This window comes from Carassius carassius, chromosome 7 (genome assembly GCF_963082965.1).
Source record: "Carassius carassius chromosome 7, fCarCar2.1, whole genome shotgun sequence".
Taxonomy (NCBI): domain Eukaryota; kingdom Metazoa; phylum Chordata; class Actinopteri; order Cypriniformes; family Cyprinidae; genus Carassius; species Carassius carassius.
The window spans coordinates 35,932,379-36,075,899 of record NC_081761.1 but is presented as its reverse complement, the minus strand read 5'-3'; the positions used below and the strand labels follow the sequence as shown (position 1 = coordinate 36,075,899).

Here is a 143,521-nt window from a genome sequence, read left to right as displayed (position 1 = left end):
TAAAGCAAACACCAGAGGTGGAAAGTAACGAATTACATTTACTCGCGTTACTGTAATTGAGTAGCTTTTTTGTGTACTAATACTTTTTAAAGTAATTTTTTAAATGTGTAATTTTACTTTTACTTAAGTATATTTTGTTTGAAGTATTGTACTTCGCTACATTTTAAAACACATTAATTACTGAGTAAAAAAAATAAAAATAAAAAAAATAAATCGCTCCCTGGAAACTAAGTCAGTAAATAGTGGGCAGGAGGGCAAACTGCAACTGGCGCTAAAGTCACAAGAAAGATGCAGACGGACAAAACAGGCGTTAGTGGTGCAGACACCGCTGAAAACGAAACCCCGTCATATTCTGAAGTTGAACTCGAAGGAAATGAAGTGTACACCTGGCCATATGTATGCTCTATTATGCAGTGTAAGCTGTACTTGCCTAAAACCAAACTAGCAGCTTATAAAATCTCGACAAGACATCAACCCTTCGCAAGAATGTAGAGGTAAGCTAAATAATTGCATCGTTGCATTGGTGGTTAAAATGAAGCTTTGACATTTTAGCAAGAGGTTTTGCAAAAATTAGCTAAAAAGACCGCGGTGAGGAGTGTGCTATTTTTGTTTTAATTATGTGCGCGCGCATTTATAGTGCGTTCTTTCACTGTGTGATTCAGTCTCCTAAAATGCATTTAGAATGATCACAAAATTGAAGATATAGGGGCAGAAAATTCACATAGTTATATAATTTCATATATTAAATAAAAATCACACAAAGAATGCCATCTTTTCCTCCAAAAATCATCATGAATATATACATACATATAAATAACAGTTCAGTAAACAAGTTAATTAAGAGACTTGCATTTTAGACACCATATTGCCTTTTTTAGCTCTATTTCTACAACAGAAAATAATTCCAAACACAGCCACCAAAGCACAGTTTTGCGTCTCTGAGCAACGTGACAGTGTTTCGTTCCTGAATGAATCAACCGTTTAAATGATTCGGTTCAATCGCAATGACTCACTTATTAACAGTGACTTGCTGACACATACTGGCCATTTTAATTTCACATTTAAAGTATCTTTTGATTTTTTTTAAATAATTAATTTCTTATCATTTCAAATGAGTATTCAACATTTTATGTCTTGTATATCAAAACATTATTCATGCATTTGTAACTGCAGGTTAAATGCATTCTTGTCCTGTACTAAACAGTGTAATACATCTAAATGCCACTTCCATTGAATCTTCTGCATTTCCTCTGCATTAAAAGATGAGTTTGTTGATACTGATTTGCCTGGTAACAGCCCAAATGTTTTATTATTCTAAATAACTGATTCCTTTAATTAAAAACAACTAGTTTGAGATTAATAGACCTGTCCCAGGGGTGTCAAACTCAGTTCCTGGAGGGCCGTAGCCCTGCAGAGTTTAGTTCTAACCCTGCTCCAGCACACATATCATGTAGTTTTCAAATAAACCTAAATGATTAGATTAGCTGGATCAGGTGTGTTTAATTAGGGTTAAATGTAAACTGTGCAGGACTGTGGCCCTCCAGGAACTGAGTTTGACACCCTTGGCCTGTCCCATTTTGACTTCCTCCCACTGTTAAAATGTAACTAAGTAATTTTTACTCTGAGTAAATTTTAAATGAGCTACTTTTTACTTTTACTTGAGTAGATTTTTAGACTGGTACATTTACTTGTACTTAAGTAAAATTTCATTAATGTAATGGTACTTTTACTTGAGTAGAATATTTTTGTACTCTTTCCACCTCTGGCAAACACTGATCTCTAACATGGTTACTTTGAATGAAAAAAAATAATCAACATCTAAACCTTAGTTCATTCTCAATAAGATATTCTGTAGACGTCTGACAGAAATACAACCAGTCTGGTTATTAATAAGTGGAGATGGTGATGCTGTTATTGGGGTTGTTTAAATAGATCTCAAGAGATTTAATGTATTTTATTTCAGTTGGTTTCATCTAATACTGTGTCAGTTGTAGTAGTTCTTGTGTTTCTCTTTTCTTCAGTAATTCTGTTTGTTAACCGCAGCTGTTCATCACTAATGCTCAATCATCAATTAATTAATATTTTAATTACTTCAATACATTGTATATCTTCTTATTCTGAACTCTTATTCTGAGGTTTGAGTTAAGTTACTTGTTGATTTTACAATGAAAGGTTTAGCATAATTACATGTGAATCTATATACCCTTTGTTCTCTTTCTCACTTATTCTTCAATTCATTTCTTTAGTCTGAAGGTGTTTTAACCAAACTTAATGAAAATCTACAATTCAGTCCTTCTAAGAAAGGTAAGGGGATTCCAACAAAAACCATTAATTACTTAATATTTGGAGTTGTAAGAGTTTTCTTCTCATTCAGTGTTTTATGAATATTGCGAGTTTTATGATTTTTGTTTTTTGAACCCTGCAAATGTCTGACCTTGCTGTTAAAGGGTTAATTAAAAAAAATTAATTGTCATTATTTAGAAGAAGATTTGCTGAATAAGGTCATTGTTTTTATTTATTTTTTTGTGCACAAAAAGTATTATCCACTGATGTAAAATAGTCACATGGACTATTGTATCTATGTCCTTACTACATTTCTGGGCCTTGACTGTGGCAGTATACTTGCTGTCTATGAGAGAGTCAGAGAGCTCTCGGATTTCATTAAAATATGAAAAAAAAAATTCTGAAAATGAATAAAGGCTTACAGGTTTGGAACGACATGAGAGTGAGTAATTAATGACAGAATTAGAATTTTTGGATGAACCTCAGTGGCTCTTCTGGCCTCAATCAAATACTAAATAAAAACCACACAAGTCATTGAAATGCATGTCTTGCATGCAAAGATAAGAGTGAAGTGTGACTGTATAGTTCTTGTCTTTCTGGAACAGGTGGTGAACATGTGGAGGTTATCAAGAGCCTTATATTGAGGGACCAGGCGCCCAACACACCTGCAAACACATAGTTATCTGCAACAGGTGACTCCTCTAACATCTGCTGTAAGTTTGTAAAATAAAAAAGCCTTGTTTTTACCAGTATGTCAATCTCTTTTGCACAGGAGATACAATCAGTATAACAATAGAGAAGGCTATTAGTGGTCAGGCCATGGGTTCCTTGATTACCCTGCCTAGTGGCTGTGGGGAGCAGAACATGGTTGGCCTAACAATGCCTGTCATTGCAATACATTACTTGGATAAAACTAATCAGTGGCATACAGTGAAGGCTGGGCTTAGGCAGACAGCTGCTACATACATCACGAGAGGTAAACCAAACACTCCAAAGTCAACTTTCCTGCTCCTAAATGTTTGTTTCATATAGTATACCCCTCTTATTGTCTTGATGAAAAGGTTACAATCAACAGCTGACATATCGTAAAAGTGATGGGTCCTATGCTGCATATATTAGACGTCCAAGCAGCACCTGGTAACTAAGATATTTCTCAATATTTCTACTTGGTCAGTAAAAGCTGTTACTCAAGAATCTCACCATAATTAAGACTCAAGTTTCGTTTTCTTTCTCCTAAAGGCTGACAGCATATGTTGCTAAAGTATTTGCCATGGCCACTGACATTGTAAACATAGACCGCAATGTGATCTGCTCTGCTCTCAAGTGGCTCATACTGAATAAGCAGCTACCTGATGGTGTTTTCAGAGTAATTACGGGAGGAATGACTGTAAGTGAGACCTGTTTTAAAAACTGTAACACTGAAGTGATAGTTCACCCAGTCCATACAGCCAGAGGTGGGAAGTCCAGGGGCCAAAGAGTAAAAGTCCTGCCATATTTTTGCTCCACTCATGAACTCAGCAGCTGATTTCACCAGAGGAGGAACAAAGTCATTCCTTCCAAGTCACAAACGAGTCTCAGGTTAAATCACAAGTCCACCAAGAGTTAAAGTGAATGAGATAATTAAGCGACTAATTAAATGAAGATTGTGCATTAGTGATGAACACCAGCTGTTGACAATCAACATCACTGAAATGAGAACTGCAACTAGTGATGGCAAGATGAAGCCTCATGAAGCTTTAAGCTTTTCAACCAAGTGGTTCACAAAAGGGTTAATTTCTGGAAACTGATTTTGCTAACAATATCACCTGGTGGCCAAGAGTGTAAAACAAGCAGATATATTACAGACAGTGTAAAGTCCAGGGGTCAGAAAGTAAAATTCCTGCCATATTTTTGTTCCACTCATGAACTCAGCAGCTGATTTCATCAGGGGAACCAAGACATTCCTTCCGAGTCACAAACTACTCTCAAGTTAAATCCCAAGTCCTTAAAGAGTTAAAGTTAGTGAGATAATTAAGTGACTAATTAAATGATGATTGTGCATTAGTGATATACACCTGCTGTTATTAAGAATTACAGAGGATGGATGATTTATTGGTTAAAATGATACCACCATCATGGAGATCAGTGTTTGCTTTAGTTGGGCTCTTGACCCTTTTAATAGTTCAAAGTAATTTGCTTTTTAACACTTGCGGTTGTGTTACATAGTAAACTATAACACATTGCTGAATTAAAAGCTTGAAATAGCAGATTAAAATGTCCTTTTTTTCTTCTAAAACATTGAAATGAACATCATGAAGGGGTCTCTCTTTGGTTTGTTAAATGATGTACAGCTATTACTGAACTACAAAAAGAAAAATCCTATTAAACAAATATTATTGTAATGCTTAAATATTGGGGAAAAATTGCACTCAGGATTTTAGACATGAGCACTTATCATATGATCCTCAACAGTGGTGACAATAATTATTCATGCTACAGTGCATGATGGGAGTTTTTAACTATGGTGTTACCCAGCATGCAGCATTTTGTTGATTGTTACCATTGTTGAGATTAATATGCTGGGTCATCATGTCTGTGCTTCTTATTATGACAAGGTTTCAAAAATATATAGTCATTATATACATTTGTAACTAATTATAACTATTAAACCAACAGTTCATTTGCATGTGGTAGCTCCACAAAGTAGGTTGTTTAAACTGTACATATCTTAAATAAAATTGTTTTGGAAATAAACAGACTGATGCCTAAAAATTACTCTATCATGTAAAACCAGCTAGTAATGGTTTTCAGCACAGCACTGATCGCACTGCTTTATAACAACACATGTACTTTTACAGAGAAACATCCAACTCAAAAAGCCAAAGTTCAAGAGCCCAGCTGAAGCAAACACTGATCTCCATGATGGTGGCGTAATTTTAACCAATAAAACATCACCATCTGATCTTCTGTAACGCACAATAACAGCAGGTGTTCATCACCAATGCACAATCATCATTTAATTAGTCTCTTAATTATCTCATTGACTTTAACTCTTTGAGGACTTGGGATTTGACTTGAGACTAGTTTGTAACGAAAGGAATGACGTTTCTTCCTTTGGTGAAATCAGCTGCTGAGTTCATGGGTGGAACAAAAATATGGCAGGACTTTTACTTTCTGACCCCTGGCCTTTACACCTCTGTCTGTAATATATCTGCTTGTTTTACACTCGTTGACCAGCAGGTGGTATTGTGAGCAAATTAAGTTTCCAGAAATTAACCCTTTTGTTAACCACTTGGCTTAAAATCTTAAAGCTTCATGAGGCTTCATCTTGCCATCACTAGCTCCAACCCTGATCAAATCCACCTACCTGTGATTTTCTAATGATTTGAAATACATTGATTAACAGGCTCAAGTAGCGATGGCAAGATGAAAGCATTAAAAAAATGTAAATAAAAAAAACAGGGCTGAATGTGACAAAATAGCATGGAAGAAATACAGTAATTAAAAATGATGAAATAAACATACAGTGATAGTGTACCAGCTAGCAAACAGACCAACCTCAGCAAGTGCAGTCCTTTTTTTATGGATCATTTTATAACATTACATTGAAGCATTGTACTGAAACTGGCAGAGTATGCAACTTGTTCAACTGCAGTTTTGTTTTGCTTTGTTGCTAAGTTTTGAGTCTCCGTCCTCACAGAAGTCATCCCTGAACACCAACCAGAAAGCTTGTTCGTGGTCAGCACTACCAGATTGCATAGGGAAATTTCTTTGTTGCAGGATGTTTATTTGGTGTAATTCTATATTGCTCCATTTCTCATTGACATGACTGGATTTCACTCACAAAATTTCACAGAGCAATGGTAAATGTGCCCATACCTTTACTTGCACCTTTAATTGTTTCAAATATCACAATTTCATCACTCTGTACAGGGGAATGTACATGGGGAAAATTCTCAAGCATCCATGACTGCTTTTGTGCTCATTGCCCTACAGGAGGGGAAAGCCCTTTGTGTCGACCAAATCTCAGTAGGTCCTGCTAGTCTTTGAGTTAAAATGCAATACTTGAAAAAGCTAACATGTTTTTAGCTCTTTTTATGCCATTCCAAGTAATTAATTCTCTCCAATCAACTTTTCTTTTTTTTTCTTTTTTTTAGAGTCTTGACAGTAGCATAAATAAAGCAATCGTATACCTCAAATCACAGTTTCATGGTCTGACGAATCCTTACGCAATGGCAATGACATCTTATGCTCTTGCCAATGGAAATGCACTCGACAAACAAGTCCCACTAAGAAAAGCCTCTGCAGGTGAAGATACAGCCATTTCTTTGAATTCATGTCCTGTTCTGAAAACAATGTGTTTTGTCTTTTTATTTCTGCTTAAATGTCATTAAAAGTCTGATTAATATTTGCTGTCCATAAACAAAAAGTGTAGATGCTTTGAATCAATCTGTATGTTTAAAGCGCTTTACAAATAAAACTTAAATGAATTATTCTCAAACAGATGGAAGTCACTATCCTGTCCCTGGAAGCAATAGCTTTACTTTAGAGGCTTCAGCCTATGCACTTTTGGCTCTCGTAAAAGCTCAAGACTTTCAGAGTGCAGCTCCCATTGTAAACTGGCTCAATGATCAGAGGCAGTACAACGGAGGATATGGCACGACTCAGGTTGGTAGTCTACATCCCACATGTACATCTGCATCGCATATCTGTCCACCTGCTCAATATGCAAAATTTAAGAAAAGAAAATAACAATTTAAGACTACCCCTCAGGTGAAGCCTACACATCCGTTCAAACTTGTCTCCTCCATCCCAGGCCACCATCATGGTGTTTAAGGCTGTAGCAGAGTACAGGATTCAAGTGAAAGATATAAGGCAGTTGGACCTGGAGATGACGATTCGAGTGGACGGCAGCCAGCAGCCGATTGTGTGGAAGTTCAACAAAGATGAATCTTATCTTGCACAAACAGAAAAGGTGAGTTTGTCAGTAATATCTTAAGAGAACTAGGGGGTAGGGTTGCCACCTTCAGTGAAGCAAAATAAGAAAATAATGGACACCCATTCATTACACCCCCCCCCCCCCCAAATAAAAACATACAAGGACAAAATGATCAGTGATGAACCATGAGAAAACATGCTCAAGTATGTGAACTTGCAGCAGAACACATTAATATTTTTATTTTAAAATAGCTTATTTATAATTATTATTAGTAGTAGTAGGATTTGTTGACAGTTCTGCAGCTGTTACAGAGGGGATGGATTTTTATGAATTTATCAATTTAATTAATTTGCTTGAATTAGGACTACATTATCATGTAATCACACATTTTTATCTAAACAATTTATCATTTTTTATTTTTACTTTTTAAAATCTCAAATTGTTTATGTCATATATGATTATTTATTATGTATATATTTATAATTAATATCAATGATAAATTAAATAGGGCCTATCTTTAATTATAATTTATTAATTTATCTGTTTAATTACGGCTAAAATATATAATAATGTCTACCAAGCTCTGATGTATGAAATATTATATTAACAGATTATCCAGATATTAGTAAAACAATAGGCCTATACCTTTAGAAGCACACATGTGTCTGTCACTTTAAAGGAAAATAATTTAATAAATGCAAATAAAGCCTAAACAATCATCAATGATCCTAAGCAGACACTACAATTATTATTATTATTATTTATTTTATCAACAGATTCTATCCAACAGGCAAATCACTATCAGTGCTAAGGGTTCTGGAGAGGCCTCTGTAACTGTGAGTGACTGAAGAAAGCAATACTCAAAGATAAATCTAACCTTACATTGGACCGTAGATGCTGTCTTTAATTGTGCTTTGTGTTGTTTTCTCCTCTGCAGGTTTTAGCTTTTGAAAAGGCTAATAAAGGTTAATAATTTCATGATGCTCTGTCTCTGTTGTCATTTGGTTGTTATGTTTTGCATAAAAAGGAAAATGAAGCCCTTTTTTCTTACAGAGCAAAATTAATGTTTATTTGTCATGAAATCTTGATGGTCTAAAATTGGATTCATAATAAATTAGAATATATACAATATATATATATATATATATATATATATATATATACAATGTTATAATATACAGTATTATAATAGAAAATTTGTTTTGTAGTAATTGTCAATTACTATCTTGGATTTTTGTATTTCTTTTTTTTAGTAACATATCAAGGAGCAACTGAGAGTTACAAACTCATTATCAGTACCAGGTGAGTTTTGGAGCTCTTTCTGAACCCCTTATTTTTGCAGTGCCGGTAATGCTAAAGAAAGCTCACATTTGCTTTGATCACAGATATCTGTCTGCTGAGAGAGATGCCACCATGTCTATATTGGACATATCATTACTGACAGGATTTGTTGTGGATGAGAATGATCTTAAGGCGGTATGAATCACATTTCTATTATTCACATTTGCTTTTGACAAAATTAAATTAGTAACTTCAGAGGCTTTCAATTGCAATTTGCATATAATGTCAGTCCCAACAAACTGCATTTGTTTCCACTACAAAAAAAAAAGTGTAGAAACACAGACTCTACACAGCAAAAGCCCCAGTGTTAATTTAACACTCTGAGGCCTAGTCCATACGGACACGGGTATTTTTATAACCGGAGTTTTTCCTCCAGCATTTTAAAAAAAAATCCCGTCCACACATGCTCGGTTTAAAAACGAGATTGAAATCTCCGTCTACATGAAAACGCAAAAACACGCTATCAAGCGCTGTCACGAGCATGCCACACCAGCAGGCGGCAATATCACCCTAATCGTAAAGCCACGTTGGCCAATCAGAAGCCTAACAAAAAGTTATTACCGATTCCGCTATATAGTAATATAACTGAGCATGTATCTGTGTACATGTTACAAGCAGCCCTGTTAGCACAGTTATTGTCAGCAGTGTGTGGGCTACATCCGCCATTGCACAGAATCGTCATCAAAGCAGTCAACGGATAACGGCGCACACTCTGACGTCGCAAGGCAAAAACCCCGGTTTTACTGTCTACACGACAACACTGCAACCGGCGTTTCTGAAAATCCTCATCCTGGCAGGGGTTTTCAAAAATGTTCGGTTTCAGTGACCTGATACTGCGTTTCCGTGTGGACGAACGGCCAAACCGCGTAAAAAAAGTCACGGTTATAAAAATACCCGTGTCCGTGTGGACAAGGCCTGAGTGTGGACTCATATAAACACTGAAGCAGTGTTAAAAGTAACACTGAAGCAGAGTTGAAGTTAATGAGATAATTAAGAAGTTAACTGAGTTATGATTGACCATTATTGAAGACACCTGATGTTAACAAGCAGAATCAACAAACCAGAAAATTACAATTTGTGTGTCACCATTATAGTGGTCAGTGTTTCCTTAAGTTGGGATCTTGACCCTTCAGTTAATAACTTCAGATTTTGTGTGGCTGTGGTAACTGAGTTGTAACATACAGACAGACCAGAGCTAAGCCAATCATGTGGTATTGATAATTGGTTTGAACTAATTGTCATGTAGTGGTCTGAATGCCTGAGTTCAGGTTTCTTTACTGTGTACTTAAATTAGGTGGATAAAAAATTGATCCATAATGGCTCCCATCATGCATTGTGGCATGAATAAATTATGAGCTGAACTGTCTTTTTAACTTTTTATTCTAACTATATTTTATTTTCGCTGTTTTTATGTGAATTTTTAGCATCTAGTTTTGTGATGTTCAGAGTAGATCTGTTTATCTGAATATGCCGTTTGCCACCGTTGTTGAGATTCATACGCTGATTCTTGTTATCTGTGTGTGCCTAAAACTAAAAATCTTTAATAAAAACAAAAATCTGAATCACAGAATCACAAGAGACGCCTACAAAATGTATAGAAAATACAGAGTCTTTCGTTGTGGAATCAAAGCTGTTATAATCAGTAATGGTCAATAAGAAGAGAAGAAACTGTAAATGAGTTCAGTGATCAGAAGTCAAGCAACGATTACATTAAAACATAATCATCAACACCTAAGGATTTTTGCTCATAGCTTGAAACACAAATTTGTAATTTAAAAAGTTACAAGCCAAGATCCCAACTAAAGCAAACACTGACCACTATAATGGTGACACACAAATTGTGATTTTCTCGTTTGGTGATTCTGCTTGTTAACATCAGGTGTCTTCAATAATGGTCAATCATAATTTAATTAACTTCTTAATTATCTCATTAACTTCAACTCTGCTTCAGTGTTACTTTTAACACTGCTTAAGTGTTTATATGAGTCCACACTCAGAGTGTTAAATTAACACTGAGGATTTTGCTGTGTATGTACACCAACTGTGCAAACTGTGGTAGCAAACTCTTTCTGTTATTTAATAACTTTCAATCACAATATTCTTTTATAATAACTATGTTCTATTATAATAATGTATATTTTAACTATAGCAAGAAAAACATTTTAGTATTTTAAAACATACCATTAGTGTAAAGGTAAAGATTTTTCTGACATTCAGGGTGTAATTTATTGCTTGATTTTCTCACAAATTCCATACTCTGTGCTCCACTGGATATTACAGTGGCCCATTATCAAACTTTCCAATACTAACTTATTGTTTCGTTTTGTAGCTGTCAGCTGGACATGACAGGATGATTCAGAAATTTGAGATGAACAAGCAGCTTTCAGAGCGAGGATCCCTCATCCTCTACCTGGACAAGGTCTCCGTCTCAGTTCAAAAATTGAAAACAGTAAAATAAATGTGTTGTAATGTAAAAAATAAATAAATGGTGCCATCATTACCAAAGACTTAGTGAGGCTATCATCAAGAGAACAGGACATATAGACCCAATTACTATAATTCTATAATTCAGCATAAATTCTACTGTAAATATTAAAATGATTTGGGGTAACACAAGTACATCTGCAAGTGCATACACACACACACACACACACACACACACACAAACACACACTTGCATGCTTACTATAAGGTTTCTGCTTTCTGCACTTCCACTCTCTGCAGATTTCTCATACCAGGGAAGATAGGATTTCATTCCGGCTGCACAGAATAATGAATGAAGGCTTCCTTCAACCAGCAGCTGTCACTGTATATGAATACTACTCTTTAGGTATGAAGCTGATGTGCATGCAAACATGTGATACTGGTTAAGCAGTCACACTTGCCTATTTACTGTGAAAATGTGACAAGTCAAGCATATATATATATATATATATATATATATATATATATATATATATATATATATATATATAAAGTAAAGAATGAAATCACCTAGACTTACATTGAATAACCCCTTTACTTGCAAGCATCGCCGACGGCCCCAGTTTATTATTGTTTCACTTTCACAGCACGTTAAACATCACTCTCTCACTTGATCTTGACAAACTGTGCATCATTTGAAAGTTTAAAGACTCTAGCATCGATATTTGACCAATGTTTTGATAAAACGTTGCAGTGACAGTTATTTAGTAATTTATCTCAGGAGTGCAAAATAATAAATCCGTATTGTGCCACATTTTGAATAGAAATTCACCACTCATTCATATTTAGTCACGTCTGCAGTGGTTTATTTGTGTTCACATAGACTCACTGAACAGTGTCAATAAGGATTTATAGACCAAAGATGCATATCCGTGGAGATATATGGACATATTTACTGATGTTTACTTCATATTTCTTCGGACAGAATCATCATTTCTATTCATTTTCCACTGATTTATGCGATCTGATGATAAACAGCCTCTCCCAGTGCTGTCTCTGTGTGTTTGCTTCCGTGTACTCGAGCTGTGACCCAGACAAACTCTGATTGGACCTTCACCTTGTCAATCTTTAGAGTGTCATAACCGGACACCGTCGCATCATGTCACATGGTTCGTCTCAACTTCCTGGTGCATATCTGCTCATAACAACACTGATATACCTCTGTACACACTAAATATCCGAATAATAAACCCGTAATTACAATAGTAAAGGAGGTGTGAAAGACTCGATTGGTGAGAACAATAGAACCATGAATCGGGGAATTTTCAAAGCCAAACACAAAGACAAAGCACACAGGAGTGTTTACATGTGAGATGTTACAGAGATGACAAGTGCCATAAATCAATCTGATTAGCCTTCTCTAAAAACACACATGACATGGCCTTAGAAAATATTTCATAAAATTCACAGTTTTACATATTAGGTTATGAAATTTTTAATTAAGTTTTGGTAGACATGTGGCTTTAGCTACACTGTGTTTCTAAACTCATATCATACACACTCTCAGAAAATAAAGTACATAACTGTACCTTTAGGGGTACAATAGCTTGTCACTAGGGCTGTACCCTCAATCTTACCCTGCATCTTCATTTAATTAGTCACTTAATTATCTCATTAACTTTTACTCTTTGAGGACTTGGGATTTGACTCAAGACTCGTTTGTGACTTGGAAGGAATGACTTGGTTCCTCCTCTGATGAAATCACCTGCTAAGTTCATGGGTGGAGCAAAAATATGGCAGGACTTTTACTCTTTGGCCCCTGGACTACTTAAATCTGGTAAGAACCAAGCGTAATTGTGCTATGACTTTGTCCCCGCCAAAAGAAAGAAACAGAAGAAACCGAACGTTCTTTTGGATTCAAGCAGCCAATCAGGGCTGGCTCTACAAATTGTATCTTAACCTTTAAAAGAAACGGTACATATATGTACCTTTTAATGTTTGGGAACATATATGTACCTTTTTGACCCTCAAAAAGGTACATACATGTACCTTGAGGTCCTATAATAAGCCCTATGGGGTACATTAGTGTAGATTGTACCTTGGGGGACAGAAATGGACTCCTACTGTACCCCTATTTCTGACAGTGTATTGTGAATCTGGTGAGGCTGTGGCTGAAGTCATTTGTAGTGCTTGTGTTTCTCTTTCCTTTAGTGATTCTGTTTTTAAATATCAGATGTTCATCACTAATGCTCAATCATCAATTAATCACAGAATTATCTCATTAAATTCACTGATTCAGTGTTACTCAAACATTCTGTAGTGTGCACACATTATAAGTGTTCATTTAAAACTGAGGATTTTGTTGTGGATGTGGGGTTTAAAGGGTTAAAGATTTAAGATGAAGAAAAAACAGCATGAAACATAATTTAACAGTAATAAACTGTAATTAATTTACAGAAAAAAAACTGTAGAAAAACAGTTATTTACTGGCACCCCTGCTGCCAGTAAATAACTGTTTTTCTAAAGTTTGTTGCCGTAAATTAATGGTTGCCAGCAAAAAAAAGAGTTTTTCTACAGTTTGTTGCTGTTAAGTCAAGGAAAAACAGTAATATACTGTAAAATGTAAATGTCAGATTTACCAAATGAAAAAAAAGTTAATTTAACTAAAATATTTGTGAACATCCATACAAAAAAAATGTATGCAAAGTCATACACTGATAATGAGAGTAAATACTGAACTCAACTGTATTAATGTGTGTTTGCACAAGAGAGATCTGTTAGTTTAATGTAGTTTTGTTGTTCATCATTGTGCTGGAGAGTAGAGCCTGTGCTTAAGTCAATGATGAGCAACAAATTCTGATCTTTTGCTGCTTTATATAAAGACAGTAAATTTGGATTATCCTGATACAGTGGTGATCTCTGTGTTAAGTATTTCAGCACATACGTGTGAGCTGCAGTGATTTGAGTAAAAGTCATGCGTTTAGTTACTTTACTATTACACATTAAGTGTTTGCAGTATTATATTAAGAAATATTCCTTCTCGGTGGACTCAAATAAAATAAGTTCATAGGACTAACATCGTAGCAATGCTAGTTTTTAAACTCGAACTGTTTGAAGCAGTGGGAGTGGAGTTAATTTCCATGGTAGAATTTACGGTAAAATACTGTAAAAAAATTAAGAGTGGTAAATTAATGGTACAGTGTACACTGTAAAAAATTGTGCCGTTAACCCTGCTGCCAGTAAATTACTGTTAATTTACAGCTTTCAACCATTAATTTACCACTCTTATTTTTTTTATAGTATTTTACCGTAAAGTCTACCATCAAAATTAACTCCACTCCCACTGCTTCAAACAGTTCGAGTTTAAAAACAAGCATTCCTACGAAACTTATTTCATTTGATTTCACTGAGAAGGAATATTTCTTAATATAAAGATGCAAACACTTAATGTGCAGTAATAAAGTAACTAAATACATGACTTTTACTCAAATCACTGCAGCTCATTGTCAACTATAGCGCACATGTATGTGCTGAAATACTTAACACAGAGATCATCACTGTATCAGCGACTCCACATTTACTGCCTTTATATAAAGCAGCAGAAGATCAGAATTTGTGGCTCATCATTGACTGAAGCACAGGCTCTACTCTCCAGCACAATGGTGAACTACAAAACTACATTAAACTAACAGATCTCTCTTGTGCAAACACACATTAATACAGTCGAGTTCAGTATTTACTCTCATTATCAGTGTATGACTTTGAATATTTTTTTTTTCTATGGATGTTCACAAATATTTTAGTTAAATCTGACGTTTACCAAAAAAAAAAAAGTAAATTTAACTAAAATATTTGTGAACATATATAGAAAAAAAATTATGCAAAGTTATTTACTGCTGCCAGTAAATAACTGTTTTTCTACAGTTTGTTTCCTGTAAATTAATTACAGTTTATTACTGTTAAATTATGTTTCATGCTGTTTTTCTTCATCTTAAATCTTTAACCCTTTAAACCCCACAACAAAATCCTCCGTTTTAAATGAACACTTATAATGTGTGCACACTACATAGTGTTTGAGTAACACTGAATCAGTGAAGTTAATGCGATAATTCTGTGATTATTTGATGATTGAGCATTATTGATAAACACCTGCAGAATCACTGAAGGAGAGAGAAACACAAGATCTATACATGACTTCAGCCACAGCCTTAGATGAAATCAACTGAATAAAAGAATACATCAAATCTCTCAAGATCTGATTAAACAACTACTAAAACAGAAATCTTATGGAGAGTAAAATAGGTTTAGGTGTTTTTTCACTACCATGATGGAGATCAGTGTTTACTTTAGTTGGGCTCTTAAACGTGACTTTTCAATAACTGTTTTTTTTTTTTTTTTTAACATGCTGTAACAATGCATCTTTGGAACTTGTTTTAGCAAAACAAAAGTCCACAGAAGAAAAATATCTGGTATTGTTGTTTATAGATTGACAAGAACAAAAACACTATATTATTTCTGGTTTAATCCCGTGTTCCTTCTCTTATTGAATATTGATAAGAATGAACACTGCTGAGCCATAAGTTATGAAAGACTGTTAAGAAAATTTAACTCATAATAAAAAAAAAAACCTTTGTTGTTATTTAGACAGAAACATCAATAATCAGTGTATGAATCACAACAATGGTGACAATCCACAAAATAAATAAACAGATAAGTTCTGAAAATCACAAAACATGCTACTAAAACTTAAGACAAATGTAAAATTATAAGCACATAATAATTCAAGAAAAGAAGTGAACAATTCAGGGGCATAATTTATTCATGCCGCAATGCATGCTGGGTGTCATGGATGAGTTTTATCCTGCGATGGTACCCAGCATGTATTGTATCATGAACCTTTTGATTGTCACCATTGTTGAGATTCATAGCTGATTGTTAATGTCTCTCTTTGAGTGTTGCGGATACTGCTGCCCAAAATATTTAAAACTCAAACTGTCATTAAAACCATATTTTCTAGTTATCACATTACTGTATCTCATAAAATTGAAGAATCAAAAAAATTGTTCAATTCACTCACGTATTTTTACACCAAATTAACATTTGATTACTTATTGCAATACTTTAAGTCAGCCAAATAGATCATGCCTGATAAAAACAGCCATAATCACTTGACCATCAAAATTAATATTGCTGTAACAGATGTATCATACAGATACAAATATAGCAATGAAACACAGTTTAAAGTACAAAAGTCAAGGGTCAGGAACCCAACTAAAGCAAACACTGATCTCCACAATGGTGACGTCAAACAAAACAGTAACATTATCATCTAAATCTCTGTAATTCTCAATAAGATCTTTTGATCTCTGATCTGATAGAAATAAAGTCAATCTGGTTAGTAATGAGTGAAGTTGGTAAAGCTGTTTGTTGATTGTTTATATCTTCAGTTGATTTCATCTAAGGCTGTGGCTGAAGTCAGTTGTAGTTCTTGTGTTTGTCTTATTTTTCTTTTCTTCAGTGATTCTGCTCGTTAACAGCAGCTGTTGATCAGTGTCTGAATTCACTTTAGTGTTCATTCTCTCTGTCAGGTGGACTATATTAGTAAACTCGTGTAGGGAATAGTGATTGAGGGTGTAGTGTGTGATTTGAAACACAGCCGCTGAGTGTCGACTTTGAACGTTGTTAAATTACGATATATAACAGCAGGCTACCTTCTCGAAAATGATGAATATTACCCAGAATGCACTGTTTTAATGAAAAACAGTATGTTACTGTTGACATTTGGCCGTTTTTTTACAGCGATTTTTAACAGTGTAGTTTGTTACTTGGAAGGAATGATTTGGTTCCTCCTCTGGTGAAATCAGCTGCTGAGTTCATGGGTGGAGCAAAAATATGGCAGGACTTTTACTCTTTGGCCCCTGGATTACCCACCTCTGACGTTCTCTAAAAACATTCTAAAAAATATTAATAACATTATTAGAACATTATCCCCTAACATTCTAATTAAGACTTAAAAAGAGGTTTAGATGTGGATGTTCTGTTTAAAAGTAATAGTTTGGTTTGATGTGACCATAATGGTGGTAAGTGTTGGCTTTAGTTGTGCAATTTGACACTTGTCTATTCAGCTTTGTTCTTTAGCTGCTGTAATCTTTGTTGTGGCAAAGACAGCAAGAGAACATGTGGTTAGGTGACACTGGTTGCTTGATGGTGATTAATACGTGGTCACATATGTGGTCTGGTTACCTGTTTTCACCCAAGCTAATGTGTGGTGTTTGTAACATCTTATTTATTCATTTTCTCAATGGGTCAACAGCCTGACCCATTTTGATTCACAGGTTTATATGATATAAACCTGCAGGTTCTTAAGCATTGCAACACATCTGCTACAGTCACTAATATTAAATTGATAGCATAGACTTGACTCCAGATAAAACCAGTTGATCAGATCTTTAAATGAGGACATTTTTAATGTTAGCAAGTAACCAACGTCAGCAGTTAAAAGAACAGTAACACTGAAAAGAGTCATAATGCCTAAGTACTGATCCCCATAATGGTGACGTCAAACTAAACTATTATTTTAACCATCAACACCTCTGTTAATCTCAATAAGAATGTTTTTTACTTTTATGACAGAAATAAATCTTGTTCATAATAAGTGAAGTTGGTAATACTGTTTTTGGAGTTATTAATGCTAGAATTTGACACCAAACAGAGGTTGGGATTTCACTTTCAACCAACATCTGACTTCTGAGCAATGTCAGTCCACATCTAGTGTGATGGGAAGCTGTATTAGAATGTTAGAGAATAATGTTGTAACAATGCTATCAATAGACATTTCTAGAATGTTTTAGAGAATGTTATCCTAACTTTTAGCAGAACATTCTGGGAATTAAAATAACAATATCCGGTGAAAACATTCCTAGAACATTAAAAATTTCTAGGTGGGTAAAGAACTAATAACCTACATGCAGATCACACTTTTGATTTCAGTTATGGAAAAACCATTACCGTTTAAATAGTCATTGTGGAGGTCGCGCTTGTGTCTGTTTGTTTTGTACTCTTCTAATTCGAGTAGAATTACATTTAGCCATTTGAAACCAACATGTCACTAATCATTTCTCTCTTCACTCTGCTCTTCACAGAGCACCCCTATTTACATGTTTTCCCTAATGTCTATGGTAATATCATTCTATAAAGTTGTTTTATAGAACGTATTTTAGAGTAAATCTATTAAAACAAACATAGCTACTGAATCATTATTGAGCAACATCTTTATTCGTAAAAAAATAAACATATTTATTACACAAATTCAAAAAGAAAATCTCAATGAGCCACTGACACTATTATATTTGTCTTGTTTTGACATTATTTTCACAGCTTTTTACTTTAATATTGCTGATGCTGCAGGACAATGAACATTATGTGACCCATGTCAATCTTCCATGTTTAGAAAATCGCATGTATGAGGTTTTATATTCCATCCAGGAAGGAGGGAGCTGTTCAGAAAATCTGTGAGAACGATGTCTGTCAGTGTGCCGAAGGTAGCGTTTCGGTGTAATAATAATTAAAAATTTAAAGTTCTACCGTTAATCTAGAGTATTGTAATTATTCTTTTCCATTGCTGAAACAGAAAACTGCTGCCTTCAAAAGAAGGAGAAAATTATTGAGGCTCACCGCAATACGAAAGCCTGTGATCCTAAAATAAATTACGGTAACATATTATGTGTGTGCATGTTTGCAGTGATTGAGTTTTTATGTATGTATGTATGTATGCATGTGTATATATACATATATAATTATTAGTTAATGAGGTGATCAGTAAGATACTACATCAATCAAAATCTTTTTACAGTTTATAAAGCTGTCATTTTTGAGACAACGTGAGGATGCATTAACAGTCTATTACGATGTGAGGATTGAACTTGCCCTCAAAACAGGTAAAACTCCTCACTCCAAACACAGTGTGTAAACGTTTGTATTTTAATGTTCTGCTTAATTCAGAAGTAAGATGCAAAGTGATTTACAGATGTTCTTCTGATAAATGTTTGCATTTAATCCATACAAAACAAGCTACTCACGTCTTGTCTTACTGGTCTTTATCTTACCAGACACTGGTGATTTTTTTTTTTTTCAATGTTGTGTCAGTGATAACTCAGAGGAAGAGAGAGAAAATCAAACATGTCACATGTCATACACATGAATTTGTATAGGTCCAGAAATCAACGTGGAGAGTGAGGACCGTACCTTCACCTTACAGATCTCTTGCAAAGAAGCTTTGAATCTGAAACAAGGTGAGAGCTATCTGATCATGGGCCAGGCTGATGATGTCCAAATCGTGGGCAGAATGTAAGTTCATTTGACCTCTGATCCAAAGTGTGTGTGCCATGATCTATGAATGTGCATCTGTATTAATAACAGAGCTTGAAATATTAAATACATTTAGAATGGTCAAATGTATAAATTTGGTTTGGATTGTCTGACATTGAGAACGAGGGGATCATGAAATTGGTGGATAATTCACTACTGAATCAAGGGTAAGAGTTAAAAATAAACCTCCAAAAAAATAGCTTTACAAAACTCTTCCAAAACGCCACAACTAAAACCACTTTAAATACTGTAAATTATATTAAGAAAAGTATTTCTCTCTTATTCTTTTTTGCATTTTCACTTCTTTTTAGGCTTCTGTATTACTTTAGTTTACTCTCAAAACATGCTGTTATACTGTTAGTATTGTTAGATACATAAATTTGTTCTGAAAAACTGAATATGGTACGTGTTATTCAGGTTTTGGCTCAAAGGTGAACCGAATGACCAAGGTGGAACTGAGGACTGTATTGAACTAATGCCTTAAAATCCGGTCTTGAACAACTGGAATGATCTCATTACAGAGTCCATCACAGGCAGCTCTATATTAATATGATCTTATCTTAGATGTAATCAGAGGTGGAAAGTCCAGGGGCCAAAGAGTAAAAGTCCTGCCATACTTTTGCTCCACCCATGAACTCAGCAGGTGATTTCACCAGAGGAAGAACCGAGTCATTCTTTCCAAGTCACAAACGAGTTTCAGGTTAAATCCCAAGTCCTCAAAGAGTTCAAATTAATGAGACAATTAAGTGACTAATTAAATGATGTTTGTGCTCTGGAGTGTGGATTTAGTGTACATTAAGGGCATTGTGCTTAGTCGTTTTTAAGACCTGGGACAGTCTTACATGCACACGCTCTCAAGTGCAAGACCTCTAGTGTGGGAATTTGGACAAGACAATTGTTTTTCTACCAATCTGTAAATTTTATGTTTCAATCTTATGAATTACTTTTAACATAGGGCTGGGCGATATATCGAACGATATGATCATGCGCATCTAATCAGTAAAGCTGCTTCCGTGATCACCGCTAAAATCGCCATCACATAATTGGAGTGGCATTTAATAGACAGCAGAGGTGGGACTTTCAAGTCACAAGCAAGTCTTTAAGTCATATCCAAGTCCTCAAAGGGTTAAAGTTAATAAGATAATTAAGTGACTAATTAAATGATGATTGTACATTAGTGATGAACTTCTGCTGTTAACAATCAACATCACTGAAGTAAAGCGAAACACAAGAACTACAACTGAATTTAGCCACAGCCTTCAACTGAAAAAAGAAAAAAAACACTATGCCACCATAATTGTGGTCAGGGTTTGCTTTAGGTAGTGTCTTGACCCTTTTACTGATTCAAAGCAATTTGATTCTAAACAATTGCAATATTGTTTTCGCAACAAACATGTATGCATTGCTGAATCAAACCTTGCAGTAACAGAAGATCTTATGCTTTTTCTGCTTATAACTCATGGTGTCTGAACATCATGATATAGTCTTTATCTTTAGATCGTTGACTGTCATTCAGCTATTACTGAACTGAAGAAAAAAAAAAAAACCTCACAATGCTTCAACGTTGAAAGACAAAAGTGGAAACTGTCAATTCAAGCTTTTAGACATGCACACTTATCACACGGTCCTCAACAGTGGTAACAATACTGCAGTGCATGACGGGAGTTTTTACTATGGTTTTACCCAGCATGCAACATTTTGTTGATTGTCACCACTGTTGAGAGTCATATGCTGGTTCTTGATGTCTGTGTGTGTCTACAGTGTAGTGGACTTCAAATTTTGTATGCACTTAATAAACTTAAAATTCACTCCCTGTAATTTTTTTGCATGCTGTAGTTTGTCTGGGTTGATTATGCAAAACTCAAATAAAACGAATTTTAATTTGATTGTAATCAGACCAGGGCACAATTACTAGCTTATCACATACAGACAGTTATTATCTACTCTCTGATTTACAGCACCTCATGAAATGCTACAAAAAGAAATCTAATGCAACAGTCAAGGGTCAAGAGCCCAACTAAAGCAAACACTGATCTCCATTATGGTTGCATCATTTTAACCAATAAAACATCAACATCTGATGCTCTTTAGTTCTCAATAACAGCAGGTGTTCATCACTAATGCACAATCATCATTTAATTAGTCACTTAATTATCTTATTAACTTTAACCATTTGAGAACTTAGAATATGACTTGAAGACTTGCTTGTGACATGAAAGTCCCACCCCTGGTAATACCTGAGTATCAGTCAACAATCCAAAGATAAAGACTATTTCATGATATTCAGTCATCATGAGTTATAAGCAGAAAAGGCATGAGATCATCTGTTACTGCAAGGTTTGATTCAACAATGCATACATGTTTGTTGCGAAAACAATATTGTAATTGTTTTGAATCAAATTGCTCTGAGTTAGTAAAAGGGTCAAGAGACTACCTAAAGCAAACCTTGACCACAATTATCATGGCATAGTGTTTTTTTTTCAGTTGAAGGCTGTGGCTAAATTCATTGGTAGTTCTTGTGTTTCTCTTTACTTCAGTGATGTTGCTTGTTAACAGCAGATGTTCATCACTAATGTACAATCATAATTTAATTAGTTACTTAATTATCTCATTAAATTTAACCCTTTGAGGACTTGGATATGACTTGAAGACTTGCTTGTGTATTGAAACTCCCACCTCTGCCATGAACACACACACAGAGCAGTGTTCATCATTTATGCTGCGGTGCCCAGGGAGCAGTTGGGGGTTCGGTGCCTTGCTCAAGGGCACCTCAATCGTGGTATTACCGGCCTGAGTTTCGAACCCACAACCCTAGGATCAGGAGTCAAACACTCTAACCACTAGGCAACGACTTTACACTATTCAAGTCATCTAAATAAATAAAAGACCATAACACGGGTCAAATAACTTTTTTTATTATTGGAAGTTTGTGTCCAAAGCACAAAGACATACCAAGTCTTGTATATTACCTTCTTTACTCAATGCATTTTACACTGAACTCAACACATGGTACATAATGCATGTTAAATAAATCCAGTGTTAATTATACCTTAATACGTTAGCAGTCTTGTGGCATGAAGTCACATGTATTTAACATTTTTGTTTGTTTTTAAAGGAACTATTACGTGAAAATTACTATATTGCGTATTTTAACATCAACCTAATCCACTGGGCAAAGTTACGTCCAGTGGAAGTCTTTTTATGTCTTTGCAGACGTTGAAAAGACGTCCACTGAGGAGACAGAATGTTTTTATGATGTCTTTTTTAGCAGGTCCTCCTTACAAGGTTCTGTGACTTTATTTCTGTCAGACATCTAGAGAAGCTCTTATTGAGAATTAACAGAGGTTTAAATGATGATACTTTATTCATTTGAAGTCACCATTGTGGTGGAAAGTGTTATTACTGAACTCATAAATGATGAACACTGCTCTGGGTGTGTGTTCATGGTGTGTGTGTGCACAATGGGTTAAATGTAGAGCATGAATTCTGAGTATAAATCACTGTACTTGGCTGAATGTAACTTCACTTTTTTAACTATAAAATTGTGTATGCTTATAGATAAATGGTCTTGTGTTCAGTAAACAAAAAATATTTTGTTCTGATATTTTTTGGGTTAACATGACTATTTATGTTGTGTCAACTTGTGATATTAAGTTATTATTTTAAGTTGGATGGACTTTAGTCCCGTTTGTTAAGTTTACTCAAAAAAGCGCTTGCAATAAGTTGCCTTATTTTTTTAAGTTGACGCAACTTCTTTTTTTTACAGTGTTCTATTCGTTGTCAGTCGTCAATTTAATATTGGATCACTGATGTCACATGGACGATTTTAACTATATTCTTTCTAGCCTACCTTTCTGGGCCTGGAACATGTCAGTTCTGATGCTGTCTATGCACAAACCCATGACTTCCTGCTGACTTCCCGTGGGCGTTTAGGATTACTTAAACACTGTTCCTCATTCAAAATACCACAGCTTCTCTGTTAAGACTGTAAGACACAGTGAATAATGGAATTAGAAATATTAAGGTCAAAAGGACACAGAGTTACACTTATTGTTTTTAGGGAGCCAGTTTGTCAGTGTTTCTGCTTTTTTATTAAGTGCATTAAGATAAATATTTTTTCTATTTACTTTTCAGAGTATGTTCGTTTGCACATTTTACACTATTTTTGTTCTAAAAGAAAATACTCTCTAAAAGCCCTATTACTAAAGACAAAGGTGGATTAATTGCACAGGTCAGTTGAGATATTATCGCTAATAATATTCAGCTAATTTCATCGTATATGAACTGTTTTCATGATATCAACCTTAATTTAATGGCAATCATTTTCTATAATATAAAAAAATCACGAGTGGGTTTTCAACTAAAAGGAAAACATAAAACTGTCATTATTTTTGTTTGTGCTATAATAAACTTGTTTCTCATGAGGTGAATTAGAGTGATCTGGGACACAAAACCTCAGATATGCTCATGGTTTGCTCATCACAAACAACTCTATGACAACATGACCTTATTCTAGCTGTTATCATCATAACGATCAGATTCACTGACTATAACTGTTGAGAAATGCCAGTAACAGAGATGTTTTGACTCCTGGAGAGTGTCCTTGGAAAAATGTAAAAAAAAAAAAAAAAAAAGGAGCATTTTGATAGCATGTATGTGTGAGATCATTATATTTGTATTTAACCAGTTTATTTACGTATCCTGTATTGATGTCTTCATTTTTAAACATGTTTGAATAAATCTGTCACGAAAACCAGTTTAATAATGAAATAAACGTTATTTTCATGTGTGATTGTGATTTTCCACTAAATGTAAAAATTTGGTTTCACTGGAAAAAAAAAACTATGATATTAATCACAAGTTTATTTTTAATACAATAATATATATATATATATATATATATATATATATATATATATATATATATATATATATATATATAATTATATATATACTACATTATTAACACTGGAAATACAGTTGCAGGACAGTGATTAATGGATTGACAGCAAGGTTACTACCACAATCAAGGCCCCGAAACATAGTAAGAACATCGATAAAACAGTCCATGTGACAACAATGGTTAAACTCTAATTTTATGAATCTATGGCAATACTTTTTGTGCACAAAGAAAACAAAAATAATGACTTTATTCAACAATTCTTCTCCTATCACCATTATGGAGAGTATTACTACGTGTTTTACATCAGCACACACTCTCTGTGTCTGAGTGTCACATTTATGTACATTATTAATCAACCTTCTCTGAAACCACTTCCTGTGTAGGGTTTGCACTATTTAAAAACACGCTAAACATTATAAAGATCACAGCTCTTCTGTGCACACATACTGTACTCTACTGTAAGTACGAGTAAATAATGGAATCAGGGACCTTTTATGTATGCAGAAATATTAATAACAGATCAAGACCTCCAACACAGAGTCACCCCAAGACTGAAGGAGAAGTTCAAAAACAAAGTAAGCAGAAAGGTAAGTTCGAAGCAGAGGCGGCGGCGCTAAGGTTTGAGCTTATAATTGTTCATTTAAAATATCAGTCATGGCTTTCAAGGAACAAAGTGTCAAAGTTTTTGCTTCTATATTAAATATATTAACTCATAATTTTTTATTTATTTATTTATTTACCTTCTCTTTTTTTATATAGGTTCTGATTACATATTTTCCTGTAGGGTGAAAGGTTAGATTTGATCATGTGTGGTGGATTGTTATAAATTTATATTTCTGTGTCTTCTTCCTGTTCGTCAGGAGGAAGTAGATGTTTGGTGTTGATCACAGTGGGTCTCGGGCTCATTTGTGTTCTTCTGCTGGTCTTCATCATACTGCAGCACAACACCATCAGAGCAGAGAGAGACCTGATGAAGAGTTACAAGAACACGGTTGAAGAGTTACAGGACAATTACACTGATCTAATGACTGAAAATGACCAACTGCATAGCAACTTCAGCTCTTGTAGTCACAAGTACATGGAGCTGGAGACCAGAGTCAAAGGTCTCACTGCTGAGAAAAACCAGTTACAGGGAAACATTAACTCTTTGAGTCAGAAGATACTGGAGCTAGAGGACAAAGTCAAAGATCTCACTGCTGAGAAAAGTAAAGTCACATCTTTGAGTGATGAACTAAAGAAAGGTTCTAAACAAGATCAGTAAAAATAAGTTTGCAAGATTTATGTATTTATTTTTGTATTTAATGTGTTTCTTTTAGGTTCAGATGGCTTGTTCATGTCCAATGATGCAAAGAGCTGGTCTGACAGCAGACAGTACTGCAGGGATCGTGGAGCAGATCTAGTCATTATCAACACTGAAGAGAAGCAGGTGAGTTTGTGTGCATGAGTTTGTGTGTCTGTTACTGAATGAGAGGAATAAGCTTTATTCCTGATTTCTCACACAGAGACACATATCTTCATTGGTCAAGGAGAGAGTGTGGATTGGTTTGTCAGACATTGAGAACGAGGGCAACATGAAATGGGTGGATAATTCACCACTGAATCAAGGGTGAGTACTAAAATACTCACATAAATCCGCTATGGATTTATTTGTTTATTTAAAAAAATAAAATAAATAAATAAACCATCCAAATCTTCAGAAAACTTCTGAAAACCTCCCACAAGCACAAAACACAATTCATATTAAGACATTCTATTCAAAGAAAATTCTATTCTGTTCTGTACTACTTATCTTACTCTTGTCATAAAACCATCTGCTAAATGTAAATGTAATTATTTATTGGTTGCTGAATGAGTAAACACTTTTGAGCAATAAATAGGGTCGTAATGAACTGATGTGTCACATTTTATTCAGGTTTTGGTCCAGTGGTGAGCCGAATGACCAGTTTGGGAGGGAGGACTGCGTTGAAGTGCAATCTTTCTTTTCTTCAGACCTGAGCAATTGGAATGATCTTCCATGCTCAATGATATTAAAGGGGATTTGTGAGAAATAGACTTCTATTATGTAGTAATTTTCAGTGTGATGTTAAAATTTTTAACTGACGTTCCTGTCTTGAAAACCTGATTGATACTTTCCATTTAAAGAATCCACCTTAATGTTTTCAGTGCTATTTCATAATTTGATGTATTACAAAAAGTTAATATTCAAATGAAAAGAAACATCCTGTTTCTCATGGGTGAATTAATGTAATCTGGGACAGTGGCTAATGTGGCACACCAAACCTCAAATGTGTTCATGTTTTGCTCCATCAAAAGCAGCTCTATATTAAAATGATCTTATCTAGCTGTTATCATGAGTCTCATTTGTTGATCTGAAGTGTTGAGGAGAAAATCACAGAAGTCTAAAGTGTCCAGAATGCCTTGATTCACTCTATTTTTTCTGATATTGAGTGTCCATGAAACTTATTAATAAAATGATAGATTCATAGTAAACCCATTGCATTTTGTTTGGAGCCATGGATGCAGTGCTGCATTGTCATGGTTATATTTTGAGTGCAGATACTACACTTCCATTTGGAACTTTCTGTTCAGTGATTCAAACGATTTAGAGTAGAGGGGGGGAAATGCCCACTTAAGGACTGTGTAACTTTTTTTTAAACAAAAATTAAATGTGTACAGAATAGTTATCGTAAAATCACAAAAATTTAAAGGGTTCATTGGCAGTGATGGCGAAATGAAGCTTCAGGAAGCTTTCAGCTTTTCAGTGTAGTGGTTGACAAAAGGGTTAATTTTTGGAGGCTTAATTTGCTCACAATACCACCTGGTGGCCAAAGAGTGCAAAAAAAGCAGATATATTTATTACAGGCAGATGTGTAAAGTCCAGGGGTCAGCAAGTAAAGGTCCTGCCATATGTTTATTCCACCCATGAAATTAGCAGCTGATTTCAGCAGAGGAGGAACCAAGTCATTCCCTTCAAGTCACAAGCAAGTATTAAGTCAAATTCCAAGTCCTCAAAGAGTTAAAGTTAATGAGATAAATAAGTGACTAATTGAATTATGATTGTGCTTAAGTGATAAACACCTGCTGTTATTGAGAATTACAGAGGATCAGATGATTTATTGGTTAAAATGATGCCACCATCATGGGGATCAGTGTTTGTTTTAGTTGGGCTCTTGACCCTTTTAATAATTCAAAGTAATTTGCTTTTAAAACTTGCAGTTGTGTTACATAGTAAACACTAACACATTGCTGAATTAAAAGCTTGACATAGCAAGCTAAATTGCCCTTTTTTTCTAAAACATTGAAATGAACATCATGAAGGTGTCTTTCTTTGGTTTGTTAAATGATGTTCAGCTATAACTGAACTACAAAAAAAATCATATTAAACAAATATTACTGTAATGAATAAATATTGGGTGGAAAAACTTGTAGAAGCTCAGGATTATAGATATGTGCACTTATTATATGATCCTCAACAGTGGTGACAATAATTATTCATGCTACAGTGCATGATGGAAGTTTTTACTATGGTGTTACCCAGCATGCACTTCAGCATGACGCATTTTGTTGAGATTCATATGCTGGGTCATGATGTCTGTACTTCTTATTAGAACAAGGTTTCAAAAATGTATATTTATTACATATCAAATTAATTCTTTATAACTATTAGACTAATGGTTCATTTGCATGTGGCAGTTCCACAAGGTAGGTTATTTAAAAACTGAACATGTTAAAAGAAATAGAATTGTTTTGGAAGTTTTCTGCAAAGCACTGATTGCACTGCTTTATAACAGCACATATACTTTTACAGAGAAACATCTAACACAAGAAACCAAAGGTTAAGAGCCCAACTGAAGCAAACACTGATCTCCATGATGGTGGCATCATTTTAACCAATAAAACATCAATATCTGATACTCCGTAACGTACAATAACAGCTGGTGTTCATCACCAATGCACAATCATCATTTAATTAGTCTCTTAATTATCTCTTTGACTTTAACTCTTTGAGGATTGGGATTTGACTTGAGACTAGTTTGTGACTTGGAAGGAATGACTTGGTTCCTCCTCTGGTGAAATCGGCTGCTGAGTTCATGGGTGGAACAAAAATATGGCAGGATTTTACTTTCTGACCCCTGGACTTTACACCTCTGTCTGTAATATATTTGCTTGTTTTACACTCGTTGGCCACCAGGTGGTATTGTGAGCAAATTAAATTTCCAGAAATTAACCCTTTTGTGAACCACTTGGCTGAAAATCTTAAAGGGTTAGTTCACCCAGATAGGAAATTTATGTAATCAATAACTTAACCTCATGTTGTTTCATACCCATAAGACCTCCGTTTATCTTTGGAACACAGTTTAAGATATTTTAGATTTAGTCTGAGAGCTCTCAGTCCCTCCATTAAAGCTGTGTGTACGGTATACTGTCCATGTCCAGAAAGGTAAGAAAAACATCATCAAAGTAGTCCATGTGACATCAGAGGGTCAGTTAGAATTTTTTGCAGCATTGAAAATACATTTTGGTCCAAAAATAGCAAAAACAACGACTTTATTCAGCATTGTCTTCTCTTCCGTGTCTGTTGTGAGAGAGAGTTCAAAACAAAGCAGTCTGGATATCCGATTCGCGAACGTACCATTCAGTTCACCAAATCGAACTGAATCGTTTTAAACGGTTCGAATCTCCAATACGCATTAATCCACAGTTGACTTAAGCTGTTAACTTTTTTTAATGTAGCTGACACTCCCTCTGAGTTCAAACAAACCAATATCCCGGAGTAATTCATGTACTCAAACAGTACACTGACTGAACTGCTGTGAAGAGAGAACTGAAGATGAACACTGAGCCGAGCCAGATAACGAACAAAACATTGACTCATTCACGAGTCAAGAACCATTTCTGTCAGACGCGTCCGATTCAAGAACTGAGGAGCTAATGATAGTGTGCATGTGTGATTCAGCGTGAAGCAGACCGACACACAGGGCGTCTTAACTGAACTGATTCTTTTGGTGATTGATTCTGAACTGATTCTGTGCTAGTGTTATGAGCGCGGGTAAACCGAAGGCTTGAATCAAGGGCAATCATCGCAAATGACGCCATTACTTTGAGCACAAAAGAACTGGTGAACCGTTTTCTTCAACCGGTTTATTGAATCGAACTGTCCGAAAGAACTACTGGTGATCCGAAAAACAATGCAACTGGTTCTTGACTCGTTAACGAGTCAGTCTATTGTTCGTTATCTGGCTCGGCTCGGTGTTCATCATGTTCTGTAATGGGAACTATGTTTAAAGGAACTGTTGTAGGGCCGGAGGATGTAAGTTGGGACACACTGTTATGATGTAAGTTCCTGAGTAAAGGAGTTCTACGGAGCATCACGTGCAGTCCTGGTCTGTTATTGTGAATATCTAACGTAACATGGTGTCAGAAACAAACCGAACCTAAAAATGAAAAAAAAATACCAGTGACATAAGGGGAAAATAGATGGAGAAGCGCCAGCCCCACCAATGTTAGCCTCACAGCTAACAATGCCTGGAAAGTTCGACTTTACTAATACAAGCGAATGGCCACGATGGATGAAGCGTTTCGAGCACTACAGAATCGCATCCAGTTTGGATAAACAGACAGAGGATTATCAGGTGAATACTTTCATGTATGCGGCGGGAGATGATGCCGAAGATATACTGTATATGCTACCATTGACTGATGCTCATAAGAGATCATATGCTGCCGTTATGGAGGCTTTTAACAAGCACTGCGTTAGCAAGAGGAATGTTATCTTTGAACGCGCGCGATTCAACAAGCGAGAGTCGTTTATTACAGCTGTCCATTCACTCGCGGAGCAATGTGATTTCGGCGCTCTAAAAGAAGATCTGATAAGGGACCTCATTGTGGTCGGCATATGTGATGCCAAACTGTCAGAAAGCTTGCAGTTGGACGCGGATTTGACGCTAGAGAAAGCGATAACGAGAGTGAGACAAAGTGCGGCGGTGAAAAAACAACAGCCAATACTGCGCGGGGCAGAGCAGCCGATTGGACACGTTGAAGCTATACACAAAAAGGAAAGGAGATCACAAAAGTCACCTAAAATGAAAGTAGAAATGTGGTCGATGTGGAAACATTAAAAATCATCTCTGGAAAGACTGCCCAGCTAGAGATGCAGACTGGATTTTGCTTTCCTTGGTGAGGTGTATAAACAAGACACTGATGGATGGAATGAATTGATTGTACTGAATGGGGAAAACACGGTTTTCAAACTAGACACAGGGGCAGCAGTTACAGCAATTCCAAGCAGCAGTTTCTCCACAGAGAAGTATGGGGTTTTACATCCACCGGGGAAAGTGCTGTTCGGGCCAGGAAATCAAAGGCTGGATGTGAAGGGATGGTTCAAAGGGCGATTAAGCATAAAAGAGGAAATGACAGAACAGGATGTTTATGTAGTCGCTGGACTGTCCAAGCCCCTATTAGGGCTCCCTGCAATTGAAGCCCTCACTCTAATACAGCGACTCCACACAGTACAAGAGCGAAAGGAGGACATGATAGCCGAATACCCCTCAGTGTTCTCTGGCTTAGGCAAATTAAAGGAGCCATACAAAATTGAGTTGGAGCCAGCTGCTGTCCCATATGCTCTGTCTTCTCCACGCCGTGTGCCCCTGCCAATGAGAGATAAAGTGCAAGCAGAATTAAAACGCATGGAGGATATGGGGGTGATTTCGAAAGTGTCTCAGCCCACTCCATGGTGTGCAGGCATGGTGGTTGTGCCCAAGGCCCAAGGGAAGATACGACTGTGTGTGGACTTGACGCACCTAAATAAATGGGTGTGGAGAGAACGTCACATTCTCCCTGCTGTTGACCAGACACTCGCAATGCTTGCTGGGGCCAAAGTAGTGACATGACATTCAGCCAAGTATGGTGACCCATACTTAGAATTCGTGCTCTGCATTTAACCCATCCAAAGTGCACACACACAGAGCAGTGAACACACACACACACACTGTGAACACACACCCAGAGCAGTGGGCAGCCATTTATGCTGCGGCGCTCGGGGAGCAGTTGGGGGTTCAATGCCTTGTTCAAGGGCACCTAAGTCGTGGTATTGAAGGTGGAGAGAGAACTGTACATGCACTCCCCCCACCCACAATTCCTGCCGGCCTGAGACTCGAACTCACAACCCTTTGATTGGGAGTCCGACTCTCTAACCATTAGGCCACGACTTCAAGTATTCACAAAGCTGGCACAAAGCACAAAGTTCACTTTTAACCACATTTATCACCCCATTTGGCAGATATGCATTCAACCGTCTACCATTTGGGATCTCGTCAGCCCCAGAGCATTTTCAGCGTCGTATGTAGCAAATGCTGGAAGATTGTGAAGGAGTTGGGTGTCATGCTGACGACATATTAGTTTATGGTGAGGACATGCAGCAACACAATGAGCGACTGCATCGGGTCCTTATGAGACTGAGAGATGAAGGCTTGACGCTTAATGAGAAATGTGTGTTTGAAACGGACAAAATGATGTTTCTGGAGCATAGAATCGGAGCGATGGTGTGGCACCAGATCCAGACAAAGTCAGGGCGATCTTGGAGATGCCGGAACCAACGGGAGTGGATGGAGTAAGGAGAGTGATGGGGATGGCTAATTATCTGGGTTAAGTTTAACCCAGATAAGTTTTTTGCTGCTTTGCTGCTTTAAGGGATGTGTTTAGCCGCCATGGCATTCCAGAGACTGTTATGTCTGATAATGGACCACAATACAGCTGTGCACTCTTTAAGAACTTTGTCAGTGAATACGGGTTCACACACATTACCAGCAGCCATCTGGGGAGGCAGATCGCGCAGTAGCGACGGTAAATGGACTCTGGAAAGGGGGAGATGAGAAAACAAAAGCTTTGCTGATATATCGCTCTACCCCTCTGGAGAACGGGTACTCTCCAGCACAACTGCTAATGGGGAGACAACTGCGTACTACCATACCACAGCTTCCAACTCTTCAGAGAATTAAGAGATTCAGAGAATCTGACAAGTGGGCAAAAGAGAGACAGCGACCCAGGTACAATATGCGTTACAAGACACGTCCCTTACCAACTTTGCAGCCTGGACAGAGAGTGTGGCTGCAGAAAGAGAAATCACAAGGGACTGTCATACGCCAGGCAGAAACGCCTAGGTCTTACTTGGTGCACACTGAGGGAGGTCTGTTCAGGAGAAACCGCACTCACATGCAGCCAGTTCTTTCGCCGCGTCTTCAAGAACCCGGGGGAAAGACTGACACAGCCCTTGAACATAGTGACATTGACAGTTCTATGCACACTACTAAGGGAGTGAAAGTGTCCAGGGACACTGAGTTGAGTAGAGCACCTTACGTGACCAGTTTTGGCCGAGTTTCACGAGTTTTCAAGTTTTCAAAAAAAGAGAGAGTAAAATGTTCACTGTTTGTTCATAAGGGAAAAAAAGAGAGAGTAAAATGTTCACTGTTTGTTCAAAAGAAGATGTAGCTTGTAACTGAATGCTTAAAGGTTCTGGAAAGAGATATCTAATATGTTACAATTGAAAATTGTCTTTCCTTTCTTAAAAGGGGGAGGTGTTCTGTAATGGGAACTATGTTTAAAGGAACTGTTGTAGGGCCGGGGATATAAGTTGGGACACACTGTTAGGATGTAAGTTCCTGAGTAAAGGAGTTATACGGAGCATCACGTGCAGTCCTGGTCTGTTATTATGAATATCTAACGTAACACATCTTCAGTTCTCTCTTCACAGCAGTTCAGTCAGTGTACTGTTTGAGTACATGAATTACTCCGGGATATTGGTTTGTTTGAACTCAGAGGGAGGGTCAGCCACATTAAAAAACTTAACAGCTTAAGTCATTTGTGGATTAATGCGTATTAGGGATGCGACCCGTTTAAAACGTTTCAGTTCGATTTGGTGAACTGAATGATTCGTTCGCGAATCGGATATCCAGACTGCTTTTTTTTGAACTCTCACAACAGAAACGGAAGAGAAGACAATGCTGAATAAAGTCGTCATTTTTGCTATTTTTGGACCAAAATGTATTTTCGATGCTTCAAAAAATTCTAACTGACCCTCTGATGTCACATGGACTACTTTGATGATGTTTTTCTTACCTTTCTGGACATGGACAGTATACCATACACACAGCTTCAATGGAGGGACTGAGAGCTCTCAGACTAAATCTAAAATATCTTAAACTGTGTTCCAAAGATAAACGGAGGTCTTACGGGTTTGAAACAACATGAGAGTAAGTTATTAATTACATAAATTTGCTATCTGGGTGAACTAACCCTTTAATGCTTCATGAGGCTTCATCTTACATTCACTAGTCATTGCCTATTTGTATGGTGTCTGAAAAAGGTCAATGCACTGCAAATAGAAAACAAAAAACACCTGCAAATTAAAAAAGTCCTTTATTAACTCCACAGAGCCGTATGGACTTCTTTTATCATGGATGGGTGCAATTTTTTAGACTTTCAATTTTGGGCTTCCATCCACTCCCATTATAAAGCCTGATGCCTTGACAGCGCTGACTTTGAAAAATAATTAAGGTTTGATTTTGGTGTGAATTACATACATTGAAACATCCATCCATCCATCTTCTTCCGCTTATCCGGGGCCGGGTCACGGGGGCAGCGGTCTAAGCAGAGAACCCCAGACTTCCCTCTCCCTAGACACTTCCTCCAGCTCTTCTGGGGGGACACCGAGGCGTTCCCAGGCCAGCCGGGAGACATAGTCTCTCCAGCGTGTCCTAGGTCTTCCCCCGGGGTCTCCTCCCAGTGGGACGCGCCCGGAACACCTTCCCGGGAAGGCGTCCAGGAGGCATCCGGAACAGATGCCCGAGCCACCTCAGCTGACCCCTCTCGATGTGGAGGAGCAGCGGCTCTACTCTGAGCTCCTCCCGGGTGACTGAGCTTCTCACCCTATCTCTAAGGGATCGCCCATTGCTTTGAAACATTGAAACAACTGTAAAAAAAATGACAGAATAAAAAATGACAGAATAATGTCTAAAACTGAATACAAATTAATAAATATGTTCATTCGGCTCGATTTGAGAAAGAGGAAAGGATTTAACCAGATTTAAAAAACACACTGGGTGGCTCTTTATTATTATAGTGTGGTTGTGTAAACTCAATATATATTTTACACTATACAACACATTTTCAGTTTCAAACTACTTGCATGTAGCATCCGATGACCCCTTTAGTTTGTACCAAGGGTAACATGCTGCCTGTCTGACAAAGAAATTTGCTTTATTTCTTTACAGAAAAAATTAGTGCACAGGCAGTTTTAGCTTAATATAATTTATTATATAATTAAATATATTAATTAATGAATTACAAAATTATAATAGTCTATTTTAAAAATATTGTTAGCTGGTGATCACTGGCAAGCTAAACTAGCTACCTGATGCTAACTTAAGGTGCCTTGAAGGTGCCTTTTTAATTATAAAGTTTGAATATTTTCATTCAACCAACTGGAATACTTTTGATGGGGGAAAAAGCAAAGTATTTGATGTCCAGAACATAGTAACTACAGTAATTAAGCAGTTTTACCCCAAAGACTATAGGTTTGAAAAACAATTATGTCATTTTGAAAATATAATTATATTTTTCTCACTAAATAACACATACTCCATATCCACAGGCCTTGTTCTTATATCATATAGCCTACAACTGTGATGTTCTACAAAATAACAAGATTTAAAAATACTTTTTGCTTACTGCAGAAAATTACATCACTTGTACTCTTCAAGACTAACTCATTTCCTCATGTCTATTAGAGAGCTTGTACACTGGCAGGCATGACATTATTTCAACATAAATTGTGTTTGTCTCTTTTAAATGTAATATGCAGAGAGTGATACTCAAAACAGTACACTTTTTTTTTCTATTTCCCATTTTCAAGATATTTATAGCAAGGATATTTCAGATCCAGTAGGCTAACCATAACTGTGACAAATGCTGGCCCAAGAAAGATGTTTTGACTTATGGGTTGATTGTTTGTTTTCTGATCTAGAATGAACATGGTAAGGTGGTAAAGGTCACAGTGCTGCAGCTTCAGAGACTGAGGAGCGTGTCAGACCAGAAGTCTTTATTTACACTGAATGACAGGGTCCAATGAAATCACTTCCTGTGTAAAATTAGCAGTTAAAATGAATCATATCATAATCATCACTTGAAAAACCACAGCTCATCCGTGAAGACGTACTGCAAGACGCAAAAACAAAAGAAATGGACTTTACTAGAGAGTATTTTAATGAAAGAGATTTTATTGACACAACCAGACCTCAAGCACACTGCCAAGATGAAGGAAGAGCTCGAAATCACAGTAAGCAGAACCTTTAGTTTGAACTGTAGTATTTCAGTCATTTTCTAAGAACAATGCTTTATTGTTTACTTAAGCAGCATATTTTCTTGTTTGTGAGTTTTGCTGTACAGTAAATATTGAACAATATTTTGTGTTTTCTTCCTCTCTGACAGGAGGAAGGTGTTTTTTAGTGGGGATCACTGTGAGTCTTGGGATCATTTGTCTTCTTCTGATTGGTGCCATCATACTGCAGCACTTTCTGACCACTACTAAGCGAGGTTCAAACTGTTTTTTGTTGTTGTTAATCCTATATACAATTTTTAAGTTATAGGGTAAGCAACATTTTCCATACTCATTTTATTTTACTGGTTGAAAATCTCAATGGCTTGGTTGAAAATCTCAATGGGTCTGTGTAGCCGCAGACCAATCAGAGAGCCCATGATTACTCACAGATGTTCACAGTTTGGGTTGGCATGATGCCCAAAAGAGGCATTTGCAAAGGTGGTTTGAAAAAAAAAAGATGTATTTTTGTATTTCCGCCATAGTAGTGTAGAAACTGTCTACTCCAGCTTTAAAACTCTGTGTTTCTCTCAGGATATCTGTGGGGTCCAGATGGCTTGTTCCTGTCCAATGAGTTGAAGAGCTGGTCTGACAGCAGACAGTACTGCAGGGATCGTGGAGCTGATCTGGTCATTATCAAGAGTGAAGAGAAGCAGGTGAGTTTCTGTGAGTGTCTGTTAATGAATGAGAGCAAACACACTTACTCCGTGTTATTCCTATTCACACAGAGATACATATCTTCATTGGTCAAAGAGAGTGTGTGGATTGGTTTGTCTGACACAGAGAAAGAGGGCATCATGAAATGGGTGGATAATTCACAGCTGAATCAAGTGTAAGTGCTAAAACACTCACAGAAAACCATAGTTAATTCTTAATTTAAAAACCATTAAATCCATTAATAAGAAGATTTTCTTCCACCAGCACAACCATGAAAGGCAATTCTCAAAAATACGTTCTATTAAAAGAATATTCTCCTCCTCTCTTAAATTTTCACTTCCGCTTCTGCAGTATTTTAGTTTACTCTTGAAATGTTTTGCTGCTGGGAGTGTTGTTGATTACTGAATAGGTTGTCATGATCCTCATTGAGTTGCAAAGTGGATGGAAATTTTAAGCAAACTTTAGGGGTTCTGAATCATTAAAAATCTGACTCATTTCATTCAGGTTTTGGGCCAGAGGTGAGCCGAATAACTATCAAGGTGGAAATGAGGACTGTATTGAACTCATGCCTTCACATCCCGCCCTGGAGAACTGGAATGATTTCCCATGCTCTGAGAAGAAAAAAGGGATTTGTGAGAAATAGGGTTCATCATAGTGTTGCTTTTACATGGCTCCATTCTACCAACTGTTAGTACGTCCATATTCTGCTGTTATCATGTTTCTTATTTGTTGGTTATTGACTTTTAGTTTGTATCTGCTTTTTTTCTTTGTCTTCTTCCATTTTACGTTCTTCCCATTGATTATTTGTTGTTATGGTTACTGATTACGAAGCTCATCTGTTTCTTGTCTTGTTCTCCTTCCAGTTATTTCTTTTTATTAAAGATTGACTTCTATATTTACATCCTTTCTCTTCCATTTACTACAAGTAGCTGTGACACCGTCAACCTGTGTATTTCTTAATATTTTGTACAGTAAGCTTAATTAAATTGATTTAAAGCAGAGATGGTCAGTAAAGCTTGAAAAAATGAGAACTTGTTATTGTTTTCTAGGAAATATGTGTCCGTGTTACTGTTATGTTTTCAAATAATAATTTGGGTCAATGTCAACACAGAGTGCCTTTCAACCCTCACAATACTCAAAGATTTTGGTTTTCATTTCCCATTCGCTTGATGTCATGTCATAAATAGTAGACACTCAAGTACTATAGAAACATATTAGCTGAGTAACCAACAAATTTTTTTTGATAATTATGGGCCATTATTCAAAGCATAAACCATAAGATAGGTCTACTCTGTCATGGACATATTATATACGTTTTCAATGCAAAATAAAGATGCAAATATATATATAATAAATATGATTACATCCTCAATCACCCCCATTCATATATATATATATATATATATATATATATATTTTTTTTTTTTTTTTTTTTTTTTTTTTTTTTTGCATTATTAACTACAAATGAATGCTAAGTCCCTGTCATGTTTATGTCCAGTCTATTGAGTCTAAGTGGACAACAGGAAGCACATTTTGAGCTTCTGTTAGCATATAGCTTACAACAATCTGTGACTAGCTAAATAGTAAGTCTGGTTGTTGAAGAGAATTTGGTATATTTAAACTTACATATTTTGAAAATACTGTATTCGAATCACTTCCAGCTTATTTTATGGTGACAGGGTGTACACGTTCAGCTTTGGCAAAGCAATTAAGCAATCTCATACAAAGAAAATTTGTCAATTGAAAAGTCACCAATTTACTCACCTCACTGCCACTGAAGATATGAAAAGTCTGTTGTCCTGATGTCACTAAAGGGATGGCCTTTTCTTAAAGGGGCAGATTCCCCAATATGACAAGTAGGGGTAACTGCAGCCTGGAGCAATGGGCGTGGCAAAAGGTGGGCGTGCCGAAAGGTTTCTCATTGGTGGAAAGAAAGGTAGGGGGCGTGGCAAAAGCGAAAACTGGCTGTTCCGACTAAAGGCGAGCCATACCCTTAATTGCTATTGGCCTATAGATTAATAGAAAGCGATAAATTAAACACATAATCCTTTAAAACCAATTGAAATTCATCCAATGTAAAAACAGCGTTAATGATGTTAAAAATATTATTTTAAATTACTTTCGAAAGTACCTTCAAAACGGCTTACTGACGTAATCACCACCACACGTTTAGGTCTTAGTTTATCAATAATCAAAAACAGATTACAATTATTTTTGAGAATACAAACGTCTCTTAACACGGTTAGTCGCACTTGCTGTTCTTAAGCTAAAGTCATTTAAAGTCAGCTGTATTTGTTAACATTTGCGAACTAACAAGAACAAACAACGTACATTAACTAACCAAGTTTAATAAATACTGTATCAAATGTATTGCTCGTAGTTAATGTTAGTTAATACATCAGTCAACAAATGAAACTTTATTGTAAAGTGTTACACTAGAAAACTAGGTTTTGCCTGATAGAAAAAAATAAATATGACAAAACCATTAAATTATCTAATTTAAAAATTAGTCAGAAGAGTTTTAGTAACCTTGTTTTAAGTGACATTAACCAATTAGGCAAACAGACACAGCTTTATCTACTAAAACATTTATTTAGCTTTCAGTTTCAGTCACCAATTAAAAGTAAAAAGATAGATAGATAGATAGATAGATAGATAGATAGATAGATAGATAGATAGATAGATAGATAGATAGATAGATAGATAGATAGATAGATAGATAGATAGATAGATAGATAGATAGATAGTCCTCCTCACATCTGGACTGACAGACTTCCAGTCAACCATACCTACACAAGAGAAAAACAAATGTTGAGAGATTCAAAAAAGAAGTACTACTGACTCTTCACTGAGTACCATGCTAGTACATATGCTTCCTGTGCATGGTTTCTAAAAGAATGGAATCAGAAAAAAGTTGACTGGCACTCATCTATACCACAGGTTATACTAATATTTACATTTACATTTATTAATTTAGCAGACGCTTTTATTCAAATCGACTTACAAATGAGGACAAAGTGGAAGCAATCAAAAACAACAAAAAGAGCAATGATATATAAGAGCTATAACAAGTCTCAGTTAGCTTAACACAGTACACGTAGCATGGCCTTTTAAATAATGTAATAAATAAAAAGAAAACAAAAAGAAAAGAAAAAGAATAGAGCAAGCTATTTGGTGAATGTGCATGTACCACTCCAACATGTTGGATTAACTTTGGGCAATGGTACAGTCAAGGCATGAGGATCTAATACAAGAGGAAAATCATTCAGAGTAAAGTTACTGACAGTGCTTGTCTCCATCTTCTAATGTTGACAATGTGCCTCTGAAGGAAAGTCAGTGTCTTTCTCAGGTGTGGTGGATATGCAATGTTGAAAGCAGAATCCATCCACAAGGCTGTTATGAAGGCTTCATCAAGGCTGGTGCACTGACACACATCTGTTCCATCTTCTGTCACCACACTGAGCGCTCGAACTATGATTGACATTTTACAGTCAGTATCCATCAGGTGTATGGTAGGAAAGGTGTTTCCGGGTCACCCTTTCATAAAATAAATAAATAAAAAGAATAATAACAACAACAACAATAATAATAATAAAAATTAAGAGAAAAAAAGAAAACACTTTTTCAGATTCATCAGATTCTGTTGCATCCTCTTTGGCTCAGACAGTGTAGCTACATACACTGCAGAACTGCAGAAACATTCAGAAGCTAATGTATAAGGTTCACAATACGATGCATTTCATCTTCTTGTATACACTGATGAATCTTACATTGTTTTCGAAAACTATTGCTTTACATTTTTAACAGATGGGCTAAAAAGGTACAGAAGAATAAAATATTACCTGAAAAGATTTGAAACAAGATATTTTACAGTTGATGAGTTTTTTTTATATACTCACTCCAGCAGGTGTCCTTAAGTATGTGTATTTTTTGAGTATATCCTCCACAGAGATTCCTTCCGTGCTTTCTCATTGTCTCCAGGAGAATGTTCCTGTCGTGTCGTCTTTGACCGTCGAGGGGTCTGGATGTGTTTCTGATACTCACTTTATAACACATTCGCATGTGCCTCAACAGACACTGAATCCTCCCCAACACAAGCTTCCTTAATCAGAACAACAGAAACAGATCATGCTTAGACCGTGACAGATATGAAAAACATCTAAATACTTACTGAACAAGGTGTTTTAGATATAAAAAATAATAAAAAAAAACATTGAACTGCATAAACATTAAGATGATGGTCAGGCAGTGAAGAAGTGGATCCATACTAAAAGGATTTAAATATCTGTAGTACATTATCTTCCTCACATTAACCTGTACTAAGTGAAAATGTAAAATTGATTAACAGTGCAAAAATAAATTATGCATATGGCAGTGTGCTTACATATTCTACAATAACCTGCCAGTGAAGCACGTTCTGCTTTACATTTCAGGTTTAGGGATGTGTCAGATGTGCTCAAAACACAAACTTGACTGATTGTCATTTTCCAGCAAATAAAGATTACAACATATTGTTACTACAATATTGTGTGTGATTATGTTGATAGAGATAAATCAATGGTTTAAAAACAATTTAACTTACACAGTCATTTCTTTCTATATTTCTCTGGAAAGGGTTCTTCACAACCAGTGTGTTGACAGCTTGAATATACTCAGCATTAGTTGGACACCTGGCAGAAAGAAACAAACTCTAAATTAGAGTTTTTTTTATTTTGTCTAATCGTCTTCAGATTGTGAATTGATCTTCATACAGTTGTAATAGCAGAGGTGGTAATAATTATGTATTCTGTACTCTATTGTACAAAAAGGACGCAGATATAAACTATCATCTCTGAAGGATTCGCCGTCGATGCGGTCATCGTTTTGTCTCACTGTACATATGTCTGTCAACAACAATAAACTAATTACTAAAGCCCGCAAGATATAACGCAAAGGAAAAATTATGATCGTATTGTAACAAACTTATCTTAATATACATATTTGTGGTATATAAAGTATAGATAAACGTATAAACGATGAATAATTACCTCACGTCTTATTGCCGCCACCTTGTCTAAGGAACTTACGTAAATGTATATTTACTGCTGATTGGCCAGCACAGTAAAACTCCTTTCACCAATGAGAAACCTTTTGCCACGCCCCTACCTTTTGGCACACCCCTACCTTTCGGCGCGCCCATTGCTCCAGTCTGCAGCTACCCCTGTCTCCAATATGACGGGGTGGACAACCATTCAAGGGACATGGACAAACTCTTCTTTTTGTTTAAATAAAAATATAGCTTTTATTACCAAATGATCAATACACTCAAATTGAGTAATCTCTTATTTAACTAAATATTAATAGGATAATAATTTTCTTTAATTTTATGATTTGACAATATTCTACTATCATTCAAATTTAATGAGCAGTGTATGGGACATAGCAAAACAACACACATCCTCTTACACACGCACATACACAAAAAAAAAATGGTATGGTAAGATTAAATTTATTTTAGTAAATAAAATTATCTTTGGTTAGGATGCTGGTACACAAAATAATATTTTATCCTTTTTTACTTAAAGAAAATCTTCAATGTAACAGCTGCTTGTGGCCATAAGCATTTCAATTTAATTTTGCATTTTCAGTTCCACCACTCCATTTCTGTTTGGGGAGTTTCCTCCAGTCCATCAGAATATAGCAGAGAGCAGGTTTATCAGACTAAAGTGATCAAAGAGGAAGACAAACATCAGAACCTGAGCATTTACTGCTATGTTTCCTGCATCATCAATATAAAGGTCCAGTTTGGCCTGTTTAGGGCTGTTTGAGTTTATTTGAGTGTTCACAGACTCCTCTTGTTGGCTTCTGAAGCTGATGTGGTTGAATGTACAAAACACAAATATAGTACAGCTCAGCTTTTAAGGTGAGACTGAAGGACTCTATCCTCATAAAAGGCCAGTGTGAAACACAACAACTTCCTGTGTAAACTTGGCACTCTCCACAAAAGACACTAATAAGCATTTTAAAGATCACATCTAAGCTGTTAAGACAAACTGTAAGACACAGTAAATGATGGATTTAGAGGCTATTTATGAAAATGTTGAACGCAAAGATATTCAGAACACAACTGGACCTCAAACTCCGAGTCATGAAGGAAGAAAGAAAGTAAAGTGCAGTAAGAAAAAATACTTGGTTATGTTAATAGTTTCACTGTGAGGAAATGCGAAACATCACATACCATTTCAAATACTGTATTTCTATGATTGTAATGTCACTGTTTCTGCTTTTAAATGAAATGCATTTTAATTGACTTATTTTTTTATTTAATTTCTCAAAGTGTTCTTGTTCGCAAATTTTGTCATAGCACTTAAAAATATACTTACACAACATAAAAAGGCATGTCTATTGCCAAAAGCAATAGTAGATTATCCTTACAGAAGTTGATTTGAAGCTGTATTTCTGATAACATGAAGAGCATTAAATTATATTTGTGTGTTTTGGTCCTGTTCGTCAGGAGGAAGTAGATGTTTGGTGTTGATCACAGTGGGTCTCGGGCTCATTTGTGTTCTTCTGCTGGTCTTCATCATACTGCAGCACATCACCATCACAGCAGAGAGAGACCTGATGAAGAGTTACAAGAACACGGTTGAAGAGTTTAATCAAACCATCAACAGCTTACAGGACAATTACACTGATCTAATGACTGAAAAACACCAACTGCAGAACAACTTCAACTCTTTGAATCAGAAGAACATGGAGCTGGAGACCAGAGTCAGAGATCTTACTGCTGAGAAAAACCAGTTAAAGACAGATTTTGATAAGGGGGTCTCAGTTAGTTTTTTACTATCCACTGAGAAGAAGAGCTGGTCTGAGAGCAGACAGTACTGCAGGGATCGTGGAGCTGATCTGATCATTATCAAGAGTGAAGAGAAGCAGGTGAGTTTGTGTGAGTGTCTGTTAAAGAATGAGAACAATCACACTTACTCCTGTTTTTATTCACACAGAGGTTCATATCTTCATTAGCCAGTAAGAGAGTGTGGATTGGATTGTCTGACATACAGCAGGAGGGCACCATGAAATGGGTGGATAATTCAACACTGAATCAAGGGTAAGTGTGCTACTGTACTTTTATACTACTTTTGTTTAATATTTTTAGTTTTATTGCATTTGTCAAAAAATCCTAAAGGATTCCTATTTACACTTTGTGCAAGATTCTAATTAGAATTTCTATCATATTTTGGAACTGTTCCTGTAAGATTATATTCCTAGTCTTATAAGATTCCATATTGTCTTATAGCTAATTAACAGAAAATTCGACACATGTTGTACAGGTTTTGGCTCAAAGGTGAACCGAATGACCAAGGTGGAACTGAGGACTGTATTGAACTGATGCCTTCAAATCCGGTCCTGAACAACTGGAATGATCTGCCATGCTCAGAGAAGAAAGAATTTATTTGTGAGAAATAGGATATGGTTTTGGTTCTGTTGTGTTATGAAATCATTCTTATTGTGACTGCATTATATATGTTTTAGTTTTCTGCCTTAGCAAACTATTTACTTTTTATATTAACCTCTTTTATGGTATATATATATAGAAAACAAACAAACAAAAAGCATCCTGCTGGATAGTCATGCATCAAGTGCAAATAAATAAATATTAACATAGAGCTGCTTGTGATGGAGCAAAACATCAGAAAGGTGGTACATTATCCACCATCCCACATTGCAATAACAATTCACCTAACACATAACAATTCCCCTCTGAGAAAAAAAAGGATGCTGTGAGTTTATTATAAGAAAAAAATGACAATTTTACATTTCCCTTTCATATGAATATACACTACTGATTTAAAAAAAAAAAAAAAATATATATATATATATATATATATATATATATATATATATATATATATATATATATATATATATATATATATATTCTCAGAGGGGAATTGTTATGTGTTAGGTGAATTGTTATTGCAATGTGGGATGGTGGATAATGTACCACCTTTCTGATGTTTTGCTCCATCACAAGCAGCTCTATGTTAATATTTATTTATTTGCACTTGATGCATGACTATCCAGCAGGATGCTTTTTTGTTTGTTTGTTTCCTTCAAACTGAACTTAAAAAAGTTAAGAAAAAAGATTATGGGATCTGAGAATGTTTATGTACACAGAAATGTTAATAACAGATCTGGACTTCAAACACAGAGTCACAAGCTTACAGAAACACTGTAAAAGTGCAGTAAGAATTGTCATTTTAAGCGGCGATCGTGGAAAATTCGTACGCGGAAATTCGCGTACACGGAAATTCGTCCCCCGCACTTTTTCGGTCAAGTGTGTTCGTATAGACGTTTTCAAGAGCTGGTGTGAATAAATTAAAATTTTAACTCAAAGAGACAGGATAGTTTGCGCATGACCTGATGTTTTATTTGGACCTAGAAGACGAGACGAACACCACGGAGCACTAAAACCCTACTGCAGTCAGTATGTGTTTAATTCATACTCAAAGCCGGAGGGCGCTCTTGCGCAGAAAATCATACCAGGAAACTCCTAATATGGACAACAACAGCGTCCAACTATTGCTGTATGTAAACAGTTGTTTTCACAGAAAACCCTTTTATACAGTCTATGAGAAAAACAGACACGATTGCGACAATATGTGTTTTTTTCAAGTCATCTCCAGCAGGTGATAAATAAAGTATATAAAAAATGCTATTATTACAGTATAAAAACTATTCTGCCTTATTATGTGATAAAAAAGTGTTTGTAGAATATAAACAAATCATTATTTGTTATTGTCCAGCGGTTATAGATTTCTAATCCAATTAAAAGCTAGAAATTAGAGAAAAATTAAAGTTGCCTATAGTATCCTACCAGTCAGAAGTTTTTGAACAGTAAGCTTGTTAATGTTTTATAAAGAAGTATCTTCTGTTCACCAAGCCTGCATTTATTTGATCAAGTACAGCAAAACAGTAAAATTTTGAAATATTTTTACTAGCCTATTTAAAATAACTTTTATATTTTAATATATTTCAAAATGTAATTTATTGAGATTTCAAAGTTGATTTTTTTTTGCATCATTACTACAGTCACACAAATTCTGATATTCTGCTAAAAAACTAAAAAAAACTTATTATGATAATGTTAAAAACAGCTGAGTAGAATATTTTTAAGGTATCTTTGATGAATAGAAAGTTCAGAAGATTTATCTGAAATATAAATATTTTGTAAAATGATGCCTTTATCATCACTTTTGTTCAATTTAAAGAATCTTTGCTAAATAAAAGTATTCATTTCTATAATTTACCCCCCCCCCCCCCCACAAAAAAAATATACTGACTCTAAGCTTTTGAATGGAATAGTGTATAATGTTGCGAAAGCTTTTTATTTCACATAATTGCTAATCTTTGGATCCTTCTATTCATCAAAGAATGCTGAAAAAAATGTGCTCATCCGTTTTAAATATTGATAATCAGCAAATCAGCATATGAGAATGATTTCTGAAGGATGTATAACCGAAGACTGGAGTTATGATGCTTTAAATCACAGGAATAAATTACATTTTATTATTTTTTATTATTTTAATAGTAAAAATATTTCAAATAAATGCATGCAGGCTTGGTGAGCAGAAGAGACTTCTTTAAAAACATAAAAAAATCTTACTGTTCAAAAACAGTTGACTGGTAGGCTATATAGATAGAAACGTTATATTGTAATGTTTTACATATATATATATATATATATATATATATATATATATATATATATATATATATATGTGCATGTATGTATGTATGTGTGTGTGTGTAATTTCTGCCCCCCTCACTTCTGAAAAGATGGCTACATCCCTGTAATGTTTCACTGTAAAAACAACAACTCAAAATTGTTCACCTTACTAACATTTTTGCACTCACTGTCAATAAAATTGCTAGCTGGAACTTGAACTATTTGTTGTAAGCCACTTGAACTCACTTTCAGACGTTTCTGAGGAAAAGTTCATCTAATTTCATAAATTGATTTTTATTTTATTTTGAAGTTGTAGTTGACACCCAGTTAGAGTGAGGTCAACTTATCTGCGCATTCTCATTTGAAATATGTCGTGGCAAACGGCTGCGACAGGGTTTCCAAGGATTTTCCCAGGAGCTCCCTTCGAAAGTTTGAAAGTTTGCGTCCGCCATCTTGTCACGATGCCAGCGGTAACTTTCCCTGAAGTCTTTGTCGAAGAGAAACATTCCTTCTAATTCTAGTTCAGATAAATCAGAAAGTTCAGATAATTTGGCTTTTTCAGCTGGGGATTTACACATTTCTGAATTAATACTTAGGCACTATACAACTGTTTATCGTTCATCTTTGGCAATATTGCATTATTTGTAAGGTCTCAAAAACACTGTAAAAAATGAAACTTCTAATTTTCCAGTTTATGAAAACTTTTGAGTCTAAATGCTATTTTCTTGAAACTACACAAAAATTCTTTGTCAGACCAACAAAATTACCCCAAATGTTGCCCCAACTAGTCAAACACAGTTGTCTGAACAAAGAATTTCATATTGTTGACATGTTAAGGCTTTGTGAGTTCCCAGCATGCATTGCAGCATGAATAAATTATGCAGTTACTGTTATAGCATTATTGTTTTGCTGTTTGCTGACTTAATTTCAACTTTTTTATTATTGTTTTATCATTATTGTTAGTGATTTGTCTTACTGTGATGTAAAGAGCTCATCTTTTTAACGTGTTGGTTGTCACCGTTCTTGAGGTTTCTGTGTCTGATATTGAGGACTAGAGAATGTTGAATCCGTTATGTGTGTTTTCTGGATATAATAGTTTTGTAAGTTGTTTTACAAATAAAGACAAAGTTGTCTGCCTATTGGATTACCATAGCCTTTTTTGTTTGCAAACAAACATAAACTTTTATAATGCGGTGACTTTTTGTTTCCAGAAGACGAAGAAGAAAAAAATTAATTATCTCAATGACAGTAATTGTTGTTTCAGCTGCTGTGACAAGAGTTTTTCTATTAGTAAAATATCTGGTAATCTGAACTCAAAATAGTAAGTTTTTACAGACTTGAAAGTTCCAGTAACTTGAATAAAAAAAACTTAGTTGTCAGAACTAGTGATAGGAAGTTCGGACACATCTGAAAGAAATGGTTTTTGGTTCAGTGTACTGATGATCCGAAAAACGATGCAACCGGTTCTTGACTCGAGAATGAGAATCGCTCTAACCGGCACGTGCTGCAGTTCAGTATCATCAGCTGCTCTACTCATGTTCATGTTCTGTTTACTACAAACTCAATTTGTGAATGTGTCATCATTAACTATAAATACAGTACAGATATTTCATAAATCATCCCTTATTCCTATTAAACATAGAGTCTTTAGAGTCTAGCATTTGTAAAACTGCATTTTTCCATCTCAAAAATATATCTAAATTACAGCCTATGCTCTCAATATCAAATGCAGAAATGTTAATCCATGCATTTATGACCTCAAGGTTAGATTATTGTAATGCTTTATTGGGTGGTTGTTCTGCACGCTTAGTAAACAAACTACAGCTAGTCCAAAATGCAGCAGCAAGAGTTCTTACTAGAACCAGGAAGTATGACCATATTAGCCCGGTCCTGTCAACACTGCACTGGCTCCCTATCAAACATCGTATAGATTTTAAAATATTGCTTATTACTTATAAAGGCCTGAATGGTTTAGCACCTCAGTATTTGAATGAGCTCCTTTTACATTATAATCCTCTACGTCCGCTACGTTCTCAAAACTCAGGCAATTTGATAATACCTAGAAAATCAAAATCAACTGCGGGCGGCAGATCCTTTTCCTATTTGGCGCCTAAACTCTGGAATAACCTACCTAACATTGTTCGGGAGGCACACACTCTTGCAGTTTAAATCTAGATTAAACTCCCATCTCTTTAACCTGGCTTACACATAACATACTAATATGCTTTTAATATCCAAATCCGTTAAAGGATTTTTAGGCTGCATTAATTAGGTAAACCAGAACCGGGAACGCTTCCCATAAACACCCGATGTACTTGCTACATCATTATAAGAATGGCATCTATGCTAATATTTGTCTCTTTCTCTCTTATTCCGAGGTCACCGTGGCCACCAGATCCAGTCTGTGTCCAGATCAGAGGGTCACTGCAGTCACCTGGATCCAGTACGTATCCAGACCAGATGGTGGATCAGCACCTAGAAAGGACCTCTACATCCCTGAAAGACAGCGGAGACCAGGACAACTAGAGCCCCAGATACAGATCCCCTGTAAAGACCTTGTCTCAGAGGACCACCAGGACAAGACCACAGGAAACAGATGATTCTTCTGCACAATCTGACTTTGCTGCAGCCTGGAATTGAACTACTGGTTTCGTCTGGTCAGAGGAGAACTGGCCCCCCAACTGAGCCTGGTTTCTCCCAAGGTTTTTTCCTCCATTCTGTCACCGATGGAGTTTCGGTTCCTTTTCGGTACCTGCTGTCGCCTCTGGCTTGCTTAGTTGGGGACACTTCATCTACAGCGATATCATTGACTCGATTGCAAATAAATGCACAGACACTATTTAAACTGAACAGAGATGACATCACTGAATTCAATGATGAACTGCCTTTAACTATCATTTTGCATTATTGACACACTGTTTTCCTAATGAATGTTGTTCAGTTGCTTTGATGCAATGTATTTTGTTTAAAGCGCTATATAACTAAAGGTGACTTGACTTGACTTAATTATTGTCCAACTTTCCTGAAAACCCCTTTGGCCTATACATAATCTACAATCTACAGATTAGAAACATTAATCTTAAAAAAAAAAAAAAAAAAAAAAAAAAAAAAGCTAAATAAAATATAATTATTTTATCACACTTTCCTATGTTTAACAAAATACTGGAAAAATTACACGGATGCGCTGTATCATCAGTTCATCGGTTCTGAAATCGGAAGCGTCCGAAAGAAACGATCCTCGGTTCAGTGTACTGGTGATCTGAAAACCGATGCAACCGGTTCTTGACTCAAGAACGAGAACTGCTCCAGCAGTGGGCGTGTTCGTTCATCATCTTGCTCGGCTTGGTGTTCATCTTCAGTTCTCTCTTCACAGCAGTTCAGTCAGTGTACTGTTTGAGTAAATTAATTACTCCGGGATATTGGTTTATTCTGACTCAGAGGGAGTGTCAGCCACATTAAAAAAGTTAACAGCTTAATTAAATTATGGATTAATGCTTATTGGAGACGCGAACCGTTTAAAACGATTCAGTTCGAAAAATCTGAGTGAAATTAACTCTGCTGGGAGTACATGTGAGACCACACTCAAGAGTGTGAAAGTGTTAAAATAGGAGTGTTAAATTAACACTGAAGCTGAGTTAAAGTTAATGAGATAATTAAGTGATTAATTGAGGGATGATTGACCACTATTGACGAGACCTGATGTTAACATGAAGAATCAACAAACATGAAAATCACTATTTTAATGGTGTCACCATTATAGTGGTCAGTGTTTGCTTTAGTTGGGCTCTTGACCCCTAAAATGTTAACGCCTGGTTTTAATTGGCTGTTATAATGGAGTTATAAAAACTGATGGACAAGCAAAGTCTATTGTTATCCCTGAATTACTGAGTTAAAGTTACATTGTTGATTATTGCAGCCCTATGATTCTTCAACAATGTATTTCCAGCATTTTAAATACAATCTGAGGAATTTCTTAAAAGTTGTTTGCTCAAAAATCTTTCGAAAGTGTCTTTCAGTTAGACATGCAACATACAGTTTAGTAGTTTGTTTTCTAATGTTTAGAGTTGTTCTGTTTTTCTGTATATGCTGTTTGTCACCGTTGTTGAGATTCCTACACTAATTTTTGATGTATGTGTGTGTCTAATACAAGCTTTTTTTATTATCAGAACAACTTTCAAGAAATCCTTTTAATTAGCGGGTACTGTACAATCACAGGGTTGTTATAATCAATGAGGTCAATCAAATCTGTTTAGGCTTTAATTGAGTTTAGTGATTCAGGTCAAATGCCCATATTTTGATTTTTTTCTTGTCTGTTTGTTAAAATTCAGTTGTAACAGCCAAACTAAACCTGCCTTTAAAAACGTAAGGCTCAAGAACCCAACTAAAGCAAACACTGACCACTATAATGGTGACATAAAAATAGTGATTTTCATCTTTGTTGATTCTTCATGTTAACATCAGGTCTCGTCAATAGTGGTCAATCATCCCTCAATTAATCACTTAATTATCTAATTAACTTTAACTCAGCCTCAGTGTTAATATAACACTCCTATTCTAACACTTTCACACTCTTGAGTGTGGTCTCACATGTACTCCCAGCAGAGTTAATTTCACTCTGGATTTTTTGCTGTGTAGTCAGAACTCAAAAAACTTAATAATTGTAGTTTTAAAAAAATTAAGTTGATATCTTCATTTAAAAAAATTTGTGTAGTTGTTTGCTTTGAAAATTTTAGTTTAACTTTTATTTTTTACAGTGTTGAGACACTGAAAATTGTTCCATAAAATTGAAATAACTGTTTTCCAGGAAAAATGTGTCCATGTTTCTGCTTTTATAATATATATATATATATATATATATATATATATATATATATATATATATATATATATTTACTATTTTTATTTTTCTTGGTTGCATATTTTACCATACAACATTTATAGATGTTTGTCATTATGAAAGAGCATACTTTTAAAAGCCCTGTAAGTGACTTCAATTTGTTAATAATAATCCTAATAATAATAATAATCTTTATGGAGTAATTTGCTATTAATTGATATTTGTGTGTTTTGGTCGTGTCAGGAAGTAGATTTTTAATGTTGACCACATTGAGTTTCAAGTTTATTTGTGTTCTTCTGCTAATCAACAGCATACCGCTTTACAACAACAGCCTACAACAGACTGTATCTGTAAGTTATTTAGTCTCAAACCAGCTCCGTGCATAAAAATCAAATTAAACATTTCAAATTCCATGAATCAACTGAAGAAAGAGACTGAAGAATTGGTTTGTGAGGTCAGTGCACTGGAGTTCTTATTTGAAACAAAGCTTATTTCATTACATTTTAATTATGTTTTTATTGCTTTATAACTGTTGTAAACTTTACGAGCCAGCAGATGAAGCTACTACTGATACTCCGAGGCATTGAATCTTTTAGGGGAAGTTCATCAGGGATCACAAGGCAGCATTTCTCCATGCTTAGAAGAGGCAAGAAAATAAGGGAAACGAAACGAGGATGTACAATTTACCTCATTTAGCTCATGTGTAATATTAAAAACTATCTTTTAACTCAGTGCTAAAAAGTGTCATGCACTAGAGGGCGTTAAAGATCATTCTCACACTGAGTACTGTCAGAGTCTGTCTACGGAGAGCCTTTCCACTCCCGAAATTTGGTTGCAGTACCACCAGAGTTCCACTGGGGGCGATCGCCATGAGTGCAAAATGAATGGGAGTCTATGGGGCTAGACAGCTAAATTTGTCCCTTTCACCCGATTGCCGTTGAGAAATCTCAGATCTGATTGTAGGTTTTGCAAGTTCAACATGGGTTATAGGTCGAAAGTTGAATGAATGAGTACTTATGTCCTTTCGATTTTTTACAAGTTGAGTTGTTGTTGCCTATAACACGTTAGCATTCTGCTAATGAATGTGAATGTGTATGACGTCATTGACATTTTAAAATAATTTTTTAAGCAAATAAGTGACTCTAAAAAATCTAACACCCAGCAATAAGTAAACAGTAAAGTTAAAGAGTAATTTATTTGCATCTCCTTTCAAATACAACATTCAAATTACTAGACAAAAATTTTTTTTGAGATCTTGAGAAAAGTGGATTTTGAGGGGTATACTGCCATTGACCTCCATTCATTCTGCACTCATCCTGTGAGCGCACTCATATGGAATCAGAGTAGAACTGCAACCAGTTCAGAAGCCGGAAGTGTAGTGAGAGTGAAACTTCTCGCCATATAAGACATTCTCTGGTACTGTGTTTGCAATTGAGCAATTTTGTTGCTAAATGTAGCAACTTTTTCTTCCTGAAGCACCTAGCAACAGATTACGATGAAATATTACTATTTTTACATTTTACTTGGCAACTTTTAGCAATTTTTGCCAAGTGAATAAAATGATATAACGGAACATTTACCATTTAAATTACACAAAAAGTGAAAACAAAAGATGACAAGTAGTATACACTGTCAGGAATAGGGGTACAGTAGGAGTCCATTCCTGTCCCCCAAGGTACAATCTACACTAGCGTACCCCATAGGGCTTATTATTGGACCTCAAGGTACATGTATGTACCATTTTTGAGGGTCAAAAAGTTACATATATGTTCACAAACATTAAAAGGTACAAGTAAAAGTCCTGCCATATTTTTGCTCCAACCATTAACTCAGCAGCTGATTTCATCAGCTGAGGAAACAAGTCATTCCTTCCAAGTCACAAGCAAGTTTTGAGTCAAATCCCAAGTCCTCAAATAGTTAAAGTTCATTAGATAATTAAGTGACTAATTAAATGAAGATTGTGCATTAGTGATGACCACCTGCTGTTAACAATCGACATCACTGAAGAAAAGAGAAACACAAGAACTACAACTGACTTTAACCACAGCCTTGGATGAAATCAATTGAAAGGAAAAAAAAAACTTTGCCACCATAATTGTGGTGAGTATTTGCTTCAGTTGAGCTCTTGAGCCTTTAAGCAGTTTTTAGAAATTTCCTTCTTAGCAATTGCATTATTATGTTACAGCAAGCATTTGTGCAATACTGATACAGTTCTTGATCTAGCAGGTGACTTACGCTTTTGATGACTGTGTGATCTCAATTAAATTTCTTGATTATACATTTAAAGAGAAGAGTTTGTGGCTTAGTTGTTAGAGAGGACTAATGCTCTGTGTGTGCACTTTGGATAGGTTAAATGCAGAGTATGAATTTGGAGTACAGGTCCCCATACTTAATTGTATGTCACTTTAACAAAACAGAGAGAAATCTCATTATGCAAATGCCACCATATAATGCTTAAATATTAAGGAGAAAAAAAGCACTTTTTAGAATTAGGCATTTAGCCATGAACATTTATCATGTGATCCTCAACAGTGGTGAAAATAATTATGGGAGTAATTCATGTATTGCATCATGAAGCATTTTGTTGATTGTCACCATTGTAAAGACTCATATGCTGGTTCTTGATTTCTGTGTGTGTCTAAAAAGCAAGCATTGGAGTTCAAACTTCTATATGTTTTACACAAATATAAAATTCGTACCCTGTAAATATTTGAGCAACGGTTTTTGTGTATGCTGTAGTTTCACTGGAATTATTTGAAACCTAAACATGTGATTAGAAAGAAAAAAATATTTGAGCTATATTTTCTTCATATATCACAGTTCTGTCTTATGCACAGCACCACGCGCAGAGCTACAGAGAGAGATCTACAACAACAAGTCAAGGGTCGAGCGCAACTAAACCAAACACTGATCTCCATGATGGTGACATCATTTTAACCAATAAAACATCAACATCTGATCCTCTGTAACGCACAATAACAGCAGGTGTTCATCACTAATGCTCAATCATCATTTAATTACTCACTTAATTATCACATTAACTTTAACTCTTTGAGGACTTGGGATTTAACTTGAGAGTCATTTGTGACTTGGAAAGAATGACTTGGTTCCTCCTCTGATGAAATCAGCTGCTGAGTTCATGGGTGGAATAAAAATATGGCAGGACTTTTACTCTTTGGCCCCTGGACTTCCCACCTCTGGTTCTTACAGGGCTTTCAACCAAGGAGGTCCTTCAAAAAATATCAGAAGCAGGCATAGAAGTAACCGACGTTGAGATATACTGCATTCTGAGTCTATCCCATTGTTTTGGCAAATCAAATATTTTTCTAACATAGACACCATGTGAATCCTTTGTCCTATGAGCGTTACTTGAGACATGCAGTGTCAAGGCTGATAAAAAAAGGACTATACTGAAACCAGGAGATGAAATGGACTTTCAGGCAAATTACACTCACTCAGTAGATGATCATTTCTATGTTACAGTTAGACATTGTTTTTAAAATGAAAAGGATTTAGCAAATTCTGATTTTAATTCAGCGCGTGTGTTATATATATATATATATATATATATATATATATATATATATATATATATATATATATATATATAAATATATAAATATAAAATCATATCTCATTATAGTCAACGATTGTACCCTTTTTGAAGGGTGAATTTTTGTACTGTTTAATAAAGGTACAAAACTGGTCTCTTAAGGTACAAATCACAAGGGTACAAATTTGTACCCTATGCCAAGGGTACAAAAGCTGTACCCTTGAGGGTACAGCCCCAGTGACAAGCTATTGTACCCTTAAAGGTACAATTATATACTTCATTTTATAATTAGATAGTGTACACACATGTGAATTAAGTTAGCTGCTATTTGCAATTGTTTAATTTTATAATAATAATATAATTTAGTAATTTACTAAATGTTGATTTATGATACACTTTGTTATAGCTTAAAGGGGTCATATGAGGTTGCTAAAAATAACATCATTATGTGTATTTTGTGTAATGAAATGTGTTAACGCTGTTTAAAGTTAAACAACACATTATTTTCCACATACTGCACATTATTGTTGCTTCTCTATGCCCCACCTTTCTGAAAAGCGTTGATTTTTACAAAGCTCACATTAACATTGTGCCCTATTGTACAGACTTTTGTTAGAGTGTAGCACACTAACTATGGTGCTCAAAACTATAACTGTTCAGAATGTGTACTCTTACTTGTTTACAAAAACAAATCTACAAATCTAAATGAACATATATTATATATTCTTTTGGTGAGATTTGATGCAGCGACGCAACTTTGTGTTGTGATTACGTAACAACTTCCTCATGCAGTAACGTCAAAATGTCATTTAGAAACTTTTAGCAACAAATCAGCCTTCTCAACAACTCTTTCTCCTCTCAGTCTCAAAATGAGTTTTGACTGATTTCTAAGGAATTATGCAACACATCCACTAATATTTTGCCATCACCATTATCTGACAGCTAACAGTATTTTTTATTCGAACTCAATTTATAGCTTCCAATAATATGTGTGGAGTTTCCTCTTGCTGAGTTAACAAAGTTAACTCCTTTGTGATTAGGTGAAAGATGAAACTTATAAGATAATTCAAAAAAAATTAATAAAGCTAGAAAGGAGAACAAATACAGTAGCTGGGAATTTACCAAGTATACAATTGTAGTCATTTAGCAAAAAAAAAAAAGAAAAAAAAAACCCTTGGATGAAAATATTGTTATATGTAGAATCATCTAAGAATGTACATAACTTACTTGACTGTGGAAGATTTACAACACAAATTAGATCCTTTATATAAACATAAAGCTGAAGGGGCATTTGTTAGATTGTGTAGGAAATGGATAGAGCAGGGTGAACAAAATCCTGCTTAATTTTTCAGACTGGAAAGAGAAGAAGCTTAAAATAACCAAAAGAAAAAAACAAAACCTTATGGTTGATGGCAATATTACTGATGATCCGAGAAAGCGTAAGGCTACCTAACATAAAACATTAACACTTTAAAAGCCAACAAATCTCCAGGAACAGATGGACTTAGCTCAGAATGCTAGAAGCTGTTTAGTCACATTATAGCTCCTTTTTTATTAAAAGTTTATGAAGAAAGTAAAGAGAAGACAGTACTTCCAGCAACAAAGTATTTTTGATACACTGGAACATGCATTTTTATTTCATTAAATTAATTATTCTCTTGAAAAAATTGGCTTTGGTGACTCGTTTCATTAAAATGCTATAAACGGAAACAGCTTTTCGAGAGTGTCAAGGTTTAAGAAAGTATGAAAAGCATCGTCAGGATACTCCATCTGCAATCAGTGATTCAACCAAAGTGCCAAAGTGATGGGTCCGTGTAACGCTTTGCAGTGCTTTGTTCAATTGGCTCCATCAAAATTAACCAAATGAAAAACTTCAAAGTTGGATTGCTTTTCCCTTGATAAAAGTACACTGGAAAAACATTTTTGTTGATAATTTTACTCAAAATATGATTGGGGGTGAACACATTTAGAAATTACTAACTGCGAGTGTTTATACACCTTCTACTTCTCAAACCTCGTATTTTCTATGATATAGTGCTGGAAAACAAGGAAAAAAATCAGAGCAATGAGTAATTTGTTCAAAAATCAGACTCGGCCGCAACAACCCAAGCTTGTAGAATTGAAAATTAAACTGAGAAACAATTATCAGTTTGTGAATTATTCCAAAGAAATGGAAAAATGAAAGTTTGAAGCCAATTTTTCATTTGGTTATTTTTGATGGTGCAAATTGAACAAAGCACTGCAAACGTTACACGGACCCACGGACCGTGATGTTATGAAGTGACGAGAATACTTTTTGTACACAAAGAAAACAAAAATAACAACTTTATTAAACAAGGTTGAATTCCTCTCCTCTGTGTCTCTCCAAAAATGATTTGTTGTTTGCTTTCAAACCAAAGCATAAACACACAGCAGACACAGAAGACGAACAAAGCTTTTACAGGTTTGGGGTAAGTGATTAATGACAACATTTTCATTTTTGGATGGAGTATCCCTTTAATCCCTGTGATACTCCTCTTGGTCAAATTAGTTTTTCCGCATCAAGAAACAAAAACTATAAAAAAAAATAAGATTATTATTCTTCTACATTTATACAAAAGTTCAGAGCTGATGTGACAGTTGTGGTTTGCGTTATTCAAACAAGAAAATAGACACCCAACAGAAACAATGGTTACAACATATGCTACAGCATCTTATGGTTTTGTAACCAGTTTAGGGAGTGAAATAACTTCCTGTGTAGGTTTAGGGAATTTAAAACATTAGGCAACATAGCTGCTAAAGATCACAACTCATCTGTGAAGACCGTCAGCGAGTGTCTAGTGGAGATGGATGATGTTTATGAAAATGTTAAGGACACATTTGGACTTCAAAAACAGAATCACAAAAAATGCAGTAAGTATTTTTTCTATTGACTTCATCAGCATGTGTTTTTGCATATTTTACTTTATACGTATTCTGGTTGTTTGTCATTATAAATACACATACACTTTACTTACATGTTGATTTGAGGTGTTTTGTCTAATAAGCAAATTGTTATAGTTGATATGTGTGTGTGTGTGTGTGTGTGTGTGTGTGTGTGTGTGTGTGTGTGTGTGTGTGTGTGTGTGTGTGTGTGTGTGTGTGTGTGTGTGTGTGTGTGTGTGTGTTTTGGTCGTGTTCGTCAGGAAGAAGCAGATGTTTGGTGTCTATCACAGTGGGTCTCGGGCTCAGTTGTGTTCTTCTGCTGATATTTGTCATACTGCAACACATCAGAGTCTTGTCTTTCAGTGATAAACAAGGTTGGATCAAATCTGTTTTTGTTTAATTTTTCCTTCGTATTTTTGTATAGCTTTGAAAAGTGTTTATGTGTGGAAATCTGCGTGTTTCAGGTTTGCTCTTCATGTCCACTGATGCAAAGAACTGGTCTGACAGCAGACAGTACTGCAGGGATCGTGGAGCTGATCTGGTCATTATCAACACTGAAGAGAAGCAGGTGAGTTTGTGTTAAGGTGAGGGTTTTGTTAATGAATGAGAAATCACACTTATTCCTGTTTTTATTCACACAGAGGTTCATATCTTCATTCGCCATGGAGAGTGTATGGATTGGTTTGTCAGACACAGAGGACGAGGGCATCATGAAATGGGTGGATAATTCACCACTGAAACAAGGGTAAGTCCTAAAAGCACAGAAATATATTTTTTCGAAGAAAAAAAAAATCTGAAGACTGCTCTTCCACAGACACAATCACGACATAAACCACAATTAAAGGAACTTCCCGTTTAAAAAACACTAAAAGAAAACTTCACCCTTTTATTGTTCTGCACTTCTGCTTCTGCTCAGTCTTCTGTACTACTTTAGTTTACTCTCTAAACTTTGCGGACTGTCTTGTGGACTCATGAAATGCTTGTGATGCTCCTCAGTTGTTAGTTGCTAAAAGAGTAAAAACTTTTGCCGCTGAAATGACTGAACACATCTGACACATTTTATTCAGGTTTTGGGATGAGAGTGAGCCAAATGACCTTGGTGGAACTGAGGACTGTGTTGTTCTGAATCCTGAAAGACCTATCCTGAACAACTGGAATGATCTGTCATGCACATACACAATACATTTTATTTGTGAGAAATAGGGTTCATCTGTTCTTCTTATGATTTTGCTTGTATTATCTTAAGGAATCATACTTATTGTGATATGAGAAGGTATACTATGGCACAACAAACCTCTGATGTGTTGATCCATTATAGCAGCATGTCAATATATGTCCTTCCTTAGCTGTTATCAAGGATCTCACTTGTTGTTTTGAAGGGATAAGATTGCATCATTTAATGCAGATATTGAGTGTCTGTGGAACTGCTTTTGATTTGCATTGCTTCCATTTTTAATAAAATAATTGTTGATTGAACTGTATTAGCACAGCATTTTTGTTTTCATTTCGTTTCCTTGTGCATCTGCTTCACTGTGTTTGATGCGTGACTATGGAGAGATTTCTTCCAGAACTGTGCCGAGGTATAAGACGGATATTAGTAAAATAACGTCTGACTATTTAGGTGTATATGCTGTAGACTCATTGGCCATTTTGGTAGCAGAAGGGTGGATTGTAGAAAGCGGTGCCAACAGTATTTTAATCAAAACCTGCTCTACGATCTTTTATTTATTTATACAACAGCAGTTAGGCAGGGGAGGAATATTGCATTCATGTGGGTCCCAACTCATTCAGGTATTCTGGGCAATGAAAGTGCAGACAAGCTAGCAAAAAGGCAGCCAAAAGAAAAATCATTTGAAAAGAGCATAGTGTGGAATAAAATAATGGACAAATGGCAGCAACAGTGGCATGAAGAAATACATTTGCTGTTAAAAAATGTTAAAAGTATTTTGCAGAGACACAAAGAGGCAGGAAATATTTATTAGTTTTTTTTTTTTTTAAGAAACTTGCCTGGACAAGAGAATATTGTGTAAAGTACATTTAGTACAGTAGGTGGCAGTAATGCAATAGATTGGATGCCAGCTGCAGTAAAACCTAAAGAAGATTTCCTCCAGTCCAGCAGTAAACAGCAGAGAGCAGGTTTATACTCGAGGGATCAGACAAGATGAGAAAATGTGGGAATGTAGTTAGGCTCTCTTGAATTTTCTTATAGATACAGGATAAGAGCACAGTATATAGGTGTGTTTAATGTGTGTGTGTTTATTTATAATTATAAATATGCAAAGTGCATGAATCCCTGAGGCATATACAGTAAAGATGATGGCAATATTAAATTGCTTTGCAATGGGTGGAAAAGGTAGGGTGGGGAAAAGGTCCTGACATGTTCTGACTCTTTATCAGTTTTAGATAGTTTAAAGGTCCCGTTTTTCGTGCTTTTTTAAGCTTTGATTGTGTTTACAGTGTGCAATATAACATGTGTTCATGTTTCGCGTGTGAAAAAACACAGTATTTTTCACACAATTCACCTATCTGTATACCGCCCCTCCTTTAGAAATACGTAACGAGTTCTGATTGTGCCAGCGGTTCCTGTGTTGTGATTCGACAGCAGCTGAGCGCGCGCTGCCCTCCTGGAAACGCGATTGGGCTAGTTTTGAGAAGCAAGTGTGCAGGAGCATGTGCTGGAGATGTACTTATAATCACAGGAGCGTTTTTACTGACAAGATGCGCATGAAAATCGCATTCAATTTTTTTGCACAGCCCTAACATTTAGTTAACAAAGCTAAACAGGATTGCCCTTTGTGTAATAAGTTACAGAAACTGTTAAACGCACCAACTTAAATAATAAAATACACTTAACAGTTGTGATCCATAAACAACGCCTTCTCCAGACAAAGAGGGAACTGCTCCATCTTTCAGGAATAATCTTTGTGCGAATCCGGCATTAAACTGATAGAGATTGAGGAAGCTGTCCTCAGCAAAATGTGCTGCACATAGTTTTACATGTGGATTATAATTTTCGGGAACCGAGTTAAACATAAATTGTAACCATTGATCTCCAAGTACAGCGTCCCTGGGAAGCCCAAACAAAGACGATTGGACTCTGAGATGAAAATAACAGCGTTTCGACGACATGGCGACAAACGCAGCTCTTCCTCTTCTCCATCGGACCGCAACAAGGCCACGGTTAGTCAAAAAACGGGTCGTTCGTTGTAGGCGAATTCTGTTCAATAAAATATCTCGCTTGGCATTGAACTTTGAGGTTTAGAATTTTACAGATATTATTTATACACTAACAACAACATTACACACTAACTAAAGTTTAAAACATGGGATCATGAAGAACCGGTAATTTCATTCAAAGACTTGGCAAGGTATCCTGTATGAAGTGCTGCAATTAAACACAAGAGTAGTTAATAAGAGATGTTAAGTCAGTGTGGGTATCCCAGCATGTGTTGGGATTAGGAGTAATGAGATGACAGATAGGCTGGCTAAAAGGGCCCTAACAAAAGAGAACCGTAGAGATGTACTGTAAGTTAAGCATAATGTTACATGTTAAATGCATAATATGGAAAAAAAATATATAGAGAGGTAGGATAGAGAGACGAAAGGGAGGCACTTATATACTAAATTCAAAGAAATGTTAAAGAGGACAGAAGGGGAAATAGGAGAGAAGATGCAGTGATGGCAAGGTTAAGGTTGGGACATTGTTCACTGAATAAAACGCTAAATATGACAGGAAAGCACCAGACAGGATTGTGTGTGGGACGTCGAGAAGAGGAGTCAGCGGAGCACATAATCATGACTTGTAATCGATATGAAGCACAGACACAGGCAATGAAGAATAAACAGAGGGACATTGGGGCACAGGAGATCACATCAAAAGGGTTACTAAGTAAAGTAAACAGGACACAGAGTAGAATATTGATGACATTTTAAAGAGAAGCAGGAGTCTTAAACAGGATTTGATGGATAATTACAGTATGATGTGTTTGTGTGTGTGTTTATGTGAGTGGCATGTAAGTGTTAGTAAGGAAAATATGAAGTTTTATTTTATCCTATGTGATCCACAATCCGAAGCAGAAGGGGGCGGTAATGTACCAGTGAGTTCGATGCCAAAAGCCGCTAAACTGAGAAGAAGAAGAAGAAGAAGAAGAAGAAGAAGAAGAAGAAGAACAGAGCACTTGCTGCTGTCAATCGGAGTCTTTGATGCATTTAAGGACGTTTTTCCTTCAGGATCCCGTGGAAAGGACCGAATTTTGTTCTTTTATTTGGTGGTTTAAACCCGCGTTTACATAAAACCTCCACTAAATGACACGTTATTCAGGATATTCCAGCAATAAATATAATGGATGTGTGGCGAGCATCTGATTAGTTTATAAAGTAAAAATTAACCCTATCAAGAGAAAACCCTACCGCTTCACCTGCTTCTTCAGAAGATCTGACTCTGGTTTTACACTTGGATTTAGTTACTTCAGATTTACAGTGACCTGTGCAGTTTTTTCGATTTCTGTTGCTCAAACCCTGTGAGGCACCATGGCTAAAGTGCAGGTGCTAAACGTGGCTGTTCTGGATAATCCCAGTCCCTTTGGAAACCCGTTTCAATTCGAAATCACGTTTGAATGTATGGAGGATTTACCTGAAGGTGAGAGATTACAAATTAACACTTTAATCACGTATTCTGCAGTTACTTGGTTAATACTGAAGACTTTAGATGCGTCTTACTGTGTGATTATCTTACACATCGTCAGGAATCACGGGAACATTTATGGTTATTAAAGTCTTATCGTCAGCTGTTATTGTTTACGCGCTTAATATTTTGGCGCCGGTGGGGAACTCTATGACAGCGCCAGGCCGCCTCTTCCTTCAGTGTTGCCAAGTACGCGGTTTTCCCGCGCAAAAGTTTCTTCAACACTATTGCCGCGGGTTATTTTTCCTGTCTTCGGGTTTACGCTACCCCTATAACGTGATATTTAGCACTTACAAATGCGACTTTTACCATGGGAACCCCGCCAAAAAAAAAAACGTGTATTTTATCCCACCGGAACACGACCCCTCGAAAAGCGATTGGTCTTGTTTTGGACTAGTTTGGAGCAGTTAGGCGGGTTTTGTTTTGAAAACCTGGCAACCCTGCCTCCTTCCCTGATTAGGCCGATAGCGGAAGTAGGGCGTGTACAATGTGTCTTTGCTCTCTTCGATTGGTTAAGTTTCTTGTGACGTCATGTGATGGGAGGAGCTTTGGCGATTTTGCCCCTCGTTAGTGTCGTAAAATACATTACTATTCTAAAGACATTATTTTTATTAACGAACACAAATAAGCTAAAACTCATAAATGTATAGGTATTTTTTATTTAATTTTATTTGCATTTTTCTAGAATAATGTTCCTCTGATTAATTGGAAATCTTACTAGTGTTATTTCATACATGTCGACTGTAATACAACATTTTTTTGCTAATAAATATATTATGAAGAATTTATTTATTGCATAGTAACCGTGGTGTAAGAATCAAGAAAACTTTACCTAGGCATGTTTCCACAGTTTTCTCGAACTTTTATAAAAGGACATTTTTATTTAATCGTTATACCCATTAATTCACTGACGGTTAGTAATATTACAATTAATGGCACTATGAAAATCCCATTGAAACTGCTGCAACTGAGTTCAGTCTGACATCTATTGAACCAACCCAAGAGCAGTTTTGATTTATAAATAAAATAAGGTTTTTAATAAAGGTTGAGAAGAAATTTCAAAGTTTTGTCCTACAAAACCTCAAATGTTAAAATCATAATCAAATATGAAACTTGAAATACTAATGTAAGGCTAAATACAAAGGATGTTCAGTTTTTCAAGCATGTGAAATAACATCCTTTTAATTTTGCACGAAATGCTTACTGTATGGTGTACATCTGTCTCTTTACTGTGAGAAAAAGAATTGCTTATCCCTGGATTTCTGTCTTTGTCAGATCTGGAGTGGAAGATCATCTACGTGGGCTCAGCTGAGAGTGAGGAGTACGACCAGGTCCTGGACTCGGTTCTAGTCGGCCCAGTTCCTGCAGGAAGACATATGTTTGTCTTTCAGGTGGGTTATGATTCTGGTTCGGTGCAAATCTCATTTCTAACCCGTATAAATAAAACCATCTTAGTGAATACATTGCAGTGCACTGCCACCTAGAGATGAATGGAGAAAGTACAAATGTAAATTTCAAGTCAAGTACACAAATTGCTTTAAGATGTGTCCTCATCTCATCTCCATTCCTGAAAAAGTGGTACACTAGTCCACTGGACACAATGTTCAAAGTCATGAAAATCAAAGTGTTATCTGTAGATGCAAGAACATTTACAACCTGCAAGCTACAAAGATGACTTTACTAGTCCCATTTCTCTGTTGTCTCTGTTGACTTGATTGACAGGCGGACGCTCCAAACACAGGGCTGATCCCTGAGAGCGATGCGGTGGGCGTGACCGTCGTGCTGATCACATGCACATATCGGGGACAGGAATTCATCCGCATCGGTTACTATGTCAACAACGAGTACACAGACCCTGAGCTACGGGAAAACCCACCTGTCAAACCCAACTACACACAGGTGAGAGAGACATCATACACATGCTGTGCTTCATTCACTAATGGTACGCCACTAGTGCTGGGCGATATAGCTAAAAAAAAAATATATATATATATATTAATAATAATTAATATTAATAATATTGAGAGTGTATTTGTGTAACACAGATCTGCTGCATTTGAAATGTGGCAATACCGGTCAGAACAAAGAGGCAGGTGGCTGCCGTTTATAGTCCAGTATCGTTTGTCCTTCATTACTTCTGCTAAATGATTCCAGGTCGCTGTCGTTGTGCGCTTTGCTACAGAATCCCATATTTCCACGCATTCATTCTGTTGCGAATCTCGAGATTCTTAAACCACTTGAATATTTTAACCACCTGAATATTCAGATGTTTAATATTTAAAACTCTGATTCAACACATAAAGCAGTTTGATTTGAGCATAGAGGTGTCATGACTATTGAAATAAATGGTATTTCAAAACTATTATAATATAGTTAACCATTTACACTAAGATTCAATGTTAACATTAGATGAATACATTAGTTTATATGAACAATTAAAAATACTTCTAAAGCATTTATTTTTCATCTTAATTGATGTTAATTTCAACATTTGTAAATCCATTATTAATTTATTGTGAATGCATTATTAATTTATTCTGTATTTTTAATAACTAAAATTGACAGAATTAATAAATAATGTAACAAATGTCTTGCTTATTGTCAGTTAATGCATTCACAAAAATGTTTTAATGGGACCTAGTTGTCAAGTGTAAATTATATTATATTTTGAAGAGTAATGTTAACATTGAGTCGTTACAATGTAACATTGACTGATTCAAATCCAAACAGTTCTAATTTAGAATTTTCATATGTTCCCGACTCGCAGCTGCAAAGGAACATCTTGGCGTCTAACCCCCGCGTGACCCGTTTCCACATTAACTGGGAAGCGACTATGGACAAGATGGAGGATTCGGAGAATGTAGATCCCGCCCCCAACGCCATGTTCCCGCCCACCTCCATGCCTGGCAAAGCCCCGCCCCTTGGACTCATGCCTGACAACTCTATGGACTGCTTATAGTGCCTGAACACAACAACAACCTCATGCATAAAGTAATAAATGTGTTATTTTGTATTTGTACTCCTGTATGTTCTTACAGTTGAGATCGGACACACACACACACACACACACACACACACACACACTGGTCTCAGTCCTCTAGCACTGCACTGATCACACACCTGAAGCACTCGGGCAGTCGTGGGACTATGTCTTGTGCTCCCTGTCCTGAACAGCAGGGGGCCAGACCCGAGCACCAGCAGACATGGACTGTTTTCTTCTGTTTTTCTGTGGTGCACATCACTAGTGAGGTGAATCCCATAAAAACATGTTCTGTTCGCGTTTTCTTACAAACTATATTTTCCATAAAGACAAAGAAGCACTGTAGGACGATTAGTACGTTTGCGATTTGACATTGTTCACACATGTTTTCCCCCAAACTGTCATTAATCAAAAAAACTAAAAACTAAAAAAACAGTTCATTCTCATTACTGTAATGCAAAATTGTTTATAATAATGATATAATAATAAAATTTGATTAAGTATTCTTACATCACTGTTGTGTTGATTAAATAACTGATGAGGATTATCATTGAGAATAATAGGATTTACCAAAAAAAAAAAGGCCTTGAAATGTTTTTGTGAGATTCATCCTTTATGGTCAGAAATTATTCCCTTTTTTGGGAATATTTTGCTCGGATATGATCAATATTTTGAAACGCATTACAATTCCAGCTCTGTTTCTGTTTTCTTGGGACGTCAGATTGTTTATAAAATGATTTTGTTTGGTTCTAAACTGAATCCAAGTTGGTTCTTCTGTTGCCTTTTGTGATATTTGTTTATGAAAACTCTTAGGTTTAATAAAACTGGACTTTTGTTTTTGATGTTCTCTCCATCTTCTGGCTCTTTTATATGGTGTGTGTCTTTTTATGATGTTGCTAAGCAGCAGCTGTTAGAGATCTGGGCTGCTCCACCTTTGATCCACCCATCACTTCAGACAACTACTCTTCCTTTCATCCCTCCATCTCTCCCTCTGCTCTCATCCCTCTATTCTCTGTCCTCTGATCTGGGCCTGTGGAAATATTTAAAGACCGAACCAAACCGAACACACTGGTATCTCGTGCTTCTAGAAGAAGAGTCAGGTGATGGAGGTTAAGAAAAACATTTAAATAAAATAATACAAAATAATACACATTTTTTTTGTATGATTATTATAGTTTACAGGACGGGGAGTGTTTTAATACTCCACTGATGTACTTTTATAGTTTTATACGTTTTTATATAATTTATCATTTTGAATTTTTCAATATTTGTGTAGTGTTTCATTTTAAAGATTTAAATAAATGAAAATAAGAAATAATTTTTACTTTGAAAATAAAGTAAAATAGATTTTTACTGTCACCTTTTTAAATACTTGAGTACAATTTAAAGTTGTACTTTTTTACTTTTACTCAAGTATGTTTTGGCAAGATACTTTTACATTTAACTGGGTATCTCTTAAAAACAAAAGTTTTGTGCTTCATATCTGTTTTACCTTTCAGTTGTTTCGGGGGAAAAGCCGATGATTAATGACCTCACACTGAGTAACAAAATTGCCTTCTTTTGGGGCCAACACGTGTTAAATAACCAGTATTTTTATTCATTGGACAACAAAAGTGGAAATATTCGATATACACGTACAACATACTGTATGTTTACATTATACCACAGTAAAATGTAGCAATTTGAATCCACTCTGTCCGTTGGGAACATGAAAAAAATGAACCATGTTTTGTTTCGATATCGAGATAACGGCTACATAAGTGTCAATCATTCGCACATCTGTCCGTCTTCTTCCTCCTGGCCAATGGGGTGCCGCGGTGGGCGGGGTCAGTCCGGGGGGCGGAGTCAGTGTCGATGGCCACGGGAAGCGCAGCTGCGTTCGTGTTTTTCCGCCGCGATTCCCCTTGCGAGCGCCGCTCACGGAACACCCCCGCGGGGAGGCGAGAGACAGGACTGCGGGGCCGCGGAGGAGCGGCGAAGAGCCAGGCCAGGAAAGGACGCCTGTGTCCGGTTTAATGCTGGCGGCCCGTCCGCCCTTTAAACGCGGGTGCTGCTGCATTCATAAGGGATCGCCGTTTATCCGAGAAGCCATCGGACGCGTCAACGTCCCCCGTTTTCACAGTCAGAGCCGGTCGGTGGACGTCAATCGCACGAACGGAGCGTGAGAGCATCCCTCCCTCCCTGCGGTTCTCCAGCGCCTGACGGGCCCAGAGTCATGGGCAACACGCCGGCCGCCAAACGGGGCAACGAGATGGAAAGCGGTGGGTGTCTTTAACGCGTCCCAGTCTTTCCGTTTAGTCATCATCCTTATCTCCGATCATGGCGATCCTCAGATGCTCCTCGGGGGTATGGTCGTGCATGTGCGAGGCTTCACCGGAGATGGTGCTGATGCTGTCATGGCGATCTCAGGCTCAAGCGATGTGTTGATGCTTTGATAAGAGCGAGCTGCGCTTCGTTTGAGGGCTTTGCGCGCGTGTTTCTACGCTGCACCCTGTATATAACATGCCAAAAGATAGAAAAGGGTCTATTTGTGCACGTCTGATGGGTCTATAGGGAAGGACAGATGTGTGGAAGGGCTGAAGAAAACGGGGAGAACCGAAACCTACATGCTGAGATCTAATGTGAAGGCTAAATGTAGCCATTTAACAATCTCATCATTGAAAACGACTGTATTATTGACCACCGTGTCCTTCTCAGTGTCTGTGATGGTAAAGGCTTTGCTGGTGTCTCAACTGTTGGGTTTTCACACTTGGAGTTGTTTAACCCTGGATTAACTAATCCACGCTTCACACTGTTCATACTAACCCTGGTTAAATAATTTAAAGTTTTGGGATTTCGCACTTTACTTGTGTAAACCCCAGGATGACGTTGTAATTTTTCATATTTACAGTGTTCCATGAATCTGAAGGAGTCTGATTTAATAATGATCTTGTTAGATTTACAGCAGTTAATGCATGAATCTTTCACATTTGGAAAACAAACCAAAAGTATTGACTCCATCGTTTCTGTCCAATAAAAAGCACTCTTGAATATGGAAGGATCTAATGATGGCTCACAGATGTTATTTACACCAGTGGCTATGGTGTTCATGTTCATACACTAATCTTAGATGAATCCTTCGATATGTACCACCCAACCTTCCTGTTTCGGTATGAAATGTGTCAAAACAGGAACAAAAACTGCTCACGGTCTTGAACCATTTCCTTCAAATGCTGGCGCTTGAAAGTTTCTGTGGCTCTATGAAACACATGCATCTTCAACGAGGCAAGAATCCTTTAATTTACGATTGGCTTGTCTGAAACAATTCGGTGTAAAGTTTACATTTGCAGTGCAAAATCAGTGTTAACCCCCTTTAAAAATGCAAATGTGAAACATCATGATTTTCTGTAAAGTTGCACTGAAACAATGTGAATTGTGAAAAGCGTTATATAAATAAATTAGACTTGTGACTCGACATAAGGCATTTAACCCCGTGAGGAAAACAGCAACTGGCCTGCTGTGATGCTGTGGCTTTGTTGTGCTACTCCTTTTAAATTAGTCTTTCTGTTTGCTTGCCTTATTATTATTTATTTTTTTCTGCACCGAATGTATTTTTTTAATGAGAATCATATTTGATCCATCAAACTATTATGGCTCCCATAGTCTGATATAGTGAAAATATACGGAGGAAAAACACCCCAGTTTTATTCAGTGGCCCAAATGTGTGATTAAAAGATCAGATAAAATGCTGATAGCCTGTAATGAGACCTTTATAACAGTATAACTTAAATAAAATACTATAAATATCAGCAGTCACTCTATACAGTATCTGCTAATAATGTCTTATTAAGATCATATTTAAATGCTTCGTTTTATGATCAAAACACATCATGTGGTGCATTACAATGTTGACTGAGAAATGAACAGAACAAAACGTTCCTCAAAATAGATTGTGTACAAGCAGAATCATTAAGCATCCTTAGAAAACAAATATGACATTAATGCTTGTAAAGTTAAGTGTGCTTTCTGTCTCTTCCCACAGTCAAAGAGTTTCTGGCCTTCGCCAGAGAAGATTTCCTCAGGAAATGGGAGAATCCTGCCCAGGTAAGATGACTAGAAGAGGGAAGCGTGTCGAATTCGAGTAGAGCACTGTAAAACCCGACAAGTTAACTTAACTCAAACCGTTTGAGTAAACAGATTGCCTTGATTTAAACCATGTAAGTTTTAAAACTTTGCATTCAAGTAATTAAGTGATTAACTAAGTGCTGATTGTGAATTAGTGATGAACAGCTGCTGTTAACAAACAGAATCACTGAAGAAAAGAGAAACACAAGAACTACTACAACTGACTTCAGACACAGCCTTAGATGAAATCAACTGAAATAAAATACATGAAATCTCTCAAGATCTGATTAAACAACCCCACAAACAGCATCACCAGCTCCACTTATTAATAACCAGACTGACTTTATTTCTGTCAGACGTCTACAGAAGATCTTATTGAGAATGAACTAAGGTTTAGATGTTGATTTATTGTTTCATTTGGAGTAACCATGTTAGAGATCAGTGTTTGCTTTAGTTGGGCTCTTAACCCTTTACTTCTGTCTTTGTGTTTTCTCTGGCTGTTATAACCGTGTGTTTCTAAAACACATTTGTTGTAATTCAAAAGCCCAGAAGAAATGCCATCAGGTGCTAACCTGAATCTAGGTGTAGGTTGTTATACTTTATATTGGTGATGATAATCATCAATTATTAAACTGTACTCAGTCTAATCTCTGATGAAATAGGCATTGTGTAATTTGATTGATTATAGTAAATGGATGATAAGAGCCAGTGGTTCTGTGATAATCAGATAATACAAAGACTTTCCAAACAGTTTGAACTTCTACGGTGTCAATTAGTCACACACAGACATCAATAATCAGCATATGAACCTCAACAATGGTGACCATAAAAAAAATGCTGCAGAGCATGCTGGGAGCCATGGATGAGTTTTGTAATACAATAGTACCCAGCATGCATTGCAGCATGTTTTTTTTCGTCACCATTGTAGAGGTTCATATTCGGATTATTAATGTCTGTGTTTGACCAACTACTTGCATAGAAGAAAAATGTATGTGTACAAAATGTTTAGAAAGTCATTTTTATATTAACTGATTATCACAGAACCACTGGCTCTTAGTGTCATTTTTTACTAGAACCACTTCTACAAATTACACTACACCTATTTCATCAAAGATTAGACTCCGTACGGCTCAATAATTGTGAATAATAATAATGAATAATTATCATCAGCAATATAAAGTACAACAACCTACACCTAGGTACAGGTTAACACCTGATAGCATTTCTTCTGGGCTTTTGAGTTACAACAAATGTGTTTTAGAAACACACGGTTATAACAGCCAGAGAAAACACAAAGACAGAAGTAAAGGGTTAAGAGCCCAACTAAAGCAAACACTGATCTCTAACATGGTTACTTCAAATGAAACAATGAATCAACATCTAAACCTTAGTTCATTCTCAATAAGATCTTCTGTAGACGTCTGACAGAAATAAAGTCAGTCTGGTTATTAATATGTGGAGCTGGTGATGCTGTTTGTGGGGTTGTTTAATCAGATCTTGAGAGATTTCATGTATTTTATTTCAGTTGATTTCATCTAAGACTGTGTCTGAAGTCAGTTGTAGTAGTTCTTGTGTTTCTCTTTTCTTCAGTGATTCTGTTTGTTAACAGCAGCTGTTCATCACTAATTAACAATCAGCACTTAGTTAATCTTAATTGCAATGTACATCTTTCAGTGAACTCAACTGAATTAAGTTCAGAGTACTCATAACTGTGAGTTTTTTCAACTTAAACGGTTTAAGGCAATCGGTTTCCTCAAATGGTTTGAGTTAACATAACTTAAGGATGTCTGTTTACTCAAACCGTTTGAGTTAAGTTTACTTGTCGGGTATTACAGTCAAGGCAATCGGTTTACTCAAACGGATTGAGTTAAGTTAACTTGTCGGGTTTTACAGTGAGGAGGAGAAAGCAGAAGTGAGGGTCTGGGTTTTCATTTAATAGATCTCAGAACTGGCTCATTGTGTTTACCATGAGATTTATTAAATGAGTGTCACCTGATCATATTAACCAGGTTTGTGCACTCTTGAGTTTCCACCTTTGAATATTACAGTAGAGTTATTACATGATCAGATGTGTTTACGGTGGCCATTTAACTAGATTACATTTACATTTAGTCATTTAGCAGACGCTTTTTATCCAAAAGCCACTTATAATTGGGGAATAAGTAAAGCGATTCTTCTTCAAGAGGCAAACAGACACAGGAAGTGCCCGTGATACCAAGTTTCAGGCATTGTTCAAATGAGTACAAGCTAGAAAGGCAAGGAATAAATAAAGAGAAAAACAACGTTTTATTTTTTATTTTTAAATTTAGGATGAAGTCAAGTAACATCGAAAGAGATAAGTTTCCAGCTGTCTCTTGAAAATTGTCAGGGAGATCATAAACCCTTTTGACTCTTTTAACCATAAATACTAAATAATGAAGCTTTTTGAATCAATTTCATCAAAAAATGAATCACCGTTTCATGTGATTTTGTCATGGCAACCAGATTCTTGCTACACTACATCTATTTTCGCCGCACTAAACTTAGCAGTAAATGTATTGAAAATAATGCAGTGTAAGCATTTGTCACCACAATAGGCTTTTATGAAGTGAATCAAGCCGTTGGATGTAAATAACATAAATCTAGCACTGATCCACTTCATGGGGTTTATGAGATTGTACAGCATTGCCATCATGACTTTTTATTTTATTAACGGTAGGTCCAGATTTTTCTGCAGTTGTACGTTGTAAAAATAATGTGACGATTTCTTACACAAATGAGACTGATATGTAATCATTCTGATGTTGTGTCCATGAAAGCCTGATTTACTGTAATCATGTGACTTTGGCAGTTTGATATGCTCTCTGAATCTCAACAAAAGCAGTTATATAACTAAAACTTAAACCATAAAATACATTTTCGTTACTTCAAATTAATGAAATGTGAACTGCAATAAAAAATACTTTTATTTCAGCTAGTTTGCAAGGCAACATTTTCATTTTGTTTAACTTGAATAACTATTTAACTATCACTAAAATAGTTAAAACTTAAATAAAATAACTATATAGACATTTAACAACAATAAATGCTAAAAAACTAAGTTACTAAAACTTTTCTAAAACTTAAAAATGATGTAAATGTTTAAAAATACTATCTGATTCATAATATTATCAAAAACTATAATAGTGTCTCAAATATACAAACATAGCACTGTTTGAAAGCACCCATCACTACTAGAAACTGGAGTTTGTTAAGCAGGCATGACGAACTGTAGTTAGGTGTTTTAAGGGTTCTTCTCTCCCTCAGAACACGGCGAGTCTGGAGGACTTCGAGCGGTTGAAGACTCTGGGCACGGGCTCGTTCGGTCGCGTGATGCTGGTCAGACACCGAGAGACCGGGCAGCACTACGCCATGAAGATCCTCAACAAACAGAAGGTGGGCGGGGCTAATGCCTGAGCCGTGACATCACAGTGAGACACGCTGATGTCATGATGTTCATGGTTTCTCTTCAGGTTGTGAAGCTGAAGCAGATCGAGCACACTCTCAACGAGAAGCGGATTCTGCAAGCCGTCAGCTTCCCCTTCTTAGTGCGGCTGGAATACTCCTTCAAGGTGAATACTGTCTGAAACATGGACAGCTCAACGCATGCACGGGACGCGTTTAATAACGTGTGTCTGTTTTAGGACAACACTAATCTCTACATGGTGATGCAGTACGTTCAGGGAGGAGAGATGTTTTCACACCTGCGTAGAATCGGCAGATTCAGGTGAGTTTATTTACACTCCAGATGTGCTTTATTGGTGTCTGAGGGAAACCTTGTTTCACAAATAGCTGTATATATTTAGTAGTATACAGATCTGGGTAGTAACTGATTACATGTATCTGAATTCTGTAATCAGTTTCCAAAAACATACATACATTTTTATTTGAATTATCACTCAGAGGGTTATTTAACCATGAAATACTATTGTTTTGAACTGCTTTTTTTGCATTAAAATGCACATATTCATGTTAGTTCTTATTTATATGTAATGCAGTTTGTAATGCAATTTACTTGAAGTAGCCTGAGATTTAAGTATTAAGTATTTTACTAATTAAGTTTCAGATTTGCATGTTTACGGTTGTCTGTTGGTTAACGGTCACATGACATGCAGGTACAGTAAACAAATCAAATAATAGTGTTTTATTGTGATTAATGTAATTTTAAAATGACTTATTTTAATTATTAGCTGTTTATTAAACATACGTTTAACATATATGATGGACATGCTTTTCCTCACTATCTAGTTCAGTTGATTTTTAATATTAATATCCCTACACATAAAGTCTGTGAAGTGTGTGAACTTCTGGCTTGTAATTATAAAAGACTAAATGCTTGGAATGAAAACAGGCAGATGAGTGAAAACAGGCAGAATTTATACTAAAAAAACAACTATTTTTTTATTCATTTATTTGTTGTGCCACAGATTGAATCTTGTTGCAAAAAAGCAAAAAAACTAAACAAACTTAAGACTTAACCTTTTTTTTAAGACTTAGACCGCTTTAAAATGTGCTTCCAAATGCAGAGTTTGATCATTGTATGTCATTTAGCTGATATGCTTTTTTTTTATTTATTCATATAAGAAGTTGACAGAAATGAGATGTAATAATAAAAACAGGTCGTCCCCAGCAGTCTGCATTTTTGTGCTTGTATTCTTTGGCTCATTTTTGTCTAGCTGAACACACAGGATAGAAAACAAACAAGAACCAGAACCGAAAGATGACTTCCATGCTTGTCCTGAAAGCTGTGTTAATGCACATAATGTGAGACTGTGGTTTCATCTCGGTTGTATAATGCTTAATATTTATTTGCTGGTGTACTAAAATAAGCCACTTAGCAGCATCAACATGTAGAGTTGCATTTAAAAATGCATGAATGTTGTTTCATCAGATAACAACGAAATATCAAAGCGACTGATACTGCTGGAGTTTTTTTTAATCTTCTTCCTTTCTGTATCTCTTGTGTTAAATGGTGAAAAAAATACTTTTTTTCAGCTCTTATACAAAGCACATTTGCTTAGATCTGTTCTATTATTTTAGCCCTATACTGTAATAGTTATTTTTCAGCAACTTTCTTGTAACAGTATCTTTTCTCTGTTTCTCTTTCTTTTTCTCTCACTATCATTCTCGTACGTAGTGAACCCCATGCACGGTTTTATGCTTCACAAATAGTTTTGACATTTGAATATCTGCATGCCCTTGACCTGATCTACAGAGACCTTAAACCAGAGAACCTCCTCATCGATCAGCAGGGCTATATACAGGTAATGATCACATTACAGTCAATATTCACTATATATTATAGTTCGATTCACATAATTACTATAGTGCAATTTGAAGATACCTTTACAATCATGTTGAGGATAAATCAAGCACAAGTGATGACAGATGTTACGTCTGAAACGTCAAATTCAGTCTGATTTTACTGTAACTCAATAAACATATCTGCACCACAATTTTTTTTTTGTAAATACCCTGATTTGGTCTCCATTCATTTGCAGTGCAACTGTAGCTAAAGTGTGTGTGTGATAAAAGCAGCTGCATGGATGTGCTTTCAGTCACATGCCGCTAGACTCTCACCATTACTGCCCCCTCATGGCTAATTTGATATTACCATCTGTCGCAAGGCATGCATGTCCTGTGCATGTACCACAGCTTCATCTGCAGGACTTTTGTTTCAGGTGACAGACTTTGGCTTTGCGAAGCGGGTCAAGGGTCGCACGTGGACATTGTGTGGCACCCCGGAGTATCTGGCCCCAGAGATCATCCTCAGCAAGGTGAGCCGTGCTGTCCTAGTTTCTCCAAACTGACAGAGGACGTCTTCAGTGAACGCAGCTAGACGACTGCAGTCCCAGTCTAATTAATGAAGCGTCTGATGATGCAACTCGCTTTCAGCTGACAGATGCTTTCCGTGCTCTACAGCTACTCTCAACACTGTCTGTTTGTCTGAACAAGCACAATTTGATATTTAAATAGAGACTAAGATTTGAACGTTTGGATTATTGAAGATTTTTTTCATGTTTTTGAAAGTAGTCTATTCTGCTCATCAAGAAATATGATAAAAATATTATTACAATTTAACTGTTCTCTATTTGAGTATATTGTGAAATGCATTTTGTTCCTGTGATCCGAGCTGTATTTTTAGCATTATTACTCTTTATTCTTTTCTTTTCTAAATCTTACAGCAAACTTTTGATCGGTGGTGTTTCATGACTTCCAGAAAGATTTGAAAGAGCACAGCTGTTTTCAGCACTGATAATAACCAGAAATCAGTATATTTTCATGATTTCTGATGATCATGTGGCACTGCAGACTGGAGTAATGACGCTGAAAATACAGCTGTGCATCACAGAAATAAATTACATTTGACAACATATTTATACAGAACACAGCTACTTCAAATTGTTATAATATTTTACAATATTACTGTTTTTACTGTATTTTACATCAAATAAATGTGGCCTTGGTGACAATTATTTTAAATTAAATTTTGCAATTATTTGAATCTTTTGACAGGTAGTGTACATGAATTGCTTGCTTACATCAAAAGCAGCTTGGAGGTTTCTGATCTCTCGCTGACTTTTGATTCTTGGCATAAATACACGCAGTTGTAGCTCTGTTGCTGAAACATGCAGCGTGTGAACGCTTTAACTCATCCTGACGTGTTTTCTCTCGTAGGGTTATAATAAAGCTGTGGACTGGTGGGCTCTGGGTGTGCTGATGTATGAGATGGCTGCCGGTTATCCTCCGTTTTTTGCTGATCAGCCCATTCAGATCTACGAAAAGATAGTCTCAGGAAAGGTATTTTGCCAGGACATCAGAAAACAACAGCCTTCAGATTGAAAATGAGTCCGATGTCTCTGCACTCTGAGTTTAGATTAGTTTGGCTTAAACCCAGTTTTTCCTCACAGGTACGATTCCCGTCGCACTTCAGCTCCGACCTGAAGGACCTGTTGAGGAACCTGCTGCAGGTGGACCTCACCAAACGCTACGGAAACCTTAAAAACGGAGTTAACGACATCAAAGGACACAAGTGGTTCTCAACTACTGACTGGATAGCCATTTACCAGCGGAGGGTGAGAAACACACACTGATAGAGATCGGATGTATTCAGAGTCTGCACACAAAGCTCAATCAGTAAGACTTGTATCTCATATTCTCCTGGATGACATTAGTGTTATCACTAGCAGTGCTGGGGTAAAGCATCACAAGTAGTGTGTAATGTAATCCGATTACTTTTCAAGTAACTATTGAAGTACTAAAATGAGTTATGTTGTGGAGAAAAGTCTTCACTGTCTTTTTATGCTCAATGAAACTTTATTGTAAGAAGACAACAAAGCCGTCCAGTGAGCGCACAGAAGACTTGTTGATACGTCATTACTTTTCCACAGCTGTTTATCAGTTTTCATAACGCTTGCTTTCATTGTGTAAAACACCTGCTGTCTGTTTTTTAAAGAACTTCTCTTATCTGCCATGTTTCTGCTCAAGGTTACAAAGGCACACACGTTTTAGGAATTGAATGAGTTGTAGACACTTTATCTATTTCTATTTCCACACTGCCATCCTGTGGCTTCTCCCATCTCTGGTACTTCCTCCTGTTTGCTTTATTCATAAGCATATTTTCACTCCGTTTTCTTCATTAATCTTCAATGTAAAGCATTTTGTAAAATGGTAAATCAAGCATAATTTATGACAAATGTTGTAATGGATCAACAGAAGCATATCATATTCTTAATATCTAATGAAATGGCATGATCAAGAACATCATTTGAACAAAAAGCAAAAACCAACATTTGTGATCTACTTCACATTAAAATACATTGGTATATATTTGTAAAAATATGTTTTGCATCATGTAATACTTTATATAAGGCCATTAGGAAAATATCTGATGATCCATGTTGAGGGTTAATCGATCAGAAATTATGACAAAGATGAGAAAATCTTGTCCAATTCAGTCTATCTTGCTGTATGTAAACACAGATCTGCATCACTGTCATATTTAAAACATTCTAATGAAGAAATAAAATATTGATATTGGTGAGCTCTTAAAAATGGAAAAGGTAGCATTTCGTACTCAAATGTTAACTAATATTAACTAAATAATAACAAAACTATATATATATATATATATATATATATACTGTATATTGATATTGTGTCTTCTTCTTTGCATTTCTCAGGTGGAGGCCCCGTTTGTGCCTAAATGCAGAGGTCCCGGGGACACCAGCAACTTCGACGACTACGAGGAAGAAGAGATCCGTGTGTCGTTCACGGAGAAGTGTGCGAAAGAGTTTGCCGAGTTCTAATAAATGATAGAAATCAGAGAGAGAGAGGAATATATACATGGAGAGAAAGAGAGAGGACGAGAAAAAGTGCATGAATCTTAAAACCGGTCCTTCCTCCAGCAGAGAAACCAGCGGAAGAGAGCAGAGAAGACCTCCAGGGACAAACAGTGAGGCCTTTATCATCTCCTCTGTTTTTACCATGTTTGTAAATTTCTCTTTTTTTTATCTGTTCACGTGATATTAATCATGAAGGGTTTGATAGGGTGTAATTGTTGCTGCACAAAGACAGACGGGTTAGTTATCGTTTATTCAGAGATTATCTCTAATATTGAGTGCAAGTTCTCCATAGGTCACCATAACAAACATACTGAAAAATAGAAAAAAAAAAAGATCGAATGAAGAAAAGAAAATGTATTCCTGTGTAATAGACGAAATATTTTTGGTCCTGTATGCTGTCATGTGTTTCTTTATTCTTAACAATGCACTGAAGGGATGAGAAAGTGAAAGTGGCATAGAAAAGAAGCCATGATTTCATCAAACGAGCACCACTTATTATTTCAGCTGTAGGTCCACCGCGCTCTGTCAAATGTTCACTGATGACCTTTCACCTCTGAAATGTGCCATGAAATCCTCCAGGGGTCAGTTGATTCATTGATTATAGCTGACAGATACGATGACGGGGCCCACAGCCTTCGTGCAGAGGAGGGGATGTATGATTTTGTTTCGTTTGTTTAGTATTGTTAATATTACATTTGTTACGGTTCTCATTGGGTTATACATTTCTAAAGCCTGATGAAGGTGCACACACTTTGTGCGGGATTCAAAGCCTTGTGGACGGCGCTCTCCGGCCAGTGGCCGTTTTCGCCATTTCTTCCCCCTTTATTCTTCCATTTCTGCATTTTTAAACAGGCAAAGTCTTCTCTCTGAATGGGTGCAGTGCATCTGGATCCTTTTTGGGTGAGAATTTCTTACACGCAAATATCTCCTAAACTGGAGGTGAACTCAGTGGATACCAGTGCTTACTCCTGAGGACATGGTTCAAGTTAATTGTGATATTTTGCACCACAAGAATCATTCCAATAAAGTATTACTATAAATACCAAACAGGTTTTACGTCCCTTTTTGTGTAACAGTGGAAACACCTAGCATTGTACTGAGATCTATATAACTGTATACATGAGCACCATTAATGAAGACAGGACTATTTCACTGCTCCAAAACCTCCAAAACAAGTTGAGTATACCATGAGATGTCGTGTAAGATAGCTTTGCATTTCTTAATCATTTCACAGTACAGCAAAATCATGAAATAACTGGCTGGTAACTGATTTTGTTGGTGGAAGGTAATAAGCTTTCAACTACATAGGCTACCTGTATGAATTTTGGAAATGGCTGGAATATGATTCTTCCAATCATGTCTCTTTCTTCCTACATAGCTTCCATTTTATTCTTTTTTTGCGCATTTAGTCTGTGACACAAGCGGTTTTCAAGGTCATCTTCACTCAGTTTCTTCACGCTGCTTGTTATCATTGCGCTGCTAATTTTAGGGCAGTTTTATTCGGCAATAGAAACTAAATCTTTTCGTTTTCGGCAATACAACTACAATGGGATTTATAATAAAGGCCCTTTGAAACTTTTCTGATCTGTTCTATTCTTATTTGTAGATTTTTCATAATGTTTTTGATTCGATGTTATCTAGAGCTGGCAGTGACGCGAGGAGTTAATAAGACTAGACTCATCCAGTTTGTGCGAGCCATATCTGTCATCCAACCATAAAACACATGCGTTTTAAAATGTTATTTAATTTATCATCGAGACTGTATGAAAAAATCTGTTGCGTTAGATGTAAAGCACTGCAGCGCGAGCGTGAACAAAAGCCCGTCGACGAGGTGCGCAAAACGTGCAACTCCGTAATACCACCTTAAATAAGCACGGAGCGCAGCGGATGCTCCTCTTCGGAATGTAGTCCACCTTAAGCGCACATAGAGGGTAAACGCAGGCGTAGAGCGAGGCTTCCGCTTCATTCCCAGCCGGGCTCGGAGCCGATCACTTCGGAGACCAGAGAGAGGCGCTCGGCCAAAGCCAACGGAACCAGTGCTGCAACATGTCGGAGCCGAAATACCGAGAATGGATCCTGGAAACCATCGACTCCCTGCGCTCGAGAAAAGCCCGACCGGACCTGGAAAGAATCTGCCGAATGGTCCGAAGAAGACACGGCTCAGACCCGGACAAAACCAGGGCTGAACTAGAAAAACTGATCCAAGAGCAAACTGTGCTGAAAGTTAGCTACAAGGGGTCCATCTCCTACAGGAACGCTGCTAAAGTGCAAAGGAAATGCAGAAAGCGAGCGGAGCAAACCAGCGACAGTGGCGAGCCGCTCGGTGAACACGACAAACGCGCCAGATGCGATAACAACGACAGCGCGCTCAGCCTCACGGACCAAGAGCAGTGCGAGGACAAGGAGCCCGAGGAACCCGGGGCGAGCCCGTGTCCTGACCCCCTGCCTCAAACCTCGCCCTCCGCTCTTGTAAAGGAAGAGCAGATTTTACCACAACCTAGCGGAAACAGTTTTGTTAGTTGTGGCGCAGCGGGCCACTCCGCCGGGAGCGTGAAAGCAAGTGCATCGAGAGACAAGAGCTCGGTCGCCGAGGCGGGAGCAACCGGCTCCTCTCTCCACCGCGATGCTGCAAACAGACGGGCTGAAGGAGACGTGACGCTCGGCCACGAGGGCAGCGATGATGATGGTGATGAGAAAGAAAAGAAAACTTGCTCAAGCGCCATCGGTCTGCATCCGAAAACAACCAAGCCCCCCGCGTCCACCAAACCCAAACTTAAGGAGGGGGCAAAGGGCTCCGGGACGCGCTGCTCGGACTCTCCGGATGAGAGCAGCGCTGATCTGGGCGACAGGCTGGTTTCTGCGGTCCGAAGTCTGTCCGAGAGACACCGGGGCTCCGCCGCAACACGGGGCCACGCGCCGCCGGGGCTCAAAGAGATCCTCGACTACCTCAGCACGCAACGAGGGATGCCCGGGGAGAAGCTGACCCGCAACCGCGTTAAAGTGGTGCTGGAGCGCGAGATCGAGAGGGGTCGACTCCGCAGGACCCGCCTGGGCCACATCACTCCTGCCGCGAGGGGGATGGGGGCGGCCAAGCCGTCCGCGCGGCTCCTGAAGAGCGCACTGCAGGACAGACGTCTCGCGAAGAAGGTAACTTAATATTTCCAACACGTCCTGCGCAGCGCGCAGCGTTACACCACGTATCCGTATAAATAAATGATCGTGATGTGAGAAAAGCGAAAGAAAAAAAAGAGCAGGAGAAAAAAAAATCCCCGCACCATCCGATTTCCGCTCTTTTCTCGCGTGCAACTGTGCGCCAGAACACCTAAACAGTGTGTGTCTGCGGCAAACAGCGTGTTTTTGTGCTTGTTGTGAGGTCGTGTTGTGTGCAAACGGTGGGAGAAGTGACACCTCGATCGTGTTTTCCGCTAGACACGCAACTGTCTGCGTGCCCTGATTCACTTCAGCGTCTGGGCACAAAAGGTGCGGGCTCGGGCTCGGCAGCGCCCGCGTGCGTGCGAGACACCGTCGCTTCTCTTGCTCCACTACACAAAAGCGCGCTCGTCGAGAATCAGACGCGCACCGTGTGCTGAAAAACACTGATGTCAGCGTGAACTGCGCGAGAGCGCTCTTAGGATTTCACAGGCAGGGCCGACGATTATTGTTGCGTTATAAGTTGTGCTGGATATCTTTCACTAGGCGGTGTCTAAGTTAGACGCGCACGGAAAATGTAAAACGGAGGGAGGGACCCGAGGCTCGCGTCTGTTTTCTCGGGCGAGCCGTCGCTCAGTGCAATACTTCGGTCAGACGAGGTAAAAGCGATGGCGGAAATTCGCTGCATGACGAGCCAAAGCGGAGCGCGCACTATAAGCCTCTTAGTTCCGTTCCGTGCGGCTCATCCTCTCAGTTTGAGCGATGAGCGTTCATCACGTTTCCTCCTTTTTTTTCTTCTTTCTTTCTTTTTTTGCGCTGTTGTCGTCTGCGTTGATCAGATTTCTCAAGCACTGTCCCGCTCACTTACAGACTGTGGTCGAATTAACAATGAACCCGACAGAGTTGACAAATCGCTGTTCTGATCTAATCGAGATCCCTGGCAAGAGACTCTGTGGAGGGTGTTTGGGTAGTTTGTGTTGTTCTAAGAAAAAAACGCAATTCCACGGAGGTCACGCACGAGGACACGCACAGAAACGGGCTGCTATTTGGCCTTTTCAAAGAGGCTAGTGCGGGCGTGGAGACTCAGTCGTTTTTTTCCTTTTCTTTTCTTCCCCGTACATTTGCAGCTATTGTGATGTAAGGTCCAGTCACGATCAAATCCATTCCAGTCACTGAGATCTGAAATATAACGCTACAGTAATGCTCCATCATGACTAGGCTACAGTTGGTTTAAAGTCCATTAGAGCTTTCAGAAACGCTGTGTCTATTCCTGCTGGTCAGGAGGAGGTGAAGACAGAAGAAAGGATGGAGGTGGAGAGTGAGGAGCATGACACAGTGGGCTCAGCGGAGGATGTTCCCTACACCATCACTGATGGAGGTCCCGCAGGTGTCAAGGCTGGCACTGACCCGACCTCACCTGACACCCAGGTGCAGAATGATAATGGCACTGACCCACCACTGACCTCAGACCAGTGCTCCTTACAGCAGGAAGCAGACGGGGGTGGACGTGAAGGTACTTGTGCTCTGAAACAGTTTCTTGAGTATTTTTGTCTGGTTTTCCAGTAAAACATCTAAACATGCTTAACGTAAAATAAACTGTTTAGAATATGATGGAGAATAGATATTACATTACATTTTTTTGTCCCATGGACAGTTATTCAGTTTCTTGTTTTCAGTGTTAGGGGTAACGTGAGTTACGTAATCAGATTATTTTTTCAAGTAACTAGTAAAGTAATGCATTACTTTTAAATGATCAAGAAAATATGTGTATTTTATTTCATTCGATGCATGTATTTTCCTGTTGACTCACTGATTTTTTTCCTGTCCCTGTGTTGAGAGAAACTGGGAGTAAGTGCAATGGCAGAGGCATTTTCTTCAGCCTGAGGCTTAGTAATTTCACTCTTGATGTGAAAGGGCCTTTACTGTCGCCAAAATTATAACTTTTGGGTTTTCTGTTATTAAAAATTAAATAAGCAACCCAGCCCTGGTGACGAAAACACAAAAGTAACCTAATTCATTAATTCTATTCCATACATAACAATATTGTAATGACGTTTTTACAGCAATGTAAGAATATAATGGGAATAAATTGTGAAATCTCACCATCTTCTTTTGTTTTACTCAGTTAAAACAGATCGTCAAGTGTTTAAGTGTGGGCTCCCTTTAAATTTGAGCTAGAATTTAAATTAAACAGGCCACAACTCACATAATTCACTAAAATGCAGGTAGTGACAACCGCATTTACAGATATTCTATGCAGTGTACGGAGCTGAACGACTAGTTGTTAATGACACATCTGAACGTGCATCAGAAATGTGTCTTCGTCTGTATGTGAGATGCATGAAAATAACAGTGAAAGAAGTCTTTTTTTTGTTGCCACACACACACAAGGACAAGCACAAAAAAGATAAATATTAAAAACATTAAAAAAAAAACATTTTTATGAGCTAAGACCAAACAACGGGACTCACTCCAGCATTTAAATGTGGTTTTCACTCCTGAAACTTGATTATTTTGTAAAAAAAATTGTTTTATATATACATGCACTGCTTCCCACAGACATCTTTGTGTGGTGGCACTTCTGGCCACAACTCACAGGAAGTTTAATCTGAGGGACAGGAAGTGGAATTTATTGATGCACAGCCCTGTTCAGACTGAAGTGTTGACCTAATACAGCTCTTATCAAAAATATTATTAGAAGATTTTTTTTCTCATGGACTGGCTTTTAATAAATTCAGACAATATTTTATCCAGATGGGGACGTCCTTCTGGATTATGGAGTAGAACTCTGAAATTGGCAGACATACCTGTGAGCAAGTCTTTAAATATTTGAAAGCGATGGAGGATGAAAGTTTTACTATGAGTGTTTTTTGAGGGGTGTTTGTTCACACTGCACATAAATCAACTTTGTTCTCCATCCCCAGGATACATGATAAAAACATCTGTTTGTTTGGACAGTCAATATCTGGTGTCTCTACATCTGTTGCCACATCACACCTAGAGTTTCAGACTGAAATATATTTCCAAAAATCCCATTTTAATCAAGTTTGTAAAAATCAGTCTATGCCAAAGCATTTAGAAAAAGACTTTGTCCAGATGTCATTACAGCTGAAGATAGTGAATTGTTTCTGTGTGTGACAAATGTCTATGTTTGAAGTCTAGTGTCATGACAAATAATGATGGTATTAAAATGAAAACCTCTCTCTCTCACACACACACACACACACACACACACACACACACTTTCAGAGCAGACAGTGTCTGTGGAGCTCAAGGATGCTGGTGCTGAGAAAAACACAGATGCTCCTGATCAGCTACATCCCAGCACTGAGGTAATGTGCACAGTTTACTGAAGGTTTTAATATCTGAGGTCTTTCTCCTGTTCGTTTATTGTGTAGAGACATGTAGGCCATTCGAAGGTTGACTTCCTGAAGTGTGGATCTATTACGACATTGCTCTCAGTTTGTCTGAGTGGCCTGACATATCAATTATTGGCTTAACGAATGAGTTCAACGGCAAACAAAAGTGTAATGGGAGTGTTTTGGAAAAAGTGTTTGTTTATGTTTCTATTTTAATATTCTATCTCCTTTAGGATCAGCTGATTGTGATGTCAGAGACCGTAAAGGCTCCATCGTCAATACCTATAAGAAACTGTAAGTCCTTTGAACAAATTAAGGTTACTTTCTAAATAAAGTGTGTCCATATCTTTATGTACTGGTGTCTCTCAGGGCTCATCCACACGAAGCCAGAGCTTTCCCTATCCAATCTTTCTTTTCCTCGTTCTTCTGTAAACGTGCATCGTCTCAAGAAATATCTGCGTACACATGAAACCACTGACACTGACTCAAAACTATGTAGGATACAGTCCAGACCAGTATGTGGCGCTGTAATTCTGCCAGAGATACACTAAAAATGGAGGAGACTTAGAGCATGCACATAAACCTTACATACTGTATACAAGCCCAAACACAACAACAAGAAAGGCTAGTAAAGTTAGTAAAGCTGAAAGGCTCAGTAGCTTCTGCAGCAAGAACACAAGCATGTAGTCCGCCATTGTTGTGGCTGTCACGTATCCACCCAGCGACCCAGTTTACTATATATATATATATATATATATATTAGTGCTGTCAACATTAACACGTTAACGCATGCGATTAATTTTTGTCTGGTTTAACGTGTCAAAATATTTAACGCAATTAACGCAGCATCGGTATTTTCTGCCATCCGTTGACTAGCTTTACATTATATGATCACGCTCTTATTCATTTAAATGCTTTTAAACATTTCAAGTGTGGCAAGACAAAAGAGAATGCGCTGTCTGTGAATGCCCTTATGTGACACATACACACGTAGGCTACACACACACACACAATGCATAGACAGGGCGCCAGAATCCAGTTCTCTTAAGCGCTTGAACTAACAATAAGCATCCCAAAGTGCCAGTTTTGTCGATTATCCTCATAAGAGCAATCTTAAAGTGTAACTAAACCCCTGCTCAGAGCCTGAATCCGCCCACTGACAATATTTGAAAAATGCTGAAAAGCGGGCAGATCACAGCGGAGATAGAGGGGACGAACCGAGGGCGGGGCTGAGCGAGTGCGGAGTGATCCTGAGACTCGCAGTGACGGATTGATTGACAGCTGCTGTCAGAGACGCTAAAATGGAGAGTGACTGTAAGGACGCAAGTAGCTTTGCAACAGAGCGATCATTTGAAGTAGAGGACTTTTCTCCCCCACTTTCACCTGAAGTGGAGGGTGTCGAGGTGTCTGTTCATATCAATTCCAGCCGCTGGCTCAAACTGCGGTCTTAACTCCCGCACCGCGTCGCTTTTCAGCGCGAGCTGTGTGGAGAAGCCCATTTCCACCTCCATTGCGTTGGAGAAGCAATCCCGTGTAAAATGCAGTTTGCACACTCGAGCTCTAGGCGGGAACTCACGGTCTTCCAGGCCAAATGCATGCAACCACTGGCGCTTAATTTTAAAGTCTGCTGGTAAACTATGCAGTCCAGCAGTGCTGTCACAACCAGCAACACACCTCCGTACCATCCTGACCACTGTACTAAATACAGATAAATCTACACTAACTTGAAGATCTAAATAACTATATAATTGCTATGCTAAATAGATGCTATAATAGTCTATTCTGGTCGTTACCAATACTCGTAATTCCAGCTCCTGACTCACTACAGTGATTTTGATGGTTTTATACTGCCAAGGGCGTGGTAGCTCGTACCAAGGGGCGTGGTGAGCTGGAAACTGCTTACGTCACCTGCCACCGCAACATCCAATAGGAAAAATCAACTGCAGTAGCCACCGTTCAACCTGAAGAGGGCAGCACTCAGACGTTTTTACACCATATATTGTAGAATTAAAACACTTTATACTCAAATGTCAAAAAACTTACTCGAATCAATGAACAGCACTAATAAAGCCCCATTCTTACAGATCATTAACTAAAAAAAGTTGGTTTAGGGTTTAGTTACTCTTTAAATGATTTATATAAAGTCTAAAATGAACAAAAAGAGTTGTGAGAGAATGAGGCGAGATCCATAGACAGTATATAAACGGTGAGATCCGCGTGTCTGTCTGCTCTTAAAGGGACAGCAGCTAATAAAGCTTCCTGTCAGTAAAGTTAAAGAACAAAGGGAACAGAGAAAATGACTCGCTGCTCTTGACTAAATAACTTTTGTAGCTTTAATAAGGATTAACTATTTAATTTATAGTTTATGCAGTGCAGACTGCATATAACTTTGATAACTTTATTAAATTTCTGTATATTTCCTAACTGTTAAGACAGGAAGGGCAGGAGTAAACATGACATTTATTATGGGTTTATGTTAGCATTGTTTTAAGTTTACTTAAATTAAAAACTGTTATATTTTTGAAGCCTAATAATAAATGTAAAAAATAAAAAAAATCAGTAGCTGTATTAATATCAGTAATACTGGCCTTCATTCATAAAAAGATGCCATTTAAACAAGTATTTAAAATATACTGTCTTTATGTTGTTTCTACATTAATTTGATTAACTGTGAAATTATTACATTAAAAAATATATTAAAAATGTACAAAAACATTTATTTTTTTATTGCGATTAATTGCGATTAATCACAGAAAAAATGTGTGATTAATCTAGTTAAAGTTTTTAATCGATTGACAGCACTATATATATATATATATATATATATATATGTATATATGTGTGTGTGTGTATATGTGTACAAAAAAAAATACATAAACAACGAAACGCGTCTCCAGTGTGTCCTGTCTCTTGTGTATGTGTTAATGAATAAAAGGGTCTGTCTTTATGAGGTAAGACCAAACAACATGCCAAAAAGCTCTTGTAAATATGAGCACATGGCAACACTGTAAGACAGCGCTCTCTAAAGCAGTCTCTCGAGCATTAACTAAACACAGCACGACTATCAGAGGTATTCTCATGAAGAGTCTTTAGTTTAGCAAACAAATGGCAGATAACAAATGGCTAAATTTCTTCTTCACTCCTGCTCTGGTACAAATGTGAAAGCGACTGCTGTTCCCTACACTCAGGGAACGATGATTTACTCACTCCAGCATTTAAATGTGGTTTTCACTCCTGAAACTTGCAGTGTGTGCGTGGCCATTATTTTGTACGCATTTGTTTTTTATATATACATGCAGTGTTTTCCACATTTCTGAAGTATCATGTGACAGCTTTGATCATAGGAATAAATTGCAAAGAATATTAAAACAAACAAAAAAAAGTGACTATATCTAACTATATTTAACAATATTACTGTTTATACTATATTTTTTAAGAGACTTTAAAACAGACTTTACCAACCAAAAAAGTTTGAAAGGTAGCGTTGTGTCATTCTGTGTTCTTGTATTGAAGTTGTGTGTGTTTATGTTAGTTTTATATAGCTGTGTGTTGTCTGTCTATCAGGTGCAGACTGTAAGCTGGAAGTGGGAGTGTCGTCATGTTTGCTGACTCCCTCTGCCTCACCAGGAGCGGCTGAAGAACGAGGGATGAATGACGGAATGTGAGTACTAGCAGACTGAGAGAGAGAGAGAGAGAGTAGTGCAGAGAGAAAAGGCTTTGTAAAATAGAGCCCTGCACGGGCCTCAAATCTAGGCCCAAGCCCGGCCCTGGCCCGAGACGCTCAGGCCCTAGCCCGACCCGTGTCCGACAGCTCTTTTTATTTTTACCGACTAGCTTTTTATTTATTTATTTATTTATTTTATTACACAGCAGAAGCCTGCCCTATTTGCAACAACTAAAAAGAGGTCCGTTTTGTGTTATGTTTCTTTTCATTTCTTTATCAAGTTAATTTAGAAAAATGTTTGGAGCATTTTTTTTAAAATGACGATTAACTTTAATCAGCCGAGCCGACAGCGAGTAGCCTAAAACATATTTAATCAATTAAGCCTCTCAAATTAACGCTAATACTTTACTTGGCTACAATAAAATCCATAGATATAAAACACTTCAAGCATATCACACAGACAGTTAGTTTAATATATGTTTATTTATTAAACCACAGTGAGTAAAATAAAAAAAAATTAAATACTGAGGCAGGCTTGCAACAGCGCTCACAAACGAAATGAGAAATAGCCTACAATCTAAACAAATTAAATTAATTAAAAACAAACTTGCAGGTTATCTTACCTCAAAAATGCACAACATAACATGTCCATTCTTTTTTCCATTAGTTTCCAACAGTTAAACTAAAACAAAGTCCAGTCAAATGAACAGTTAGAACAGTCTCTTACAGAGCATCGTGGAGAAAAGGAATAGCATCCAGAGTGGAAGGTTTTAACCCAGTCCTCCTCTCTTCTATCACTCTTCCCGCTGCGCTGAAGACACGTTCGCTGCTGCTGCTGGCGTCGTGCTGTTGGTCTCGTGTTGTTTCCACCATAGCAGCACATCTCGTCCATCACCTTCCATGTTGTGATTGAGGCGCATGTATTGCTGTACTTCATCGTCGTCATCCTCGTCCTGCTCCACAATGTTTTCAAACTCGGCCAGCGCTCTCTTCTTTCCTGCGTGGCCCGCAATTACAGGTGCAGACACAGAAATGCTCGCCGCTGCATGAATCATCATTTTATAATTATTAGTTGGCCAACTACGCTATGATTAATACATTAATTTAGAGGCCTATAATAGCTACTACTACAGTAAGTGGAAATAAGTGAAGTATAATCGTGGGTCGCGCTGACGGAAAAGCGTGCGTGTGTGCGTGAGACTGTCATGTCAGTATGTCAGTATAATTATAACGGGTTGAATTATCAGATTATGAAAGTTATGAGGTTATGAAATGTCTATATTTGTTTTTCTATCGTCGACGTCAACTTCTCTCTTTTTTTTATTAATGTCTAAAAATATAAATAGAAGGATAACCCAAAAAAGGCCCGAGGCCCGGCCCGCATGTTTACATTTACATTTATTCACTTAGCTGACGCTTTTATCCAAAGCGACTTACAATTGCTACATATGTCAGAGGTCACACACCTCTGGAGCAACTAGGGGTTAAGTGTCTTGCTCAGGGACACATTGGTGTCTCACAGTGGATTCGAACCCGGGTCTCTCACACCAAAGACATGCGTCTTATCCACTGCGCTAGCACCACCCCATGTGAGCTATAACGTGAAAATTGGCCCGAAGCCCAGCCCTAGGGGCATAAATAAGTCGGGGCCCGTCGGGCTCGGGCTGAAATGCAGGGCTTTATTGTAAAACACCTACTGACCTTCTAACAGGAATTGCCAGAAGTGAGTCATAACGAAAGAAATGAAAACTGAAGATTGAGGGTTGTCTTTGAGTCACGACATTAAATGTTCTTTGGTGTCTCCAGCGTACCTTTGAATTTTTTTCTATGAATAAATATGAATGAATTTTTCTTCGGTGCGGTCTCAGAGGTGGCTTTCTGAAGTTTGAGACGGGTGGCATGAGCCCAGTGGACTGGACTGTAGCAGACGTGGCCAGCTACTTCACCGCGGCTGGATTTCCAGAGCAGGCGCTCGCCTTCAGGACACAGGTGCGCTGAACTCAACCGCATGATCCTTCAAGAGTTCAGACGGTACTTTACTGGCCTTTAGAGACAAGCTATGTTATAGATAACTGAATCTTTGTTCCTGACAGGAGATCGACGGGAAGTCCCTCCTTCTGATGCAAAGGAATGACGTGCTGACAGGCCTGTCAATCAGACTTGGTCCCGCCCTAAAGATCTATGAAAGACACGTGAAGGTTCTGCAGAGGACCCATTTCCAGGATGACGAAGCTTTCTGCTGATACACACACACGCATATATTTTAGCTATTTTGTACATGACAAAGTAACTTGCATGTACCTATACCAAACAATATTTACTCATCCCAGAACACGCATATTCCTGAAGACATTCCTGAAGACATTCAATACGATTCTTAAGGACTTTTCGTTTTCCTCACACAATAATGTATATATATATTTTTAATCAGTTATCCTGCAGCTATTGGAAAGAACTTTGGCCTGAAAAGTGAGTAAAATGAACTGAACTGAGTAGAAGAATGGAGAAAGTTTGGGAAGACTGAAAGGAGAAAAAGAAATTAAGAAGTGTCCCCATTTTTTGAAATGACTGTGCAGTTCTGTGCAGTTAACGCTGCTCTGATGGATACCACTGTTCGGACTGTGACACTTGACCCTGAATTCATTTCATCAAGTTGATTTTCTTTTCTGTTTTTCAGTCCAGCAGGGGGCGGAAAATCTTTTTTTGTGTGACCTCACTGGTTTCAAGATTGCTATTGAAACCAAAGGATGGAGGGTTTCCACTGCACAGAGAACTTTTTGTTAAAAATGTTGCTCCAATGTTAAAAAGAAACCTGTCTGGTTACAGTTTGAAAGAAGTAAATTCTGACTGGATTTTTGTTCTTGACAATGACTGAAGCCCTCGTCTTCTCTCAGCGATAGACTAAACCATTTCTTCCTGACATACTGAAATGATCTTGAATGTCTATTGTTCCTTCCAGTTTTTTTGTCTCTTGCACCCTTATGTCAGAAAAAAAATACAATTAAAATCTGTTTATGCAGATCTCCTGCACACAATCAAGTGTGTGCATCTCACCAAGGATCTCCATTCAAAGTGACTTTGACTCCTTTAATCTCGGATTTGCCAGCCTTGACTTTCCGGCCCCTCATATGGAACATCACCTCTGCAAAACTGAGCATAACTTTTGTAAATATCAGTTTCCAAGTTGTGAAGCAATGACGATATTCCTTTACCAGCAGTTGAAGAAAGTGTCTGAATGTCCTCAAAAGCACAGAGAGCACCGAAGCCATGCAGCTCTTGAACTTTGCCGTTTGTAAAATATACATGTATCAACCCAACAGATGAATATCGTGGGAACTGAGACAATAATTTGTGTAAAACAATCAAATAATAATGTAAGGGTCCATTCAACTAATTACAAGAACTGACTTGTGAGAGAAGGTACATGGAAATTGGACGCATTGAATTGCTAAGATCTTTGTTAACCTGTCCTTTAGCTCCAGGGTATTTTGTGTGGTTAACCTGACCCATCACACTTGTAAATGGGACTCTTACCGATTCTGTCACTACAGGCAGGTTCATTTGCATTGTGAAGAAACTAATAGGTCAGTCTGATTTCAGATTATAGACACCTTTGTTTTGCCTGACAATTTTAGCACCTTGAATTCATCAAACTGTCCTGATTTATTTATTTCTTTGAATGTTTGTTTATAAAATATGATCTTAATTTTTATGACGTTAAGTAAATCTAAAGGAAAAGCTGGAGCTCATTGAAATGTTGATAATGCCTGCAGTTTCTCTGTTTATGCCTATCACGATGATCTTCTTTTTACTTTGACTTATTAATGAAGTGGAATATCAACGAACACCTAAAAAGGTCTTTGTAATAGATACATTAACAGACTGCAAGAAATCAAGTATCACAAAGCAAAAGATAGAACTAGTTAAAAACAAGAAGCTACAACTGTTGTTAGTGATCTAATGCTCAGGGGTTTGCCAGCAGAGGGTGACATGGATACTGAAATGTTTGGTTTTGGATCCAATTGTTAATGCAATCAGGGTAAATAAAGGTTTACATACAGCCATAAGGTACAACACATAGCCAGATGCTGGGAGTGACTCAAAAAGGGTTTGAGAAGAATAATGCATTGTCCAATCAGTGTGTAAGTTATTGAATGTCCATGTGTTTCTTCATTTGTGCTCTTTGATTGAAATGAACAGGAACTGTTTCTGTATGTCTTTTTGATTACTTGCATTAAAAAGGACATTCCAGATGACTGCATCAATGCACATTTACGAATGTTTAGACTGTTTGTGAGTTTCTGGAATGAGCTGGGTGGGCATTGCAATGCCTGGGAAGGAAAGAGGGCAAATGCATTTGAAAACTGAAAAAGATTCCTAAATACTCAGTGTCTGCACACTTGGGTTGTTGTGTCAGAATCATATTTATATGTGTGAGGATGGGTTTCAGACGTCCAGGGAGTAGTGCAGGCTGTCACACAAACACTGATCTCGGCTGATCCCGGATCATCTCTGTCCCAGGACAGGCTCTTTTCCTCAGTTAGACACCTCTAGCGTGATCTACAATGAGTTTAACTGTGTGTGTGTGCGGAGACCAGGAGACCAGACAGCAGTGTATGTATATAGGGTTTGTTTTCACAGTATAGTGCCACCAAGAACTGTTTTCATGTTTCACCCTCATCATTAAAACTCGATTATAAAATGGGTTTTAGACCTTAGTATGGCTCAAGTTGAATGTACATTCAATTTTAAGTTCATTAGAAGGTAACTGTAAGCTAAAAATAAGCATTATTTCTACACATCATGTTTTATGCAGTCTTGATGCTGTTTTAGTGTAAAATTCCTATGCAGGCTATCATCAGATTTATATGGAGTGATTTGCTAAATCTCTGGAGTTTATATAAATAAATTCTGAAGATGCAGCAAAACAAAAGCTGACTTGGCTTTTATGAAGAACTGTGCATGTACTTCACTGTTTATTATTAATGTTGTGGAAAATTGGATTGTGCATTGATATAATGTGTGTGCGTGTGTTGAACAGTCAAAAGTCTGAGGATTTCTCCACTGCTATTCTGAAGATTCGACCGAATCAAGTCATCGTGGACGAAGCCACCAATGGGGACAACAGTTCTGTGCTTTTCACGGTTAATCTATCTAAGTGATAGAGCGATGGAATTGCAGTGTTTAATTTATATCACTAGCTGCACCGAATTGCAAAAAGTAATCATTGTTTTGAACTGGTATCCCAAACATGTGCATGTAGATCCCTGCAAGAGTGTTACAGGTTTAAATGGAGGAATTGTTTGGGGAGACACTGTGGTGTAACGAGGCCAGAAGTGGAGGCATTGTTCTCACAGACGACATGAACAGGATCATCTGTAACAACCTATAGAGGCCTTGTCTGCTGCTGTTAGTTTTCAGTTAGTTCCCAAGGAGACATATATATTTTTTTCAAAAAAAAAAAAAAAAAAGATATTTGATTACTGTACCTCAATTAACAGACATTACTTTAATAGAATTAGTTTAGTTTACGATTACCAACACTGCAACAGACAACTACAAATTCACAATGTAGTTTGTTTTAAGATTACGCTGATATTTTCCCAGTCAGATGAGAGCAGTGGAGTTTAAAGAATTAGAAACAGACCCCATCCCTCACAACCATCATCCACAGTGAGGGAGAACCAATCAAACGAGAGGTATGAGTGACTTCATCATACCTGTACAGTTTCTCCACGTCATGATGTCATATGTTGATGGTGTCCGGAGGAGAGTCTGAATGACATCAGGGGTTGTCTTAAACAGCTGGCTCAGATTAAAGAGATGCTGGAGCTGTCTCTCAGGCACCTCGGCCTGTTCAAAGCCATCGGAGTGAAGGTCTAGTGTCTAGTGCTGTTGCTAATGAGACTGGAGCTTTCTTCTCTCTCATCAACGGTACATACGCACACTTGACAGCCACAGTCTGAAACTGCTGTGACTGTTGTTGGCCCTGTAAAAACAGATGCCTATAAACACTAAAACTCTACAACAGAATGCAACTAACTGACTTCTGACTTCTAGAAATGATACATATTCACACCAACAACATGAAGCTGTTGGACGACGTGGACCTGGAACAGGTGGGAATGATGACTGTGATGGAGGGTCTAAGTCATGTCAGATATTTTATAACTGGATGTTTCTGTTTATAGTAGATCTTTGCTGAAACACATGGGCACGTGGGAGCAGGTTTGGCTGCTCTGTGTTCAAAACGATCCGCAAAATGATGACCTTAATTGATCTGGAGGAGGACAGCATCGATGCAGTCAGACCTTCTCAACTCAATGGCTGTCACCAAGGTAGAAGTCTTCACGGATCCACTGTGATCTGAAAACTCAAGGTCAATGGTTGAAAAACTTTGATGGGTTGGTTATTAGTGGCCCCTGCAATTTAAAATAAATGTGCTTTTTCCAAATGGACCCGATAAAACAAATGATTTTCAAGTTTCCCAGATAAATACTTGCATGTTCATGTCAAGCGCATTTTTGAGAAACACATGAAGAAAAGGAACAAACGTTTGTAACCTCGCACACGGAAATCTACCTTATAGATATGATACATCAGGAAGATGTATCCACAAATACATCAGGAGAAGCCAGTGGCTTCATTACTCTGCGTGCTCAAGCAGGGTTTTTCTTTATTGTGTGCAGAAGGCCCTCGCTGGAGATTAGGTAAACAGCGACGCAAAACACACAAGTGAATCCATGATTTATTAGGCTATTTTTATCGACCTGAGAGAGAAATGTAATTTACACACAAGCTATGTATACATGCATTTCCACAAGAAAGCACCACTATCTGTGCATTTCTTTATGTGTTTTCAGGATGTAGACCTGGCATATCTGTCCCAGATAACGGAGGGATTCTCAGGAGCAGACCTGACTGAGATCTGTCAGAGGACCTGTAAGCTTGCTATAAGAGATCCGTGCTGAGAGACAGTGCCGAGCCAGGAAAGAGACGGCTGTGGTTAGTGCGTATGTGATTGAAAAAGCCACTGCACCATGGTGGGTTGGAGACAAATTTTAAGAGAATCCTGGTTCGTGAAAACACATGCATACACAAATGTCCTTTCAGTATTTTTCAATTTGTTTACCCAACAATGTGCTAGTGCATTTACTGGACCAATCTGAAAAATACAGGCTTGGTTTGTGATTTAAGTTGAGGAAGCCAAATTTATTATATAATTGTAAGATTTTTGTTTGCGTTTTAACCCTCTGGGCTTCTTCGCCGGAAAACGGGCGAAAACTTGAACGTTTTGAAATGTTTAATTTTTTTGCTTCATCGGATGGGGATGAAACTTGGTGACTTTTGTTGTAATACCTATATGAACACACAAAAAAAACAAGAAGATGATTCTGATATGTTAAAGGGTCGTAAAAAAAAAAGTCACACTTAGCTTCCTCCCGCCCGAAAACGGGCGACATAGGAAATGAATAGGAAATACGAAAAAATAGGAAAACTCAGAGAAACTTTTGGTGGTACAAGCTACAGATCAGCAACTGTGCTGAAAAAAGTGTACAGCAATGAAGGGTTGACACTCTAGAACATCAAGAGTGCAAATAAGATCCCCCCCCCACACACACACACACACCCACGCACACAAACACACACACACACACACACAGATAAACTGGCGACTGCAACAGCAAATTTGTAGAATATTCCACATAAAATCAATAAATGAAAAAAAAAAACTTGCTCAAATGCACACACACACACACAGAGAGAGAGAGAGAGAGAGAGAGAGAGAGAGAGAGAGAGAGAGAGAGAGAGAGAGAGAGAGAGAGAGAGAGAGAGAGAGAGAGAGACTGGTAAGACTGCAACAGCAAATTTTGAGAATATGCAAAAATAAATAAATAAAAAATACAAAAAGAGACTCTCGCTCAAATGCAACACACACACACACACACACACACACACACACACACACACACACACACATTCACTCACACATACACACACACACACACACACACACATTGTGTTCCCTTTCTAACCAAATGCTATAGTTTGATTGTAATCATAATGCAAAACCTGATACTTATCTAAACATTTTTGTTAAGAAAATAAAGTAATCATCTTTTAGAATATCTAAATGTATATCTAAATAAAAAAAACGAATAAGATAGAGAAATCATGTCTAAAACAACAAAAGGAATCAAAAAGCCTTTCTATATAGGATATATAGGAAGCTATAGACAGCCTACAGGCTGGTATAGGACATTACACAAAAGTGGCTATTTTTTAAAGCCACTAGATGAAGTTCTTCTCCTGGAACATTTTTTTTTTAGGCTGGCACTCTATTTTGATGTGAAATGCTGCATTTATTGATTTTTTTTTTTAAATAAATATAAAATAAAAAATGAGATATTAATTCTAATGGAAAAAATAGCTCATAAAAATTATATAATTAATGCAAAGTATCATAAAAAAAATCTAAAAATTCTAAATAATAATCAGAAAACATTATAGAACAAAAATATATTTGATTGGTTATCCTGGGAAAAAGTAAAGTACAATTTTAAGGCTTCGCCCGTTTTCGGGCGGGAGGAAGCTAAGTGTGACCCATTTACGAAGAAGCCCAGAGGGTTAAAATATTTTATTAAATGTTTTATTGTATTTATTTAGTTTAGCTCCAACCCTGATCAAAGTCACCTGCCTGTGATTTTTCTAATGATCCCAAAGACATTGACTGACATTGATTAGCATGCTCAGGTGTGTTTGATTAGGGCTAGATCTAAACTCTGCAGGAAAGTGGATCTCAAGGTCCAGATTCGAGGAACCCTGCTTTAGAGGCTTTTTCCTAATTCTACCAAAAAAGATTCAAAGCCTCAAAGACAGACCCTACCAGTGACATCTAGTGGTCAGCATCAACTACAGCAGCCACCTTTAAATGAATCATAAATCTTTTTGATCCCAGGTTTACCATTTTTGTTATACTGTATATTGTGTTGTGCACTTAGAGTATGATATAATGAAAACACAAGTATCATGGTGACTTCAAACCTGGTGATCATATACCTTCACACCTGTTTCCAGGATGTTGATTATGGCCCAGTGCCTGAGATCAGGAAGATTCATTTTAAGGAAGCCACAAGATTTGCTCGTCGGTCTATCAGCGATAATGACATACAGAAATGTGAAATATGTACCTGACAGTAATAAAGAACATGTAATTTCCACTTTTTCTAGTAGAATACTTACTCAAGTACTCAAGTAAATACATTTTCAAACTTAGCCTAAACCTTAAGTTAACTTTAATATTTCAAGTAACTGTAGCTGGCTAACTTAACTTACCTGAAGAATTTGCGTATAGGTTTACATGAATCAGGTTGTTTTAGTCCATCAGTAAACAAAACATTCACTTCCACATCCAGTTCTGTTTAACTAGACCTGACAATGTTATTAATCTGTTAAGAATCATAAATACACAAATCCATCAAATAAATTAAATGGATCAGCGCATGTTGACTGACCGTTAGCTTCTGAATTTCTGGCGGGCTGTTACCGCGCGCGCGGATTTCAGCCGAAGGAAAACAATTATGTATATGTCAGTTTTATTTATATACAATCCTGTTTGTTCATTAATTCATTAATCTAACTAAACTGGTTTTATTTAATTTTATTAATGAGAGAAGCGAAGAATATGTTATGTTGATATATAAATTAAAATCTAAAGCTAATTAATTCATGAAATTATGAAACAGCAATATGATTGATTTTATTGATTTTGATTTAAAATTCTGACAGCCTTTATGGAGACTCGATGCGGTATGGAGTAATCATAGACAGTAATCCATCTCGAGGACCTTCAGGGGTGTGTCACTCGTTGCACGTGTTTACTTCCGGTGCAGACCGGAAACAGAAATTTTCTGGAGGTGACCGAATGGCAGTGTGCAGATTTTGATTTCTCCATTATAAGTTAAACTATTATTGTACGTGGTTGGACATTACACCGTTTTTGCAGTCAGCGGTGATATTCTGCGTCCAGAATGGGGTCCCACCTCGTGCGGAGCTACATCACGGAAAGAGACACGACGCCAGACCCGAGGAAACCGTCTGAATATGACCCGCAGCTGGGCTTCCCGGAGCGCAGAGAGAGAGGTGACACTTCATCCCTCACTCTCACACGTGACTGAGTCTCTAAACTGAACTGCGAGTCTCCAGGTCCTCAGATTGACTTTGAACTTCAGGTCCAAACAAGAGGCTTCGACCAAACATGCGCCTAAATGTGTTTGTTTAGGGTCTGTTTACATGACAGTTCTCACCTGTGCTCTTGCAGGGCTGGGATCATTATATCTCAGGGGCCAGTGCATGAACACAGACACCATGTCTGCACTGTGTAGACTAACCAGCAGTAAGATATTAAGTTACTGATTTAAATTAGGCCAATATGTGTCTTTATAACTGATTTGAAAAACTTCTGACCAGTTTTTGAAGAAAACAAATCGAATGAAGATAACTTTTAAGGCTAATCTAAGCAGTTTATGCAAAACAATGTATTTAAATTGCATAAATATTTTCCTTAAAAACATCAAACTTCCTTCCACTTGCATTGCAGTTTTAATATAAAATAGTAATCTGATGCTAATTTGTCATAAGTATATGCAGCAGGCAAGACAAGCACAATATTTCTAAATTTAAAAAGTAAATAAAACTTAATGTACTGTTTTGTTTGTGTTTATTTATTTTAATATGTTCAAAATACATGTATTCCAATTGCTTAGAATCACCATAAATCTGTTTATTGTGAAAACAATTACATTTATTCAGTTAAAAGATTAGATTAATTAGATGCAACTTTACTGTCACTGTGCAGAGTACAAGTATAAAGCCAATATGAACATGGTTAAAATATGGTTAGCTGTTAAACAGACAATAATCAGGTAAAATATAAGACCATATATATATATATATATATATATATATATATATATGAGCTGTGGTATCTTGTTGACTCTGTAATATAATAGTACCACAGGGATGGACGTGATGTATGGTTGTAGTCTGTGTTTTGTTGAACCCGTGCTCATTGTGTTGTGTTATCAGAGATGGTGGCGACGCAGGAGCAGATGAACCTGGCCATGCTGCCGGTGGAGCAGCGTGATTACTGCGCTCACTACCTGCTCAAACTCCTCAAGTGCAAGAGAGACTGTTTCCCCAACTTCCTGGCCTGCAAACACGAGAGACACGACTGGGACTACTGTGAACATCAGGAGTAAGAGAAGCCGCACTCAGTCAGTTTCACTGCAGCTGGTAGACAGTGTCACTGCTTTCTCCATCAGGGTGTTTTAATGGATTTCATCCATTCAAATCTGACATTGAAAGCATATTTCCTGCCAACAGTAATCTCATTAAATTTTGCTTGAATGAAATTGTAATTTCTGCTGGATTAATTATTTAGATGAGCAAAGATTTAGAAAGTTTTAACATTTCCCTGAATAAATATCTATCCTTTCTTACTTTCATCACAAAGCTTAATAATTTATACATTTTAATAAAACAAGTCTTAAAAGTTCAAATATTTGAATTATTAAACCATGATAAATGTTAATTGAATTACTCTTTTAGCTCTCTGTTTTGAGGTGTAATTGTAGGTAGGTCCACAACTGTTATGAACATATCAAATCATCATGTTTCACTGCGGTGAACACCAGTTATGCAAAAAGTATATATATTTTTTTCTTGCTGAAAATGAGTTTGTCTTATTTTCTTCTTTGCAGTTATGTGATGAGGATGAAAGAGTACGAGAGAGAGAGAAGACTGAACTTGAGGAAAAAGAGGATCGAGGCAGAAGCAGCATAAATCTCCAGCCTCGTCCTCATTTCTCCATCAGTTTCTCCTGCTTCTGTGTGTACATATATAAATATATAGCGCTCTCAGTAATAAAGATGATCTTGTGAGCTCTCAAAACATGAATGGAGCATTTTCTTTACCTTAAAAGTGTACTTTGAATTATTGAAAATAATGTTCAATGTTAGTACATGTTTATATAGTTAAGTTTAAATTCAGTTGAATTTATTTCAAATATATTAGTAATGTAGTAGTTAGAAGTACATTTTCCCAAATGTGCTACTTCAGTACACCTAATATAAATACACTAAATAGCATATAATTGCATTACTTTAAAGTGTGCTATGATCACTTTACATTTCAGTTGATTTTTATATATACTATTTGTATTTTCATGAAAAATGGAGTAAAAATGTATTAAATAAAACCCTATAGTTTAGTGTGCTTATAGTATAAACTATAAATGCACTAATAACACATTGGATTATACATCTATGTATGTGTAAATTTGTACCAAAGTTCACAATTTAACAGTAATTCTACTTTTAGAATAAAATACTACAAGTGCTATGTTTTTAATGTACTTGCACTGTTTAAATATATACTAGTTAAGGATATCATATAAAGGGAATGTTAACATAATTACAATACAATTGAAATTACTTAATTTATAAAATTATGTGAGCAATACATTATAAATATTTTGATATATTGGTTTTATAATTTAAATACTGTGTATGTTCTATGAATGATGAGTATATTTAAAAGTGTGTGAAAGATGGTGTACAGGAAATACCTGGAAAACACACAGGGATGGATATGAGCAAAGACTTTTATCCAAGAACTGAACAGTGTTATGTTGCACAGCCAATTTAGCAGAATGCAATAAAAGCTAAGCACTTTTCTTGAACTCCACAACATGCATTATGACTGTAAATGGACAAAGCAGAAGCCTATGACAGTGTTTTTTATTTTATATAAATTGTTAGGTCAACAAAACAGTTCTGCAGTCTGTGCCATGTTACCTTCAGCTTCAGATGTAAGAGTGGCACACAGCACACGTGTCTCTGCGGCGCTAAATACAGTCAAATGTTAGTGTTTTAGTTATTAAGTGACAAGCAGAACTAAACATCTTTACTAAAGTCACAGCCATCACTTTGTCAGTGCATATCAGCGATCTCGGTATATGTAGTGCACTCGAAATACAGGATGATTCCCAGCAGCGGAGCACAAACCAGATACAGAGGAGGAAATACTGTAAATACATGTTAAACCAGTTCCCTTCTGAGCTTTTTAAAGGGATAGTTCATCCAAAAATTAAAGTTTACTCAAAATCCTTGAGTTTCTTTCTTCTGTTGAACACAAAAGATATTGAGGAAAATTAAGGTAATCAAACAGTTGCTGGTAGCCATTGATCTAAACAATCAATGGAAACCAATGGCTACCGACAACTGAATTATTTTATCTGGATCCAAATTCTTCAAAATATCTTTTGTTTGTATTAACTTAAAGGTGAGTAAATGACTTTAAATTTTAGGTGAACTACCTCTTTAAGATGTTACATGAGGATCTAATGAAGAAACGTCCATGTCTGGGGGAAATGATTTTGCTGTAAGTAGATGACTATTAAAGACTGTTAAAGGATTGGTATTGACATTTCAATTTCCCTTCATTAATGTTACGGGGGGAAATTGGCATTGTCCAGACACATGAAAGGGTGTTTAATCATGGTCCTAAAATGTGCTCTGTTTTCTGTGTGCAAAAGTTCTTATTTCTTTTGAGTGACTGGATTGTGATCCGGACGTGCTCTCGAGGTTTCTCCAGATGAAGGACATCATCCAGCCCACAGAGGGCGATGTGGAGCCATTAGAGCCAAGCTTCTGCAGGTTCTGGATCTGAGCTGACTTTATTCTCCAGAGTCAGGAGATCCTCCAGGAGATGATCAAACGCAGGAAACACGCATGTGAAACGAATGCAGGCGGGACATGGACACAGTATAAAAGAGATGAGAAGGGGAGGACGAGAGAAGAGGAAAAGGTTAAAAAGACGAGGGGAACACTGCGTGACTCTGTCCTACAGGATGAAGGGCAGGATGGGCGAGCGGAGCGTGGGGTAGTCGCGAAACTCCTTCAGATAGCTGCGGTGCTTTCCTTTCGCCCACACCGTCATCTGAATGAAGCCCACCAGCGTGAAGAAGGCCACGGGCAGACACTGGGTCATCAGAGTGAAGCCCAGCCACGAGCCCAGCTGCACACACACACACACACAGAGCAGATATAGATATATATATATATATATATGACCCTTTAACGGTTTGTCTTACTGATACATAATAAGAATAAGAGCATAATGATTTAAGATCGTCTTCAAAACACAAAAGGAAAAACTGAAGCTACATCAGCACTCAAGAGAAAAGATAAAGCGGTCGGCTCCAGCGGAGTGTGTCTGACCTCATACGTGTAGTTGGGGCAGGAGACCAGCAGGAAGATCCAAGTAAAGGGGTTTTTCGTCGGGTATGGGATCTTCCTGGTCTTAGATCCTGCAGAAAGACAGAAAAGCAGGTCTTTTGGCAGTCTAATCACAGATTAAGTGTAAGTTACAGATTCGGCTGTGGGATCGTACCGGGCGGTCGGAGATTTCTCAGAGCAATGTGGATGGAGAAGTTTCCGATCTGACAGAACTGTGACCGTAAAGAGATCATTAGACCTGATCTTTATCATTATTCATCATCCTGTGTAAACAGCTCTTACCAGGAAGACGGTCAGGGCCAGTCTGATCTGCTGCTCGCCGTAGGCTGCAACACAAACATGAGACGGAGCTGAACACACACTCTATCAACCGCTTTACGAAATCTTAAACATGCGAATACATGTAAACCCTTGTTGGTTATGATTGGAATGTTGTTTATGTGGATTTTTATTATGCAATGTAATGTTGATCAGTGTATGTGTTTGTCCAAGACAAATTTCCCCACTGTATTGAATTAAATTTATCTTTTTGAAAGTCGTCGATTCACTTTATTTGATCAAAATTACAGCAAAAGAAAGAAAATTGTGAAATATTATTGCGATTGAATAAAAGCACATTTTTGTATTTGAATAGACTTTAAAATGTCATTTATTCCTGTGATAAAGTGTGTGAATGTGTGTGGACTCACTGGGTGGTGTGTAGAGCGGGTGGTTGATGTAATAAGCCATCCAAGCTGCAAATCCCCAGTAATACGTGCAGTTCTGCAAAACACACACCGAAGTATTACTGCAAAGGTCCATCTGCATAAACCACATCTTAGAAGCGACAGGGTGGCTGAATGTGAAAAGTCGTGACTCGACGTGCTCGAGCTGTGATTCATTGACTCGTTTGTGCTCATGAATAATTGCAGTTTCAGGAAGACTCATTTCCAGAGCCAGCACTTTCTACAGTGTTTCTTAGAAACATCCATCAATTCTTTTTATTGCTATGTGCAGTCTATTATTGTCTGGAACAAATTCAAAGCAATTTAAGAATAAAAGCACATGTTTTGCATAAAGCATGATTTCATAGGTCATTAGTAATTCCCTCTTTGACAATGCATTTATATTTGACAGTGTATAAAACATCTAAAGAAAGATGTCAGTTTTTATGATTAATTTGCTCAGATCTGCTTAGTAACATCCATTACGAGAAGCCGTTTCTCTCACCTTGAAGATGTTGCGGAGAGGCATAGTCCCGTGCGAGAAGCGATGGACAAACAGTGTTTCCAGGAGTCTCTTCACGTAGTGGAAGGAGTGACACATGCACGCCAAACTATACAGATAAAAACACTCAATTACCCATAAGCCCTCTGAAGCTGTCAATCACTTTACTGTGCAAAATGTTACAGAAAGAGACACCAAACAAACTGTCTTTACACAGAAGGCTAACTTTTGTCATGAATAGCATCAAAGAGATCAAAGATGTTTCTTTATTGTCACGACACTGTTACAAACTGTAAAATGTTGAATGAAAAGCATGTTATATTGCTTCTGTACTTACTGTACGACCCAGTGTTTGCTGGTGGTGAAGTCGTATTTAGGTGCATAAATAAACGGGACTCGGAAGTAAAACATGAGATAGATGAGCAGCGGGCCGGCGTACTCTGTCAGAAACACCTGAGAGAGAGACAGAAGCGTTATAATGCGCTCAGCTCCTCTGCGTTCATGTTTCCAGGTTATAAATATCTCATGCTCTCACAGAGATAATGTGACAGACACTAAACACACTGGTTAAGAGAGACAGATTAACACAGCCGGATAAACACTGACATTAAGCACATTTAATACACATAACGGAGTCCAACTATGACGTTATTCACAGAGCTCTCGCTGAAGTTTCTCAGAGAGCAGCAGGAAACATCAAAACACCGACACAGCACCTGTGTCACATGATCTCCAGAACATCAATCAGCCTCTGTTTAATCATGTGATGTGCTGCAAATATATTCCACTCGTATAACACATTTAATGCCAAGCGCACCAAACGTGTGTTTGCATTCACCGCGAATGAGAGAGACTGGAGATTTGATTTCTATTAAAACTAGAGAAGTATAGTCTGAAGACAAGACAAACTTTAAGTTGGCTTGAAAAAGCCTAGCCAGAACTTTTGAAGTAGGTTTAATTATGGCTTGCTGTCTGAAAGTTTTGAGTTTGAAGTATTCTGAAAGTCAAAATAGTTTTAAAGATTAAAGTTTGAATGTTTTCTAGGCATTACAGTCTATCAGAAAAACAGATAAACATATAGCTAGTGCTCCTGCTAGGCTGTTTCTAGCATTACTAGCATGTTGCTAACATATTTTTAGCATGATTAGCATGTTACTGGGATAATGCTAACATGTTTAGCAAGTTGCTAACATGTTTCTTACATGATAAACAAGTTACTTGCATGTTACTAGCATGATTCTAGCATGATTAACATTACTAACAAGTTGTTAGCGTGTTTAGACATCATGCAAATTGCATATAAATACAAAAATGACCCCAAAATGTCTAAAACAAAAAAGTAGGTTTTCTAGTGATAATTAACTTAGTAATTGTTTCTGTCATAATTAGGCAATACATTAACCATCATTTTACAGAAATAGTATTTACATGATCATTTTAAAGTGGAAATATACTGATAACTCACATCTTGTGCTCAGTTTTGATTTGAATACGTCACCTGGTTGCACATGTTCCAGCCACGAAAGTTTAAATGTTTCAATGTAACCTAAACTCAAACTGGATCCAAAATGATCCAAACGCATGACCAGCACTCAGACTCGGTACTGTGTGAAAGGTCTCTCACCGTAACCCAGCTGATCTAGTGGAGAATGTGTGGCCATGTGTGTGACATATCAGGACACAACTCTGTATAATGACATGGGTATGACACAGGTATTACAAGGAGAGGGTGACTTATGAGGACATAACGTGTGTTTGTGTGTGAGAGAGAAGGGTCTCTCACCATGACCCAGCTGATCTGGTGGAGTGTGTGTGTGTGTGAGGGGTCTCTCACCGTGACCCAGCTGATCTGGTGGAGTGTGTGTGTGTGTGTGTGTGTGTGTGTGTGAGAGGGGTCTCTCACCGTGACCCAGCTGATCTGGTGGAGTGTGTGTGTGTGTGTGTGTGTGTGTGTGAGGGGTCTCTCACCGTGACCCAGCTGATCTGGTGGAGTGTGTGTGTGTGTGTGTGTGTGTGTGTGAGGGGTCTCTCACCGTGACCCAGCTGATCTGGGCCCCCAGGTCTCTGAAGTAGAAGGTGGCTGTGGTTCCCACAGGCAGATGCTGCAGCACGTCCTCGTCCTTCAAAGATTTCCCCTCTGCACAACAAACCCATAACACATCAGCACTACCAAATAACAGAAACCGCTGACATCTAACAGAAAGGTCTCCAACACACGTGACTCCTTCCACTAGATTGATAATAACTAGACCACAAGACCCATAATGTTTCGATTTTTGCTGTTAATCAGAAAACTGAGACCTGCAGCACAAACAACTTACAGACTCTTAAAGAAACAGCTGGAACTTCACAGCATGAATCTTACAGAAGATAGCGTCCAGATATTGGACTCATATTAACATTTTAATACGTACTGGGATCCAAACGAATGGATTGCCGGGCCGGATACCACTGAGGGTCTGAAACAAACAAGAAACACAGGGAAACGATTACAGTACTGTAAATACACATGCACACATTTTAAACACACTTTTGTTCAAATGCTTTGGGAAAGTAAGATATTTTGATATTTTTGAAAGAGGTCTTCTGCTCACTCATTTATTTGATAAAAAAAATCAGCAAAAAAAAAAAAACTAATACTATGAAATATTGTTTAAATTTTTAGCATCTCTACCAAAAAACAGCATGTATTTGAAATGGGGGGTGACCTTTTGTATGGTAGTGTACATCTCAGGGTTCACCTATTTTATTACAATCTTTTCACCGTGACATTATTTTCAAAGCAAGTAAGCACATTTTCCCAGTGACTTTCCCTCGCTAAATGAATAATACATCAGCTTGTTAAATTAGGCTCTTATGAAAAGCTTAATCGTATCAAATATCACAGCTTCATTAGCTGAGAGAAGATCAGAGACTCAGGTATACTCACGACTCTTGTGGAACATGGACTTGATTTCCCCGATGGTGGCATTGGGCTCGACCTGCCAATCAACAAACACACAGACACCAGTTTAGAGAGAGTGTGTGTGTGTGTGAGAGATGAGGGTAAATTTAGCTACAATCCCCAGGCGATGTGGCTTTAGTACAGCAGCTGTTCTGACAGACTCAAAACACCAAACAAACAAACAACCCCACCAACACAAACACAGCCAACTGAGCAGATCTCCCAGAAGACCTATAGAGGTCCCGAAACAGCCAGGAGACTTAAAAAAATAAAATAAACTGCAGCCTTATAAAAATCTCCAAGAAACTGCTTTATCTGATGATTATGTGTTTCTTTCTGTAGACTGTATATGAGAGAATCCGAAAGCATAAACTGATGTAAACCAGTGTGTAAAACATAAAACATTAACTGCTATTCCAGATGCATGTTGACAAAGATTTATGATGATTTCTTTAATAACTCAAAAACCAAATGAATGAACATGGCTGTGATGTAATGAATATGCTTAGCAATGCATTTATCACAATAAAAACAATAAACTGTGACTACTTCTCTTAAAAAAAACTTCCGAATACAATACACTTAGACGCATCATGAATAAATGCAAGGCGAATTTCTGTGAATGTTATCATTAAGTATAAATTTAAGTCATTTCTATTAAAGCATCTGCTGAGCCCATAATTCCTTTCCCTCCAAAAGCCTTTAAATCTTCAGTTGTTTGGAGCTACTCTAAGAATCTTTCCTTCAGTGAATGATGTCATCGTCAGAGGCTTCCATTCCTCTGTGATGTCATGATGACAGAGTGACATCACAGGGGAGAGGCGGCTAATCCGAGGACATACGTGTGCGATCCTCGATAATCCTGGGATTCTAGAGGCTTCAGGACAGGAAGACCTCGAGTGAGAGAGAGCACACCACACGCCACACCTGGGTTTCTATAGATAGCACCGCTCTAGGAATGAGCGTCTTACAGCGGGAAAAACATGTGCTTCCATTTGAACATGACCAAGAGTTATTAAAGAGAGAACGGACTTGAAGCTAATGTTACGAGCCAGTATCTGTAAATGGATAGTTGATAACCAACACTGATTTGAGGTTAAAAACTTTTCTTTGAAGTTATTCACACTTTTTTAAATGCAATTTAGCTTTTAATTGCAATTTTCATAAACTGCTCTGCAGCACATTGTTAAATATTTATTTATTTTATTTCACATGGATGCCAAGACTACATTTCTAATTTTCATTTAGTTGAAGTCAAAGTACCAAATAATTCATTAATTAAAAACAAACAAAAACACATCAAAATTACTGAAACATTAAATATAAAATAAAATTTTAAAACAGAAAAAAAATGTTTTAAAAATAGCTATAGAATATTAATGCTATGCGTAACGGTTTAAGAAAATAACAATTGTAACCTGAATGCACTGTAAGTTGCTTTGGATAAAAGCGTCTGCTAAATGAATTAATGTAATGTAATGTCAATGTAAGATGATTTTAAGTCAAGTAATGCATAGAGTGAAAATGAGGGTAAAATCTCTCGTACCTTGTCCAGGAAGCAGAGCTTGTCCTTCGTCTTGGCGTCCAGAATCTCCACCTCGAAAAAGACCACAGCTTTCTTAGTCTTTTTAGCAGGTTTGCGTTTGGCAGGGGTGGGGGGTCCGGGTAGTAGTGCCACGGCTCCGTTCTGAGCCTTTTTGGGCTGCGTGGCCTCTAAAGCCAAGGTGTCCATATTGTCTGTTTAATTTGTCCACTTTCTTTCTCTGAGTCTTTCACTTCTTTCCTCTCTTAGTCCCTCTCACCTCCAAAAACGAGTGTGGGACGGGAGCTTAAATGTCAGCTGTGGAAATAAATCTCTCTGCCTGTGCCCCCACCCCTCTCTCCCTCTCTCTCTTTCTTTAACTCGACCCTCCCATGTCTGTGTTGTCCCCCTCTTGTTATTCATCAACACATATGTCCCCCGGACCCCCTAAAAACTCATGTAAACAAATCGACCAAACTTGTATCTCATTCTCTCACTCACATTAACTTTATTCTCTTTTTTTCGATTTTACTTCTGAACCTCCAGAGGAAACAGGACACCTCACCAGTCATCCCAGTATGTGCTAATTATAACTCGCCCCATCACACACACACACACACACACACACACACACACACACACACACAGTAACAGAGTCCAGCCATCTCCTCATCTAGAGACAACCAATATTTACACAAACCCAACAACATCACACACAAAGTGACTTTATCTAAAAATTATTATAAAAAATAAATAAATAATAATAATAATAATATTACCCGGGAGCATTATATATATATATATATATATATATATATATATATATATATATATATATATATATATATATATATATATATAATTAAGTGTTTATTGGCAAATAACAGATAATTGTGTGTTAGTTTGCTGCATTTTTTTGTTATTTTTTAACTAATCCAACTCAATTGCAGTTTTATTGAATTAAAAAAAAAGTGTAAATTGTTAAACAGAATAAGAAACAAATAATGAAATACATCAATTGGGCCATTTCATGACAAATGACCAAATCGTTCATCATTAATATTTGCAATGTCGGTAGCGCGTGCTGTTTTAAGGGGGGAGAGAGATTATTAATAATTTAGAAAGGCAGGCACGAGCGGATGACACTCGAGGAAATAAATATCCACTGCCAATGAGAGAAACTCCAACCTAGAAAACTGGGTGGAATACATTATTGAAAAGTTTACTGTTAAGAGAAATACCGCACTAGAGTCAGGATCCCTGTGTAACTCCTGTTTGTCTGAAGAAGCGCGTGAATTCACTTCGCGCATTACATATACATTACTAGCAGTCATGCATATATGCGTAATTAAATCGGTTTTTGTATCTCTCTCAGTTCAGTTCTTAATCTATTAGTTACTTTACTGCTCTGAATTATAATTGATATATCCTGAAATCTGTTTGCGCCCTCTCGTGATCATCCCAAACATAGCTCATGTCAGTCTTATCAACCGCGACTTTGACCGAACCTGTTCCACATGTTCAGCAAGCCAAAAGAGTTGCATCACCATGTACAATGTCTTTAAAAACTAATCATATTCATTTAGCCATTCGTTTCATATTCACTGGTCAGATTATATGTGCACTAACAGTAAATTAAACACAGAAGCATCCACTACTTCCGGGTTTATGGAGAGCAGAGCTGTGATTTAATTCTCTACAAAGGCACCAACCAGTAAGAAAACATAACGTAATGGTGCTTAGGCTTGAATGAATGAGTCAGTCAAGTGCACATGAGGTTCCCATTCAAAATACATCTCGTTTGTGAAATGCCGTTGATTTTTAGACTTCCCTCGAGGACGCATTATGTTGCAAGCGAGACTCCTATTGCACATACGGTGTTGTAATCTGGGACAGGGGTTGTTTGAGACTCTGGGTCGAGGCAGGCTCCAGACTCTGTATAATCTGTCATCTAACGCGTTTCTTGTCTGATTCGTTATTCTTCCTCTCAGGCCGAGTGCTGTCACGCTGTAGCGTGTTTCTCTCATCTTCAGCCTCAGTCGTGTCATTATAACGCATGCAGTTCATTCATTTCCACACAGCACGATAATTTCTCGATATGAAGTGCATCAGGAAAAGCGTCTCTGAACGCTTATGCGATTTGATGAAATCTGAAAAACCAGGAACAATGTCTTACCTCGTAATGCTTCATTGTAGCAGTTTGAATGGCTTATCCAGGTCAGGTGAGAGACGAGCGCGAGGTCCAATCAAGAAGAGCGGAAGACAGACACAGAGATCTGCGCTCGAGCGCGTCATTGGGTGAAACCCATCAGAGACTCCTTATCACCAACCAATCAGAGACTGATTAGAACCAAGATGCGTTAAATAAACACCATGAGCGCCACCTAGTGTTGACATGAGGCAGAAAACACTCGATTGTTCTAAAAGAACTCTGGTGTGTGGTGGAAATGATGACAGCAGCAATGTGAGCACAACGATTCTTTGTTATGAAACAGTTATACAGTTGTATGCATATATATATATATATATATATATATATATATATATATATATATATATATATATATATATATATATATATAGTTGTCCATAGCAAACTGAAAACGTGTTTGAATCACTGATCTCTATTGTTATTTGAATCCATATATACACACACACACACACTCACACTCACAAATTGTCTTGATGGGGGACAAGACCAAATAGAGGCATTCTAATAAATGTATTTTTATAACTCGGAAACATATAATTAAGTTGTAAAGTTTTACAAATACAATTAGTATTCGGAAAATTAACGACATCAAACCTTTTAGGGGGAAAAAAGTAAGTTAAATACACACAAAGAAAGTTTTAAATCTATTTTAACATATCTTACATATAACTAATAATAAGTAGCTAAATAAATACATTTAATGAACAAAAAACTATGCACTAAAAGAATCGACCACCTGTCTCTGGATAGAGACGGTCACGCGCTCAGAGCTGTAAATATGGCTATTTAAATGAGAAGCGTCCGTTATGACGTCACGCAAACACGTTTATTCCCGTTTTTTTTATATTAGTATTGTTATTTTTTAACAGTTACGTGTTAAATTGTCAGTTTCTATCCAGCAGCAGCTCTACGGGTGGAGCAACAGCAGCAGCACATCCACGTGGCTCGAGTGTGGAAAAACAGCCAGCGACTTTGAGAAACTTCTCGATCTTTCCTCGCGGTTTCAAATAGGGCGGAACCACAGCGACACAGGGGCACAGAGAACACCTCAGGTGGACGGGACAACAGCTCTCCGATGAAATCAGGCCACGAGCTGTTAGAAAAGATTTGTTTGGAGTTGTTGTGAACTGAACTCGACGGATAAACAACCGCCTCGACGCAAGCAGGACTTTCTCTGAACCCGCTGTCTGTCTTCTGAAGAATATCGACCAGAAAAGAAACTCTCGATGGTGAAGATGGGGAAGGATTATTACAGTGTGCTGGGGATTCAGAAAGGCGCATCTGACGACGAGATTAAGAAAGCGTACCGCAAACAAGCGCTCAAGTACCATCCAGACAAAAACAAGTCTCCCGGCGCCGAGGACAAGTTCAAGGAGATCGCGGAGGCGTACGACGTGCTGAGCGACCCGAAGAAGAAAGACGTTTACGACCGATTCGGTGAAGAAGGTGAGTAAAATGATGCAAGTGTGTCACTTGTGCTTCCTACTCTATAAAGCGTTGACATGTCTGATGACACAGATTAGACATTTTTAAAAATTTGTGTTAAATCATATAACAGTTAACATCTTAAACTGTCGTGTCCGTGTGTGTTCAGAGATTATCCGACTAAAGATTATATGAGTTTACTGACTGGATCAGGATATTTTTTATAGGGTATGCGATTCTGCATAACGTGCAATTTAATAGAATAGATAACTGTAGTTTATTCTCGATTGAGAGAAAACCGTTAGTGAAACTACTGTAATGTTAATAAGTTTGTACAGTTACTGTAAATAGAAACGATTGTAATCCTGCTTTCTGATTGGCCGCCTCACTGGGGCTTTGTGGAAGCGCGCTCTTGCTGGAATATTCTGCTGGTCACGTGGTAGAAAGAGGCGGAGCGTCTGCGTGCTGTCAGCAGTTCTGTGTGTGTTTAGTGCCAGCTCGCCCTTGGGTTGAGTATTTTTTACAGTCTATGGTTGAGTCCCATTCTAGAAATTTGGACGCAACCCTAGACTTGTATCTTTTCCAAGAAGAAAATGCAGGGGAGAGCGGAACACAACCTAACACTTTTACTTTCTCAGTTTGTGTAAATCCTTATCCTTAGTATTCCACACCTGTCTACTACAAATATGTCGCTTTGTTGCAAAAATACAGTGTATAAGTTTTTTTTTCTTTACCCTCAAAAAGTGTAAATGAAATGTGACATGCCCTGTAGGTGGAGTACATCTTAGAGGCAAACATTTATAACATTACCATATGACACCTTATAATGTTATTTTATCTAATCCAAAAAAAAAATAAGAGAATTAAAAATAATCTGGTTTTGGAGTTTGAACACATTGCAACCATGCATGGGGAGGCCTACATGAACAATTAAAAAAGGCTTTACGTTTCTTGAAATAATAATAATTTCTGAACATTAAGCACTGACCGAGAGTCTTCTCATTAAAATTCATTCAGGTAATTTGTGTAAATTACAGCGTTAATGTAATAGAATAGCGTAGTTTAATAAGAGTGGGGCACATTGCAATGCGATGTTCCCCATCTGTGCAACTGGAATTTACAACTGGTTAGTGTCTACTTCTGGATAGCGAAGCATTAAAAACCTGATAGATCTAAACTGATGTGTAACAGATTGGAAAATTAAAATAATAGCAGATTTATTGCATTTTAAATGAATACAAAAAAAAAATGAGATGAAAAAATTAACTTAAGACAGACATTTACTTTTACTTAGGTAAAACAAATGATCAGTGATATCTTCGAAAGGTTATTATTATTTAATATTTGGAACACTTTTTGCTCTATTTAGACGGTTTCAACGGCAACAACATAAACAAACGTTACTGTGCATGCGCGCTTTTGTGGACCTAACTTAACTTCCGGTAGACTTCCAAATAGAATCAATCATAGATATATGGAATCAATAACAACAGCCAAGTCCCTCTAGAGTAGATATTTTTTGACAAACAAAATATGTTTGCTGCGTGGATCAGGCGGACTTAATGAAAATGCAAATTCATTCTTTGCCAGCAGGAGATGTTTTAAAGCATAGACATAAAGCGCGAGAAATAGAGGTTTCCCCAGTAACAGCTGTAAACAAAGCAGAGCTGGTACGCTCACACGCTGCTTTATCAGGCATATAACATGCAAGTCTTCCTTCAGAAATCAGCGATATAAAAACACCTGTGCCTCGTTTTGATATTTAAACATATAAATGTAAGGAATTATTATTATTAAACGTGCAGAACATAACGTTACTCATGTTTATTCAACGAAGCCTTTTTGAAAATCGATCAGTTTTAAAATTGTGGCGAGTCTCCAAAAATAAATAAATGTATGGGAAACACATCCTGCACAACCACCTGAGCCCAACTTCAGTCTACTCATCACCTTGACTTTAACTGCGTTTGTAGAAGGCACTGCAGCCAGACCGATATACACTACACAGACCGGAAGTTAACTTAGGTCCAGGCGCGTGTGCCCGATGAAACCGTCTATAGTGTTGATTTGGCAACCAGTAAATGCCATAAATTCTGTTATGCTAGCATGTGTGGAAATATTTAAACCAAGTGTGTTACAACTAACCCCGCATTAGTTTGTACTCCACGCTCCCCTGCAATACCATGTATAATCCAAACAATAATGACTATTAAAGACAAGATTTTCCATAAAAAGGAACTTGTGGTGAATTCCAGTTGGGAGGAATTCAAATTCCCAGCTCTTCTGGGAAGTGTAGTAGTTGGCGTTTCAATGTTGGTGCAGCATTTCTGAGTTGTGTGTGATCTTTATACAACACTACAAAAGTCTGTAATATGTGAGCTCTTTGTTTGTCATACACAGGACTGAAGGGAGGCGTCCCCGGCGGTGGAGGTGCTGGTGGTAATTTCACCTACACTTTCCAAGGCGATCCTCATGCAATGTTTACTGAGTTTTTTGGAGGACAGAACCCTTTCGAACACTTTTTCGGACGCAATGGTGGCATGGATGAGGATATGGAAACCGATGACCCGTTTGCCAGTTTTGGCATGGGTGGCATGGGCGGTTTCCCCCGCTCCTTTAACACACGCAGTCACGGCGGGAGACTGGTGAAAAAACAAGACCCTCCGGTGACCCACGACCTGAGGGTCAGTCTAGATGAAGTGTTCACTGGCTGCACCAAGAAGATGAAGATCTCACGCAAACGCCTGAACCCCGACGGAAGAACAACACGAACTGAGGACAAGATTCTTACCGTGGAGGTGAAGAAAGGCTGGAAGGAAGGAACCAAGATAACTTTCCCCAGGGAAGGTGATGAGACGCCAACAAACATCCCTGCAGACATAGTGTTTGTGGTGAAAGATAAACCACACCCCGTATACAAACGAGATGGGTCAGATGTTATATATCCTGCAAAAATTACACTCAAAGAGGTAAGACATGGATTTTAAGAGTTTCTTAGTCTAAATTTGTTATCTCTTTGCATCTTTCTAATCCCTTTTTTCTCTACTTTCTCAGGCACTTTGTGGTTGCGCGATCAACGTCCCAACACTGGATGGTCGAAAAATTAAGTTGACCACTCAGGAAATAATTCGTCCTGGGATGAAACGGCGTGTCACTGGGGAGGGTCTCCCTCTTCCGAAATCCCCAGACCGCCGTGGGGACTTGGTTGTTGAATACGATGTCATGTTTCCTGAAAGGTTGAGTCAGAGTGCCAAAGACACTATCGCAAATGTTTTGCCATCTCCTTGAGCTGCCTATGTATTACAACGCTGGAGCCATTGCCATTGGGGATTTTTGGTTTCATAGCATTTAAAGATGAATATTTGAGCTCAGCCCAATAAGCTGCCCATTTGCTGCTGCAAAACAAAACTATTATTCTATAACATACTGCCACTGAGAGACTATCTGAACCGAAACATAGCTAGACTGAACTGGTTTATCTATCGGTGTCATGGACCCATGTTTCCTTTGGGTCTACTCCAGCAAGTCTCCAGCTGAGGCCTCTGGGCCAGTGTTTAGTTCTGCACTACACACGTCTAAGTTTACATTGTTGACTTGTTCCAGAGATGGACAGTAGAGGATGTTGTGATGTTTGGGGATACATGTGGCTTCTTTTCTAAAGTGATCCCTCAGGAAAGGCTTTCTGTGAAAGCTGCCTGTAATTGTTCTTCCATTAGAGTCTAATATAGACGTTTAGTAACGTCATGAAAAGTCATTCACAATGAAGTGGTGGCCCAAAGTGATACCTGCTTGGATCATCCCTCATCTAAGTATGTGAATAAGCACATGCAAGAAATCACCTGGACCGCAATTTTACAGAAGAAATTAGAATTTGTTTTTGTTTTTCTTTTTTTCTTTTAAATAAAAGTAAAAGAAATACTTATATCAGACATTGGACTGTTTTTCTGTTTACTTAACTGATGGTATGAATTGTTTTGACGTTTGTCTCTGTGAAATGGATTTTGTTGCTTCACATTGTTGATATTAAACTGTATGTGGGACACCCAGTGTTTTTTGTTTTTTTTCTATTCTATAACTCTTCTCATTTTTTCTTTTAAATCTTTTTCATAAAGGCAGTAGCTGAAATTGGGTTTGTGTGATACTCTGGTGACAATTTTTTTTTTTTTAAATAAAGGGTATACATTGATTGCTTAACAGGAAATAAGAAAAAACATTTACAAACTGTTACATTTTTAATTTTTTTTTTCAATAATAAAAACATTACATTCTTTAACTTGCTATAATATTATTGCAAGTATCCAGGGCTCTAAAACCATAATAACAGACCCTTCACCAAAACATTAAGTATGGATCAGTTCATAGGTTAACATCAGAGAAATGACACTTGTAAAATGAAAAAGAAAAAAAAAGTAGTGAAATTTATATTTGAGACTAATATAACATCTGAATAATGATGAATCACTTTTATAATAATGGCACTTCACTCATTTCCTGAACACAATGCTGTAGTTCTCAGTGTTTTTTGTGTCCACAGAAAAGACGTCTGAAGAACTTCCTGTACTGCTGCCTGACCTGGACAAAAATGAGACGTGATTCAATTTTAACATCGGTTAAGAAAAAAATCAGAACATGTCCAGGTTCACAACAACAACAACAAAAAAAGGTGCTCTAAACAAGTTGAGTGTTTTCAGTGTCGGACCGAGTCCCAAAACACACTTGCAGCCAGTCAGCAGTAAGGGGGCGTGTCTTGTAAGAGCGCTCAATTTGAGTGAACAGCAAAGGATATAGGGCTTGGGCGCCATGTTGCATTCTGGGACGTGGCGGCCATGTTGATGGCCTCGCGAATGTAAACATACAGCAAATCGAACGAGAAGAAGAGTTGGGAGAAAGAAAAAAGATGTTAAAATCGCGAAAATGTTGTGGGATTTACAGGGATACGCTAGGGGTATCCCTGTAGAGGGATGTTATAGGGATGCCAGGAACCGGTATGTGGACAAAATCGGCACAGTTAACGGTTTGGATCCATATGAAATTCCCAACAGAGAGTGGAGCACAGACGACGACTTGCTGCTGCACATTTGCATTACAGATATCTTCGGCTACCTTGTTTGTTTTGTGAGCGCCTACACTTCAGAAGCTAAAAGTCATTGGAGTCTCATGTGCGGTTCACAAATGGATGGGTTCAGGAGCTGCAGATCATAAAGCCGACAAACAGTATACAGTAATACAGTAATCCGGACAAAGGTGAGCTGCGCTCCACGTAACGTTAGCTGCGTTAGTCCTAACAACCACTCACACATGTACTTTTAACTATGTGTTTCAAAAGTGTAGTTAGTAGCGGTCAATCCTCCCGTTTTTTTCCGGGGTTCTCACGTATTTGTGCTCTTTTCCCGCTGTCTTCCCGTTTTAGTATTTTCCTGTAAAATATCCTGTTAGCCCTTCCATCGGACCTGTCAGTCTCTGTGCTGTTGTCCTGTTGTTACACCCTTGCCCTTCCAGCGAAACAGATGTTTTCAAAGCATCGGATTCGTTTTGTTTACTTGAAAGCAACCTTAGCGTGATGTTAGGTTTTTTAAGATAGCGTGGTTGTTGTGAGAGCATGATTTCACGCCAATCTGTAAGCAAAATCATGTTAGACCTAGCTTCACAACTCGCTTAGTTAATGCAGCAGTTTTGTAGTACGATTTTTTGCTGTCAGCAGAGGGATAGCAACAGAAAGATGATTATTGAAATGTTCCCTTATTTTGGACGAGTAACACGAGAAATTTCCCTTATTTTCAATGTTCAATGTTGACTTAAGCTATATAAATTAATATTCAGATGTTATGGTCTCCTTGGTCGCGCCTCCAAGCAGGAAAGATGTGGAAAGTTAATGCATTGTCATTTTTTTCCCCATGGTGATTATGTGTTGCGCTATTACACCCAATATCGGAGGAAAAAAACGTTAAAAAGAAGGGTTTACAATCAGGCAAGAGGTAGGATCTGTGTAAATATTGGAGCAGCTTTCCAGCGGTGGAGAGAACTCAAGGAGCAGGAAGGGCTTGAATCGGACGCAGAGGTTGTGTTGTTTATTTTGATAGGTGAGTAACAGATTTTGTTGAGTTTGTTTGAATATGCTTGTGTGTCATCTTCCCTTCAGTGTATGTCATTATGCCAGGATTGTGTACGTGTGTGTGGGGCGGGAATGTCAAAATAGGTGCGAGGTCCTGCCGGGGTATGTGCGTGTTTGTTTTGAGGCTTACAAAAAACATGGGGAAAAATTGCTTAGTGCACCTTTAACTTTTGGGAATGTTGTAATTTTGAAAATGAATAATTAATCACTGCTCTTGTGAGTTGTTATATACTAAAACATTTATTTTTTTGCCAAAAGGGAAAATAAAATGTTCAGTCATTTTTCTGTAAAATAATATTGAAATAAATGTTGCACCTGTTTGTGATATATTTACCCAACTGGTTAATTTCAGAAGATGAAAAAGACTGAGTGGGTAAAGCAGATTGTTTGGTGGAGTATGTGATGTCTGACCTCATTATTGAGGACACAGTAAATCAAGAAGATGAAGGTTCCCTGCTGGGAGTTCAAGATCAGGAAGAGGATCTCCAGCACCTCACTGCCATTAATGAAGAAACCCAGAATCCAGGGGCAACCAAGAACCACACACTGAGCCAGAGTTTTAAATGCCATAATCCTGGGAGAAAGGAGCAGAGATAATGTATCTTTATTGACTATAATAAAAATACTATTATTATTTTACATTATTATTATTTTTTACTTGTTTTTTTTCAACTGCGAAACATCAGCGTTCAGTTTTGTGAGAGATAAGTTCAGACAGATGATGATGCAGATAAAGAGTATCACGTTTAACTGCGAAGTAGAAAAACAATAATTAATCACCATGTTATCCTTGTAATACAAATCAAAATCATGAAAATGAAACGTGCTTACTGCAAGTATGATGCAAACAGGTCCCAGAAAACTCCAGATGAAGCCTTTATCTGTTTTAATCCAGCAGCTGTTTGGAAGAAGATACAGTTTGGAGTTCATGAAGGAATGATAAAGTTTGAGGGGGAATAAACTCACTGAACTCACTGTTCGCTGCCGTAGCCTTCAGGATCCACCACAACAGACACGGCCACCACAACCAGAGCAACCACATATCCAATCACACACAGGAATCCATTTCTAAGCACCTCCCTCTTTTTAGAGCTGATCTGTGATAGGTTCTTCACACAGATGTAGAGCAGCACAGCTTCAATGAACATCCACACAAAGCCGGAGAGAAAGAGGAAGTGCAGAAGGCCTGAGATCACTGCACACAACACCTGGAGATCATGAGAGAGGGTTATGATGATTCTCAGTGATGCTGTGCTGAGCTGTAGGGCTCCTTCATCATTCTCACCTGCTGAGGCCGTATGAGGGTCAGGAACTGCTGTGTGAGTAGGAACAGAAGGTGAGCCAGCAGAAGACTGATGCAGATGTTGATTCGAGCCACATTATTCACTCCAGGGCTCCACTGACAAAGGGCAAAGGTCAACAGGGCTAAAGTGAAGAACACCAGTCCCACGATCACACACACCAAATTCAACAGCTCCAGAAGTGGGTCACTCTGTGAAAACATGTCAGAGTTCATGAGTACCAAATCTGTGCTGTTCTTCAGTGTTCACTAGAAATGTTCAGTACCTCTGGTGGGCGGCTGGTTTGCATGATGAGAGCGAATGTGGACAGATGATCACAGGAACACACAGTGTAGCTGTTGTTGGACTCTAAAACAGAACAACCATCTACAATCCACTCGCTGATATTCCAGTAAACACAGGACAGAGAACCGTTGGGATCAAACTCCTGAAAAGATGAAGAAAATATTAGAAACCTGAATATTGGATATTTCCAGATGTTGGACAAACACATTCCAGTCTCTCACTCTGATGTGTCTGAAGGTGAAGTTGACTGGTTTGGTGAGTTTAGTGTAGTTGCTTTTGGGAAGAGTAGCTGAGATCACAGTGGACATCATGGTTTTAATCGTGTCATTTGATGTGTTGAAGAAGTCTGGCTTCAGTAGATTCTCCATCGTGACGTAGCTCATGAAAGCCACAGCAGCTGATCCTGAGTGACAGAAACAGAATTGTGATGTGTAATGTGAAATACAACAATAAAAAAACTCTACATTATTTAGTTGTACATATGTCTCGTTCTTCAATTTTTCATCTTTCACAATGTGGTCTATAACATTTCACATACTGGTTAAATTGTTGTTCTTGGCGATTCCAATGAGATCGATGTCCACAGAGGAATTTGTTGTTTCAAGTCGAGGGATTTTCTTTAAGGTGACATTTGGTCCAACCATGAAGATTTCTACCTCTGGTTTAAAAAACTAATTTCAGGAAACATTTCATATAATCTGGGTCATATTTTCTTTGAACATGTTTTTAAGCATGAATATGTCACTTGACCTGCCTATGTTGACATCTTTCTAATGGGACAGAGCACAATACAGGAATATTTTTTTTTCCTGCACTCTTTTATTAAATTAGTTAATAATGATACACAATTAAATAGTTTCTGTGCTGCATTCAGCATTGTTACTTTCTGCCACTTGTGATCCACCACTGCTTTATAGACATTAAAAAGTCTTGGACATCATATGTAATCTCAGTTTCATCATTAATAATAACTGTTTCTCCACTTACCTAGAGCAGCGAGAGCAAAACTGACACTGTCATTTGTGTCTGTCGGCTTCACTAATGTAGAAATGAGTTTTTCACTGGCTTTAACCACACGGTTTCCATAGGAGGCTAGTTCAGCTCGGCTTGCTGATGATAATGACTCTAAAATCTTCTCTACAGTGTTGAAGACCATATTCAAAATGTCCATCACAGTCTAATTTATTGAACATAAAAATACAGTTATCTTACATGTAAATGTCAAGAAAGCAAATGAGACTACACTGCTATGCCGATCATCTATTTTCTTGCGAGATTTAAATTTGTTATTTTCTAATTTTTCTCTTGAAGACTTACATTCACAGGAAGCTCTTGAGCTGTGACGTTCTCGATCTGCTCAAGAAGATTTTGAAGACATTCTAGAGTAGTCTGTTCCTAAAATCACGATTGTGAAAGCAGAATTTGATGATTTTGATCAGGTTTATGTATTAATGGCAAACAAAAATTAGTTTAAGCACGAATAAAGAATAAATAGAAAGTCAAATTAATATAAAAAATATCCACAATGCACATCTTAGTTCACTGCTCTCTGCACTATAATTGATAGAAGCTCTAAACTCAAAAACCTATGTTTCAGAAACTCAACTTACAGTGCATCCTTCCTGCAGCGTTATATTTATACCTGCAATGAAAGAAATCAGCATGAAGACAATAATACATTAAACCTAGCAAAAAATATATATAATAAATATATAAAATATAAAATATTATTTTAAAAAAATTATATATATATATATATATATATAATACAAAATAAATAATAAATAATCAGAATTATTATTATCAGAACAGTTATTTCGGGATGAATCCATATGTTCATCTTTCATAATATAACTATACATTTTAATTTCTGTTAAATTCTACAGATCTACAACCATTCAGTCGAAACACAATCAACAGAGGAAACATCAGGCTACATTACCAGTCTCTGGAGTGACTGTTGTGTGAGCTAGAAAAAAAGAGTTATGAATATTAATGAATCACCAATCACACAAATAATACAGGGCTCCTGCAAATATAATTACCTGCACAGTATGCAGAACATTTAGTTGGACTAACCAGCTCATAGACATAATAACTGCCTGGACAGGCTTTGACTTTAATGGGGTAAGACCCGTAATAGCAGCAGTAACTTTTCCAATGACCACAGACATCTCGAGTGACGACTCCATCCTGAACTGTTGGGTGTCCACCACGAATCCACAGTGGGATATTAGTGCCACAACTGTACTGAGCAACACATGTGTCTGGGATCTGAGCGCTCAGACCGTTAATAAAGAGACGATACCAGCCGCTCCAGGTGACTGACTGGTCACACTTGTAGGAGTTTGATAGCTGACTGCTGTTGGCTCTCCATGGATCGTCCAGCACAGTGTAGTTGTAGCAGGGGTCAACAGTGGGATAAGCTGTTATGAAAACATTAAACAAATGTGTTGCTTAAATTTTTTTTTTTAATTATAGCTGTTTCCCTGTAACCTCAGTGGACAAAGCTGTTGCGATTAAGAACACTGCATTATTAGGTATTACATGGTTACATGGTGTTACACATTTTGAGCAGGGGCTTGTGTCCGTTGTTGACTATACTATCCATTACTAAACTATCCACAGTGTTGCCAAGTCCGTGGTTACCCTGTGAATTTGGGCTACTGGCAACCCTTTCCGTCAATCAGGTAATGTTCTTATTACTATTGTGGACTCATCAAAAAAAACATTGGTACATATGGTATATGGTAATCATACCATATCAAAATCACGTACCACAAGGATAACATATTTCACTAGTAGAAATCATGCAAAACAACTTTATATCTACATAACTTTACTCACCTAACATAATACACAAAAAAATTAAAACATTCCTCTTGAAATGTAGTTCAGCAAACCAAACAGACCAAAAGATGAATTTTGTAATCCACTAATCAGTTCTTTTGTTCTCTTGTTGCTAGGCAGAATTCCTCCCAAGGCCAATCACATTAAAGGAAGAACAGAGTGACGTTGAGTTTTTCCAAAGGATTACTCATGATTTTGAGATCACAACACTTGAAATCTTAAGTTTATGCATTTTTAAGGTAAATTAGTTAAATTAACTCATATTTTTAAGTGACAGGGCCAAAACACAAAATTTTAAGTAATGTTTAGTCAAAATTACTTGATTTTTTAAGTCAAGACAACATTAGGGTTTACAGTGTAGTACCAGCTAGACCAGAGTTTTCCAACTCTGGCACAAACCATCATTGCCATCTGCACATGACATGGCGGCAGCAACAATACTACAGCGAGAAAAAAAGTTATGCCTTCTTTCTTTGTGTAAACATTTGGGCGGTGTTATGCAAATCTTCCCACATAGTGATGTACAGATGTGTGGACGTGTTTAAACGAGGCATTTAAGGGGGGTCTTAACTTTTATAAAAAATATCTCTCTGGGTTTGAGACTTTAGTCTTTGCAACCTTAGGGATCTTATCTATGCACAAAGAGCTTGTAACACTACAAAGAGAAAAAAAATGAAAGCGGAGACTGTTTCATATTGTAAATTTATCTACATTTCTAACATTTTCACCAACTGACACAACCACGCTCACTCACTCACACATCTATTCAGTAGTCCAGATCTGCACATTCATCAGGCCAAAAAATAAGCCAATAGAGTCACATTGTGTTACATTACCAGTTGAGATGGTTTCTGGTGGGATGGTTGTAGAGCTGCTGTTAAAGCTGCTAACATCTGAAATTTTGGTTGAATAGTGATTAATGAATAGAGACACAAATATCATGAATTTGTAGAAAGAGCTCATGTGAATATAATCACCTGCACAGTATGCTGAATTGCAAAGAGTTGGACTAACCAATTCATAGACATAATAATTGCCTGGACAGGCTTTGACTTTAATGGGAAAAGACCCGATATAGCAGCAGTAATTTTCATAGTAACCACAGACATCTCGAGTGACGACGCCATCTTTTGCTGCTGGGTGTCCACCATGAATCCACAGTGCAATATCTGTACCACAGCTACCACGTGCAACACATGTGTCTGGGATGTGAGCGCTCAGACCGTTGATGAAGAGACGATACCAGCCGCTCCAGGTGACTGACTGGTCACACTTTCTGACTGAATCATATGTATTACTGGTGGCTCTCCATGGTTCATCCAGCACAGTGTAGTTGTAGCAGGGGTCAGACAGATTAGCTGTTAAGAAAATATTTAAAAGACATCGTCATGTTTCTGAAAGTTTTGTTGCTATAAAATATTTTCAGAAATGCAGCTTAAGAATTAACATAATTAACAAATTATTACAGTATGGGAAACAGAACTGCCAACCTTGAGTTGAACCGTAGTGCTAAAAAGGTTTGTTAAGTTTTACTGGTTTTTATTGTTTTTATTCTTATTGGTGGATGGTAAATTATTAATAGTGTAGTTTAGTCCCGCCCCCCATAGTTTGATGCAACGATCCAATGATCCAACATAACAATTGCGAATAATTTTTCATATTTTACTGTATTTTATTTTACTTTAGTCAAGTCACCTTTATTTATATAGCGCTTTAAACAAAATATATTGCGTCAAAGCAACTGAACAACATTAATTAGGAAAACAGTGTGTCATTAATACAGAATGACAGTTAAAGGCAGTTCAGCATTGAATTAAGTAATGTCATCTCTGTTCAGTTTAAACAGTGTCTGTGCAATCATTTGCAATCAAGTCAATGATATCGCTGTAAATGAAGTGACCCCAACTTAGCAAGCCAGAGGCGACAGCGGCAAGGAACCGAAACTCCATCGGTGACAGAATGGAGAAAAAAACCTTGGGAGAAACCAGGCTCAGTTGGGGGGTCAGTTCTCCTCTGACCAGACGAAACCAGTAGTTCAATTCTAGGCTGCAGCAAAGTCAAATTGTGCAGAAGAATCATCTGTTTCCTGTGGTCTTGTCCTGGTGCTCCTCTGAGACAAGGTCTTTACAGGGGATCTGTATCTGGGGCTCTACAGTCGTGGCCAAAAGTTTTGAGAATTACATAAATATTGGAAATTGGAAAAGTTGCTGCTTAAGTTTTTATAATAGCAATTTGCATATACTCCAGAATGTTATGAAGAGTGATCAGATGAATTGCATAGTCCTTCTTTGCCATGAAAATTAACTTAATCCCAAAAAACCTTTCCACTGCATTTCATTGCTGTCATTAAAGGACCTGCTGAGATCATTTCAGTAATCGTCTTGTTAACTCAGGTGAGAATGTTGACGAGCACAAGGCTGGAGATCATTATGTCAGGCTGATTGGGTTAGAATGGCAAACTTGACATGTTAAAAGGAGGGTGATGCTTGAAATCATTGTTCTTCCATTGTTAACCATGGTGACCTGCAAAGAAACGCAAGCAGCCATCATTGCGTTGCATAAAAATGGCTTCACAGGCAAGGATATTGTGGCTACTAAGATTGCACCTAAATCAACAATTTATAGGATCATCAAGAACTTCAAGGAAAGAGGTTCAATTCTTGTAAAGAAGGCTTCAGGGCGTCCAAGAAAGTCCAGCAAGCGCCAGGATGGTCTCCTAAAGAGGATTCAGCTGCGGGATCGGAGTGCCACCAGTGCAGAGCTTACTCAGGAATGGCAGCAGGCAGGTGTGAGCGCATCTGCACGCACAGTGAGGCCAAGACTTTTGGAAGATGGCCTGGTGTCAAGAAGGGCAGCAAAGAAGCCACTTCTCTCCAAAAAAAACATCAGGGACAGATTGATCTTCTGCAGAAAGTATAGTGAATGGACTGCTGAGGAATGGGGCAAAGTCATATTCTCCGATGAAGCCCCTTTCCGATTGTTTGGGGCATCTGGAAAAAGGCTTGTCCGGAGAAGAAAAGGTGAGCGCTACCATCAGTCCTGTGTCATGCCAACAGTAAAGCATCCTGACACCATTCATGTGTGGGGTTGCTTCTCATCCAAGGGAGTGAGCTCACTCACAATTCTGCCCAAAAACACAGCCATGAATAAAGAATGGTACCAAAACACCCTCCAACAGCAACTTCTTCCAACAACAGTTTGGTGAAGAACAATGCATTTTCCAGCACGATGGAGCACCGTGCCATAAGGCAAAAGTGATAACTAAGTGGCTCGGCGACCAGAATGTTGAAATTTTGGGTCCATGGCCTGAAAACTCCCTAGATCTTAATCCCATTGAGAACTTGTGGTCAATCCACAAGAGGCGGGTGGACAAAAAAAAAAAAAACTAATTCTGACAAACTCCAAGAAGTGATTATGAAAGAATTGGTTGCTATCAGTCAGGATTTGGCCCAGAAGTTGACTGAGAGCATGCCCAGTCGAATTGCAGAGGTCCTGAAAAAGAAGGGCCAACACTGCAAATACTGACTCTTTGCATAAATGTCATGTAATTGTCGATAAAAGCCTTTGAAACGTATGAAGTGCTTGTAATTATATTTCAGTACATCACAGAAACAACTGAAACAAAGATCTAAAAGCATTTTAGCAGCAAACTTTTCGAAAACTAATATTTATGTAATTCTCAAAACTTTTGGCCACGACTGTAGTTGTCCTGGTCTCCACTGTCTTTCAGGGATGTAGAGGTCATTTCTAGGTGCTGATCCACCATCTGGTCTGGATCCGGGTGACTGCAGTGACCCTCTGATCTGGACACAGACTGGATCTGGTGGCTACAGTGACCTCAGAATAAGAGAGAAACAGACAAATATTAGCGTAGATGCCATTCTTCTAATGATGTAGCAAGTACATCAGGTGTTATGGGAAGTGTTCCCGGTTTACCTAATTAATGCAGCCTAAAAATCCTTTAACAGATTTGGATATTAGAAGCACATTAGTGTGTTATGTGTAAGCCAGGTTAAAGAGATGGGTCTTTAATATAGATTTAAACTGCAAGAGTGTGTCTTCCTCCCGAACAATGCTAGGTAGGTTATTCCAGAGTTTAGGTGCCAAATAGGAAACTTTAATGTATACATTGTACAAATGTCAGTTAGCCATATGTGTGGATTGATAAGATAATGTATAATTGAGAAGCAGTTATATGATGATGATCGTGTACATTACTAATTGATTATGTACACGTAGTCATGTTTCCTCATGTGTTTGTATATTTTATATAGGTGTTGTTTGACATTCACTGCTGTGAATTTATTATTGTATTTCTGTTTTTAATATAGAAAACCAAACACATTTTTAAACCCATACACAATCATAGCTGCATTGTGTACGTCAGCTGGCTTTATTAAAAACAGTGATTGGACTCATGGACTTCTGTGCATTCTTACCAATGCCCCGTGACGTTCCCAACTAAACCAAACCAGTCCAAGAAACATAATTAACTTTCAGGTTGTGTTCGGGTCATTTTGACCCAGAGAGAATTTTCTTCCTCCTGAAATTTTTACTATATCCTTTGATGCCCAAGTTATGCAAACCCCTTCTAATGAACAACATGGGTCTAAAATTACCCACATTAATTTCCTATGTTATTTCATGCATGTCACGCCATGAAAAAAAAAAAACATCTTTTGAAATCAGTTTATTTCAGCATTTAATATTCCCTTATCTAGGAATTAAATTATGCAAGAATATTCAAAATATATTGTTTTCAATGAACATCAATAATTATTTGAATTTTAACTTTTATTTTGTGTCACTATGTCAAGTTTATACACACGGGTAAAAGAAATTACCTCTACGCAAATGTGATAAAACAAAAGAAAAAAGACAACATGTTTTTAAAATAATCATTTTAGCAGTTTTTAAGATTGACACATTCAGTCGACAAGCTCTTTGACCAGCTCGTTGATGAATAGCTGTCATGCATTGGTCACACCACCCGTATAATCAGGGTGTTGTACAGTAAACTTGGTGTAGGCCGGGGGTGACCAACGTCGATCCTGTAGAGCCAGAGTTTTGCTCCAAACTTTGATAAAAACTCACCCGCCAGTAGCTTTGTAGTGACCTTTAGACCTTGATTAGCTTGTTCATGTGTGTTTGATTAGAGTTGGAAATAAACTCTGAGTTTGGCTCTCCAGGAATGATGTTGGCTGCCCCTGGTATAAGTTAAATGAGGAATTTCTGGAATACTCAATTATGAAATTCATTTCTTGCAAAGGTATTTAAAATAAAAAGGCAGTCGGGTCACTTTAGACCCATAGTGTGCTATTGCATTGGGCTAAGAAAACTGGTTGTTTGTACATCAGCTCAACACACCTCTAGAAATCAAAAACAACACAGCACTATACATTACCAACTGTGATTGTCTCTTGTTGTCTTATAGAGGTAAAGACATCTGAGATAAAGGAAGAAAAAAAGAAAGAATACTGGTTAATTAAAACATTGTAAATTGTGCAATGTTTAAAACAGAATATTCTGTCGGAAATATTAAATTCTCTGCTCTTCAGCACATTAAAGCCACAGTTTAAGCATCTGAATAATCAATTATATTGTAGGATCATTAGATCTATGCAGGTCCAAAATAAATAAATAAATAAATTCTTATTAAGCATCTTAGTTGATTTCGGATAGAATTTAAACAGTAAAATATTCAGACCAGAAACACCTTATCAAATTAGTCATTATATTTGTTAAACTAACACATTGTGGGCCTGATTTTGTTGCATTCACAAAAAATAAGCCACAACCAACAAAACTGATCAGACTTACACAGCATAACAAAGAAGATAGTCTGTGCTCTTATAGAACCTGTTATAAAATACGAAGGGGAAAACTAAATTGGATTCAGTTGCAATGTTGAGATTGTGACATATTCATAATATCAATGCAGTTTCTGTCATAGTTTTAAGGGCAGTGAAAACCACTTCTTCAATATACTCACCTTTATGAAAAGAAGACGCCATTGTAAATTTTGGCTGACCAGTGTGTTTTATCTCTTTATCTAAAATAAATAAATAAATTAATTAAAATCAGAGGACATTCCCTCATTACAGATTAAAGAGGGAAAACAAATTAATTTTAATTAGCAAATAAAACACTGTTTCTAGTTGAAAATAAGTATGCTATATAAATAAATATTATCCGTTAGAGCAGAGCCAAAGGCTCGTGGCCAGTGGTGTTCGGACCACCCATGTCCTCTCCTCACTGTAAAATCCAATAGTTTACCTTACCTAGATTTAATTAGTTATCTTTACTTAGTCGTTATACTTACTAGGTTTTATTAAGTTTCAGCTACTTACAAGGCAAATAAAACAATTTACTTACTGTTTTGAGTGACACTTACTTAAAATATTCAAGTAGCCACAATGGAACCAATGACATTAATAAACCAGTGAGAGGCAGCAGTGCACTAATATGTTGCTAATTGCCGTTTTTTCTTAGCTCACCATTATAGTGATTAGCATTCCCTTTGGTTGGGCACTTGAAACTTCATTTATGTTACTATAATTTTCTCTCTATTAATGGAGAAATACATCATGAAATCGGAGTTATTTGATTTCAAAGAAAAATAAATAATAAGTTGCTTTTATAAAATGACCTATTTTTTAATTAAAGCATTTTTATATGTGTGTTTAATAATGACCATTTTGAGCTTTTATTTTTCATAAATACCTTGATATGCTTTTTTATATAATCCTTAAATAGTGAGTGGTAATATGCTGAAGTCACACACGTACTTAACAACCATCACGTGAATCACAACAATGGTAACAATTAAATTTAAGTTATTTTCATTAATTGTAACAATAGCCATTTTATTTGCTCTTTTTGTTGTGCTACTGCTGACACAAGACAGCAAATAAAATTGGCAAATAAAAACAACAACTTTAAAACAAAGCAACTGCATAATTTATTCTGCGCAATGCATTCTGGGAGTCAGTGAGTAGCTATACTAAGTCATGAGTAAACCTAAATGAAAGGATCAAGTACCCCCTACAGCTCTTTTTTAGTTACTAGAACTCTTGTGTAAGTTAACTATACTAACTAAGCATTTGTCAGTACAGCATACTATTCCTATTTCACTTTACTTAGTTTTTTCAAGGCAATCAGTTTGCATGCTTTTTTTAAGTAAGCCCAACTTATTAGATTTTACAGTGCTGCGAGCCGTCCTGGTGCAGCGCAGGGGAGAGATTTCACTTTATCGCTTTGTTTTAAACAACGGGGGTGTCCCAGGTAGGGTTGGGTATCGATTGGGTTTTGAAACGATACCGGTTCCTAAACGGTGCCTGAACTGAAAAAGGATCATATTAAAGAACATTAAAAAATTAAAGAGGTCCGTTTGGGGAGTTACGGAACAATCACATAATCTTATTAACTGTTTATCTCCTAAACTGCAACTTTTATTACCACACTATTCAGGGCCAATCCTGCCATGCAGTCAGTTTCACTGGTTGAGGTTAGGGTCAGGTGTGGGGTAGGTTTAGGAGGTTAGCATTTTTTCTAGCATAGTGTAGGAAATCAACACTGGTTTGTAGTTCTACTGTTTATTGAAATTAATTTACTTGTTATTTACCTTATAGCAACTAATAAATTGAAAGCCTCACAAATTCACCAAAATATTTTATTTCCGCATTGCAAAATAAGGTGAATAGAAGGGGGTTTCGAATCATAATTAAAACTAGCCATTAACAGCTAGGCCTGGCCTATTGATTTAAATGGTATGGGTTTGTAAAGAAGTGCCTGAAATTGTTTGTGACAGTTCACTCTCTCAATGAAGCGGATTCTTATAACAGAATTGGACACTATTTAAAACAAAACAAAACATACAGTGTTGTACAGTGCTGTCGTTGGAATTGATCAAGCTTAGTATTAAAAACAAATCATTATATGAAATTATAAAATCATATTCCTTATATATATATATATATATATATATATATATATATATATATATATATATATATAGTATATATATAGTATATATAAATATATATATATATATATATATATATATATGGTATTACGAAATTTGTCTGATCTGTAGGCTGTATTTTTAAATGTACATCAGCCAAGGAGTTGATTTTCTGAAATGGATCTAGAGACTAAAAATGTGGGGAGCAGTTCATGTACTTACGGTAGTTTTATTCTTTTACTGTTAGTTTCACCAGAGAGATTCAACAGACTGTGTCAACTGCTATAGGCCTGAAATAAATTGTTGCCTGTTTTATCTGATATCTATCAATTTGATTGTGTCTCCCTGTTCTGTCTTCTGTAACACTTCCAGTCTTACAACTTTGATATTAAGAACTTTATATTCCCTTTGATATTAAGAATAAAACCCTAACACATGAATCAATTCAGTACACATGATGAAGTATAATTTTTTTGAAAATTGTGATGATAGTTCATCATCATAATGAATACCAGAGATTAGGCTAGATGATCTGTAAATGAGGATTTCCTCACAAACAGCTAATAAAGATCAAAACTAAAAGCAATTTATAGTTAAGTATTTCAAGAGCGTCTTACCTGGTGTACGTTTTTCTTGATTTGATATTCACCCGACTACATGAAAATGTTTGCTTCAGAAATTTATATGGCATTTTTATGAATCTATATGACGTTATGCCTGAGGAAGCACATTTTGTAACCTCCTCCTGCTCAAATTAAAATTTGTATTCAAATTTATCCACAAAGTCAGAACACACCAAGATGATTTTATATGAAACCAACACAAATACAAAGACCAGTTTGGCTCAATTCCTTTACAACAGCTCCACATTCATCTTCAATGACTTCAGCTAGAAAAGTGATCAAAAACTGGTCTTCATAAAAATACTGAACCAATTTATTTATTTATTTGGAAAACACCAGGAGAGATATCAAGATACCAAGAGTCCAACTCTTTGCAGATGAGAGAATCTTAATTATCATTGATTTTATTTGAATGTGAATTTCACTCTGTTTATAATCCAAAGTGATCATAAGAAGACTTGATAAACCACTGTAGTTGTACATTTGACACTATACATTTACAGTACAGACCAAAAGTTTGGACACACATTCTCATTCAAAGAGTTTTCTTTATTTTCATGACTATGAAAATTGTAGATTCACACTGAAGGCATCAAAACTATGAATTAACACATGTGGAATTATATATGGAATTATATGCATAACAAAAAGTGTGAAACAACTGAAAATATGTCATATTGTAGGTTCCTCAAAGTAGCCACATTTTGCTTTGATTACTGCTTTGCACACTCTTGGCATTCTCTTGATGAGCTTCAAAAGGTAGTCACCTGAAATGGTCTTCCAACAGTCTTGAAGGAGTTTCCCCGAGAGATGCTTAGCACATGTTGGCCCTTTTGCCTTCTGTCTGCGGTCCAGCTCACCCCTAAACCATCTCGCCAGGTCATCTGGCGCAGCACCCCTTCACTCTCCTTCTTGGTCAAATAGCCCTTGATGCCTTCAGTGTGACTCTACAATTTTCATATTCATGAAAATAAAGAAAACTCTTTGAATGAGAAGGTGTGTCCAAACTTTTGGTCTGTACTGTATGTGCTTTTTAATGCATAAAACCTTTGGACCCAGATCTTCACCTTTTACTGGAGAAAAACCTTATCATTTTATTTCCATTCTGCTCAGACTAGATAAACACAGATATGCCCACTACTTTACATCTTGCATTAAAGATGCAAATCCACCCAGGAATAGAAGAATGTTTGACGTCATTTGATCAAACATTAACCGTTTATGATTTACCAATAGTTTCTCAGTAATTGCAAAGAATCAGACAGTACTGTGTACAGTTTTTTGGTCCAATAAGTAATATATATATCTTATCAAATTTAATACGAGAAAATTATTGGCCATCTAATCTTTTACATTTTTAAAAGTTAACATCACTGAATACTAGGTGGGTGATGGTACACGTAGTACCAAATATTTTCGGTTCGGGTCTTTTGGTGTACAAATACAGCATTTTTTCCCCTGGGAAATTCAAACAATAAATGGCATTTTGACAGTCTTTATTGTGGCATGACAGATCACTGTATCTGTCGCTGCTTCTGGGACGGTTCAGAAACATGCTGGTATAAACACAAGCATCCACCAGAGTGGTCCCGATTTGCTCCGGTTCCCTTGTCTGAGCGAACGGGCCACAGACTTGTGCAGTGTAATGGGATCCTTTCAAATGGCAGAGTGGTGCACGAGTGAACATTATCTTTCCTTCCTCTGTACTACTAGTTTTAATGCGAATAAACATAAATTAACATCTCATGCCTCACACTGTTAGACCTTCCCAGATATTTTTACAGTAATATATTAGCAACACTGTTGCCATCTGGTTACTGTAGGTCAAACATCTACACTAAAACCTTGCCCTGTAAATTAAGAGTAAAATACTGGCAACACTGTTGCTAGCATTTCACTGTTAATTGTGCAGTTATTTACTGTAGTCTAGTTTACAGTATTCTACTGTACTTTATGTATACTTTATGTATAACCATACATATATATTATTCTTTGACCAGAATAGATTTTTAAAAATGAAAATTCCAGATTTATATTGTACAATCACAGAATGGCTGTAATGGATATATATATATATATATATATATATATATATATATATATATATATATATATATATATATATATATATATATATATATATATATATATATATATATATATATATATATATCATATAATGATATATATAATATAAGAACTATATGTAATGTTAAAAAGTCAAGGGCCCAGAGCCCAACTAAACATTGACCACTGTAATGGTAACCTAAAATTTCTTCCTTCAATGATTCTGTTTGTTAATATCTGGTGTCTTCAATAAATTATTTAACATAGAAACTAGTTGATATGAATACAGATGCCATCAGTTTTCTTCTTATGAATTATTTGTCACTGAGTCTGTGTTGCTGATGCAAAGTAGGCATTTCCTTACTAAACACCAAGTAACTAAACTAGGATACATTTATGAGACATCCACTTATGAGAATTACACTTACTATTTTAAAACCATGGTTGATTTTCATGAGGGCAATGTTGTCAAAACACTTAATAAAGCTGCAACAGACCTTGTAGCTCTGCCCCTTTTCAGCGGTGTTCATTTTCTCCCGTCTTCCATTTGTATTTCCACAGCCCAAAAATAAGTTTGTATAAATTTCCCTGGTCTACTGAAATTTGTTATGACATTTACTTCAAATATTACAATGATAACTGTTGTTAACTCTACAATATGTAAATCAACTTCACCAGCCAATTACTCTTAAAACAGTGATACTATAGAGCCACTGCAACAACAACAAAAAGTCCAAATACAGAATTATAAAGATAAATGTTTAGAAAAAGCTCATGCAAATATAATTACCTACAGATAATGCATGCTCAGTATGATGAAATGACATTTTTTTTGTTTTTTAAAATGAATTTCTTTGTGGTCTGAAATCTAGAAGTACAGGTGCTGGTCATAGAATTAGAATATCATCAAAAAGTTGATTTATTTCACTAATTCCATTAAAAAAGTGAAACTTGTATTTTATATTCATTCATTACACACAGACTGATATATTTCAAATGTTTATTTCTTTTAATTTTGATGATTATAACTGACAACTAAGGAAAATGCCAAATTCAGTATCTCAGAAAATAAGAATATTACTTAAGACCAATACAAAGAAAGGATTTTTAGAAATCTTGGCCAACTGAAAAGTATGAGCATGTACAGCGGTGGTCTTAAATGGTGTAGAGGAGGCAGACTTTTCAACCTTTAACTATATGGTAAAAATGGACATTACTAGCACGCATGCAGTATCCTTCAGAAATTTAGACAATATTATTAGAATCACCAGAAACATGTTTGTTTGTTTATTTTATTTTTTCTGCCCAAAGATTATATTCTAAACTGCAGACCTGCTCATTCACAGCACCACAGCAATACATTACCAGCTTTGGTTGACTACCATGTTACGGTTATAAAGACCAAGATATCTGAAATAAATTATAATGAATACAAGATAATTAACATAATACAAAGTAATATGAAATAAACCTTAGTCAAGGTAGTGCCATATTTATTTTTTCATGAAAACATGGCTGCGGTACAAGTACAGCATGTTTAATTAATATACACTGTTCAGCTGGAAAACATATTTTCAAAGTCCCTTTCAATATACCAAAAATGCTTTAAAACTATCTAATCTAAACTTTCCTTTAACGATGATCCTGTATTTAAAGTCATATGAGCATGGGCATTTTTTAAAGCATTTATTCAATAATTAATATTAGGTTTATATAAAGTAAACAAAGCTTTTATTTTAAGAAAACAAAATGTATTTAGTAAGATTTTTCAAGGTGAAAAGGTTGCCCTCTTTTTTTGCCATTTAGTAGTCAGCTCTACTATAAGTACACTAATAATATATTTATTTAATATAACATTAACAAAAAAGAGGTGAGACTACCATTCAAAAACATTAATTATGCTTTGTATTTTAATAGAAACATACATTAACAGCAGTACTTTTTTACTTCTTGAACATTATGCTGTAGTCCTGTTGTTTGAAACTGCAAAGATATCTGAAGAACTTCCTGTACTGCTGCCTGACCTGGACAAGAATGGGATGAGAGGAGCTGAGTGACTTATAAAACTCATGAACAAAAATGAAGTTCCCTTTTGAAAAGCATTTTGGGAACTCTGTTTACTCACAATACTGATGCCTGATTTGTTAATGGTTCATGTAGCTGCATGAACAAATAGAATTTGATTCTTTCAAAATGGGTACACAGCAAAATCCCCAGTGTTAATTTAAAACTCTGAGTGTGGAAACATATAAACACTGAAGCAGTGTTAAAAGTAACACTGAAGCAGAGTTGAAGTTAATGAGATAATTAAGAAGTTAATTGAGTTATGATTGACCATTATTGAAGACACCTGATGTTAACAAGCAGAATCACCAACCGAGAAAATCACAATTTGTGTGTCACCATTATAGTGGTCAGTGTTTGCTTTAGTTGGGATCTTGGCTTGTAACTTTTTAATTTTCAAGTTTGCGTGTCAAGCCAAGAGCAAAAATCATCGGGAGGTGATAGTTATGTTTTAATGTAATTGTTGCTTGACCTTAATCACTGAATTTATTTACAGTCTCTTGTCTTCTTATCGATCATTATCGATTGTAACAGCTATTATTCCACAATGAAAGAGTCTGTGTTTTCTATACATTTTGTAGGCATCTCTTTGATTCTGATTTTTTTTTTTTATTAAAGAGTTTAAATCTTAAGCACACACAAATAACAAGAATCAGCATATGAATCTCAACAATGGTGACAAACAGCATATTCAGATAAACAAATCTACTTTGAACATCACAAAACTAGATACTAAAAATTCACATAAAAACAGCAAAAATAGAATATAGTTAGAATAAAAAGTTAAAAAGACAGTTCAGCTCATAATTTATTCATGCCGCAATGGATGATGGGAGTCATGGATGAGTTTTTATTGGCTACAACATGCTTTATTGATGGTCACCATTGTTGTGATGCTCACGCTGATTCTTGATGTCTGTGTGTCTAAACTAAAGAACTCTTTCTTTATGTAGAACTAACTTTTAAAAACATGTCATATTATGGCAAAAAATGCTGGATCAATTTTTTATCCACCTAATTTTTGTACACAGTAAAAAAAACTGAACTCTGGCATTCTGGTCACTCATTGACAATTAGTCCAAACCACAATCAAATCCACAAGATTGCCTTGGTTCTGGTCTGTCTTTATGTTATAACTCAGTTACCACAGACACACAAAATCTAAAGTTAATAACTGCAGGGTCAAGATCCCAACTAAAACAAACACTGACCACTATAATGGTGACACACAATTTGTGATTTTCTCGGTTGGTGATTCTGCTTGTTAACATCAGGTGTCTTCAATAAAGGTCAATCATGACTCAATTAACTTCTTAATTATCTCATTAACTTCCACTCTGCTTCAGTGTTACTTTTAACACTGCTTCAGTGTTTATATGTGTCCACACTCAGAGTGTTAAATTAACACTGGGGATTTTGCTGTAGGACCAACTGCATATGCAAGTCAGTACTGAATGCCATTTCATCAGAATTGTTTTCCTTCAGCATGATCATCTCTTGGATCTTTACTGTCTACCTACCTTTTATAACCCAGAGGTCCCTGCCCTTCAGGCAGGGATTTTGTCCACCTAGTCATCCTGTGTCCCTGCTAGTGATCAAGGATATTTTTGTAGAGGGTCTGACTGATTCCAGGCCTGTTGTGCTCATGCTTCCTTTAGGACTCTCATATCAGGCTCCCCGGAGCTTGGCTCATGGAGCACCATCTCATTCACCCATTCTTAAGCACAGTGCTATTGGAAATTGTTCCCCAAAATGTTGTTCACACAATGTGAGAGAACATTTTGAAAGGGAATGCTTTAGTTACAATGTAACCTTGGTTCCCTGAGATAATATGAATGAGAACGGGAAAATTGTGTACATGCTATGAAGGTGCAAGCAAGTCAACGCAGTTGGTCATCAGTTGAAAGATTCTGAAATGACACACAGTGCCAGCTTTATATAAGCAGTTCGCCCCAACCATTTTACTGGGCAGAAATGCCATTTTTATGTGCAGCTACATGAACTTTAACAAATCAGGTTTTTTAGATTTCAAAGGAAACAGAGTTTCTCCCAAAGGATGTTTCATGCAATGCTTGTTCCTGTTATCTCAGGTAACTTTGGTTACATTAGCAACCGGAGCATTGCATTTATTTTTTTTTTTTACATTAAACAGGTAAACAGAAAGGTTTTTTTAATGACTAGATTTGAATTTTGAGAAGTAAATACTGCTGCTTTACTTTTCTTTCATATACTGTCTGAGGTACAAATGAAATGGTTTATTATTATTAAGTACAGTAGGATGTAAACATTTCTAACCTTATTATTGAGGACACAGTAGATCAGGAAGATGAAGGTTCCCTGCTGGGAGTTCAAGATTACGAAGAGGATCTCCAACACCTTACTGCAATTAGTGAAGAAACCCAGAATCCAGGAGCAACCAAGAACCACAAACTGACCCAGTGTTTTAAACACCAAAATCCTGCAAAGACACAGAGAAAGTTAATGTCTTCATTGTCTATATGTTATTTTTATAGAGTTATTAAATCATAAATGTTTGTTACTTGGTTTGTTTCATCTGTGAGACTTCAGCATTGCGATTTTTGAGAGTTGAGTTTAAACTGATGATGATTTTGATGAAGAGAATCATGTTTGACTGCAGAGCAAAAAAATATATAAAAATAAAAATATGTATAGCACAAGTGCTATTGGACACACACACACACATACATATATATATATATATATATATATATATATATATATATGTATATGTATACACACACACACACACACACACACACACACACACACACAGTACATTCAGAAATTACATTTTTAAATGTTACTATGTTGCAGCCTAATATTACAACTGTTTAAATTCATTTGTTTTCTAATTAATCTACACTCTGTACAGCATAATGGCAAAGTTAAAACATAATTTTAGGAATGTTTGTAAGAAAAAAATTAAATATCACATTTACATAAGTGTTCAAACCCTTTGCAACAACACTTGAAATTTAGCTCAGGTGCCTCCCATTTCTCTTGATAACTTTTTAGATGTTTCTACACCTTGATTGGAGTCAACCTGTGGTAATTGAAATTGATTGTACATGATTTGGAAAGGCACACACCTATCTATTAAAAAAGGACTCACAGCTGACAATGCATATCAGAGCGAGAATCAAGCCATGAGGTCAAAGGAACTGCCTGCAGAGCTCAGAGACAGGATCGTATCCAGTCATAGATCTGGGGAAGGTTACAAAATAATTTCTGTAGCACTGATGATTCAGAAACATTGCCAAGCTACGAAACCTGTTACCTGTTTCTGATGCAAAAAAAAAAAGCTATTTCATGCATTCATGACCTCTAGACTGGACTCTTGTAATGCACTTCTTCGTGGTTGTCCAGCATCTTCAATAAACAAGCTACAGGTAGTCCTTAAATGCAGCAGCTAGAGTCCTTACCAGGTCAAGAAAATATGATTCTATTACCCCAATTTTACAGTCTCTGCACTGGCTACCTATTAAGTTCTGTATCAGCTACCAAAAGTCCAGCGTTTTGAGACCTTAGGGAGCATGATGAATTGTAACGTGGTATAAGGCTAGTTAGGTACGCAGGAGCTAAACCATTACTTACCTATAAGGCCCTTAATGGTTTAGCTCCTGCGTACCTAACTAGCCTTATACCACGTTACAATCCATCATGCTCCCTAAGGTCTCAAAACGCTGGACTTTTGGTAGGCCCTAGGATAGCAAAGTCCACGAAAGGAGGTAGAGCTTTTTCACATTTGGCTCCCAAACTCTGGAATAGCCTTCCTGATAATGTTCGGGGTTCAGACACACTCTCTCTGTATAAATCTAGATTAAAAACACATCTCTTTCGGCAAGTATTTGAATAATGCATCTCATAATTTGTGACTGCAGTTGTATCTGATCAAACGCGCATTCTTATTTTTAGCTTGGGTTAAAATAATTAATTTTACTTTGTTGGAACAGCAGCTACGCTAATGATGTCTCTATTTGTTTCTCTGTTTTGCCACAGATTTACACAAGCTCCAGTCTGGATCCAGAACACCTGAGAAGAGATGATGCTGACCCTCAGAGGACCTCAGATGATGCTAACCCTGAAGCAACAAACAGAACTGACAAATATTGCTACTTACTATGCAATAACATTTTAACTGCTGTTAATAGTGTTCATTGTCTGGTTGACTATGTCTTGTATAACTTTTTCTGAAAATTCCTGTCATTTGCACATAAACTAATCACCACTTATAAGCTACTACTAAATATTGTAGAAACATAATTTTCTGTGAAGTTGCTTTGCAATGATTTGAATCATAAAAAAAGTGCAATACAAATAAACTTGAATTGAATTGAATTGAATTGAAGGTTCCCAAGAGCATAGTGGCTTCCATAATTGTCAAATGGAAGAAGTTTGGGATAACCAGGACTCTTCCGAAAGCTGGATGCCCAGCCAAACTGAACAACTCATGGAGAAGGCATAGTCTAAACTAGTGACCAAAAATCGGATGGTCACTATAGTTGAGCTCCATGATCATATATAGATGAGAGAAACTTACAGAAGAACAAGCATTACTGCAACACTTCACCGATCTGGGCTTTATGGCAGTGGCCAAACTCAATCCTCTACTCACTGAAGAGATATGAAAACAAACTTGGACTTTGCAAAAAACAACATCTAAAGGACCCTCAGACTCTGAGAAGATAATCTGGTCTGATGAACCTCAATTCTAAGCATCATGTCTGGAAACAACCACTCGCGTCAATGACAATGACACCAACCGAAAGATGAAGAAGAAGTACTTACACACTCAGGACTCATTTGCTTATCACCTGCAGAGTACCATCCCAAAAGTAAAGCATGCTGTTAACAGCCTCATACTGTGGGGGTGTTTTTCAGTGGTAGGGACTGGGAGACTGGTCAGGGTTGAGGGAAAGCTGAATGAAGCAAAGTACAGAGATATCCTCATTGAACCTGTTCCACAATGCTCAGGACCACAGACTGGGCTGAAGCCTCACCTTCCAACATGACAATGACCTTAAGCACACAGCCAATGGCAACACAGGAGAGGCTTAGGAACTCTGTGAATGTCCTGGATTGGCCCAGCCATAGCCCCGACTCGAACCCTATCGAACATCTCTGGAGAGACCTGAAAATGGCTGTCCATAAAGGTCCCCATCCAAGCTGACCAAGCTTGAGAGAGCATTTGCAAAAAAGAAATGGCAGAAAATCCCCCAGTCCAGGTGTGTGAAGCTGGTTGTGTCATACCCAAGAAGACGCAAGGCTGTAATTGGTGGCAAAGGTGCTTCAACTAAGTACAGGGTATGAATACTTATGTAAATGTGACATTTCAGTTTTTTCTTTTTAAGAAATGTACAGACATTTCTAAAATTCTGTTTTCATTATGAGGTACGGAGTGCACAGTTAATGAGAAAAAAAAATGAATTTAAACAAATGTAGAATCAGGCTGCAGCATAGCAAAATTGAAAAAAAGTGAAGAGGGTCTAAATACTTTCTGAATGCTCTCTACACACATACACATATATGATTTTATTGTTTTCTATCTAATACAAACTCATGAGAAATGCTTTTACCATTAGTATCATGCAAACGGGTCCCAGAAATCTTGAAATGAAGCCTTTATCTATTTTCATCCAGCACCTATTTGGGGGGAAATACATAAAATAATCAGCAAACATGGGTGAAGATGATGATTAATGAGTCACTCAATTTAAACTCACTTTTCACTTCCATAGCCATTAGGATCCACCACAACAGACACGGCCACCACAGCCAGAGCAACCACATATCCAAGCACACACAGGAATCCACTGCTAAGAACCTTTCTATTAATGGAGCTGATCTGTGATAGGTTCTTCACACAGATGAAGAGCAGCACAGCTTCAATGAACATCCACACAAAGCCTGAGAGAAAAAGGAAGTGCAGAAGGCCTGAGATCACGGTACACAGCACCTGGAGATCATGAGAGAGGGTTATGATGATTCTCAGTGAGGCTGTGTTGAGCTGTAGGGCTCATTCACCATTCTCACCTGCTGATGCTGTATGAGACTCAGGAACTGCTGTGTGAGCAGGAACAGAAGGTGAGCCAGTAGAAGACTGATGCAGATGTTGATTCGAGCCACATTATTCACTCCAGGGCTCCACTGACAAAGGGCAAAGGTCAACAGGGCTAAAGTGAAGAACACCAGTCCCACGATCACACACACCAAATTCAACAGCTCCAGCAATGGGTCGCTTTTTTGCACCTCTGGTGGGCAGATAGTTTGCATGATGAGAGCGAATGTCGACAGATGAACACATGAACACACAGTGTAGCTGCTGTTGGTCTCTAGAACAGAACAACCATCTACAATCCACTTAATTGATATTCCAGTACACACAGGACAGAGAACCACTGGGATCAAATTCCTGCAAAATAATGAACACAATATATTATAAAAGTGCACAGCAAAATCTCCAGTGTTAATTTAACACTCTGAGTGTGGAGTCTGTGGACTCATATAAACTCTGAAGCAGTGTTAAAAGTAACACTGAAGCAGAGTTGAAGTTAATGAGATAATTAAGAAGTTAATTGAGTTATGATTGAGCATAATTGAAGATACCTGATGTTAACAAGCAGATTCGCCAAACGAGAAAATCACAATTTGTGTGTCACCATTATAGTGGTCAGTGTTTGCTTCAGTTGGGATCTTGGCTTGTGGCTTTTTACTTTTAAATTTTGTTTTGCAAGTAAAGAGCAAAAGTCATTGGGAGGTGATGATTATGTTTTAATTTAATTGTTGTTTTGTCCTGATTTGCTGAACTCATTTACAGTGTTTTCTCTAAATACTTCTCCATTATTTATTGTAACAGCTTTGATTCCACAATGAAAGCTTCTGCATTTTCTAATCATTTTGTAGCCATCTCTTACAAGTGATTCTGATTTTTTTTTTTTTAATTAAAGAGTGTTTATTTTAGGCACACACAGATAACAAGAATCAGTGTATGAATCTCAACAATGGTGACAAACAGCATATCCAGATAAACAGATCTACTCTGAACATCACAAAACTAGATAATAAAAATTCACATAAAAACAGCAAAAATAAAATATAGTTAGAATAAGAAGTTAAAAAGACAGTTCAGCTCATAATTTAATCATGCCGCAATGCATGATGGGAGCCATGGATGTGTTTTTATTGGCTACAACATGCTTTTTTGATGGTCACCGTTGTTGTGATGCTTACGCTGATTCTTGATTTCTGTGTGTCTAAACCAAATAATTTTTTTTCTTTATGTAGAATTAACTTTTAAAAACGTGTCATATTGTGCCAAAAATGCTGGATTGCTATCTTTTTTTTCCACTTAATTTATGTATACATTTATTAAATCTGAACTCACGCATTCAGGTCACTCCATGACAATTAGTCCAAACCACAATCAATAGCACACATGATTGGCTTTGCTCTGGTTTGTATGTTATAACTCAGTTACCACAGCCACACAAAGTCTAAAGTAAATAACTGAAGGTTCAAGATCCCAACTAAAGCAAACACTTACCCCTATAATGGTGACACACAAATTGTGATTTTCTCGTTTGGTGATTCTGCTTGTTAACATCAGGTGTCTTCAATAATGGTCAATCATAACTCAATTAACTTCTTAATTATCTCATTAATTTCAACTCTGCTTCAGTGTTAATTTTAACACTGCTTCAGAGTTTATATGAGCCCAAAGACTCCACACTCAGAGTGTTAAATTAACACTGGGGATTTTGCTGTGTGAATAAGTATTGAATAAGTATTTTAAGATTTTTCTTTATTTCTCAAGTTGGACAAAACACATTCCATGGCCTCACTCTGATGTGTCTGAAGGTGAAGTTGACTAGTGATGGCAAAATCGAGGCCTCGTGAACCAATGAAACAGTTGAACCAAATGTGCCATATTGTTTCGAGGCTTCGAATCAATCCGACACCCGTCTCAACGGTGACACCTAGTGGTCACTTGCAGGTGTTGATCTGAAACAACCTTGACGAGCCATTAAAAAAATGTGTTGTTTTTTTATTATTATAATGTTCTAATATGTGAAGCTTGTAACCTATAGGCTATGTTATTTTGGTCATGAAAAATGAATATTAATAAAAGAAATCAAGCCACAATGTCTCACTTTTTTAGAGATTTTTATTCAAAAATATTAATTTATCTGCTGTGGAAGGACTTAGCCTACTTCTTTTTTTACAGATAATTTCTCCAGCCTTTGAAAAAATCCTCTCACAAGGGACACTTGTTGCTGGCAAACAAAGATATTTTTTTGCAAGGACATACAAATGAGGAAAGATTACTGCTCTCTCTTTCCAGTAAGTTAGTGGATCATGAGTTCTGGGCAAATACGCATCGTTGATGTATTTTTTCACTTCCACTGTGGCATCAGCTGTAGCATTGTGTATCATCTTGGTTTGATGGATGCAAGTATCAAAAAGTTCCCATAAACTGTCCTGTGTTTCTACTGGTGTTGATGTTGATGGTGATGGTGATGATGATGATGATGGGTGTGATGTTGACATTTCTGGGTCTGAATAAAAATGAAAACAGCAATTAGTAACAAATCCTAAACTGACGGCATATATGAAGGATATATTATATTACATGATTCAGATTACATAACATAACACAGACTGAAACTGCTCACCAGGATTTGTGTTTGAACGCATCAGTGAAGCACACTCCAGTGTGATATGCTTTTCAGCTTCCTGGGCTTTGGCAGCATTTCCAAATGCCACATTTTTGAACCTTGGGTCCAGCAGTGTAGCCAGTGCCAAGGCTCTAAAACTCTCATAACCTCCACATCTGGAGTGCAGACCTTCTTGCAGATGTGAGCCTATGAGCCAAAACAGGAGAAACACATATTTATAATAATGACAATAATATGACAGTTATGGCCAATCACATGGGTAGTATGGTCATTGTGGCCTACCTAATTGAACAGTTGATTCCTGCGTTGCATTTCCTTTTTTCTGTGCAAGCTTGTGCTGCAACATCCTGTACAGTGGTATAAGCTTTGAAGCAGACACT

The 143,521-nt window shown here is 37.1% G+C and overlaps 11 protein-coding genes, 2 long non-coding RNA genes and 1 pseudogene across 15 annotated transcripts; 8 read left to right on the top strand and 6 right to left on the bottom strand.

The window, feature by feature from the left end:
* The window catches only part of LOC132144267 (complement C3-like), a 37,867-nt pseudogene extending 18,536 nt beyond the window's left edge, over positions 1-19,331 (top strand).
* Positions 19,332-24,512: 5,181 nt separating this feature from the next.
* LOC132144266 (CD209 antigen-like protein C) lies at positions 24,513-43,710 on the top strand. The gene is made up of 5 exons (XM_059555045.1): positions 24,513-24,519; positions 25,097-25,477; positions 25,553-25,662; positions 25,739-25,842; positions 43,575-43,710. The coding sequence occupies exons 1-5, from the start codon at positions 24,513-24,515 to the stop codon at positions 43,708-43,710; spliced, it is 738 nt and encodes a 245-aa protein (XP_059411028.1).
* A 13,318-nt stretch (positions 43,711-57,028) lies between these two features.
* On the top strand, positions 57,029-58,658 carry si:ch73-343l4.8 (C-type lectin domain family 4 member E). Its single transcript, XM_059553351.1, has 5 exons — positions 57,029-57,255; positions 57,528-57,641; positions 57,732-57,835; positions 57,909-58,012; positions 58,335-58,658. Exons 1-5 carry the CDS (start codon positions 57,189-57,191, stop codon positions 58,468-58,470), a joined length of 525 nt encoding a protein of 174 aa, XP_059409334.1. The 5' UTR covers positions 57,029-57,188; the 3' UTR covers positions 58,471-58,658.
* Positions 58,659-59,434: 776 nt separating this feature from the next.
* Positions 59,435-65,784, top strand: LOC132144091 (histone chaperone asf1b-B). Of its 2 annotated transcripts, none has more exons than XM_059554831.1 (4): positions 59,435-59,620; positions 63,227-63,342; positions 63,674-63,850; positions 64,719-65,784. In XM_059554831.1, the coding sequence occupies exons 1-4, from the start codon at positions 59,581-59,583 to the stop codon at positions 64,908-64,910; spliced, it is 525 nt and encodes a 174-aa protein (XP_059410814.1). In that variant the 5' UTR covers positions 59,435-59,580; the 3' UTR covers positions 64,911-65,784. The 2 variants fall into 2 exon arrangements, with proteins under 2 accessions (XP_059410814.1, XP_059410813.1); XM_059554830.1 differs by lacking the exon at positions 59,435-59,620 and adding an exon at positions 61,766-61,906.
* A 952-nt stretch (positions 65,785-66,736) lies between these two features.
* On the top strand, positions 66,737-78,445 carry LOC132144090 (cAMP-dependent protein kinase catalytic subunit alpha-like). Its single transcript, XM_059554829.1, has 10 exons — positions 66,737-67,192; positions 68,953-69,014; positions 72,321-72,449; positions 72,527-72,625; positions 72,698-72,780; positions 74,191-74,317; positions 74,735-74,830; positions 75,732-75,854; positions 75,965-76,129; positions 77,237-78,445. The coding sequence occupies exons 1-10, from the start codon at positions 67,147-67,149 to the stop codon at positions 77,360-77,362; spliced, it is 1,056 nt and encodes a 351-aa protein (XP_059410812.1). The 5' UTR covers positions 66,737-67,146; the 3' UTR covers positions 77,363-78,445.
* An 839-nt stretch (positions 78,446-79,284) lies between these two features.
* Positions 79,285-90,689, top strand: LOC132144089 (sterile alpha motif domain-containing protein 1-like). Its single transcript, XM_059554827.1, has 7 exons — positions 79,285-80,545; positions 81,830-82,061; positions 83,798-83,880; positions 84,141-84,201; positions 87,472-87,568; positions 89,440-89,560; positions 89,665-90,689. The coding sequence occupies exons 1-7, from the start codon at positions 79,445-79,447 to the stop codon at positions 89,812-89,814; spliced, it is 1,845 nt and encodes a 614-aa protein (XP_059410810.1). The 5' UTR covers positions 79,285-79,444; the 3' UTR covers positions 89,815-90,689.
* A 6,770-nt stretch (positions 90,690-97,459) lies between these two features.
* LOC132144087 (NADH dehydrogenase [ubiquinone] 1 beta subcomplex subunit 7-like) lies at positions 97,460-99,523 on the top strand. Its single transcript, XM_059554826.1, has 3 exons — positions 97,460-97,714; positions 98,660-98,828; positions 99,334-99,523. The coding sequence occupies exons 1-3, from the start codon at positions 97,603-97,605 to the stop codon at positions 99,413-99,415; spliced, it is 363 nt and encodes a 120-aa protein (XP_059410809.1). The 5' UTR covers positions 97,460-97,602; the 3' UTR covers positions 99,416-99,523.
* LOC132144088 (uncharacterized) lies at positions 97,512-98,039 on the bottom strand. Its single transcript, XR_009434317.1, has 2 exons — positions 97,879-98,039; positions 97,512-97,758 (listed from the first exon to the last, which is right to left on the bottom strand). It is a non-coding gene; the product is annotated as an uncharacterized LOC132144088 (long non-coding RNA).
* Positions 99,524-100,913: 1,390 nt separating the features above from the next.
* On the bottom strand, positions 100,914-109,823 carry LOC132144084 (very-long-chain enoyl-CoA reductase). 2 transcript variants are annotated; one of them, XM_059554824.1, is made up of 12 exons: positions 109,720-109,823; positions 107,568-107,618; positions 106,007-106,058; positions 105,492-105,536; positions 105,111-105,214; positions 103,415-103,530; positions 103,081-103,186; positions 102,561-102,633; positions 102,154-102,197; positions 102,026-102,083; positions 101,854-101,942; positions 100,914-101,650 (listed from the first exon to the last, which is right to left on the bottom strand). In XM_059554824.1, the coding sequence occupies exons 1-12, from the start codon at positions 109,732-109,734 to the stop codon at positions 101,477-101,479; spliced, it is 927 nt and encodes a 308-aa protein (XP_059410807.1). In that variant the 5' UTR covers positions 109,735-109,823; the 3' UTR covers positions 100,914-101,476. The 2 variants fall into 2 exon arrangements, with proteins under 2 accessions (XP_059410807.1, XP_059410806.1); XM_059554823.1 differs by lacking the exon at positions 109,720-109,823 and having other exon boundaries at positions 107,568-107,896.
* A 166-nt stretch (positions 109,824-109,989) lies between these two features.
* LOC132144085 (dnaJ homolog subfamily B member 1-like) lies at positions 109,990-115,220 on the top strand. The gene is made up of 4 exons (XM_059554825.1): positions 109,990-110,007; positions 110,658-111,201; positions 113,581-114,149; positions 114,235-115,220. The coding sequence occupies exons 2-4, from the start codon at positions 110,982-110,984 to the stop codon at positions 114,466-114,468; spliced, it is 1,023 nt and encodes a 340-aa protein (XP_059410808.1). The 5' UTR covers positions 109,990-110,007; positions 110,658-110,981; the 3' UTR covers positions 114,469-115,220.
* A 295-nt stretch (positions 115,221-115,515) lies between these two features.
* On the bottom strand, positions 115,516-119,544 carry LOC132144114 (adhesion G protein-coupled receptor E3-like). Its single transcript, XM_059554870.1, has 9 exons — positions 119,417-119,544; positions 119,100-119,281; positions 118,859-119,020; positions 118,578-118,784; positions 118,268-118,500; positions 118,124-118,190; positions 117,951-118,042; positions 117,704-117,866; positions 115,516-115,752 (listed from the first exon to the last, which is right to left on the bottom strand). The coding sequence occupies exons 1-9, from the start codon at positions 119,520-119,522 to the stop codon at positions 115,693-115,695; spliced, it is 1,272 nt and encodes a 423-aa protein (XP_059410853.1). The 5' UTR covers positions 119,523-119,544; the 3' UTR covers positions 115,516-115,692.
* A 327-nt stretch (positions 119,545-119,871) lies between these two features.
* On the bottom strand, positions 119,872-120,527 carry LOC132144142 (uncharacterized). The gene is made up of 3 exons (XR_009434332.1): positions 120,489-120,527; positions 120,196-120,273; positions 119,872-120,055 (listed from the first exon to the last, which is right to left on the bottom strand). It is a non-coding gene; the product is annotated as an uncharacterized LOC132144142 (long non-coding RNA).
* A 231-nt stretch (positions 120,528-120,758) lies between these two features.
* On the bottom strand, positions 120,759-126,244 carry LOC132144265 (pancreatic secretory granule membrane major glycoprotein GP2-like). Its single transcript, XM_059555044.1, has 4 exons — positions 126,223-126,244; positions 122,706-123,086; positions 120,924-121,304; positions 120,759-120,766 (listed from the first exon to the last, which is right to left on the bottom strand). The coding sequence occupies exons 1-4, from the start codon at positions 126,242-126,244 to the stop codon at positions 120,759-120,761; spliced, it is 792 nt and encodes a 263-aa protein (XP_059411027.1).
* Positions 126,245-134,031: 7,787 nt separating this feature from the next.
* Positions 134,032-140,837, bottom strand: LOC132144125 (adhesion G protein-coupled receptor E3-like). The gene is made up of 6 exons (XM_059554884.1): positions 140,500-140,837; positions 140,190-140,422; positions 140,043-140,109; positions 136,986-137,077; positions 136,741-136,903; positions 134,032-134,405 (listed from the first exon to the last, which is right to left on the bottom strand). Exons 1-6 carry the CDS (start codon positions 140,737-140,739, stop codon positions 134,325-134,327), a joined length of 876 nt encoding a protein of 291 aa, XP_059410867.1. The 5' UTR covers positions 140,740-140,837; the 3' UTR covers positions 134,032-134,324.
* Positions 140,838-143,521: the final 2,684 nt, after the last annotated feature.

Excerpts from the sequence above, each read along its gene's own strand:
- LOC132144266 (XM_059555045.1), top strand. Across the intron at positions 25,663-25,738 it reads TCAACACTGAAGAGAAGCAG|AGACACATATCTTCATTGGT; the intron begins GTGAGTTTGTGT and ends TTTCTCACACAG. Across the intron at positions 25,843-43,574 it reads AATTCACCACTGAATCAAGG|GTTTTGGCTCAAAGGTGAAC; the intron begins GTGAGTACTAAA and ends CATGTTGTACAG.
- si:ch73-343l4.8 (XM_059553351.1), top strand. The coding sequence starts at position 57,189 with ATGGATGATGTTTATGAAAATGTTAAGGACACATTTGGACTTCAAAAA. Across the intron at positions 57,836-57,908 it reads TCAACACTGAAGAGAAGCAG|AGGTTCATATCTTCATTCGC; the intron begins GTGAGTTTGTGT and ends TTATTCACACAG. Across the intron at positions 58,013-58,334 it reads AATTCACCACTGAAACAAGG|GTTTTGGGATGAGAGTGAGC; the intron begins GTAAGTCCTAAA and ends CATTTTATTCAG.
- LOC132144091 (XM_059554830.1), top strand. The coding sequence starts at position 61,798 with ATGGCTAAAGTGCAGGTGCTAAACGTGGCTGTTCTGGATAATCCCAGT. Across the intron at positions 61,907-63,226 it reads TATGGAGGATTTACCTGAAG|ATCTGGAGTGGAAGATCATC; the intron begins GTGAGAGATTAC and ends TGTCTTTGTCAG. Across the intron at positions 63,343-63,673 it reads GACATATGTTTGTCTTTCAG|GCGGACGCTCCAAACACAGG; the intron begins GTGGGTTATGAT and ends CTTGATTGACAG.
- LOC132144090 (XM_059554829.1), top strand. The coding sequence starts at position 67,147 with ATGGGCAACACGCCGGCCGCCAAACGGGGCAACGAGATGGAAAGCG. Across the intron at positions 72,450-72,526 it reads AGATCCTCAACAAACAGAAG|GTTGTGAAGCTGAAGCAGAT; the intron begins GTGGGCGGGGCT and ends GTTTCTCTTCAG. Across the intron at positions 74,831-75,731 it reads CAGAGATCATCCTCAGCAAG|GGTTATAATAAAGCTGTGGA; the intron begins GTGAGCCGTGCT and ends TTTCTCTCGTAG.
- LOC132144089 (XM_059554827.1), top strand. The coding sequence starts at position 79,445 with ATGTCGGAGCCGAAATACCGAGAATGGATCCTGGAAACCATCGACTCC. Across the intron at positions 83,881-84,140 it reads AGCTACATCCCAGCACTGAG|GATCAGCTGATTGTGATGTC; the intron begins GTAATGTGCACA and ends TATCTCCTTTAG. Across the intron at positions 89,561-89,664 it reads CGCTCGCCTTCAGGACACAG|GAGATCGACGGGAAGTCCCT; the intron begins GTGCGCTGAACT and ends TGTTCCTGACAG.
- LOC132144087 (XM_059554826.1), top strand. The coding sequence starts at position 97,603 with ATGGGGTCCCACCTCGTGCGGAGCTACATCACGGAAAGAGACACGACG. Across the intron at positions 97,715-98,659 it reads CCCGGAGCGCAGAGAGAGAG|AGATGGTGGCGACGCAGGAG; the intron begins GTGACACTTCAT and ends TTGTGTTATCAG. Across the intron at positions 98,829-99,333 it reads GACTACTGTGAACATCAGGA|TTATGTGATGAGGATGAAAG; the intron begins GTAAGAGAAGCC and ends TCTTCTTTGCAG.
- LOC132144084 (XM_059554823.1), bottom strand. The coding sequence starts at position 107,753 with ATGGACACCTTGGCTTTAGAGGCCACGCAGCCCAAAAAGGCTCAGAAC. Across the intron at positions 103,531-105,110 it reads CCCAGATCAGCTGGGTCACG|GTGTTTCTGACAGAGTACGC; the intron begins GTGAGAGACCCC and ends TCTCTCTCTCAG. Across the intron at positions 103,187-103,414 it reads AGCAAACACTGGGTCGTACA|TTTGGCGTGCATGTGTCACT; the intron begins GTAAGTACAGAA and ends TTATCTGTATAG.
- LOC132144085 (XM_059554825.1), top strand. The coding sequence starts at position 110,982 with ATGGTGAAGATGGGGAAGGATTATTACAGTGTGCTGGGGATTCAGAAA. Across the intron at positions 111,202-113,580 it reads CGACCGATTCGGTGAAGAAG|GACTGAAGGGAGGCGTCCCC; the intron begins GTGAGTAAAATG and ends TGTCATACACAG. Across the intron at positions 114,150-114,234 it reads CAAAAATTACACTCAAAGAG|GCACTTTGTGGTTGCGCGAT; the intron begins GTAAGACATGGA and ends CTACTTTCTCAG.
- LOC132144114 (XM_059554870.1), bottom strand. The coding sequence starts at position 119,522 with ATGGTTGGACCAAATGTCACCTTAAAGAAAATCCCTCGACTTGAAACA. Across the intron at positions 119,021-119,099 it reads TCACCTTCAGACACATCAGA|GAGTTTGATCCCAACGGTTC; the intron begins GTGAGAGACTGG and ends TCATCTTTTCAG. Across the intron at positions 118,501-118,577 it reads CCCTCATACGGCCTCAGCAG|GTGTTGTGTGCAGTGATCTC; the intron begins GTGAGAATGATG and ends CATGATCTCCAG.
- LOC132144265 (XM_059555044.1), bottom strand. The coding sequence starts at position 126,244 with ATGACCCGAACACAACCTGAAA. Across the intron at positions 123,087-126,222 it reads GACCCGAACACAACCTGAAA|CTAATCTGTCTGACCCCTGC; the intron begins GTTAATTATGTT and ends TTTTCTTAACAG. Across the intron at positions 121,305-122,705 it reads CAATTCAGCATACTGTGCAG|CTTATCCCACTGTTGACCCC; the intron begins GTGATTATATTC and ends TTTTCATAACAG.
- LOC132144125 (XM_059554884.1), bottom strand. The coding sequence starts at position 140,739 with ATGCAAACTATCTGCCCACCAGAGGTGCAAAAAAGCGACCCATTGCTG. Across the intron at positions 140,423-140,499 it reads GTCTCATACAGCATCAGCAG|GTGCTGTGTACCGTGATCTC; the intron begins GTGAGAATGGTG and ends CATGATCTCCAG. Across the intron at positions 136,904-136,985 it reads TCACAGATGAAACAAACCAA|GATTTTGGTGTTTAAAACAC; the intron begins GTAACAAACATT and ends GTGTCTTTGCAG.